At 41.9% G+C, this 137,836-nt stretch overlaps 3 protein-coding genes across 8 annotated transcripts; 1 reads left to right on the top strand and 2 right to left on the bottom strand.

Moving 5' to 3' along the window:
• Window positions 1–32,933: 32,933 nt before the first annotated feature.
• On the bottom strand, window positions 32,934–67,749 carry cnot10 (CCR4-NOT transcription complex, subunit 10). Of its 2 annotated transcripts, none has more exons than XM_047361736.1 (19): window positions 67,565–67,749; window positions 66,319–66,410; window positions 61,715–61,876; window positions 61,487–61,637; window positions 61,093–61,229; window positions 49,856–49,939; window positions 48,013–48,096; window positions 46,640–46,757; window positions 45,970–46,119; window positions 45,456–45,658; window positions 44,537–44,658; window positions 43,990–44,169; window positions 42,521–42,601; window positions 42,329–42,442; window positions 40,020–40,150; window positions 39,903–39,935; window positions 39,646–39,773; window positions 38,058–38,133; window positions 32,934–33,279 (listed from the first exon to the last, which is right to left on the bottom strand). In XM_047361736.1, exons 1-19 carry the CDS (start codon window positions 67,578–67,580, stop codon window positions 33,119–33,121), a joined length of 2,223 nt encoding a protein of 740 aa, XP_047217692.1. In that variant the 5' UTR covers window positions 67,581–67,749; the 3' UTR covers window positions 32,934–33,118. The 2 variants fall into 2 exon arrangements, with proteins under 2 accessions (XP_047217692.1, XP_047217693.1); XM_047361737.1 differs by having other exon boundaries at window positions 39,646–39,770.
• A 154-nt stretch (window positions 67,750–67,903) lies between these two features.
• On the top strand, window positions 67,904–134,347 carry LOC124866082 (dysbindin-A-like). Of its 5 annotated transcripts, XM_047361740.1 has the most exons (12): window positions 67,904–69,473; window positions 96,145–96,266; window positions 96,588–96,689; window positions 107,449–107,496; window positions 108,553–108,603; window positions 108,859–108,919; window positions 110,767–110,899; window positions 125,454–125,586; window positions 127,750–127,772; window positions 129,248–129,394; window positions 133,059–133,187; window positions 133,427–134,347. In XM_047361740.1, the coding sequence occupies exons 3-12, from the start codon at window positions 96,658–96,660 to the stop codon at window positions 133,669–133,671; spliced, it is 1,002 nt and encodes a 333-aa protein (XP_047217696.1). In that variant the 5' UTR covers window positions 67,904–69,473; window positions 96,145–96,266; window positions 96,588–96,657; the 3' UTR covers window positions 133,672–134,347. The 5 variants fall into 5 exon arrangements, with proteins under 5 accessions (XP_047217696.1, XP_047217695.1, XP_047217697.1 ...); XM_047361739.1 differs by lacking the exon at window positions 96,145–96,266; XM_047361741.1 differs by lacking the exons at window positions 67,904–69,473; window positions 96,145–96,266 and adding an exon at window positions 92,378–92,493.
• LOC124866084 (calcium homeostasis modulator protein 5-like) lies at window positions 71,797–74,124 on the bottom strand. The gene is made up of 2 exons (XM_047361743.1): window positions 73,466–74,124; window positions 71,797–72,963 (listed from the first exon to the last, which is right to left on the bottom strand). Exons 1-2 carry the CDS (start codon window positions 74,006–74,008, stop codon window positions 72,574–72,576), a joined length of 933 nt encoding a protein of 310 aa, XP_047217699.1. The 5' UTR covers window positions 74,009–74,124; the 3' UTR covers window positions 71,797–72,573.
• Window positions 134,348–137,836: the final 3,489 nt, after the last annotated feature.

Raw genomic sequence — 137,836 nt, 5'->3', positions numbered from 1 at the left:
AATCTGCAATGAGGCAGAAGCTTTTCAGTCATCTGTACGTGATCTTCTGTCTGCTGTCAGCACAGAGCTCCCCCATTGCCCCACCCAGGTCCTCCAGTTAACACCAAATCACCGTTTAGTATGCAAATTATGCCTAGAAGTAGCCTCCGGTGTCACATGGTAGGATCACATGCACATGCACATGGGAGGATCAGCTGAAGCAGTTAATCTTTGGTGCAAACTTTTCAGTGGAGTTCTCAATCACACAAGTACAAGTCCTCCCCCCCCCTTTGCCTCTTCCTCCTTCTCCTCCTACACTTAGCCCTCATGTAGTGCTACGCTGAAGAGGAAACCGCAGCTGCCGTCACACTCTTAGACGGGTATTGTAAGAAAATGTTTGGGACAAAACTGACCACAATGACATTATTGCGTTGCTGAAAACATTAAGCAGCTTCTGGACCAGTGCTTTTTAAAAAAAAGGGCTGGTGGGCGCATTTTGACACAACAGCAGCTGAAAAACGCATTTTATTCCAATCAGCATCCTTGCATGACTGCATAACGTATTGCCCACACATTTTATACTGATAAAATGGGTGATTTCAAGGCCTTGTCCAGCTGTTGACTGATGTTTGTCAGGTTTAATGAAGAGAGGGAGATATACAAACAAATTAGACAATTTCACTAATTTCACTTAATGTTAAAGCCTGAAGAAGAAAAGAAAAGGCCAAAACCATAAACTCACTTTTATTCAAGGAGCTCTTCGTGCAAGCATTTCAACTTCAACCGTTGAGGAATCATTTTGCTGGGTAGTCAACATTACTGGCTAATATATGTCAAATGCTAAATATAATGCTTTTTGACATAGAGCGGCAAACAAATGATGAATAAATGGGAAAATGTCACTTAACTGTGTTTGATTTTGTTAGCATTATAATAGACCCAATGTTAACATTAACAACTGCAAGTAGTTTGGGATTTGAAATGAAAGGTAGGTCTTAAGTTGAGCAGCATGAAAGTGTGATGAGTTATGTTGATATTTGTAATGGAATATTATTAGTGTAATGTGTATATATACACGCACACACACATATATATATATGTGTGTATACTGTATATACACTCACTGGCCACTATATTAGGTACAACTTGCTAGTACCGGGTTGGACCCCCTTTTGCCTTCAGAACTGCCTTAATGCTTTGTGGATTATTCGTTGATACGTTGATATGTATATATATAATTTGATATATATATATATATACACACACTGCTCAAAAAAATAAAGGGAACACTCAAATAACACATCCTAGATCTGAATTAATTAATTACTCTCATTGAATACATTGTTCTGTACAAAGTTGAATGTGCTGACAACAAAATCACACAAAAATCATCAATGGAAATCAAATTTATTAACCAATCGAGGCCTGGATCTGGAGTCACACACAAAATTAAAGTGGAAAAACACACTACAGGCTGATCCAACTTTGATGTAATGTCCTTAAAACAAGTCAAAATGAGGCTCAGTATTGTGTGTGTGTGGCCTCCACGTGCCTGTATGACCTCCCTACAACACCTCAACGTTAAATTGCAAGGTATTGGAAATACAGCGTTATGCCTTCAACAAGCCATGTTTGCTTTTGAAAACAAGCTGGAGCTCTTTATCATGGATCTTGAAACAGGTCGTTTACTACATTTTGAAAAACTGAGACAATTTAAAGATGCATGCACAGCAAGTGAGCCCACTCAAAACTTTGATCTCCACCAGCTAGCTGGCTTCACATCCAGTCTCCTACAGTTGTTCACGCTTTAGAGAATTTCGTGAGCATACTCATCTTTTTAAGTTCATCACCCATCCAAACAAGTGTTCACTAAACACAGCCGACCTGAGTTACATTCCTGGTGTCTCTGTCAGAGATTTTGAAGCAGAAGTGGCTGACCTGAAAGCCTCAGACATGTGGGTGAATAAGTTCAAGTCACTAAATGAAGATTTGGAAAGAATTGCACAACAGAAAGCGGAGTTGGCGAGCAAGCACATGTGGACAGAAATGAAAAATCTTCAACCCGAAGACCAGCTGATTATCAAAACTTGGAACGCGCTTCCTGTCACATACCACACACAGCAGCGTGTGAGTATTGCTGTGTTGACCATGTTTGGATCTACGTATGCAGGTGAGAGAATTTAAGTACACCCTTTCATCAAACATTTTGACAGGTGGGCGGGACTTCCGGTGAGGGCGGGACTTCCGGTGGGGGCCATGTGGGCGCCATGTGATTGCCATGTGGGCAGGAGGTCACGTGGTCAAGCAGGGGGGTCTGTCCAAGGGGGGCGTAACAGTGGATGCTGATTGGTTGTCGTCATTAGGGGCAATACCTTAAATGAGTCAATTAAAACACAGGGGTGTGTTTGTTATAAATAGAACAAGACAAATATGGTATTATCGGAAACTGTTTGGCATCAGCACCAATTAAAAATAGAGGGGGTGTGTTTGTAAGCATCGTTAAACCTTGAATAACCCAATGAAAACAATAGGGCGTGCCTTAGTGTTTACTTTAAATACAGAGATAAAACTCTGCACTTTACATGCAGCATTCGTTGGAAAAAAGAACACCCGTTCAACAATGGCTAGAGTTAAGAGAGTTTATCGTCAAGCAGAGGAGAAACGCAACGCGTGCCAAGATGATGATGATGAACAAGCAACTGCATCATATACTTCCTCAACGGAGATACCTATCGGAATTCCCGTCGTGACATACTCTACCGATGATGAGGATCCAACATCAACTTCAACAACCATGGTTGAAAATCAGACCTCGGTTCGGCCAAGAGGTATGTCAGTTCTGTGCGAAACCCCAGTGACCGTCTACCAGTATTCATCCCGTGAATTGAATGCTCCTAAGAAATCAACATACTACATCTGCAGGGTACAAAGACCCCCGTTCAACACTCTGCAGGAAGAATGGTCTTTGGAGCCATATGGCCTGGTTGGCAGCTGGGGTTATATTTTCATGTATGAAATAGGAGAGCTTTGCCTGTATCAATTGGATCAAGATGAGGTATTTAATGGATCACTGGCTCTGTGTACACTCACCCACAGCGACTGGGCTGTGTTAAAGCTTGCAATCCCGCACCTTAATGATAGCCCTGAAACAGTCTCAAGGCAGGAGAGGGAGGAAGAAGAAGAAGAAGAAAATGAACTGTCTCCTCGACCTGTAAAATGGGCGAGAATGTTTCATATACCATCCGATGTTGAAATAGCTGAGAGAGAACCTCTCTTTAGCGCAGTGTGGGGGTCAAAAACCACAGCAAATGGCCGCTGGTCTTTTCGGGCAAGCAGACGCAGGAACAACCGGACAAGTCCCTCAGATCTGTTTGTGTTGGAGGCTTTCAATCAAGACTGCGGCGTATTCAAGACAATGCTGGCTCTGCCGTTTGAAGCTTGGGCAGAGAAGATGAGTGAAATTGGACATCGTCTTTCCGACCTTTTCCAAAAGTCACGAAGTTGGATCGATGTCATGTCAGTGAAAAAAACGCTGACGTTTCCTGTTTTACGTTTAGAACGAACCCTCTTCTGAGGACACGCCCCTTCCTATGATATATATACGGGGGGATAACTGCAAGCTCACACACTGAGAATCGTATCATGAGAATGAGTGGACCGACACCATACAGGGATCTCTACAACCACCGAGCAGAGATCCACTTCTCTCCTGAGCACGATGAAAGCTTCAACATTGGACCATATCATCCGCCTTCCCCTGACCTCTTCTCACCATCCACCTCAACATCCTCATTCTCAGAGAACCACTACAGTCCTGCATCACCTACAGGATACAACATGAAATATCTACCGCTTTCTCCAGACCTCTGCTCACCATCACCGCTATTCATGGCTGAGTCTGTAGACGCGAATGTCCTGCCTGAAGACATGAAGGTGGTCGTGGAGGAGGAGGTAGCCACCGGCTACTCACCCTCTACCGAAGCCCCTACACAAACCCTGGGACCGATGGAGGACCCTCAGCCTTCAGCAGAGGATGAGAGTAACCAGGAGGACGAAATTGATGGTTGGTTCTCAACCACCCTCATCAATACGGTGAAAACAGCGATACTTCATTTATTCAACATAACCTCTTTGAACTATCTCAGAGAAACCTGCTATGGATGTATAACGAACCACCCAAGCCAGCGTCAACACCATTGCCTGGAGGTACTGGGGGAGGATTATTACCAAGTCAACTTTCAACGCATCGTACGACGACTCGTAACCCCCAAACTCATTCCTGCTATTCAGAATCTTCTGGTACTTCGAAGCATACAAGCGGATGACTTCAGAGTGAAGACGATTGCCAAGACGGTTTTATATGAACTGAAATCGGTACAAGGCATCCACAGTGCAATAGCGCACGTTTATGATCGCATGGTCGATGAGAAACATCTCAAACAACTTAACTCTGTTTCAGAGTGCTATGGACTGACAAACTGATCTCACATGTTTGATGACTTGTTGTATCATTTTTTTTTTAGTATTCCAGTACTTTAGTTAATCTGCATTATATGATTTTTCTTCTTTTTTCTTTTTACTATTAAATACAATTAAAGTAGGAACATAGTAACCTTTCCCAAAAGTGTTGTTTAAAAGCTAGTAGTGTTTGAATTCATCTGCATTTTATCTGATTTTGTTTTCTGGTTGTTTTTTTTGTTTATATTAAATACAAAAAAAATAAAAATAAAATAAGGATAAATCTACCCTCCTGTGTGTTTTTTCTCATTATTTAACAAGTAATCGGCAGAGTGAGCATAAGGCAGAGATGGCAGGAAGACGGCTGATGAAGAAAGTATATTATAGCCCTTCAAATCCGGGAAGTTTTGGGGGTGTAGATAGGCTGAGGAGGGTTATGCAAGATGAAACGGGAAAGAAGGTTGCGGTTGAAAAAGTTAAAGATTTTTTATCAGGAGAAGATACCTATACTCTACATAAACCTGCAAGAATAAAGTTCCCGAGAAACAGAGTTTTTGTCACCAGACCATTGAGGCAGTTCCAGGCTGATCTCTGTGACATGCAAGCTCTGGCCATGGAAAATTATGGTTATAATTATTTATTAACAGTCATTGACATCTTTTCAAAAAGGGCGTATGTACGAGTTTTGAAGAGGAAAACAGCCGCTGAGGTGGTAAAGGCATTTGAATCAGTTTTTACAGAAAGTCAGATCCCCAAAAAACTTCAGACTGATGCCGGTAAAGAATTTTTTAACAAGAAATTTAAGGTTTTAATGGAGAAACACGGTATTGAACATTTTGCCACAGCGAGTGAAGCCAAAGCTTCAGTGGTCGAGAGATTTAACCGCATATTAAAAACAAGGATGTGGAGATATTTTACAGCTAACAATACCCGGCGGTACGTCGATGTACTGCAAAACCTAGCTAGAAGCTACAACCATTCCTACCACTGCAGCATTAAAATGAGCCCTATGGAAGTGACCCCAGAAATGCCTTTCAAGTGTTTCAGAATCTGTATGATGTCAAGTCCAACAGATATTGCAAGGACTCAGTGACAACGTTTAAACAAGGGGATCTTGTCAGAATATCCCAGGTCCGTGGAGTGTTTGACAAAAAATACGAACAGAGTTTTACGGATGAAGTGTTTACAGTGTATGACCGGATACCCCGTTCTCCTCCTGTATACAAACTCAAAGATTTGGATGGAGAACCTATCGAGGGTTCCTTTTACGCTGAGGAACTTCAAAAAGTAAAAATATTTAACGACAAGATGTATCAAGTGGAAAAAATATTAAAACGACGTACGGTCAAGGGAGTCAAACAGGTTTTTGTAAGCTGGAAAAACTGGCCTGAGAAATTCAACAGTTGGATCAAGTTTGATGAACTTCGAAACGTATAAAAAAGGTTTGCACTAAACCTCACAGTTGACACAGCATCATGAACCGTCAGGTAGAGGATGATGGCTTTTACGTTACTCTTCCATCTAATGCTAGCATGGAAGTGTTTAAAAATAATACCAGTTCAAGTTTCCGTGTAAATTTAGCTCAACATATTGATTTAGAAGGCCAATGGATGGTTGCATTAGCCGAGATTTCATATCCTCATACATGGCATAATTTACCGGATTATGATGCCTACTTTGAATGGAGGAAGGTTGGTGATGTGGAGATCAATACGCAAAGGATCAGAAGTGGCTACTATAACAGCGTTATTCAACTCGAGACAGAGATGGAAATGTTTTTCAAAAAATTTTAATCGGGTTTACGCATTAAATTCAGCAAAGTTCAAAAGAAATTTGCATTTCAAGCAAACAGTCCGTATGAAATACGCTTCTTCAGCACTCTAGCTTATATGATGGGCGTGAAACCAGGGGAATGGATTCATGTTTCTGAACCAAAACTGGCTCCTTTTCCGGCAGATATAAAGGCTGGTTTCTATCACCTATACTGTTACAGCGACGTGGTCAGCCCTCAAATAGTAGGCGACACTTTTGCACCTTTACTGCGGACCGTCAAAGTACAAGGCAAATTCAGTGATATGATTACTCAGACGTTTAACCCCGCCCACTACCTTCCAGTCTCCAGAAGACATATTGAAAATATCAATATAGAAATTAAATCGGACCAAAACGTTCCTGTAAATTTCGTCTATGGAAAGACCGTCATAAGACTACACTTCAGACCGGTGATATCACAACGTAGCCTGAGATAAATTTTATTTGTATAAACTATTCCAGAGATATGTATATAACCTCTAAGATTGATTGGTTATCATTCATATTACGCTGGTCATTCAACACTGCATCAAGCAGGCAAGAGAGAACATGGCACAGCTAAGTCTGAGACGTGATCCAAATTGCTTTGTAAATTACTATGTAAGTCAATCAGGCGGTACTGCCAGGGTTTTATGGGGCCCCGGTCATGTACGGACGCGGAATTGGATCATTATTTTCAAAATTATTCCGCTTCGTATCCCCTCTGGTTAAAAAAGGATTTGCAATTGCAAAACCCCATCTTAAAACGGCTGCATCAAATATCGCTTCGGATGTCATCGGTAGAGCCGTGAGTAAAATGAGTGGTTCTACACACACCGACGGTCAAGAAGGTTCAGGAATTATGGTTTTATCCAAAAGACCCAGAACAAGACCCCCTGGTGATCGTTTAAGGATGGTTAAAAAACAACGACAAACGCGAAAAAGGAGATCAGTCGCAGCTGACAAACGAAGAGGAAGGAAGTCATCCGCAAGTTTTGATATATTTAAATAATGGCTCTTTTACATAACAAATCATCAGAGTGCACGCTGGCAGAGTTGGACTTATTTTCTGCCCCGATGACGCAGCTATCGATCGAAGATAAAATTTACACCGAGATCCAGCCTTTATCAGCAATCACTGATGGAGGGCCGATCGAGTTTTTCATTCCGGGAGACGGAGAAAAGTATCTGGATCTCAACGATACGCTATTGCATCTCAGAGAGAAAATTACTAACGAGAATGGAACAAACCTGCCAGATGATGCACCTGTAGGGCTCATCAACTGACCCGCTGTTTTTCTTCTTTGACACCTTGCTTAAGTAAAGTCAGATACCTCTGGAGAAGAGCATCGTATCTCTTGATTTTTTCATAAGAAGTCAAACCCGGCTCGTTTAATATCGCTCTCATTTCAGCATCCAAATTCTCCTCCGCCGTCTGCCTGATGGACGTGTCTGACTGGGTCAGACGCTTGAATTGATGAGGGGAAATGAGAAACATCTTCTGCGATGTTCTGAGAGACATTATCTCCTGATGATTCCACCCACTAGATCACCGATCAAGGGTGCAAGAGCCGTTAAGATGGGGAGAATAAAACCACCTCGTTGCTTTTTGAGAGCCAACTGTTTAGTTTTTATCCCGGTTCTTTTATCACCCAACAATCTGATGATATTTATTTGTTTCTTCAATTGTCGGTGTTGAGAGGGTGATAGTTTAATGTTACCTTTTAGGATATTCAGTGCAATCTCGCACAGAGCCTGAATAAAGTCGGGAGAGCAGTGTGCGAGAATATCTTTACGTTTCTGTGGACAGGCCTGGTACAAAGCTCTGAATAATGGTAAATTCCTTTTTATACGCGCTGACATGATGACTTACTTTATTCTGGGTACGTACACAGCAGGCCACTGCTGAGGAAGTATCCCCGTTCTCAGTCTGAAATGTTCTGGGCAGGTAGGCGTAAAATCGATGATTAAATATCCATGAGCTTCTCTCGTTGCGTCTTCAAAACTCTCCAAGAAGAGACCCTTTTGAGATGGAAACATTTGACGGGCCAGTATATTCAGCTGGAGTTTATCTCTCGGGTTCTTAAACAACACCATATAATTACAGTTCAAACTAATAGTGCGACTGAACTTTCCCTGATGAAAAACATTCTGAGTCAACATCATAACACTCATATTACGATGGTGACGAAACTGGGTAAAGACCTTCATCACGTTTTCATCATCTGAGGCTTGAGCAATAACATCGTCTAGAATAATCAGATGATTCTGATCAGGAGGAAACAGGTTTTCATCTTCAAAAGAATGAGGCAATCCTTCCACAAAGGTAATATTTTTATTCATCTTCTGCAATTCAGCATACATGGGTTGAAAAGATGTGTAAATCCATACAATATTTTCTGGAACAATATCCATGACATGATTACAGTTTTGTAAAATACTTTTTACAAAGAAAGTTTTCCCGCAGCCGCTGGGTCCAACTATCATACATGAGAAAGGTGCTCTAAATCTAGGATCAAAATCAATCTCCTGTAAATCCATGTGACTTTTTATTTTATTTCTTCTTCAACTCTAATAACCGAAAGGCAGAGTTGTCCCGTCAGAAAAAAGACGTCTCTTATCATACACCAGTCGAAACTTTTTAAGAAATGTCGCGTTTGTCAAACGGAATCTCTTTTTATCCCTCCTGATTGTGTGCTGGGGGATTTCAATGACACCCTCACTTGACCCCTGTAAGTAGCCCTCGACCAGCCCTTTGATGCTGTCAAAATTGACCCTCTCGCTGCATTCATGCGTCTGAGTGATGCCTTTAGCACGTATCATTACATTTTTACGGTTTTTGGTCTGGTATGCATAACTCTTGGGTCCTGTCGATGCAAACTCCGAAATGCTGTCACCATCTAACTCGTCAGTAAGATCACCCAGATAATTCCCCAATTCCAGAGGAGTTTCACCACTTTTTGTCACATAAATCAAACTGTCCGTGTCAATATAAATCAATCTGTCCTGTAACTTCTCCATGCTGCTGAGAAGTTTTAAACGTGCATAAGCGGTGGTGAATGCTGCTATAAACACATTATTTGTCTTACTTGGTGGATATATGACACGTTTGCTGTAGTTCCACTGCACTACACACATTTCAGGGTTGAAAAAATGAAAATAGTTAACCCTGTATTTACTCGAGAACATGAAGCTGAAAAAGTCTTCAGGGTTAGTGATGACTGTGGTCTGAGACAGATCACTTCTTTGCGCAAATTTCCCCCAAAAACTGTTTAAACACAATTTTGCAACCTGCCTTTTGGCAGGATTCATCTCGATTTTCTCAGGGTCTAATTGGATGCCCTGATGCAGTTTGTAGTCGCTTATATACTTTGACTTACTCTCCTGATCCACTGCTTCAGACGGATAGCCTGAAGCCTCCTGCTTACCCTTTAAAAAGCAATGAATGTAACCTTTAAAGATTGTATCACTTCTCTTTTCAAAATGCCACACCTCTGTGATTTTAGCAAGACGATAACTACACTCCAAAGCTTTACAGAGTTCTACACTCACCCATACTCCCATCAAAGCTCTTTCTTGATCATTATGCATGCAGGGACCTGACTGGTTATTTAATTCAGCGCATGTGCGGCAGAGAGTGAACACAAGTTTACCTTGGGATGTTCTGTAAGGTAAAACAGGGAACAACAGGTTACGTGGTGGGTAGACCACAGCTTTGATTATACCGAAGTAGCTGCTGGGGTCATCAAAATCTTTGTAAATGATGGTGGGGTGTCCGAGGGGAAAAAACGCAGTTGGCGTTTACATAAGGGTACAGAGATGTGTAATCCACATAGTGTACAGTTTCATCCGGTTCCGCTGTGTACCTCAACTTCATAGGGCAGGTGCATCCACCATACAGAGCATCTCGGGGTGATAGCGGTTCGGGTGCATTAACTTTCTCAAGAAAGCTGATCACCCCTGGGTCTGATTTTTTCATTTCAATCCACTCATGCTCCCATATGACTTCGAGACAAAGGCCGTACACAGTTTGTAACACCTTGCTTCTCTCAACAGTGGCTGCGTAAAACTGTTCAAATGCGACCCCTCTCAACGGACACTTGTCATGAGGCATGTAACACTTTTTACAGCCGTGGAAAAAACAGCCATAAAATTCAAACGCAACTTTGACACGTTAATCTCTGCATACCCATCCACGGAATATGGACCAATTTTCTTTTCACCCCTATTTAATGCATGCTCGATAAATATGGCTCTGCTGTCTGCAATCCAGCCGAGCCATTGAATGACGAGGCATTCGAAATCATAAAAAATCAGTTTATCATCAAGCTGATTAATTGCACTGCAAGGCAGAATGTAACACTTATGATCATCGCATGTAATGTCTAGGCTGGGGGGTACATTTTCACCGCAAATACAGCATTTTACATTACACACGTGTGGTTTATTCGGTTTACTGATTGGAATAACGTATATCCGTTTGCATACTTTACACAGTTTTACCAACTCACAGTCACTCATAGGCCTTTCAGTACTATTTCTGATGCGCGGTTCCCTGTGTCTGCTGAAACATGAAGAATTACGACAGATTCTTTGACAGCCTGCACAGCTTACAGGATTGCTAATCTTTTGCATACATGTATATGTTCGACACTGGACAATAACCTTCACAATGGTGTGTATTGGCATTCTGATAGCTGGCGTAACAGTAATTACAAATATATCTGCACCCCATAAAACCTTTGAGATTTTTTATCCCATAGTAATGACCTTGAAATAACAGCAAAAACAGAGGGTTTGAACGATCGGGGAAACTGGTCTAAAATTTACACAGAGCAGTAGAGCCCGTGGTTCTGTGAAACACTACAATTTTTCTCTTCAGAATGGTTTCAAATTTACCAATATCACTAAAAGTAACTGCTGTTTGCTCGTCGAGGCCTGCCTGATGCTGCCATCTCCTCCCCAGTTCTACAGCACGGTCATCAGTAAGCTCAGGATCAGAGACGTGTGCGAGGCTGATTGCAAAACATAACTGATTACCGGTATTGTTTATAATATACAAATGACGCATTTTCTTATTAAACAGTTCACAGTCTAACGTTCCTGCAGCTTTACGCTTAGAACCTCCTGCTGGGTCATTAACAACCTGAAGAACAAATTCCATGTTATTATCTACAGGTATATTTGCATTCGATTGTACTAAATCGTCGAGGAAGTTTTCGAAAGCAGGCAGGATCATATTTCCATCATCTGTAACAGTAAATGTGATGTGACGATTGAGATTTTCACCCACTAATTCCAGCTGCACAACGTCGTTATGTCTGGTTAACGATCTCGCAGCGTCGGCTAATTCAATTATAATACGCATGATGTCTGTATAGAATGCTGCTAAATCTGGAACGTTACTTGGACAGGGTGGCGGTATGGTAAAAGGTCTCCTTATTTCATGGTTATTAAAATGTTCACGTTCAACCACAGCTGGAGGATCTCGCTCTATTTGATCAGAACTAACTGCTACGTCCGTATTGAAATGACCCCCGTGCTGATCTGCGGCGTGTGACGTAGAAAGATTCTGATGACTGTCAGGTGAATCATTTTCCTCAATGCTGCTGTGTGGAGACGGTGCGCTGTTCAAATCGGAAAGAGCCTGATTGATTACGTTTAAAACGTCACCGTGCCGATCTGCGGCGTGTGACGTAGAAAGATTCTGATCATTTTCCTCAATGCTGCTGTGTGGAGACGGTGCGCTGTTCAAATCGGAAAGAGCCTGATTGATTACGTTTAAAACGTCACCGTGCTGATGTTCATTTATTACATTTTCACTGTTAGCAGGAGATGCATTTAAAACGATGTTATCTGCTACTTCTGCATTAACGGGGATTTCGTTAAGTTCATTAACTAAATTTCTTATTTCATCCAGGGCAAGTCTGATTACTTGATCAGAACTAACTGCTACGTCCGTATTAAAATGACCCCCGTGCTGATCTGCGGAGTGTGACGTAGAAGGATTATGATAATTTTGCTCAATGCTGTGTGGAGACGGTGCGCTATTTACTTCTGCATTAACGGGAATTTTGTTAAGTTCATTAACTAAATTTCTTATTTCATCCAGGGCAAGTCTGATTCGGTTATCCATTTCTATGAACATAAGAAACAAAATAAAAATAAAACTAACCTACAGAAAAAAAAAAAAAAAAAAAAAAAAAACACAGTGATCAGTTCAGTTTAAAATCACCTTGATGTCACCAAAATGCTTCTTTAACAGAATCTGACATGCTGCCAGAAGCGTTAACGATGAGGCCTTATTACGAAGATCCCGTGAGGCTGTAGAGACTGTCTTCCTGCGTTGTCCGTTTCTGTAGCCAATCTGTCCTACCATCAACGTTACCTCTGTAAGGAGAATGAACAAAAAATAAATAAATAGATAATAAATATATATATATATATTGAAATAATCACATTAAAGCTGAAAAAAAAATAAAGGAATTCAAATTAATTCAGTATGTATGTATGAATTAAAACGTACCGTTCATTAATCCACTCACTAGTGTTGCTCTGCTTTGTAGCGCAGAGAGTCGCTGTCTTTTGGCCGGGGTTAAATATTCTGTAAAAACAGAAGACAATAAAAGTTATCTTACGCTGCGCAGCACAGCGTTCATAAATAAAACGAAAAATAGTTTTTAAAATACACAAGTTTTTTTTTTTTTTTTATCTTACTCCGATTCTTTGCGGTAAAACCTCCAGATTTCACTTCTTGTTGGACTGAAACGGTGCCTTTCTGCTGAAAGCTGTCTTGATCTTTGAAAAGCGACCTTCTGGTGGGCGGATTCAATGTGGCATCTTTGGATGTATCTGTAAACAGGTTTATATGACATTTTATTGAACTATGCTTAAAATACATATATATATATATATATATATATTGTTTTTATTTAATTTTTATTTCCTTACCTTGCTCCTGCTCGACAACTATGTCATCCACAGAGCTCTCAGTCGAATCTGTAAACAGTTTTTTATCTGAGGTTTAAAATACATTCACTCTCAAAGAAAAAATAGATAGTTCTTAGGACTTACTTTCTGGTGGTGCCGGTAACTTGTCCGGTGTGTCTTCAGGGGAAATGATGATAATTGACGGGGGGGTATTCAAAGAATCAGTTTTAATTTCTGTGTTAAAAGAAAGTTCAGTTGTTGTGGTTTTTTCTTGTTTGGAGATAATTCGCCTTCTTAATTTTGACTGTCGATTCCAGCCGCTGAACCCTCCAACTTGATCATTCGGGTTTACCTCTCTCATCAAATCTATAAATTGAAACATTGTCAAGGGTTAACTATAATATATATATATATATATATATATATATATATATATATATATATATATATTTTATTGCATTTAACATTTACTTACCATAATCTGATTGTGTCAAGATGAAATCATCAAGGTCATCAGCGGTGGGTTCTATGACAAAGAAACAAATATATATATATATATATATATATATATATATATATATATATATAAACAATATATATATATAAACAAAATTTGAGAACATTCACATGCATTTAATGATTTCTTAAAAATGAATACTTACTTACTTACTTACGTTTAAAGATGTCATTGTGCTTTTGTGAATTATCAGAAGAAGAAGCCACAATTTCCGGGTTTCCTGAAATATTTACCGACATTTTTTCTTGTCAGTACTGGTATTTTTCAATGTAACAAGTGTTATGGTTCAAAGACATTCAGCATTTGAAGACCCTGACACTGAGGTTAACCAATGAAACAGAGCCCCAACATTTACACACAGTATTTATACCAGAACATGACAGTGTTATCTCAACTGCAAAGACTGTTTTTAAGACCAAAACCCTTCTTGAGTTCAAAGGTGATATGTTATCTAAGAAACAGACGTAACTGCCCCTTCCTGACATCGCCCCTAACAGTTGTAACCCTGTAACTCTAAGATGAAAAAGTAAAATGTTTTTTAGAAAAGCTACAGGTAACTAAAATTATCATTCCTTTTTTTCCTAAAATGGAGTCTCTCATGATTCAAAAACAAACACATCATTGCTAGAGTCAATTTGTAACTTGGAAACAGTATACTGATGTTCTTTTTTTTTTTCTGTTAATCTGATATTCGTCTTACCTATTTTCAGCTGCTTTTCCAGTATGTTGACGCAGAAGCTGAAGGTTTTTCTCGTTCCATCGATGTAGTGAAGCACAATTTTTTTTTATTTACTTTTTTAGGTCTTTTTCTATTTTGAACGGATTTAGACTGGCTCATATATTCAACAAATAGGTCCTGCTGTTAAGCAAAATTAACTTACAATTCTGTCAGGTTACACAGTTCCTGTATTAGGATTTCATGTGATAGGTCAACATTAAGTTGATTATACCTTTAAAATATAAAAGGATGCATGTCTTTTATTTTTGTTTTTGTTTTTTAGATGTATTAACGCCTGAAAAAACATACAGATTATTAATAACACCCTTAAACACACCCCTGTGTGTTTTAATTGGCTCATTTAAGGCCTTCCCCGTAACACCCTTAAACACACCCCTGTGTTTTAATTGACTCATTTAAGGTATCGCCCCTAATGACGACAACCAATCAACATCCACTGTTACGCCCCCCTTGGACACCCCCCCCCCCCCCAGCTTGACCACGTGACCTCCTGCCCACATGGCAACCACATGGCCCCCACCGGAAATCCCGCCCTCACCGGAAGTCCCGCCCACCTGTCAAAATGTTTGATGAAAGGGTGCACTTAAATTCTCCCAGGTGAGCAGTCATTCTCACATCTTAAAAACATCAAATCCAACCTACGATCACGTTTAACGGATGAAAGCCTCAACGCTTGCATGAAACTCAACCTCACCAAGTACCAACCAGACTACAAAGCCATCAGCAAATCCATGTAGCACCAGAAGTCGCATTAATGGTATTATAACTTTATTAAAATTTTAAATAACTCTCTGAGTCAAAAAGGTTCCCTTTCCCTGATTTAAAAGGATAAATTCAGAGCCTTATTATACTCACATTTAGTTGAATTCAGTCTTAAAATATATTATATGGCTCGTACTCGTTGTCCTCCGCTTTATCCGGGACCGGGTCGCAGGGGCAGCAGACTCAGCAGACTCAGCAGAGACGCCCAGATGTCCCACTCCCCAGACACCACCTCCAGCTCCTCTGGGGGGAGCCCAAAGCGTTCCCAGGCCAGCCGAAAGACATAGACCCTCCAGCGTGTCCTGGGTCGTCCCCTGGGCCTCCTCCCGGTGGGACGTGCCTGGGAGACCTCCCTAGAAAGGCGTCCAGGAGGCATCCGGTATAGATGCCCGAGCCACCTCTGGATATTATATGGCTCTTACTGAAATAAATTTCCAAATATTTTGCTTTCATGGCTCTCTGAGTCAAAAAGGTTCCTGACCCCTGGTCTAGAAGTTTGTCTAAATGTCTGTCAATATGTTCATCTAAATGTTGAAGCCGTCTATTATACATGTGGGTTTTTTTGTCACTAACATTTGTTAGTGTTCCAATTTTTTTTAGAAGAAATTGTTTCACAAAAGAATGACAGACGTTGTGATAGAATAGCAGAACTCTTTGGAGGTGTAGGCCTCCAAACGCTCACAAAGTCCAGACGTATGATTGAATAACTGAGTAGTTTAAATTCAAGTGAGCGCAGAGTGGTCTGCAATTACCTAGGACTCTAAATTACCTATAAATTTAAGAAGAAAGGAACAATGGGCAAGAGAATTTAAAGAATGTCCATAATTGAAGTGAGAATCCAGGTTTTATCTATATTATTTTCTTTCTTTGTCAGAGCTTGAACATTAACTGCCTGAAGCAGGCAGTTAGTACAAAGTAAATACAAAGTAAGGTGTTTATATTTTCTTAATCATCAAAAATCAACTGGTATTTTTAAGTCTGTATGGAGTTTAACTGAATGTTTAACTGAAGAACATTTCTGAAATGGGGAAATGTGTTGCACTTCTGTGAAAATCGGTATGGGATTCAGCGTGTGTGTGTGAGGAAATGCACTGGATGTTTGAGAAGATGAGAGAAAATCAGGAGCAGACCAGAAGGGGGCTCTCAGTTCCCCTCCACAGGGCCAGTTCTCAAAGGGGGCCGGGCCCAGAATTTCTGTCTATTTTTCATTCCAATGTAGTTCATTAATGTTTTACTGATTAAATGGGTCACGCATCAGTTTGATTTGCCTTCTATAAAGGATAATGGAAATGTAATCACACAATTAATTACACATCTTGTAGAAATTTGACAGAAAGAAATTCCCTAAATGTATAGAATCAGGACTTCATCCTTATCAAAGTATATTTCTTTGGCATATTTCGAGTTTTTAGATTTTAAAGGCACCGGAGAAAGCATCAACTTCAATAATAACCTTGTAGGTGGAACAAATTCTTGGATCAGGTACAAACTATTTCATTAACCTTAATGGTGGGATAATACAAAATGACAGTCTATGCTTTATCTTTGCTTAGTTAGTATGTAAATGTGTATTTAGTGTAATGTAAGGTTTTGTTATTCTATTTTATGTCACACAATGTAAAAGTCAGAAAGGGAGAGGTGTAACAAAACCAAGAGCAAAACTCAAAAACAGCAAATACAACTTGATTTAATGATTAATATCAGACTTACAGGTGAAGAGAAATGACTTCTGATTTAACATGAACAAATGTATTGTATTGAAGAAGAAGATTTTACTAGAGTTGAGTTGGTCCATGCCAGAATTGATTTTTTTCTATAGATTAAACATTAAGGGACAGAGTGATGCAATGACATAATGAAAAAACAAAACAAACAAGGAACAATTAAAGATAAATATGAATGGCACGTTATTGGCTTGTTATATGTGCTACATCGCCTTAAAATTCCAAATTACAATGGTAATGTTATGGATTTTGCTATCTGGAGAACTTTGCCAATTTAAAAAAAATATAAGAACTTCAACAAAATTAATAATAGAAAACATGGAAATTTAATGTGTTTTTCAGAGTTTTATAAACAGAGTTTTATAAAGAGGAGTTCTAAAATTTACAATAAAAAGTTTCTCATGTTTATAAAACAAATGAACTCATCTTGCAGAAACAATAATGCAGCCACTAAAGAATGGAGTTGTTTGGTTATGGCAGAAGGGATGAAAATATTGTGTTTGTCGTATCGAGGCAAAGTCTCATTAAGGAAGCTGCCTGGTATTTTGTGACTTTCTGACTGATTACTCAGGTTGTTAATTTTGAGAACCAAACTCATCATCCATGACAGAACCTGCGTGGACAACAGAGCACTGGCACAAGGCCTGCTCAGACATCAGAAGACACAGAAGAATGCTGGCGCTGACAAAATAAGACGCCGAGAAAAGGAATGGTCTCCACACATGTTAACAAGGGTTTGGGCAGAGCAGCACAAAGCCTCCCTGAACACCCCAGCCAGATCGGACCAGAGGCTGTAGAGATAAATTTCAAGGTGTGCTATAAGGATTCACTAAAATCAATTAAATTCAGTTTTCTGTTTACAAAATACAGAATAACCAAATAACTCTCAATCTTAAGGGAAAAGGGGAAAGTAATTTCTAATTAATCCAATTCATGCTAATACTTAAACGATTTAGCTAAAGTTTCTTATTAATCACTTGGGGATCAATAAAATATTTTTGAAATTGAATTATAATAAGTTACAACATTAAACAGCTACTGAACTTTTCTACGTCAAAGCACTGAAGGCCATGATGAGTTCTTCCCATAGCAAAATAATGCATTGCCTCTTGAGCTCAAACTGGAAGATAAATGCAATTTCCCTTAATAAAGGATGATAAGATATTCAAGACGTTAAAATGGGAAAAATAAAAAAAACCTTAGATCAACCAGACATTTTAAACAAATTAATACTGCATTTGAGCAGATACTGTAATGGGAATTAGGAGTCCAAATGGGAACAAAGTCAAAACTTGCAAAATCGCTCATGCCCCACTCAAGGCATGTTCAAAGGGGGGCAGAGATCCTGAGAATCTGTATATATAGGTCCTTCTCAAAATATTAGCATATTGTGATAAAGTTCATTATTTTCCATAATGTAATGATGAAAATTTAACATTTATATATTTTAGATTCATTGCACACTAACTGAAATATTTCAGGTCTTTTATTGTCTTAATACGGATGATTTTGGCATACAGCTCATGAAAACCTAAAATTCCTATCTCACAAAATTAGCATATTTCATCCGACCAATAAAAGAAAAGTGTTTTTAATACAAAAAACATCAACCTTCAAATAATCATGTACAGTTATGCACTCAATACTTGGTCGGGAATCCTTTTGCAGAAATGACTGCTTCAATGCGGCGTGGCATGGAGGCAATCAGCCTGTGGCACTGCTGAGGTCTTATGGAGGCCCAGGATGCTTCGATAGCGGCCTTTAGCTCATCCAGAGTGTTGGGTCTTGAGTCTCTCAACGTTCTCTTCACAATATCCCACAGATTCTCTATGGGGTTCAGGTCAGGAGAGTTGGCCGGCCAATTGAGCACAGTGATACCATGGTCAGTAAACCATTTACCAGTGGTTTTGGCACTGTGAGCAGGTGCCAGGTCGTGCGGAAAAATGAAATCTTCATCTCCATAAAGCTTTTCAGCAGATGGAAGCATGAAGTGCTCGAAAATCTCCTGATAGCTAGCTGCATTGACCCTGCCCTTGATAAAACACAGTGGACCAACACCAGCAGCTGACACGGCACCCCAGACCATCACTGACAGTGGGTACTTGACACTGGACTTCTGGCATTTCCTTCTCCCCAGTCTTCCTCCAGACTCTGGCACCTTGATTTCCGAATGACATGCAGAATTTGCTTTCATCCGAAAAAAGTACTTTGGACCACTGAGCAACAGTCCAGTGCTGCTTCTCTGTAGCCCAGGTCAGGCGCTTCTGCCGCTGTTTCTGGTTCAAAAGTGGCTTGACCTGGGGAATGCGGCACCTGTAGCCCATTTCCTGCACACGCCTGTGCACGGTGGCGCTGGATGTTTCTACTCCAGACTCAGTCCACTGCTTCCGCAGGTCCCCCAAGGTCTGGAATCGGCCCTTCTCCACAATCTTCCTCAGGGTCCGATCACCTCTTCTCGTTGTGCAGCGTTTTCTGCCACACTTTTTCCTTCCCACAGACTTCCCACTGAGGTGCCTTGATACAGCACTCTGGGAACAGCCTATTCGTTCAGAAATTTATTTCTGTGTCTTACCCTTTTGCTTGAGGGTGTCAATAGTGGCCTTCTGGACAGCAGTCAGGTCGGCAGTCTTACCCATGATTGGGGTTTTGAGTGATGAACCAGGCTGGGAGTTTTAAAGGCCTCAGGAATCTTTTGCAGGTGTTTAGAGTTAACTCGTTGATTCAGATGATTAGGTTCATAGCTCGTTTAGAGACCCTTTTAATGATATGCTAATTTTGTGAGATAGGAATTTTGGGTTTTCATGAGCTGTATGCCAAAATCATACGTATTAAGACAATAAAAGACCTGAAATATTTCAGTTAGTGTGCAATGAATCTAAAATATATGAATGTTAAATTTTCATCATGACATTATGGAAAATAATGAACTTTATCACAATATGCTAATATTTTGAGTAGGACCTGTATTTCAATGAGAGCTTGACCAGTAAACTATGAGTCAAACCATTTCTTTCCATCCTCCTATTTTATACTGTGAATGACATAGAGCTATGAAAATCTCCATGATTTGGGATGAGGGATAGCTGTCGCCCACAGTTTAAAATTTTTCTTTGCTGATTGGCTGATTCATTCCTCAATGTTCTATTTATAGCTCTGTGTATCTCCTACTGTATATGTCTGGATGTGATTCTGTCTTTCTTTCTGCCTCTCTGTGTCTCACAAACAGACCCCCCCCCCCCCCCCCCGCCCCCCCCTTCCATTGATTTACATTCATTTCTATGGCTTAAACATGACCCGACCCCTAACCCTTTGTCCATCTTCATAGGAGGCAACTACATGGCGGCCATTTTGTGCATGTACTGCTGTTTCAACACCCAGACAACTGTGATTAACCCTAAAGGTCAATTTCTTACATCACCCTTCCATGCTTACTAATGATTTTTGAAAGCTGATAATAGCATACACAATGATTTAGAAGAGCACTAAAACTTTCAAAATAAAAGCCTCATCCTTCCATAATTATTATTGATTTTTTTTAAGCTGATAATAGCATACACAATGATTTTAAAATAGTAAGCAGGTTCTATATAACTAGTGGAAGTAACCCAGACCTGAAAGGACAACTATACTAGACTTTCAAAATAAGACCACACAGGCTCTGCAAAATAAAAGCCTTTACATTTTAAACAATAGATCATTGCAGCACTGGGCTTCACACTAATGTTGGAGCTCACCCAGTGTTGGAAATTGGACTATGGTGGACATTTGAAATAATGCCTTCTGAAACTTTCAAAATAAAAGCCTCAACCTTCCATAGTTACTATGGATTTTGCAAGTTGACAAGAGCATAGAAAATGATTTTTAAACAGCAAGCGGGTTCTATTTAACTAATGGAAATAACCCAGACCTGAAAGTACAACCATGCTGGACTTTCAAAATAGTAAGAACACAATATCGAGGCACGTGACGTCGCCCGGTACGGCGGAGCCGGGGTCCTACCCTGGAGCCAGGCCTGGGGTCGGGACTCGTCGGAGAGCGCCTGGTGGCCGGGTTGCTCCTCGCGGGACCCGGCCGGGCCAAGCCCGAACGAGAGACGCGAGGCCATCCTCCAGTGGGCCCACCACCTGCAGGGGGAACCGTGAGGGACCGGTGCAAAGAGGATTGGGTGGCGGACGAAGGTGGAGACCTCAACGGCCCGATCCCCGGATGCTTAGGCTGGCTCTAGGGACGTGGAATGTCACCTCGCTGGGGGGGAAGGAGTCTGAGCTTGTGCGGGAGGTCGAGAGATATCGACTAGAAATAGTCGAGCTCGCCTCCACGCACAGCATGGGCTCTGGAACCCATCTCCTTGAGAGGGGTTGGACTCTCTTCTACTCTGGAGTGGCCCACGGGGAGAGGTGGCGGGCTGGTGTGGGTTTGCTTGTTGCCCCCCAGCTCAGCCGTCTCGTGTTGGGGTTTACCCCAGTGGATGAGAGGGTTGTATCCCTGCGCCTTCGGGTTGGGGAGAGGTCTCTGACTATCATTTCAGCCTACGGGCCGAGTGGTAGTGCAGAGTACCCTGCCTTCTTGGCGTCCCTGTCGGGGGTGCTGGATAGTGCCCCTCCCGGGGACTCCATTATTCTGCTGGGGGACTTCAACGCCCACGTGGGGAACAACAGTGACACCTGGAGAGGCGTGATCGGGAGGAATGGCCTCCCCGATCTGAATCCGAGTGGTGTTTTGTTATTGGACTTCTGCGCTAGTCACGGATTGTCCATAACGAACACCATGTTCAAACATAAGGGTGTCCATCAGTGCACTTGGCACCAGGACACCCTAGGCATGAGGTCGATGATCAACTTTGTTGTCGTATCATCAAACCTTCGGTCGCATGTTTTGGACACTCGGGTGAAGAGAGGGGCTGAGCTGTCCACTGATCATCACCTGGTGGTGAGTTGGATCCGCTGGAGGAGGAGAAAGCCAGACAGACTTGGCAGGCCCAAGCGCATAGTGAGGGTCTGCTGGGAACGCCTGGCGGAGCCCTCGGCCAGGGATGTATTCAACTCCCACCTCCGGGAGAGCTTCGACCAGATCCCGGGGGATGTTGGAGACATAGACTCAGAGTGGACCATGTTCTCTGCATCTATTGTCGATGCTGCTGCCCATAGCTGCGGCCGTAAGGTCTGCGGTGCCTGTCGTGGCGGCAATCCCAGAACCCGGTGGTGGACACCGGCAGTAAGGGATGCTGTTAAGCTGAAGAAGGAGTCCTACCGGCTGTGGTTGGCTTGTGGGACTCCTGAGGCGGCTGACGGGTACCGTGAGGCCAAGCGTGCTGCGGCCCGGGCTGTGGCAGAGGCAAAAACTCGGGCCTGGGAAGAGTTCGGTGAGGCCATGGAGAAGGACTACTGGTTGGCCTCGAAGCGATTCTGGCAAACCGTCCGACGCCTCAGGAGGGGGAAGCAGTGCTCTGCCAACACTGTTTATAGTGGGGGCGGGAGACTGCTGACCTCGACTGAGGACATTATCGGGCGGTGGAAGGAGTACTTCGAGGATCTCCTCAATCCTGCCATCACGCATTCCGTGGTGGAAACAGAGGCTGGGGACTCGGGGTTGGACTCTTTCATCACCCAGGCTGAAGTCACCGAGGTGGTTAAAAAGCTCCGCGGTGGCAAGGCTTCGGGGGTGGATGAGATCCGCCCTGAGTACCTCAAGTCTCTGGATGTTGTAGGGCTGTCATGGTTGACACGCCTCTTCAACATTGCGTGGCGGTCGGGGACAGTGCCTCTGGACTGGCAGACTGGGGTGGTGGTCCCCCTTTATAAGAAGGGGGACCGGAGGGTGTGTTCCAACTACAGGGGATCACACTCCTCAGCCTCCCTGGTAAGGCCTACGCCAGGGTATTGGAGAGGAGAGTCCGACCGATAGTCGAACCTCGGCTTCAGGAGGAACAGTGTGGTTTTCGTCCCAGCCGTGGAACACTGGACCAGCTCTATACCCTCTACAGGGTGCTCGAGGGTTCATGGGAGTTTGCCCAACCGGTTCACATGTGTTTTGTGGACCTGGAGAAGGCATTCGACTGTGTCCCTTGTGATGCCCTGTGGGGGGTGCTCCAGGAGTATGGAATCGGGGGCCCTTTATTAAGGGCCATCCGGTCCCTGTACGAGCGGAGCAGGAGTTTGGTCCGCATTGCCGGCACTAAGTCGGACCTGTTCCCAGTGCATGTTGGACTCCGGCAGGGCTGCCCTTTGTCGCCGGTCCTGTTCATAACTTTTATGGACAGGATTTCTAGACGCAGCCAAGGGCCGGAGGGGGTCTGGTTTGGGGACCAGTGGATTTCGTCTCTTCTTTTTGCGGATGACGTGGTCCTGCTGGCCCCCTCTAGCCAAGACCTACAGCATGCGCTGTGGCGGTTCGCAGCCGAGTGTGAAGCGGCTGGGATGAGGATCAGCTCCTCCAAGTCCGAGGCCATGGTACTCGACCGGAAAAGGGTGGCTTGTCCTCTTCAGGTTGGAGGGGAGTTCCTGCCTCAAGTGGAGGAGTTTAAGTATCTCGGGGTCTTGTTCACGAGTGAGGGAAGAATGGAGCGGGAGATCGACAGACGGATCGGTGCAGCTGCCACAGTAATGGGGGCGCAGTGCCGGTCCATTGTGGTGAAGAGAGAGCTGAGCCGAAAAGCAAAGCTCTCAATTTAATGGTCGGTCTACGTTCCTACCCTCACCTATGGCCATGAACTTTGGGTCATGACCGAAAGAACGAGATCACGGATACAAGCGGCTGAAATGAGCTTCCTCCGTAGGGTGGCCGGGCACTCCCTTAGAGATAGGGTGAGGAGCTCGGCCATCCGGGAGGGGCTCGGAGTAGAGCCGCTGCTCCTCCACATCGAGAGGAGCCAGTTGAGGTGGCTCGGGCATCTATACCGGATGCCTCCTGGACGCCTTCCTCGGGAGGTGTTCCAGGCACGTCCCACCGGGAGGAGGCCCAGGGGACGGCCCAGGACACGCTGGAGGGACTATGTCTCTCGGCTGGCCTGGGAACGCCTTGGGCTCCCCCTGGAGGAACTGGAGGAGGTGTCTGGAGAGAGGGACGTCTGGGCGTCTCTGCTGAGTCTGCTGCCCCCGCGACCCGGTCCTGGATAAGCGGAAGACGACGAACGAAATAACCCAGACCTGAAAGTACAACCATGCTGGACTTTCAAAATAAGACAAAACATGCTCTGCAAAATAAAAGCCTTTGCATTTTAAACAATAGATCATTTCAGGACCGGGCTTCACACTAATGTTGGAGCTCACCCAGTGTTGGCCATTTAAAATAAGGCTTACTGAAAATTTCAAAATAAAAGCCTCAGTCTTCCAGAGTTACTAGTAATTGTTTAAGCTGATAATAGCATACAAAACAATTTTTAAATAGCGTACGAGAAGCATGCATCAAGAGGCAGGCCCCGTCTAAATTTATTCCGAAATTTTCGTTCGTTCGTTCGTTCGTCGTCTTCCGCTTATCCAGGACCGGGTCGCAGGGGCAGCAGACTCAGCAGAGACGCCCAGACGTCCCTCTCTCCAGACACCTCCTCCAGTTCCTCCAGGGGGAGCCCAAGGCGTTCCCAGGCCAGCCGAGAGACATAGTCCCTCCAGCGTGTCCTGGGCCGTCCCCTGGGCCTCCTCCCGGTGGGACGTGCCTGGAACACCTCCCGAGGAAGGTATAGATGCCCGAGCCACCTCAACTGGCTCCTCTCGATGTGGAGGAGCAGCGGCTCTACTCCGAGCCCCTCCCGGATGGCCGAGCTCCTCACCCTATCTCTAAGGGAGTGCCCGGCCACCCTACGGAGGAAGCTCTAACATCCCCCGGGATCTGGTCGAAGCTCTCCCGGAGGTGGGAGTTGAATACATCCCTGGCCGAGGGCTCCGCCAGGCGTTCCCAGCAGACCCTCACTATGCGCTTGGGCCTGCCAAGTCTGTCTGGCTTTCTCCTCCTCCAGCGGATCCAACTCACCACCAGGTGATGATCAGTGGACAGCTCAGCCCCTCTCTTCACCCGAGTGTCCAAAACATGCGACCGAAGGTCTGATGATACGACAACAAAGTTGATCATCGACCTCATGCCTAGGGTGTCCTGGTGCCAAGTGCACTGATGGACACCCTTATGTTTGAACATGGTGTTCGTTATGGACAATCCGTGACTAGCACAGAAGTCCAATAACAAAACACCACTCGGATTCAGGCCATTCCTCCCGATCACGCCTCTCCAGGTGTCACTGTCGTTCCCCACGTGGGCGTTGAAGTCCCCCAGCAGAATAATGGAGTCCCCGGGAGGGGCACTATCCAGCACCCCCGACAGGGACGCCAAGAAGGCCGGGTACTCTGCACTACACTACCACTCGGCCCGTAGGCTGAAATGATAGTCAGAGACCTCTCCCCAACCCGAAGGCGCAGGGATACAACCCTCTCATCCACTGGGGTAAACCCCAACACGAGACGGCTGAGCTGGGGGGCAACAAGCAAACCCACAGCAGCCCACCGCCTCTCCCCGTGGGCCACTCCAGAGTAGAAGAGAGTCCAGCCCCTCTCGAGGAGATGGGTTCCAGAGCCCACGCTGTGCGTGGAGGCGAGCCCGACTATTTCTAGTCAATATCTCTCGACCTCCCGCACAAGCTCAGGCTCCTTCCCCCCCATCGAGGTGACATTCCACGTCCCTAGAGCCAGCCTAAGCATCTGGGGATCGGGCCGATGAGGTCTCCAACTACGTCCGCCACCCAATCCTCTTTGCACCGGTCCCTCACGGTTCCCCCTGCAGGTGGTGGGCCCACTGGGGGATGGCCTCGCGTCTCTCGTTCGGGCTTGGCCCGGCCGGGTCCCGCGAGGAGCAACCCGGCCACCAGGCGCTCTCCGACGAGTCCCGACCCCAGGCCTGGCTCCAGGGTGGGACCCCGGCTCCGCCGTACCGGGCGACGTCACATGCCTCGATATTTTGTTCTTCATGAGGGGTTCTTGAACCATTCTTTGTCTGACCCATCACCTAGAGCCTGTTTGCCATGGGAGACCCTACCAGGGGCATTTAGGCCCCAGACAACATAGCCTCTAGGATCATTTGAGCACTCAAACCCCTCCACCACGTTAAGGTGACGGTTCAAGGAGGGGCTGAAATTTTCTAGTTTTTTTATTATTATTCTCAGAAGGATAATTTTTATTGTGGAGGAGGTTAATTTCTTTTATTGTATTCTGTTCAATAATTTGGGAAGCCTTATTCTGAGCTTTTCCAAATTTAATGGAGTGCTGACGGATTTTGTATTTTAAAAACTCCCGCTTAGAAATATAGGATGGTATGGACTCATTATTCCTCACATTAGAGATTAAAGTTCTGATTTGACAACAGAAAAGTGGTGACTTAATTAAACTAGAATTGAATTTCCAATAGCCTTTGTTTCTTGGGATGTCACCAGGTAGTTTAAAAACTATTCTTATAGCTGAGTGATCAGTAAGGGGAGTTGTGGACATACAGCAGTCCTGAACATTACTCATCATAAAGGGCGAGATCAACCAGAAGTCTATTCTGGATTTAATAGTGTTGTTTGGCTTGAACCACGAGTATTCTACAGTGTCAGGGTATTTGCAGCATCATGGATCTAACAAATTATGTACAGAGCAAAAGTCAGTAACAATGGGATTGAAAAAACTGTCCTGATATTTTGATGGAAATCTATCCAAATATTCATCAAAAACCATATCAAAATCCCCTCCAATAACTATTTATGCATTTTGGAAGGACAAGTTTAAATCTAAAAGTATTTCAGAAATTGTTGACATCAAAGCCTTTTTTAAGGAGGCATTATTGAAACCGTTCATTTTTATTTAAATGTAAAACTGACCATCTAGATCTAAGACACATGAGAGCCAGTGACCGTCTTCACTTGAACTGAATGAAGTTACTCTACCAAGTGAGTTGAGGAAAAGAATAGCCACCCCTGCCGATGAAGAACCATGGTCAAATAAAATGTTATCACCCCACTGCTTAATCCAAAACTTTTCATCCAGAGTTGTAGAGTGTTTCTTGCAAAAAAATTCAATTGTCATTGTTGCCCTTACAGAATAAAAAAAACAGACCTTCTTTTTATATATATAACACCTAGCATTTATAGAAAAACAAGAAAAAGCAGCCAAAACTCAACTATAACCAGTGACTGCTGATTGTGTAGGGGTTAAGCGCACGACCATTTACGGAGGCTACAGTCCTTGAAGCGGCTGTCCTGGGTTCGAGTCCCGTACCTAGCGACATTTGCCGAATGTCTCCGCCTCTTTCCTGTCTGCCTACTGTCAAAAAATAAAAATAAAAGCCACTAGTGCCAAAATATCTAAAAAAAAAAAAGTTTTAAGGCGATAAAGTAGACCTCAAAACTTCATTTATGCAGTCAATTTACCAAGAGTGAGCCTACTTTGAAATGTGCTCCGGTGTTTTCAGAGCAGCAGAGCTCCGCAGACAGGCCGCGGTGACTGCAGGCTCAGTGGGCATTTGGAGGGGGTTTTCCCTACTAACCGCAGCCTGACCTCGGCAAGTCACTGTGATTTTCCGCTACTTGTTATTTGTTTGTAGTGGCAAAAAGTGGATATAAAGCATTTTTATTATATATGGTGGATAACTGCAAGTACCAAACTGTAAAATATATTATTTTCTTTTGAAAATGTTGCCATTTTAAGTTAATGTAGTTATTTTATGAACCGTGTCACCAGTTTTTCCTTACAATAGCAATTCATTTTATTTGTCTTCTTAGGAATCTTTTGGCATGTAAATTCATACCCATTAATGATCAAACAGAGGTCTTTCACTTTCCCTTGTACATAAAACAGACACATTTCCCCAAGATTGACTTTTCATATAAACCTAACTTAGTGGACTGTGAACTAATTTCTGCAGGAGGAGAGACCACACTTCCAGGTTTGGATGCAGTTTCCCAGAAGCTCCCAGTGATCTTCTTTACCGTCGTGTCCTGCCGTCGTCTGCTCCACACTGTCTGCTCACCTTATTTGACATTTTTAAAGCTTATGATTAGACAGTCAAGGTATCAATTTCCTGTACTTGCCAGTTGATTATCAGTTTATTTTTCTTCTAATAAAGATTTTACTACATTTACAAAAGAAAAATAAGTGTGTTAATCAGTGTTTAGTAGCTTATTGTTAATTAATCATGCAGCTGTAAAACAACAACTCTGGCCAGATGCCGGTTGGTAAAAAATTAAATGTAAAGAAATTCTTTAAAACATTTCCTGCTTATGGATCCATTGAAACACAAGCAATATTGGAATGAATCAACTGAATAACTCTGAACTTATCTTCTATTTGTCAGTTAAGACAAAAAAAAAATTAACCAAAGTCTTTTGAAGGGAATAAAGGTTTTGATTTTTTTAAGAGAATCATTGAACCATCATTATTCACTCAGTAAAGCTTTTTTATGATCCAGAAATAAAACCTAGCTCATTATTTTAAAAGATTTCAACTTAGTTCTAACACTTCCTTCTAATAATTATATATATATATATATAACTATATATATATGATATTTGTCAAATAATTTTTTTTTCTTAATTTTACTGTTATACATATGTACTGTACTTAACAAGAACGTACTTAATACCCAAGTACACAAGAGCTTACTTGGGTATTAAGAAAAGGCCCTGGTGAATGCTAGACCGTCCAAAATAACAGCCGATCACTTCCGGCCACCCGGCCTACGTAGAACAGTTCTTAGAACAACGCAGCCGCTGAATTTGGACACAACACTCAGGCACTCTGCCAATAGATGGCATTTAAGGTTTGTGCAAAAAATAAATAAGAGTGGAAATGTTTAAAATGTTCAGTAGCCTATTCTTTCAAAAACATTTCCACGTATCTTCAGAAGTTCTTATACCGTTGCCTTCAGGTTTCTGGAGTTAATGTGTTTTAAACACAATGATACATAATATAATGCAGTGCTGATTAGTTTCTAAGATTTCGCATGAGCTAAAGTTTATGCAAACCTGAGAATAATTACTCAGCATTTTCTGGTGACTGATGCACACTTACATGTCACTGTTTAAGTCATTATTCTTTATTTTGTATTAATAAACATTGCTATTTAATTTAAATGGCTACATAAATGCTTATTTACATATTTATATAAAATACAAATACTGTTTACCGGGCCCTCCCAGTCTGCGATACAGTACACACTGACCCATGCCCTATGTCTTAGTACTTAACATACCAGTACAGTTGCATTAAAAAGAGAAATTTTATGCAACTTTATCCACATCTTTTACTAATATGAACATGTATAGATGAGTTATATTGAACTGACTCAGAGCTTATCTGTTTAACTGTTTCTAACTTAGATGAAGCCACTGAAGGAGCTACTACTCCTGGATCGGTGCTTCTTTGGGTTTTGTTTGGTTTTTATGTTGCATCTTCTCAAAACCCCAACTGGTCGTGGCAGATGGCCACTCACACTGAGCCTGGTTCTGCTGGAGGTTTCTTCACGTTAAAAGGGAGTTTTCCTTTCCACTACCACCAGATGCATACTCAGTATGATAGATGGATGCAAAGTCAACAACAATGCTGGGTTTTCTTGCATAAAAAAAATTACCTTTTTAAATAAACTGAACTTGAGTGGACTGTTTAATGCCTAGGATTAAAGTGTAACATGTGGGCATGGCGCTGGTGGTGTAGGGGTTAAAGCGCACGACCATGTGCAGAAGCTACAGGTCCTTCTCAAAATATTAGCATATTGTGATAAAGTTCATTATTTTCCATAATGTAATGATGAAAATTTAACATTCATATATTTTAGATTCATTGCACACTAACTGAAATATTTCAGGTCTTTTATTGTCTTAATACGGATGATTTTGGCATACAGCTCATGAAAACCCAAAATTCCTATCTCACAAAACTAGCATATTTCATCCGACCAATAAAAGAAAAGTGTTTTTAATACAAAAAACGTCAACCTTCAAATAATCATGTAGAGTTATGCACTCAATACTTGGTCGGGAATCCTTTTGCAGAAATGACTGCTTCAATGCGGCGTGGCATGGAGGCAATCAGCCTGTGGCACTGCTGAGGTCTTATGGAGGCCCAGGATGCTTCGATAGCGGCCTTTAGCTCATCCAGAGTGTTGGGTCTTGAGTCTCTCAATGTTCACTTCACAATATCCCACAGATTCTCTATGGGGTTCAGGTCAGGAGAGTTGGCCGGCCAATTGAGCACAGTGATACCATGGTCAGTAAACCATTACCAGTGGTTTTGGCACTGTGAGCAGGTGCCAGGTCGTGCTGAAAAATGAAATCTTCATCTCCATAAAGCTTTTCAGCAGATGGAAGCATGAAGTGCTCCAAAATCCTCTGATAACTAGCTGCATTGACCCTGCCCTTGATAAAACACAGTGGACCAACACCAGCAGCTGACACGGCACCCCAGACCATCACTGACTGTGGGTACTTGACACTGGACCTCTGGCATTTGGCATTTCCTTCTCCCCAGTCTTCCTCCAGACTCTGGCACCTTGATTTCCGAATGACATGCAGAATTTGCTTTCATCCGAAAAAAGTACTTTGGACCACTGAGCAACAGTCCAGTGCTGCTTCTCTGTAGCCCAGGTCAGGCGCTTCTGCCGCTGTTTCTGGTTCAAAAGTGGCTTGACCTGGGGAATGCGGCACCTGTAGCCCATTTCCTGCACACGCCTGTGCACGGTGGCTCTGGATGTTTCTACTCCAGACTCAGTCCACTGCTTCCGCAGGTCCCCCAAGGTCTGGAATCGGCCCTTCTCCACAATCTTCCTCAGGGTCCGGTCACCTCTTCTCGTTGTGCAGCGTTTTCTGCCACACTTTTTCCTTCCCACAGACTTCCCACTGAGGTGCCTTGATACAGCACTCTGGGAACAGCCTATTGGTTCAGAAATTTCTTTCTGTGTCTTACCCTCTTGCTTGAGGGTGTCTATAGTGGCCTTCTGGACAGCAGTCAGGTTGGCAGTCTTACCCATGATTGGGGTTTTGAGTGATGAACCAGGCTGGGAGTTTTAAAGGCCTCAGGAATCTTTTGCAGGTGTTTAGAGTTAACTCGTTGATTCAGATGATTAGGTTCATAGCTCGTTTAGAGAGCCTTTTAATGATATGCTAATTTTGTGAGATAGGAATTTTGGGTTTTCATGAGCTGTATGCCAAAATCATCCGTATTAAGACAATAAAAGACCTGAAATATTTCAGTTAGTCTGCAATGAATCTAAAATATATGAATGTTAAATTTTCATCATGACATTATGGAAAATAATGAACTTTATCACAATATGCTAATTTTTTGAGAAGGACCTGTATAGTCCTCGATGCGGCTGTCCTCGGTTTAAGTCCTGGCCCCGGTGACCTTTGTCTCCCCCTCTTTTTGCCATCTTTCCTGTCTACCTACTGCCGAAAAATGAAAAGTAAAGGCCTCTAGTGCCGCAAAAAAAAAAAAAAAATTTGAAACACATAATTGACTTTGAATCTGTATGTATGACTGAATTGACATTTTGTGTTGTTAAGCACATTGAGACAATATTTGTTCTGAATTTGGCTTATAAATAGGCTAAATTCAACTGAATAAAGCATGGGCGAAGGTGTAAAAATTATTATTAAATACCTGTTATAACAGTAGTTTTATTATCTTTAGCATTATTACAGCACACTGTAGAGGGCATAGTGCAAACGCAGTACCACACCATACAATGGAGAGGAATGGCCAACAATAAATCACAACTTGCCAGAGACTGCTTTCTTAAAGCAAAGTAAAGGTAGTCTGGTTTAATCCTTGGGTGCATCAGGCTTTTCCTTAACTGCAATCATTTGAATCAGGTGTATTAAAGCAGGGAAACATCTAAAACATGTAGGACACTGGCCCTCAAGGACCGACTTTGGACACCCCTGTTCTAGAGTTATCAGTTCGTTAACTTGATTTTAAAATATTAAGTTCACTATAAATTTCTGTCAAGTATTACAACAATTGGCAGGTTTTAAACGTGGAATCTGCAAAAACCACATATTAAACGGAATAATAAATGTAAATGGGGAGGTAGGACAAATTAAAAGCAAGGAATAAAGAAATAAAGGAGGGTGGATCCAAGAAAAGATGGGAGGTAAGACAATTACGGAAGACAAGAAACACAGGTAGGAAACAATTAAAGAAGGGTGATAGGACTCAAGGAAGGAAGGAGTGCAGGACAAGGAAAGAACAGAGGATGGGAGGTAAAGACAAACTACTAGGAAGGACAAATTTGAGGGTAGAAGGAAGAAAGAAGCAAAGAAAAGGAAGAGGAGAAGGAGAAGGAAGGACAAGGAAAGAGGCCAGAATTACAAGGAAGGAAAGAAGGAAGAACAAATAAAGGGAGGCAGAATTGCAAGGAGGGTGGAGGACACAAGTAGGAAGGGTCACGAGGGAGGGAGGTATAAATGAAGGAAGGAAGAAAGAAAGAACATAAGGAAGAAAATAAAAATAAATGACAGGTGGTAGGAAACAAGAATGGAAGGACAGGACCAAGGAAGAGAAGACGAGGATGGAAAGAAATGGGGACGTGACAAAGAATAAGGGAGCAAGAAACAAGGAACGAATGAAGGAGAGAAAAAAGCAAGGACACAATGTTTTAACAACGGGATATGTATTAAATTCTGGAAAAACTAATATTCTTCCATACTTCTTATTCAATACTTTTACAACCTGGAAAACACTGAAATCAAACTCCACATTTTTCCAGACTGTGTAGTAACACTGGAAAAGATGATGCCTCTAAAATATTCATCCATTGTCTAAAACCAGTTATCCATGCAGGGTGGTGAGGGAGCTTGACTCCCAATGACTGCATGAGGTGGTCATGCAGTCATTGGGAGAGTTGACAGTCCATTACACATGCTCTGTAACATTTTGCATTTAAAATGTTTTTGCACTGTGAGGCAGTAGAAAATATCTGTCAAAGTGTTTGAGGCTAAAGAGAGGTTCAAATATGAGGCCATTTTTACAACATAAATGACTTGGCAACAATTAAATAAATATTTAAAGTCCACAAAACATACTGTATATAAATTTATTTTCATTTTTCAAATAGCACAAATTCCTCAGTCAAATTGAGACAAAAATCAAACTGGTCTCCGTTACTGGACGTCACAATGGCGGCAGGTTACCCAGTTCCTGAAACTTTATAAGTATTAAGGTTGGCTATTTGGTAACTAGAGGAAGTTGAAATCACTGCAGAGATTTATTTACGTTGAACTTGTGTGAAGGATGAGGGCAAGTAGATGGGCTGGACAGACTGGAATGATTGGGAAGGTTTCTTCCGAGAGTCTGGGGAGGACCTGTGAACTGTTGTGGGCAACAGCTGGTTCCTCTTGATAATCTGTAGAGCCAGCTGAGTGTTCCCTGAGAAGAAATGACAAGAATTGATGGACTCACAGTAAATAGAGACAGTAGGTAAATCCAATAAAAAACAGGATTTACAAATAAAGTCCCGACAATAGAAAACTACAGGGGTTGGACACTGAAACTGAAACACCTGTCATTTTAGTGTGGGAGGTTTCATGGCTAAATTGGACCAGCCTGGTAGCCAGTCTTCTTTGATTGCACATTGCACCAGTAAGAGCAGAGTGTGAAGGTTCAATTAGCAGGGTAAGAGCACAGTTTTGCTCAAAATATTGAAATGCACACAACATTATGGGTGACATACCAGAGTTCAAAAGAGGACAAATTGTTGGTGCACGTCTTGCTGGCGCATCTGTGACCATGACAGCAAGTCTTTGTGATGTATCAAGAGCCACGGTATCCAGGGTAATGTCAGCATACCACCAAGAAGGACGAACCACATCCAACAGGATTAACTGTGGACGCAAGATGAAGCTGTCTGAAAGGGATGTTCGGGTGCTAACCCGGATTGTATCCAAAAAACATAAAACCACGGCTGCCCAAATCACGGCAGAATTAAATGTCCACCTCAACTCTCCTGTTTCCACCAGAACTGTCCGTCAGGAGCTCCACAGGGTCAATATACACGCCGGGCTGCTATAACCAAACCTTTGGTCACTCATGCCAATGCCAAATGTCGGTTTCAATGGTGCAAGGAGCACAAATCTTGGGCTGTGGACAATGTGAAACATGTATTGTTCTCTGATGAGTCCACCTTTACTGTTTTCCCCACATCCGGGAGAGTTATGGTGTGGAGAAGCCCCAAAGAAGCGTACCACCCAGACTGTTGCATGCCCAGAGTGAAGCATGGGGGTGGATCAGTGATGGTTCGGGCTGCCATATCATGGCGTCACTGCCAAGGACTACCGAACCATTCTTGAGGACCATGTGCATCCAATGGTTCAAACATTGTATCCTGAAGGCGGTGCCGTGTATCAGGATGACAATGCACCAATACACACAGCAAGACTGGTGAAAGATTGGTTTGATGAACATGAAAGTGAAGTTGAACATCTCCCATGGCCTGCACAGTCACCAGATCTAAATATTATTGAGCCACTTTGGGGTGTTTTGGAGGAGCGAGTCAGGAAACGTTTTCCTCCACTAGTATCACGTAGTGACCTGGCCACTATCCTGCAAGAAGAATGGCTTAAAATCCCTCTGACCACTGTGCAGGACTTGTATATGTCATACCCAAGACAAATTGACGCTGTATTGGCCGCAAAAGGAGGCCCTACACCATACTAATAAATTATTGTGGTCTAAAACCAGGTGTTTCAGTTTCATTGTCCAACCCCTGTACTTCTATGGTCCTTTTTCCTTTTTAAATTGTGCAATTGCAAAGATCTGTGCTGTACAGTAAATGGTTAGAAACTGTTGATGTACAGTACCGTGCAAAAGTTTTAAGCAAGTGTGAAAAAATGCTGTAAACAAAGAATGCTTTCAAAAATGGAAGTGTTAATGATTTATTTTGAATGCAGCGAATGAACAAAAGACATCTAAATAAAATCAGTATTTGGTGTGACCACCCTTTGCCTTCAAAACAGCATCAATTCTTCTAGGTACACTTGCACACAGTTTTTGAAGGAACTCGGCTGGTAGGTTGTTTCACACATCTTGGGAAACTAACCACAGATCTTCTGTGGATGTTGGCTTTCTCACATCCTTCTGTCTCTTCATGTAATTCCAGACACACTCCATGATGCTGAGATCGGGGCTCTGTGGGGCCAGACCATCAATTCCAGTAAGTCTTGTACTTCTTTACGCTGAAGATAGTTCTTAATGAATTTGGCTGTATGTTTGGGTTCGCTCACTTAGCAATGATAAAAATAAACAATCATTTATATTTTTGAAAGCATTTATATTTCTGAATTCTCTGTTTACAGCATTTTTTCACACTTGCCTAAAACATTTGGACAGTACTATAGAACAATCAGATGTTTACCAAAACAGAGGAGGAAAAGGAAATATAAAAAAGCCATACTATGCCTGGACTGTAAAAATACCTACATTATGGGGTGTTTGCAATAGCATCACTAAAAGTACCAACCAGGCATCAGAATGCATGTAGCGACAGTGGAGAGGAAAACTCCCTTTTAACAGGAAGAAACCTCCAGCAGAACCAGAACCAGGCTCAGTGTGAGCGGCCATCTGCCACAACCGACTGGGGGTTTGAGAGAACAGAGCAGAGACACAAAAAAAGAACACAGGAGCACTGATCCAGGAGTACTTTTTATAGGAAAGAACTTGATATGAAATGATATGAGCAGACGTAGACAAAATAGTATTGAATCATGTAAATCCTCCCATTCCTCCCATACTGTTCTACAACAGACCACCTTTCTCTTGATAAGTCGTTTATATACTTATTCCTATAGCATTTTTCCCATACCTCTTTGTCTCTGATTAGCACAGTTTAACATAAAAAGAAAACCCTCAGTAGCAGTTTCTGGTCATTGCTCTGCTCTGCACATGGAGAGTGGAGAAACATATAAATATGTTTCCACAGCACTATAATTAATAGAACTGCTCAAATCTAATATAAAAGTTTGTGTAACTAATGATTCAATGTATTATTTATTTTAAGAAAATTTAAACTCTGTTTCCATTTGGTTTGGCTACTGCTCTCCCAATCGATCTAGAAAATTTGTTTAACTCATTGGTTGTCTAAGATGTAACAACATGTTTCAAGGGTGGCTACAAATTGACACGATTGGTCAAAAACATCCCATAGTAGACAACTCCATGAGTAAATCTGCAAAGAGACAAATTGATTATGTAGAAAAATAGTCAGCACAAAAAAAAGCGACACATTAATGGGAAGCCCTATTTCATAATTTTTATTTTAGCCACACTGAAAGCTGTTGGAAATATGATCAGTTTTTAGTAGAATACTGAAAAAAATAAATATGAAGGAAAAATCTAAACTAATAGAAACTAGTGTGTCACATTAGTCCAGTATAGTAACACAATTCAGCATTGATTCAAAGTCCTTTGGTTACATGACCTAGACACTATTGAAGAAAGTTTAATACATTCCAAAAAGATAATAATTTAAAACAGGAGCTCAATGAAGATCAATGAGATCTGGTGTGTCTCATTAGTCCAGCACAGGAACACAGTTCAGTTTTGATTCTCAGTGTTTGGGTCACCTAGAAGCTTTGGATTCTTGGGGGAGCTTCTTGTTTACGTGTTTCAATCAACTGGAATTTGTTGACAGTCCCTAAGCAAAGCAACGTATTCAGGAGCGAGTACACGGAGTCTCGCTAACCACCATCTCCGTGATAGCACATGGCATGTCTGTCGAATATGCAACTCAAAATTAACTTCACTGCGGAAGTAAAACTGGACATTTGGAGGGAAAGAGGAGGACCATTCAATCAAAACGATATGAGGGTGGAGTTGGAGTCCGATTCCGCCCACTATCCAACCCCTTCTTTTCTTATTATTATTCAAAATGAGATTATTGTTCCCGCACCATGCCATGTGGTCTGCAAGTTCTCTTACTTAACTTCTTGTCCATCTCTGAACAACTGCAAAATGATCTGATTTTTTCTGAAGATGACAAGAGTCTGACTTGCACTGAAAGTATGAGGTTGTACAGCGTGAAAAGAAATGGTACAAATACAGTCCCCCTGAGCTGCTCACCACCTGGTCAGACACACAACCTTCAGTCTCATAGCTGTGCTCTGTCAGGTAGTCATTGATCCAGGTGACTGTGGCGGCGTAAGCACGCATCTTGAATTTTGACATAGTAAATTGGGATGAATTTTTTTGAAAAACAATGAAAGAACATGAAAATGTTGCTTCCTTGCTTTGGAAAGGTGACAGTGGGTTTAATGAAGCACGTGCATGATGACATCCTCAACTTCAACTCCATGTCAAGACAGAGATGAGGATCTTGAAATTATCTTAATGAAGAATGAGTTTAGTTCATTTTCTGTCTAGACTTTTATCAACCTTATCCCCTTTGTGTCATGAGCTTTGGGTCATGACCGAACGAACAAGATCACGGATACAAGTGGTCGAAATGAGTTTCCTCCGCAGGGTGTCTAGGCTCTCCCTTAGAGATAGGGTGAGCCCCCGAACAAGCTGGCCCAAGTGGCTGGGGAGAGGGAAGTCTGGGTCTCTCTGCTTAGGATGCTGCCCCCGCGTCCCGACCCCGGATAAGCGGAAGACAATGGATGAATGAATGGATCCCCTTTGTGTTTAAAGCCTGTGATTCTCATTTAAGTCTGGATGTAAGGCTGTGCCACACAGATGCATACACAAGGAGCAGGTACGGGGAGAACACAAAGAAACATCAGCGGTCCCCCTGCGGTTTTGGTGGAGGGGCTGGGAGGTATTTTATAAACAAGCCTGGAGAGCGAAGCAGGAGGTTAAAGAGAAATCAACCATGGTTGTTTATGCACTTGTATGGAAGCTCGTATGAGCCAAAATTCAAACTGACCTACCACTTTATGCACGTACTTCAAATAAAGCACATCGGTCCACATCGGTTATTGAAAAAAACTTCAGCTAAACAATGTCACATCAAAAATCCTTCCAAGCTGCACAGCATAGAAAACTTGAAGGAAAAATCTTTTAAAAGTGTAATGTTTGAGCAAAAAACATGAAGTAGAAAAGTTTAGAAAAGAATAACTTGCAAAAAGGCAAACGACTGCAACATGCTGACCTCTATCCTTGAACTTTGAGAAAGCCTGATTGTGTACAGATTCAGACAGTTTTAAAAAACAAACCATTTTGTAGCTCGAGGTACACCCCCAGCAGGATAGCTTCAGGTGGAATCTCCTTGGAGTCCATCACAGATGCAGCCTGATGGAGACAAACAAGAACACAGTTGATAGAAAAATATTTCAACATGTCAGTAAAATGTGCCTTTAAAGCAACAGTGACATTTTTTAGCGTAGATTATGTGCTACTACACTGTTTATCTGATAATGTTTTATAGCTAGACAAATTTTACATGGCATGGAGTGAAATCGGGATGTTTAACTTTTGTTATGTTTCTTATGTTGTGGTACCAAGACAACGTGCATAATCCTTTATCTTAGATTCACAGTAAATCCAGAATTGCATATCATAAAAATTCTCAAGGTAAGGATCTCAGTACCTTGATTCAATTTTCCAATTTGGCTTTTCCTATATTCAACTATTGTAACATGTCACACATTTCTGGACCATTTTGGCATCTAACTACAACATTTACTGTAAATGAAGAGAACAGACAGTAAATAGAATATGATTTATCTGGAATTAATTTCTGAGAAATCTTTTTTTTGATGCACATTTTTTGTTAAATGACTTATACTTATTCAAAAATTCCTTAACCACAGATAAAATTTCTGAGTTGTTTTATTCATTTATGATCATTTTATTCATTGAAAAAAATCAAACCAAATCTAAAGTCAGTTTTATACGGGAACATAACTAGAAAATCTAATTATTGTCAGAAAAAAATTATTAATGTTTATTTGTAATGAACTGAACTGTAATTTGTGTGTATAAATACATATATACCACTACTAGTCAAAACTGGACACACCTTCTTGTTCAGTCGTTTGTTATTATTTCTATTCCTACCTCTGAGAACTCCTGTTTTCAGAGGTAGACTGTTGGAAAACCATTTTAGGTGAAGCTTATCGTCAGAATGCCAAGAGTGAGAAAAACAGTAATCAAAGCAAAGAGGGGCTACTTTGAAGAATGCAAAATATAAAAGATGTTTTAAGTTAATTCACAAATTTCAGTTTGCTACATAATTCTTTTTTATTTATTTTATTTGAAGAATTTTTTCGGCCTGTATTTTTGACAGGAAGGAGGGGCAAAGAGAGGGGGAGACATTCGCCAAAGGTCGCCAGGTCCGGGACTTGAACCCGGGATGGCCGCTTCAAGGACTATAGCCTCTATATGTTGTTCCGCGCTAACCCCTACACCACCAGCGCCGCGCCCTTTGCTAGATAATTCTAAATACTTTTGCTTGATAGTGTTGATGTCATTATTATGTATCTACAATGTAGAAAGTATAAAAATAAAGAAAAGCCAATGACAAAGGTGTGTCCAAACTTTTTGACTAGTAGTGTAAAAATAATGTTTTTCCCCTGTTAAAGAAGCCCTTGTTTCACGATATGTTTCCTTGAAACGGAATCGAACCGTACAAACAAAAAGAAGAAATAGAGCAGAAATAGTAACAATTTAAGTGAAGCCTGCTGCTGTTGTACTGCATTTTCAAATTTTATCATGATGTTGCTGTTGCATTTGTTGGTATAGCAACATTTTATGTGAATAAGCTGCTGTAAGCTAAAGTTATTCAGGATACTGGGCACCTACCTGATGCAGGCATTTGCGAGCCTTGTCATACTCGCTTCTTAAACAGTAGGCACTACCCAGGTTGAAGAGCATCATTGCTCGAGCTGTTGTCACACTGCTGGGGTAACACAATGGGATCTTCTTTGCTGCTGCATACACAGGAACCAAGTCACTTTCTATTTACGTTAATTTATTAATTTCCATTTGTTTGCAACAAATAGGAGTACTTTATTAATTGGGCAAATGTGTTGGGATTTTACACTGGAATGACAACTTACAGGGCTCGATAGGCTCGTCTCCCTTTTCATGTCCTGTTGGAAAAATCAAACTAGGTACTTATATATATATTAAAAAAAAATACAGATTAGTTCATTGAAGTGTGAAACGCGACCCACCTTGATCCTGCTCGCTGGAGAGCACCCCCGATGACACGTCACTGATGTTTTCTGGGTTGAGGTGAGTGATTGCATCTGATATTCTATCCAATGAAATGAGGGCTTCAGCAGCATACAGATGACCCAGGAACCTAAATACAAGAAATACAACACAGACTGTAAAATATTTAATCACTATTATTAGGCACCCCTTCAATTGCTTGTTAACACAAATAGCGAATCAGACAATCACATAGCAGCAACTTTACGGATTAGGAATGTAGACTGAACTTATATAGCGCTTTTCCAGTCATGCAGAGCACATTCACCCAATCACACTCACTAACGCTGACACATTCATCCACCGATACACAACTTGAGGTTAAGTGGCACATTGACATATGACATAGGCAGGAGGAAGCTGGAATTGAACCCACAACCTTCTGATTGCAAGACGGCTACTCTACCTACTGAGCCACAGTCGCCTCAAGACATCGGAACTGCTGAGGGAATGGGCAGACTACATAATATACCTGCTATGCTCCAAGCTTTTAATCCTCTTCAGAAGTTGATGATTTTGTTCTGGTGGTTGACTGCAGCCCAACCACAACAGGAGTTTGGAGTTTTCCTCTTTTCCCTCTTTAGGACCAAACATTTGCAGTTTGCAGTGGTCACTTAAAATATACATTCTTTAGCCACATTTGTCTTGGTTCCATTAGTAACAGAGACTGAGCCACTGTTTTTAGCTGTGTTTCTTTTAAAGACAAAGCAATAGTAAAAGAGGTACTACTACATTAAGAATTTTTTTTAGGGATAGAAAGTATTACTGGACCAGTATTTTTGACTGTCTGTCTGCTTTGTTTTAGCCACTCTACTCGCCGACTCCTCTGTTCAAATCCAGGCTAAAAACATACCTGTTCAAAAATCATACTCTGTGAATTGTATTGTACCATTTTACTCTGTGTATAATTTTCATGCAGTTGTTTTATTGCTTTGCTTTTTTAAAGCAATAAAGGGTTTGAACCATCCAAGTCTTAGGCCATGGTTATTGACTGGAAAGAGTGACTTGCCCTCTCCGGGTTGGAGGGTAGTAGCAACCCATACACTGCATTTGTCTGTTGTGGTGAAGAGAGAGCTGAGTAGAAAGGCAAAGCTCTTCACTTGCCGGTCTGTCTATGTTCCTAGCCTTCCCTACGGGCATTGGGTTATGACCGAAAGAACTAGATCCTGGAAACAAGTGGCTGAAATGAGCTTCCTCCGCAGGGTGGCCAGGCAATTCCTTTAGAGATAGGGTGAGGTACTCTGCCATCCAGAAGGAGCTTGGAGTAGAATCGCTGCTCCTCCACATTGAGAGGAGTCAACTGAGGTGGCTTGAGCATGTGTTTGGTATGGCACCTAGGTGCCTCCCTTGGGAGGTGCTCCAGGCACATCAAAATGGGAGGAGGCCCAGGACACGATGGAAAGACTATGTCTCTTAGCTAGCCTGGGAACGCATTGGGCTTCCCTCAGAGGAGCTGAAGGAGGTATTGGTGGAGAGGGAAGTCTGGGCATCTATGCTAAGACTGATGCCTCCTGTAGTCCAGGTCCCAGATAAGCGGTAGACGACGAATACAAGTATGAGCTGTTCAGTGTCCTTGTAGTACTATCACAATCATTACTGAGCTGGATTTTGCTGGAGGTTTCTTCCTGTTAAATGGGAGTCACTCCTTTTTACTGTTGTAAAAAGCTTGCTTAAGATTTTAGATTTTTGTAAAGTTAATTACTCGATGCAATTAATTGTCCACTGTTACCATAGAGTTATTGTAAAGTCATTGGCCATTTTTGACAGTAAGCTGACAGGAAAGGGATGGAGAAAGGGGGATGACATGCAGCAAAGGTCACCTGGGTTGGGAGTTGAACTGGCGACAGCTGTGTTGAGGACTGAAGCCTCTGAATATGGGTTGCGCATTTTACCGCATGCCACCGCTGCGCCCACTTTTCTCACATTTTATCAAATATGTCTGCAGTGGTAATTGCATTCTGCTGGGCTGCAACAAAATGTCTGAGTCATACCTGAAAACAAGGACTGGATTGCTAATAAAATTCTAAGGATTGAAAAATAAACCAAGACAGAACACTTTGGAGTTTTAGCCTGATTGCTGCAAATATTTTGACTTATCCCAAACGTTGTCACAAAACATCGCTGTAAAAGTTGTGCTTTCTAATTCAGAATTGTTGTCCAAATAGTATTGAAATAATTTCTTCAATATCTTGACAGCTTTATTCCAGATGAAAACTTGTAGGTTTCTTAACTGCCTGGTATACATTAACACTACTAAACAGTTACTTACTTGAGGGACCCAGACACCTTGGTTTGATGAAGAAGTTTCTCAGCATGGTGCAGAGCCATCAAGTTGTCTCCCAGTGCCAGTGCCACATAGGCACTACAAGCCAAGATGGAACACCTATACATCAATAATGGTTACACGTTAGAGTGAAGCAAACGAGGTACTAAAACATAATTAATGGGTTAGCGCCATTACCTGAGGTTTTCTACCTCCTGTTTTCTGACTGGAGATGATGGAGATGCAGAAAAAAACTTATCAGCTTCCTGACTTTTTCCACTGCAAAATAGAAGAGAAATTAATCGTAGCACATATCCATCTCATCCAATCATGTCAAACTCAACAGCACCACCAAACCCTAAAGAACATCACAGTGGAGTATTTTTAATAATCCCAAATGTGGAAATGAATGATCACTTGAGCACAAAAGAAATCTGCATGTTGTATTGTGTGTGTGCCTACATTTGAATAAAGCACAAAATTCGAAAGTTTTTAAAGGTAAGTTTTGTTTCTTTTACAAAAAGCCTTGAAATTATTTATGTTGTAGAATGGTGTTTTATAAAGAACTGTAAAGAATGTTTATTATTTTGAAAGAGAACGTCTTGAGAAACAGCTAACATTTAGAGACTAGTCCCGAAGCAACTTTAGCTTTTTTGGCTGTATGCATCACTATCTTAACCTTGGCAGGTGGACTGTTGATTTACTTTAGGTTCATCTGTTTCTCTGACTACATACTGCACTCAATACCACGATTCTATTGAGAAAAAAACAAAACAATATTGTTATAGAGACTTTGTTTTTTCAGTTGTAATTCTCCATAATTTCAATGTTAAAGCTACACATAGAAATCATTTAGACATAGGTCGATAATTCAATTCAGTTCAGTTTATTTATTTAGTGCCAATTTACAACAAATATCGTCTTATGGCACTTTACAAAAAAACTAAATTCAATCTAGTCATACAGACAAATTAAAAAGGTCAATACATTCCTAATAGATCCTAGTTATCAAACAGTGCAGTCAAGTTTAGTTTATTATTCAAATTGGTTAAAAAAATGTATATCTAAGGAAATCCAGCAGATTGCACTGGGTCACTGACTTGCAGCATTCACTCCTCCTGGACAAGATTTTATTGAAAGTGGACAGTTACTTGCATTGTGTTGTTGACTTTGCAGCAATCCCTCATACTGAGCATGCATGTGACCACAGGGTCACAAGTTCATTTAGACTTCAAATAAACGTCTTACTTCAATGCCAGACCTTTGCCCTTATTTATGAGAATTTGCACCTCTTTGCTCCTTATGTAAAGCTCAAATTTATGTGTAAATGCAGAAAAACACCCAAAAAGCTGAGATAACCTAGATATTGTGTTCCATCTTCATATCTACCATATGCAAATAAGTTAACTTTTACACAAGGTTAAAAAAATATCCTAAATATCTTTCAGTATTATTAAGTTAAGAATAGTTGTTGCTCTTCATATGTGTGCAGATTTATAGGTTATAGTGAGTATGGTTCAGGTTGGTACAGGCCTACTAAAGTGTCATAAAAAGAGTGAGTAAAACTGGCAGTACTATGACAAATAAGTGCATATTATCTTATGAAGGCTCAGTAGGTTATTGCCCATACACATACAGATGTAATGGAAAGGAGAGGTTATTCTGACCTGCAAGGATCACTGTTCTCACTACCGCTCTCGGTGCTTCCTGACAGACTGGAGTTCTTGGAACCATTCTCAGCCCTGATGTCCTGCTGCTGGTGTTCAGGCAGCAGCAGGAGAGCATTCCTCAGGCAGATGGCAGCAAATTCCATACTTGCTACAGGGATAGCTGCTGACTGGCCTTCACTAAACAAAGACAGCAGCAGAGCGTAAAGCAAGCATGTCTTATCACCTAAAATCAATGTGTCCTAATTGTCAGATTTTATATAAAGAGTGAAATATGTATGGACATTTAGTGATATTTTCATACAGACAGACAAAATACATACGAACAGTAGCTTAATGCTTTAGGTACTGACATGAGAATGATGGGATTATAGGGTTTGCAGAGATGAAATGTTTAAGATTAAATTTTAACTGCATTCATCCCTTGGTGTTCCCCACTGACAGGTGTCCTCTGCTGAACAGGAAATGTGAACATCTCAAATCTGAGATGAAACTTTACATTTGGGGTTCAGAGTTGCAGGATGCAGCTTCTGGATGTCTTACTGACCTGTAGTTAGTGTTCTGTGAAGATTGTGACGCCAGGACAATCTTGCGATGATATCCTGTCCCAATTACAGACTGGACTATTCCTTTTTTACAGGGTAAACTTTTGCTTTCCTGCTCTGACCCCTGGAAATATTAACAGACAACAGAACATTTCACTCATGTTACCCTGTTGTAATAAATTCTTTATTTAAAAGTATAAACGTAGCTTCTATCTAGTTAAAATCCCAAGTTAGGTTGTATGAAGTACATTGTTGCAGGGGTCAAGATAAATCCTAAAGGAAATGCAAAATTTGACTTAGCTACTCCATTTTCACCAGTCGCTTCAGTCTTCCACGTCCGAAGAGAAACCGGTGTATCAAAAAAACATTGATCAAGCTCATGCACCATTCTAAGTTCATGCGTTTATTAAGTTGTTTGATGGGGAAGGGCTTGAACAACAAATACAACAACAAAAAAAGACTTAATATTAACGCTATTTAGTTTTTGTCCGAAGTGTCTGGAAATTTGAGTTTTCAAAAATCTAAATTTGCTTCCATTTTAGGTTGTGCTCGATGTAACTAAGCATGATTTGGAAGGGAGAATTCCAACCTGATTCTCTAAAGACTTTACTACTTTACTTTGATAGACCTTAAAAGAAGGTAACACAAAGAAAACTGCTGAAGGCAGAATTCTAAAATACTTAACTAGAAAACAGGGGTCTCCAACTCCAGTCCTCGAGAACTACTGTCCTGCAACGTTTTAGATACATCCCTGCTTTAATACAGCTACCTCTTCAGCATGGCATCAAGTTTGGCAAATGCCTGGTAACAAGCTGTTTATTTGGTTCAACCGTGTTAGAGCAGGGATGCATCTAAAGCTGCATGCTAGTAGCTTTCGAGGACTGGAATTGAAGACCCCTGATATAAAACAAAGTGCCGTACCCCTTTGTTAGCAGAGATGCAGCATTCTGCTAGGCGCAGCCACAGCCGAGGGTTCGAGTGGTAAACCTGCACAGCCTCCATTAGACACTCAAATGCTGCCAGCGGTCTGGCAGCATGCAGCAGCTGAACACCACAGTTATACAAAAGCTCATAGCGCTTGTTGGACAGTAGAGCACAAAAAGGAATGCCCGTGAGCTTTTTACCTGTAGAAAGAAACAAAAGTGAACTCACAGTAGTTATGTTATATACTAAATTAGTTATATTTTAGTTCAATTCTATAAATGTGATTGTAAAGCGCTTTGAGTGTCTCGTTACTGAAAAGCGCTATATAAAAAAACTTACCTTACCTTAAAAGATAAAATTATTTCTTTGGAACATTTAAAGAATTCACAGTCAAGTGTTACCATGGCAAAACTACAACAGATGCAATCCTTCATTCAAAGATTTTTAATCCATCATACTCGGCATGGAAAACGTCAAGTCTAGAGGAAACAGCCTAGATTCTGTAACTTACACTGATTGTTCCTCCCATCTCCCAGTTGTGCACATGTGTGATCATTCTCCTGCAGTGCCTTTTTGAAGTAGAAAATTCCTAGGTTGTTTTTACCCATTGCAAAGTGAATGCAGCCCAGATTGTTCCAGAACATACATCGAACACATTCACCTGAATGAAACAGATCAGGTGAGCAATGTGACAACAAGCAAAAAAGATTTCAAAGACACAGGCAAAGCCCATGATATTTCAGAGTAGAGATGCATTTGGTTCAAACCATGACAAAACAATTTAACTTCACTTTGTTCCAAATGTAAGATGTATAGCCAACATATTTCCGCACAGGCAGTATGTCAAGTTATTGACCCTTTCCCCCCCAAAAAATTTTTTTTACTTTAAAGACACACAAAATCTGAAAGTTACTAAAATAGGATTGTCTTCTTTAGAAAGCTAAAACTACACTTATTTAGATCCAAAACTAACAAATCTATCAAGAACTTATTATGAAGTCAACTGTAGATTTAAGGCTTTATTTTTACTTAACATTTCTGTAGAATGTAAACATTTTTGAAATGAGAACAATAAATTTGAGTTTTTTGCATGAATTTCCAGCCCCTGTATGAACCCTTCAAATCAAGCTAAAACATGTGTGTATGTTGAGTACAAGTTTATGACAGTAAGTAGCTCTTACCTGTTTTAATGGGTCCAAAATGCTCAGCGATGTTGGAGCTGTTAAGCAACTTAACTGCTTTGCGGTAGTTCCCTCTCAGATACTCAAAATTACTCTTGAGGAAAAGTGAGGGCGCAGACTGAAAAATACAAGTGTTAAACAACTGAGACGTATAACTTGTGATCATCAACCGTCCAAGTGAAGCTAATTTTACTATCAGAAATTAAAAAAACATGTAGTTTTAGTTGTAGAACATTAACACATAATTGTTAGTGTAGTATCCTACAGCTATATTTGAGGCAACTGTTGCTCAATGAAGAGTCCAAGGGTTGAGATTGATTCTAGCTTCCTCCTGCCATGTATTGAGATGTGCCCCTGGGCAAGGCACTCAACCTCAAGTTGCCTAACGATCTGGGTATCGGTGTATGAATGTGTGTGCATTGGTGAGTGCGATTGGATGAATGCAGTTCTAGTGTAAAGCGCGTTGAGTGGTTGGTGTGACTGAAAAAGCGCTGTTTCAATTCAGCCCATTTACCATTTATACAGTAGCTCTGTTTTGGCTTAACTTCCCGTGTGACTTTGGTGCGTTCCATTTGTACTCTGCAGTTATGCTGCTATAGGCTTAGGTTGCTGGAGGACATAATGACCACTTTCACTCTCTCTGCTACATTCTCAAACTACTCTCAAATTTTGCGTTATTTGCCGTTATTTCAGGTTTTAACTTTATGTTCTCTCTCAGTTTTTTCTCTTCCTAGAAGCCAGGGTTCTCGCCAGCACTAACGTTGTCACCGCTGGCCCTTTGACTGTCATCTGGGCTCCTTCTCCGTGTGGTTTCTATTTCGGCTATTGCGCATGTGCTGAGTCTGTTCCCGGTTCCTTTCACCCTATGACCCTGTGTGACCCTAACGGTAAAGCTTTCTAAAATCACGTCAGCTTCAAAGGGTGGGTATAAATGGCATCAATGGCACTATTCCAGTCATACTGACCACTCAAAGCACTTTACACTAGAGCTACATTCACCCAATCCAACTCACTAAAGTGCACAGACATACACCAATACGCAAATCAGTAGGCAATATGAGGTTAAGTGCCTTGCCCTGGGGCCCATGGGAGGAAGCTGGAATCGAACCCACAACTTTCTGATTGCACAGACGACTACTCTTTCCACTGAGCACAGTCGTCTCTCAGTTGCTAGCAATACGAAAAAAAAGAAAAACAGGCAGGAAACTGGAATGCTACAACTCGAAGATTACTTAAACTACGACTTCCCAGTTCCGACTTCCAAGGTTAATGGAACGCAGCATTTAAGCACTATAATCTTGAATAATTAATTCTTCGTTTAGTTCAGCTATGTGCTAGATGTTTACTGCTGCAGCACCAACACGGACACTCACATTCCCTGCTGTGTTCATCACTGATTTGATCTCTCTTTTACAGGCCTTGGATGACTTCATCTGAATATAGGCTCTCACTTTGTACTGGAAAAGAAGCAAGAAACGGGTACATTGGTCAAAACGGAGTGGAGGACCGATCCTGCCATAATTAATAATAAATACATAAATAAATAAATTACTCAATAAAATAATTACTGGGCCAAGAAGTAGCTAGAAATATGAATTAGTGTGCCATTAAATGCAACAAAATAATAAAAAGAAGAGATTTATTCAACTATTGATCAATTAATCAGATATAAATATATATATATTTATATTTTAATCCATTATTTTAATTTAAACCACTCATTTTCAAATCATATATATATTTTTTAACTATATTTTGCCCTTGTTTCTTTAATACAAGTGGATTTCTTGCTGGTTTATTTTCGTACCCCTTTTATTTATTTTAAATTTATTACCACTCAAATATATTTAAAACATGTTGTGTTTCCTTAAAAATATATTATTATATATTATTATATTATTTTACTGTCCTTTTATTTCTTAAGCAATGATATATTTTCCCTCTCTAATATAGTCCTTTTGTATTGTTTTACCCAACGGATTTCCCTGAGCCCATTTATTTCCAATCTTACTTGGTCGCTCTATTGTCCTTTCCTCCTCAACATGAGAAAATGCCACATAAAAATATAAATAAAACATAGTGACATTTATAGAAACTGAACTCTTAATCATGACAGCATTGATCCTTGAATGACAATTTACTTTAAAAAGGTTAATATGTTGAATAATATTGGCCATATTTACTAGGATTTATTGTTGAAAAATGTATATTTTAATATTTGTCATAAAGTATCATTGCAAATGTTTAAACATGCTAATCTAACGTTGAAGTTCTTGTAGTATGTTTCCCCTAGTCTGTGAAAAGTCCATCTTGAGTGATTTTATTTAGAAAGCGCATCCAAAAACACGACTTCCTCTTCTTCGGCAAACTGAAGTATTATCTCAGTTAAAGTCAACATAATACAGTAAACAATCCTGACTAACAGCACTATCTGCCACCTAATGAACAATGCTCCTGACATCTTCAGCAACATGGCAGAAGCTTAGTTAGCCATTTCTGCTAGCTCCTTTTTAGAACCAGACAGAGGCTCAGCAGCTACTTCCTAGAGGCTTAACCGCAGCCAATAGGAGAGAAGCTGAGGCGGTGACGTACCCTGTCTCAGTCTCAGTCCCGCCCCGTTCGTATTTACATTTCTTCCTCATATTGAGGAGGAAAAGACAGTACAGCGACCAAGTAATGTAAAAAAGAAAGATGGAAATAAATGGGCTCAGGAAACTCCGTTGGGTAAAAAAAATACAACAGGAGTATATTAGAGGGAAAAATATATCAGTGCTTAAGAAATAAAAGGACAATAAAATAATTTGAAAAATAATATATTTTTAAGGGAAAAAAACATGTTTTAAATATATTCGATTGGTAAAAAATTTGAAATACATAAAAGGGGTACGAAAAATAAAACAGCAAGAAATCCACTTGTATTGGAAAAATATAGAGTTCAAGAAAAAAATATGATTTGAAAATGAGTGGTTTAAATAAAAATAGCAGATTAAAATAGAAATATATATATTTATATCTGATTAATTGATCAATAATTGAACAAATATCTTCTTTTTATTATTTTGTTGCATTTAATGGCACACTAATTTATATTTCTAGCTACTTTTTGGCCCAGTAATTATTTTATTGAGTCATTTATTTATTCATAATTATGGCAGGATTGGTCCTCCATATTACCTGAATAATGGGTAGTGATTAAACAATGATCAGGGCTCCTACCTGGTGGATTTTGGATTTGGCTGCCTCAATCATTGCTGAAGACTCTGCCTTTTGGGTTAATCCTTCTTTGTTTGAGCTGTTGCTCTAGAAAAAAAAAAAGAATAAATAATTTGCAGTATTCTTTCAAACAATGGACATTTATCTGAACCCTGGTTCCCTTCACATCTCTAAAGTAACCATTCTATTTTTTTTCCAGACTGTACTATCCACAGTTCTTGGTTACTAAGGTTATTTTTAAAAACAAATTATTCTAAAGTTTAACAGGAATTCCTGTCAGATATTTCTGAAGTTTGCAAACTTTCAATATGGAAGGTGGAAAAAGAACTGAAAGAAAGGATGGACACGCAAGGAAGGAAAGAACGAAGGTAGGTCACAAGGAAGACCCCGTGGAGGTAAAAAGCAAAAATGGAAGGACAGAAGAAAAAGACATTACAAGGAGGGGAAAAGGTAAAGAGGTAGGGATATAAGGAGAGAGGAAAGAAGGAAGAAATAAATGAAAGAAGAAAGGAGACAAGGGAGAGGACAAGGTGCACAGAAAAGAAGGAAGGAAGGAATGACAGAAGGTTAGCAAAGAAAGAAGGGGGAATAAAGTCTGGAAATACAAACATTTCTCCATGCTCATATTTTCTTTTTTCTCATACTTATCCAGACCTGGAAAATATAAAAATAAAATCTCATGGCTTTCCAGCCTGTGCTGGGACCCTGTGAGCTATTTAACATTCTGATTTAAAGACACAAATGTGGCCTGTGAAACAGGTCAGTTATTCTGTTAGTGTTGATTATTTATGATAATGTTGATGTCATAAGATTAAAGTTCTTACAGGGTTCTAAACATTTCCTGCCATTTAACCTCTCAAAAAGGACTGGAACACAAGAAGCACTGCAAAAGGTTAAACTGTAGGCAACCAAAGTCTGTTTGGGAGCTTAAATGACAAAAGGCCAAACTGGCTACTAACCTGTAATATTTAAAGAGGTCATTACTTCACTGTGTTACTATTTACGTCAAACGAGATATACCTTTTTCTACAGTTTAAACCAGTTTTGATTATCTAATATAGTAGAAATGGAATTTATGTTTTAGTGATGGAGGAAATCTACTTCTACCTCTCTGCCTGCTCAGACGCTTTTCTCCTAAGCTCCCTGGTTGCTTGCATTCTTTTACTCCTAACGTTTTATCTCTGACTAAAACTAGTTCTTAGGAGCGATTCCCAAGGATTTTTTTTTCTTTTCTAAAGGATTTTGAAGTTTTTATAATTGAACTCGAAAGAAGGACAAGCTGACGCCAGCTAATCAGCACAAAATGCCTCCCTTCACCACAGAGGACTTCAACAAACCTTTACAGAAATTGGCTGTTTTGGAGATGAAAATCCATCAACTAGAAGTGAATGTGGAGGTGAATATGAGGTACAACGATGATTCAACTCTGCCTGTGATCCCAAACAGTTACAGCCAGCTCAACAACTCAGCCGGCAATCAGAACACTGAGAATAAACCTACCGGCAGACCCCCCTGGCATGTTTTATGGGCATGCCCAAAAAATCAAGGTGGACGACTCACTGGAAGATCTCCGCGATTAAGTAAATTAGAATAGCCAGAATTACAGAGAAATGCCCCCGTTTCCCCTGGGAAAATGAGACTTTGGCAGCGAGCTGCTGTCACAATAACTGATAGAAGTGAGACAGCTGGAAATAATGGAATTTCCCTCCAAAACAGATGTGCTCCACTACAGAATGAAAACCAGGAAAATGATCCATCTTCTGAGAACAATAAAAGGTTTGAGAACAACCTTCATTCTAAACAGTTTTCTCCTAAATTGCCAGAGAAAAAGCATCCCACCGGACCAAGAACCCCAATAGTGGGTAACACAGCTGTGGATGGGATTAAAAACTTCTGGAACAAGAAAAACACAGAAGTTATGATTGGCACCAGTAACGTGGTCTCTGATATCTCAGAGAATATTCTTGCAATCACAGAAATACGCCCGTCTCTAGAAAACCTTATTATACACTGTGGAGCCATGGATGACGTGGCTAAGAAAAAATCAGAAGGACTGAAGGAGGATTTAACTCGTCTTCTAAATATTGTTGGAGGTCTCAATATCAAGATGTTTCTCATGATGATGATTAATAAGTGGTTGAAAAAAACATGTGCCACCACAGAACACCACAGAGAAAGAGAGGTCATCACAAAAGGTCTTCCCGTCGAAATCCACAGGAGAAGTAGACCCCCCCTTTATACCCCCCTCACCCCAGACCCTGACCCAGACCGCACAGAATTCTCCCATTTCTCCACTGAGCCCGCTTTTTGCTTTACTGGATTCTGATGACATGAAAGGAGCTCTTAAGATTGGGACCCAAATGGCTCTGACATCTTCTCCATTGAGCACCAACCATGGCCGAGGCCCCGATACCGAACCAACATCTTCCAAATGCCGCAGAGCCCCACCACCACCTAACCTATCTCCTCCTAATCAGGACCTTCAAATCACTTCTCTGTGATACAGTCTGGGCCCCAGTGGTAACTCTATCAGAAATGAACATGTTCAGAAAAAACTTGGGCCCCGGATAGGAGATAGTTGTAAAATCTCTGTGCTTATACGTGACAGAAGGAACAAAGCCAAAAGGATAAGAGACAGTAATAAACAATCAACAAAAGCCAGAAACTGTCAGGTACAACCAAACACAGAGTTAATATCAGCAACTAAGTCATATAAAGTGGCTTTATTGAACATTAGATCTCTGTCAGGAAAATCATTTTTAATCAATGACTTCATTACTGACCACGATCTTGATGTTCTGTTTTTAACAGAAACATGGTTACATGAATTTAATGAAGCTCCCATTCTGATAGAGGCGACGCCTCCAAACTACAATTTTCTTTGTGAGAGCAGACAACAAAGAAAAGGTGGAGGGGTGGCCACTTTGTTTAAAGATTTATTAGAGTGTAAAAAAGTATTTCTGGGCAAATTTGACTCTTTGAATATTTGGCCCTCCAGGTAAAGAGCTCGGTCCGAACAATGTTCTTGAATATTTACAGGCCTCCTAAGTCCAAAACAAACTTTATCAGTGATTTTAATGAGCTTTTATCTGTGATATGTGTTGACTATGACTGTTTAATTATTGTGGGAGACTTCAACATTCACATGGACAATCCTGACGACAGAAGTGCAATAGATCTATGTGACACTCTTAGAAATGTTGGTTTGACTCAACATGTTAAACAGCAAACGCACAAACAGGGACATATTTTGGACTTGATCATCACTAAAGGTCTAAACATTTCCAAGGTGTCTGTAACTGATGTTGCTCTATCTGACCACTTTTCTGTTATTTTTGAAAGCATCATCTGCAATGACTCAGTTTGCCAAAGAGACATGATAAGAAAACGCATCTTTAAGGACGGTGCTGCAGAAACCTTTAACCAGATTTACTCTTCTACCTCCACTTTGCCCTGTAACACTGTAGATGAGCTGGTAGATAACTTTCATTCTAAAATCTCAGACATCATTGATTCAATTGCTCCAATTAAAGTGAAAGTCATTTCTGGGAAGAAAATGTCTCCATGGAGAAGTGCTCCACCAGTCAGAAGTGAAAAAAAGGAGTGTCGAAAAGCTGAACGCAGGCGGAGAAAGACTGGACTCCATGTTCACTATATGATCTATAAAGAAAGACTATACAGATATAACCTACAACTGAAAAATGCAAGGGAATCTTTCTTTTCTGAGATCATCAGCAAAAACATTAACAATGCTGGTGCATTATTTGCCACGGTTGACCGGTTAACAAACCCTCCTGTAACTGTAGCATCTGAACTCCACTCTACCAGGACCTGCAATGAATTTGATCTTTTGGGTTTTTTCAGTAAAGAATTTAGCAGAGGGGCAGCCGGCACATCCACATCAACTCCAATACCAATATTGTCTCCAACTAGAACTGATTTTGACAAAATTTCCCAATTTCACCAAATAAACTGCAAAATCTTAGAAGAAATGGTACAGCAACTAAGCTCTTCTTCCTGCTGTCTCGATCTTTTACCCACAGCTTTCCTTAAGAAAGCTTTGCCTGTAATAACATCTGATTTAACACAAATAATAAACACGTCCCTTTTGTCAGGTGTTTTCCCCCAGGCCCTGAAAACAGCAATTATCAAACCTCTATTGAAAAAGAGCAACTTGGACAAGCTGCTACTACAGAACTACAGGCCTATATCAAACCTCCCCTTCATCAGTAAGATTATTGAAAAAGCTGTGTTTCAGCAGTTAAACAACTTCCTAACAACGACCAACCGCTTCGATGTCTTCCAGTCAGACTTCCGTGCTCACCACAGTACAGAGACTGCTCTTGTCAAGGTGTTCAATGACATCCGTATAAATGCAGACTGTGGAAGAACCACAGTGCTGGTATTATTGGACCTTAGTGCAGCATTCGACACTGTTGATCACTCCATTTTATTAGAGCGCCTGGAAAACTGGGTCGGCCTTTCTGGTACAGCACTCAACTGGTTTAAATCCTACTTGAAGGAGAGGGACTTTTTAGTGTCAGTAGGTAACTTTACATCAGAGAGCACAAAAATCACATGTGGCGTTCCCCAAGGGTCCATCTTAGGGCCCCTCCTATTCAATATCTACATGCTCCCCCTAAACAACAACATAAGTTCTCACAACTATGCACGCGACACACATAACGCTATACGTTATGATGTCACCAGGTGACTATGAACCCATTCAAGCGGTGGGTAAATGCTTTGAAGAAATCAATTCTTGGATGTGCCAAAATGTTCTTCAGCTGAATCCAAACAAAACTGAAGTAATAATTTTTGGACCAAAGGAAGAGTGTTTAAAAGTTAGCACACAGCTTCAGTTAATACAGCTAGAAACCACCAGTCAGGCTCGAAACCTGGGTGTAGTGATGGACTCAGACCTGAACCTTCAGAGGCACATAAAGGTAGTAACAAGGTCAGCCTTCTATCACCTAAAGAACATCTCCAGGATTAAACGACTAATGTCTCAGCAGGACCTTGAAAAACTAATTCATGCGTTCATCTTTAGTAGAATTGATTACTGCAATGGTGTCTTCACAGGTCTGCCTAAAAAGTGGATCAGACAGCTGCAGTTGATCCAGAACGCTGCTGCCCGTGTCCTCACTAGAACTAAGAAAGTGGAGCACATCACCTCGGTTCTAAAGTCCCTACACTGGCTCCCTGTAGCTCAGAGAATAGACTTTAAAATACTTCTGTTAGTCTATAAATCACCGAATGGCTAAGCACCAAAATACATTACAGACTTGTTATCAGTGTATCAACCACCCAGACCTCTCAGGTCTTCTGGCTCAAATCTACTCTGCAGAACCAGAACGGCCCTCCAAAGAAATGTCACAGGTAGCCAGAGGTAGCCTGACTGCCATTAGGTACCGAGATGAGATCTTCAGACCCCTTGTGAGACCATATGCTGGTGCGGTTGGCCCTGGGTTCCTCCTAATGCTGGACAATGCTAGACCTCATGTGGCTGGAGTGTGTCAGCAGTTCCTGGAAGATGAAGACATTGAAGCTATGGACTGGCCCACCCGTTCCCCAGACCTGAATCCGATTGAGCACATCTGGGACATCATGTATCGCTCCATCCACCATCACGTTGCACCACAGACTATCCAGGAGTTGGCGGATGCTTTAGTCCAGGTCTGGGAGGAGATCCCTCAGGAGACCATCCGCCGTCTCATCAGGAGCATGCCCAGGCGTTGCAGGGAGGTCATACAGGCACGTGGAGGCCATACACAATACCGAGCCTCATTTTGACTTGTTTTAAGGACATTACATCAAAGTTGTATCAGCCTGTAGTGTGGTTTCCACTTTAATTTTGTGTGTGACTCCAAATCCAGGCCTCCATTGGTTAATAAATTTGATTTCCATTGATGATTTTTGTGTGATTTTGTTGTCAGCACATTCAACTATTTAATGAGAATATTTCATTCATTCAGATTTAGGATGTGTTATTTGAGTGTTCCCTTTATTTTTTTGAGCAGTATATGTATAAGGCCTCACCAAACTCCTCCGAGGCCCCAGTTTTTGCCTCTGCAACAGCCCGGGCAGTGGCACGCTTGGGGTCACAGTACCCGTCAGCCGCCTCAAGAGTCCCACAAGCCAACCACAGCCAATAGGACTCCTTCAGCTTGACAGCGTCCCTTACTGCTGGTGTCCACCACCGGGTTCGGGTATTGCTGCCGTGACAGACACCACAGACCTTACGGCCGCAGCTACGGGCAGCAACATCAACAATAGATGCGGAGAACATGGTCCACTCGAACTCTGTCTCCAACATCCTCCTGAATCGGGTCAACACTCTCCCGGAGGTGGGAGTTAAATACATCCCTGACCGAGGGCTCCGCCAGACTTTCCCAGCAGACCCTCACTATGCGCTAGGGCCTGCCAAGTCTGTCCAGCTTTCTCCTCTTCCAGCGGATCCAACTCACCACCAGATGGTGATCAGTGGACAGCTCAGCCCCTCTCTTCATCCGCGTGTCCAAAACATGCGGCCGAAGGTCTGATGATACGACAACAAAGTCGGTCATTGACCTCCTGCCTAGGGTGTCCTAGTGCCAAGTGCAATGATGGACACCCTTATGTTTGAACATGGTGTTCATTATGGACAATCTGTGACTAGCACAGAACTCCAATAACAAAGCACCACTCGGATTCAGATCGGGGAGGCCATTCCTCCCGATCATGCCTCTCCAGGTGTCACTGTCATTTCCCACGTGGGCGTTGAAGTCCCCCAGCAGAATAATGGAGTCCCCGGGAGGGGCACTATCCAGCACCCCCAACAGGGATGCCAAGAAGGCTAGGTACTCCGCACTACCACTCGGCCCATAGACCGAAACGACAGAGACCTGTCCCCAACCTGAAGGTGCAGGGATGTGACACTCTCACCACTGGGGTAAACCCCAACACGAGATGACTGAGCCGGGGGGCAACAAGCAAACCCACCCTAGCCTGCCGCCTCGCCCCTTGGGCCACTCCTGAGTAGAAGAGAGTCCAGCTCCTCTTGAGGAGATTGGTTTCAGAGCCCACGCTGTGCGTGGAGGCGAGCTCGACTATTTCTAGTCGATATCTCTCGACCTCTCGCACAAGTTCAGGCTCCTTCCCCCCCAGTGAGGTAACATTCCACGTCTTTAGAGCCAGCCCAAGCATCCGGGGATCGGGCCGCCGAGGTCTCCACCTTCGTCCGCCGCCCAACCCTCCTTGTACCGGTCCCTCATGGTTCCCCGTGCAGGTCGTGGGCCCACTGGGGGATGGCGTTAAGTCTCTCATTCGATCTTGGCCCGGCCAGGTCCCGCAAGGAGTAACCAGGCCACAAGGCGCTCAGCCAATGAGTCCTGACCCCAGGCCCGGCTCCAGCGTGGGACCCTGGCTCCGCCGTACCGGGCGACGTCACGCGCCTCGATTTAGTAGTCCTCATGAAGGTGTCTTGAACCGCTCTTTTTTTGACCCGTATCTCGGGGTCTTATTCACGAGTTCACAGTGCCTCTGGACTGGCAGACTAGAGTTGTGGTCCCCCTTCATAGGAAGGGTGACCGGAGGGTGTGTTCCGACTACAGGGGGATCATACTCCTCAGCCTCCCTGGTAAGGCCTACGCCAGGGTATCGGAGAGGAGAGTCCGGCCGATAGTTGAACCTCGGCTTCAGGAGGAGCAGTGTGGTTTTCGTCCCGGTCGGGGAACACTGGACCAGCTCTATACCCTCTACAGGGTACTTGAGGGTTCATGGGAGTTTGTCCAACAGTCCACATGTATTTTGTGGACCTGGAGAAAGCATTCGACTGTGTCCCTCATGATGCCCTGTGGGGGGCGCTCCATGCCACACTCAGTAAAATCGGGGGCCCTTTATTAGGGCCCATCTGGTCCCTGTACAAGTGGAGCAGGAGTTTGGTCCGCATTGCCAGCACTAAGTCGGGCCTGTTCCCGGTGCATGTTGGACTCCGGCAGGGCTGCCCTTTGTCACCTCTCCTGTTCATAACTTTCATGGGCAGGATTTCTAGGCGCAGCCAAGAGTCAGAGGGGGTCTGGTTTGGGGACCAGAGGATTTCGTCTCTTCTTCTTGCAGATGACCTGGTCCTGCTGGCCCCCTCTAGCCAAGACCTACAGCATGCGCTGGGGCGGTTCGCAGCCGAGTGAGAAGCAGCTGGGATGAAAATCAGCTTCTCCAATTCCAAGGCCATGGTTCTCGACCGGAAAAGGGTGGCTTGTCCTCTTCAGGTTGGAGGGGAGTTCCTGCCTCAAGTGGAGGAGTTCAAGTATCTCGGGGTCTTGTTCACGAATGAGGGAAGAATGGAGCGGGAGATCGATAGACGGATCGGTGCAGCTGTAATGGGGGCACTGTGCCGGTCTGTTGTGGTGAAGAGATTTACCAGTCGGTTTATGTTCCTACCTTCACCTATGGCCATGAACTTTGGGTCATGACCGAAAAAACAAGATCCCGGATATAAGCGGCTGAAATGAGCTTCCTCCGTAGGGTGGCCGGGCTCTCCCTTAGCGATAGGGTGAGGAGCTCGCAGTAGAGCCGCTGCTCCTCCACATCGAGAGGAGCCAGTTGAGGTAGCTCGGGCATCTATACCGGATGCCTGCTGGATGTCTTCCTCAGGAGGTGTTCCAGGCACGTCCCACCGGGAGGAGGCCCAGGGGACATGCTGGAGGGACTATGTCTCTCGGCTGCCCTGGGAACGCCTTGGGCTCCCCCTAGAGGAGCTGGAGGAGGTGTCTAGGGAGAGGGACATCTGGGTGTCTCTGCTGAGTCTGATGCCCCCGCAACCCGGTCCTGGATAAAGCGAAAGACGACGAGTACGAGTATATATGTAAATACACACTCAGTAAAATAATATAAGCGCTATATACATAGAAGATGTAAATGAGGTGAATAAGTATTTGCTGTATTGCACATGATGATGTCAGTAGCCATAGCCTAAATGGTCACCTACAATGCACCCCATCTATGGAGAAGTTCTCTGGTGTGCTGCAATCTCCTCTCTAGCTTCTGATTGCAGCAGGTACCAGCACTTTCCAGACTGGTGTGTGAAAGCAGAGGGAAAGACGCATTGATTTGATTAGGAATGCCTGTTTATTTGTACCGTGATCCCAGGACCAAATCTACCTTTCAACACTCCTATCTCCACCAGCAGGCTTTGCTCCTCTGTTCAATTCGGTTTTATCCACTTTTTTTATACGTTTTCTTTTGGTCATTTTACCAAACTAAACTTCATTATACAAGAAGGACATCACAATAAAACTTTAATTTTAATATTAAATTAATTAATATGAAATTGATGCAGTGTGAAAAGACCAACATGGCGAGTAAACATAATAAGCAAATCCAAATAATGATGAGCATGTAAATAAGCTACGTTCAAGCATATTGATGCTGTGTGACAATTTTATCATCATGGTTTACACATTTCTGAATCCGGTCTGCATTCTTTCATCGGTTGAAGCGCTTTTTTTGTTTCTTTAACAACCAATCACAGCAGAAGACAGCATCACACCTAGCAATGGGGTCAACCGCACCTCCTCATTAAGATAGGAATTTCTGTCATCTCCTACCTCAGAGTCATTCTCAACAGCGAAGTGAATCACTCTTAAGCTAGGACTCTTTGGCAGGACCTTTTTAGGATATAATAGGACCTCTCTGAGAGGACTCTGAGAATCTTTGTGAATATGGGGCCTGGTGTTTAATCTGTTTTGCAGCACAATTAATCATTTGTTCGGACCAATTGTTCGGACTGACTGACATTCATTTCTTAAAGTAATGATGGCCACTCGTTTTTCTTTGCTTAGGATTTGTATTATGGCAAGACAAAAAAGCAGCTAGCAGTCTATTCAGTAGGACTATCAGCTGTGTACTGTATCCACCTTCTGTACAACACAACTGATGGTCCCAACCCCATTTATAAGGCTTGAAATCCCACTTATTAAACCTGACAGGGCACACCTGTGAAGGGAAAACCATTTCAGGTGACTACCTCTTGAAGCTCATCAACAGAATGCCAAGAGTGTGCATAGCAGTAATCAAAGCAAAAGGTGACTACTTTGAAGAACCTAGAATATAAGACATATTTTCAGTTGTTTCATTCTTTTTTGTTCAGTGTATAATTCCACATGTGTTAATTCATAGTTCTGAGGCCTTCAGTGTGAAGCTACAATATTCAGTCAGTCAGTCAGTCAGTCATTTTCTACCGCTTATTCCATAGTGGGTCGCGGGGGAGCTGGTGCCTATCTCCAGCAGTCTATGGGCGAGAGGCAGGGTACACCCTGGACAGATCGCCAGTCCATCGCAGGGCAACACACAAACAACCAAGCATACACTCATTCATACACCTAAGGTCAATTTAGAGTGACCAATTAACCTAACAGGCATGTCTTTGGACTGTGGGAGGAAGCCGGAGTACCCGGTGAGAACCCACGCATGCACGGGGAGAACATGCAAACTCCATGCAGAAAGACCCCAGGCTGGGAATCGAACCCAGGACCTTCTTGCTGCAAGGCAACAGTGCTACCAACTGCGCCACCGTGCATAGTCATGAAAATAAAGAAAACTCTTTGAATGAGAAGGTGTGTCCAAACGTTTGGTCGGTACTGATTATATATATATATATATATAAGAACATGCCATTCAGAGACAAAAGGAAGAATCTCAATGAGCAACCAACTGAATGAAATTGATCAATAAGCTAATGTAAGCCAATATTTATTTACAAATTTATTGATTGGAAATGTAATTATTAAACCAAACTAACTTAAATATAAAGACAAATAAAATAACACAGAAACCAGTGATTACCGTACACTAATAAAAGTCTAAAAAACATTAGGCAATATTCAGGGACCTGATAAGAATTACAGAATATGCTCAAAAGGTTATTTATGTGATTTTATTGGAATATCCCTATATCAATATCACTGTGGTTACTTATCCTCGAATAGTTTGACGTGACCTATATAGAAAAAAACCTAAAAAGTTTAAAGTAGCCTAAGGCTACAGACATAAAAAAATATTTTATTCCAACTTATTGGGCAACCATGTGTTTAAAAAAAAATAGAAAAAATTAACTAAAGATCGTTTTGCACTAACACAATTTTGTTTAAAGTTACACTAACTTAGTCATATTGCGCAGCAAATATCAAAATTGTCTTACAGGTGAAATGTACGCACTCTGACCAACAATAATAAAAATATTTGACAGTGTGGTGAGTTACCTCTCCTTTGCCATTCTTGTTGCTTCCCTGTACAGAGATTTTGTCCAGGACTGCCAACAGATGAAGCGCCTTCTCTGGCTGGAAAGTCAGCAGGTAGAGATCCACCAACAGGAAGCACACCGCTTGGGCGAATTTCTCTTTTAGAACAAATAGGGTAATTAACTCCAAGCCAAAACCATTTATATGTAATTGTAAAATAACAACAAAGTTATATACCTATTTTATTTATAAAGACACATATAGGTTTTTAAGCAACACCAAAAATGTAAAACCAGCTTTTCATAAGCAGTTGTTCCTATTTTTGTAATGTATACAAACAATATACAAGCTTCTAAAAGTATTAAGAACAGCATAACACCAACAGAGGAAGAGTGTACAAAGCAGCACAACATACCAAATGGTTCGAGAAACTGATACAGCTTCTCTGCTATACAGATGGCCTCAGAGTACTGCCGCATGTGGTAGTGTAAGATGGCTTGATTATAGTACAGCAAACTATTCTCAACATCATCCAACCCATCAACATCTTCTGCAGTTGTGTGAAGCTGAGAAGAATAGTTCAGGTCATCATCATGAACAAACACATATGTGCATAAGAAAAGAAACAAATCTGTAGTTTTACCTGATTCTTCATTGCCATGAGTGTCTGCTTCAAGGTGCCCATTGTAGTTTGACCACTTTTATAAAATTCTGCAACAGCTTTATTCATGGTAATTTTGTAGTCCTCTTTGTTGAGCTCCTGCAAAGCTTCAAGGTGTTTTAGAGACTCTTCATACTTCCCAGACTATAAGGAGCACATTGGACAATCTCACAAATCTGGAGCATAAAGTCAGGTTTTATGAACATCTCCTATCCTATACCAATTCATGCCTATTTATACACAATGGTGGAAGTATTGAAGTTTGTCATTAGTTAATTATTTTGGAAAAAGGCAAAGCAAATGTTCATAAAGTTTATTGAAACTTTTGAGAAGGATCTGCACTCAATGACAGATATTGTGGACCAGTGCATTCAAGCACAACTATGTCCACACTTTGAGACCTAAACAAAGTGACATTTATTGTATCGCTCATCATTTATCATGAAAACTTTCTTATCTTGATAAGAATTTTCAATGGGGGCGACTGTGGCTCAGGAGGAAGAGTAGTTGTCTTGCAATCAGAAGGTTGTGGGTTCGATTCCAGCTTCCTCCTGCCATGTGTTGATGTGCCCCTGGGCAAGGCACTTAACCTCAAAGTTGCCTACCGATCTGCGTATCGGTGTATGAATGTGTGAGTGTTAGTGAGTGCAATTGGGTGAATGTGGCTCTAGTGTAAAGCGCTTTGAGTGGTCTGTATGACTGGAAAAGCGCTATATAAGTTCAGTCCATTTACCATTTGACTTGAACTTCTTAGGCTATATTATTGCTTCAGTCTATGCGTTTTCAGCTCATCTATGGCAGCTCTTTCCAGCTTTTTTAAAGTTTTTGTCAGTTCTTGCATTTCAACAACTCTTTCAACAAGTAGTTTTGAGGTAACTTTAAATTGTTAAGATACCGATTAATAATTTTTGAAAACTCCAAAAAACCGGCTACATTGTTGGAATAATACTTTTACTTTTTTCTCCCGTTTGTTCCATAAGAACAGCCATAAATTCAAAAATATTACTGTGTGCAGTTTAGTGTTGGAAAACAAATTTAAAAAAAAAATCACACTTGTTTATGTAAATAGTGTTCAAAATGGGTGTATTTTTCAAGAGCAGAGTTTGTGGCTCTATGATTGCTGTGACATGCAGTAAGTCACAGCCACAAAGTTACTTGAAAATAATTGAAAAGAAGGCTGCACGGTGGCGCAGATGGTAGCACTGTTGCCTTGCAGCAAGAAGGTCTTGGGTTTGACTCTCGGAGTTTGCAGGATTATCCCTGTGCATGCGTGGGTTCTCACTGGTACTCTGGCTTCTACCCACAGTCCTTAAAACATGACTGTTAGGTTAATTGGTCTTTCTAAATTGCCCTTAGGTGTGAATGTGTGCATGGTTGTTTGCCCTGTGTGTCTCTTTGTTGCCTTGCTATGGATTGGCAACCTATCCAGGGTGTACCCTGGCTCTCGTCCATATACCGCTGGAGATAGGCACCAGCTGCCCCGTTACCCACTATAGAATAAGTAGTATAGAAGATGAATGAATGAAAGTTTTAGTTATTTTTTTCATTACTCAATCCTTATCATAATAGTACCAAAAAATATAGTGATAAAACTAAATACTAATAATGTTTGTATTAACTTATATGCAAGAATGTCTTTTTTATGTCTAAAATGATCCACTGGGATAATTATCTGGACCACAGCCCAGCCAGAACTTTATAAAATAAGGCTCAGGGGTTCTGATGTGAGGGGGTGTGGTAGGAGAAGCAGAGAGGAGAGACGCTCCAGTTTGCCTGAAGAAGTTACAATTTTGGGCTTTATGAAAAAGTTTCTGTCTCGAGGACAAGGACTTAAAAGCGCAAAGCAGCAGACGCTGGTTCTCTAAAGGACCGTATATAAATTTCCGAACCAAAGACGTTTCATGGTGGTTTTGTTCTGTGTGTTTTGGGGGAAATGTTTGTGCCTCTGAACAGCTGATTTTATGTGTGATCAGCTGGTTTAGGATGTTATTACATACAACGCTCTGCCTGCATGTAATTCAGAAAGGTGATTTGTCCTCTTTCTTTTCTGTCAGCCTTCAAGCATGGTTTATGACCCGTAAATGGTAAAATTACATGTTTGACCTGCTACGGCCACTGTGGTCCTTAATATTATTGTAGCTGCTCTTGAGTTTTATTAACTTTTCCCAGCACTGTCTCAACAAAAACCTTCTCATGTCTCCTCCTTCCACGGCCAATCAGTGAAAAGCAGTATGTATGTAGTATGTACATACATAGTATGTAGTCCCTACTTGACCCCGGTCGTACCTGCTCAGGAGCAGGGACAGAAAAAAGTAGGTACCAGTACGGAAAAAACTGTAATGGAAACGCTCGCAAAGCAAGTGGAGTCGAGTAGGGCCAAATTGAACCAGTGCAAAAGGGGCATAAATCTTGGATAATCATTTTCTGAGGAGTGGCAACTAGCATGTTGTGTTATCCAAACAAGAGCACACATTGAGACTGACACCGGCGAAAATGTGACAAGAGTTTTTGTTACACAGACAATGAGAGATATTGGACTTATTTACCTGTGAATAAGGTCAGCTGATTACATTACTTCGGAATAGGGATGGGTACCTTTCACATTTGAACCGATACTCGGTACCTGGGAATCGATACCGGTACTCAACGGTACCAGTTTTCGGTACTTTTGTGTGTGTTTATGTGGTAATAAATGTTAATTCGTTTAATAATAAAGTTTCAGAAATTTTCTGTGTAACAAATTTATTTCTAAATATATAAACTTTAATGACTGTATAAAAACAACATCCAGCTGTTTGTATTGTAACATCTCAGTTCTTTCAAACATTTCTTCAACATTAAAACCCTTAACTGACTACGCAGTGTAATGCACAAATTAACACCAAGTCATGTTGCTGGCTGCAGACGACAAGTCGCTAACGAATGCAGGCATCCTAACGTGTAGATCTGAGGCTGACAAAAATTGTCCCTTCAGCCTTGACAAAAATCCTGTGCTTAACCAGGTCAGTGTATACACACACACTCAGAAGAATATATAAATGGCTGGGCCCATGGTTTCCCCTGACTGCAGCCTGTTTAAGCTGTCTACATATTCAACAGAACATTCTTACGGGGAAAAAAAACTCTGAAATGTGTATCTTCTACCTACTGTATTTATCTATTAGGTCTATATCTTCTTTTTCCTTTATCTTTAACTTTAGTCTCCCCATCTTTCTTATTTCTCCATCTTTCTGTCTCTTTATCACATTTATCTGTTTCTGTCTCTTTCCATCTTTCTTTCTTTTCTCTATCTATCTATCATGTATGTATTTAATTACCAAGCTCAGTCTTATAGATCCAGGGGGATAATTTCACCTCCGACAGCCAACCCAGGTCAAAAACTTTTATTCGGTGGTGGCTGGACTTTAGCTGCGTGTCAGGGGTAGGGCATGAAACACTTGGGCTATTTTGTGTACTTCTGCTTTCGCCATATGTACCAGAAGTGGGAGAGTTAGCCCTGCTTTCTGTCCGCTGTCAGGAGCTTGTCCTGCGTGCGAGTACATGTAACTCAGTGTGTCAGCATCAGCATTGTGACGCAGAGTATCAGGAGTGTATTTTCGTCCAGCTTTTACCAAGTTATGCCATAGAAAACAGAGTAGCGACGACGCAGAGACAGAGACCCTTCACAATGTGATCTATTAAAACAAATGACAGTAACTGTTAAAGCATACCATTACTACATGCCCGTGATCGTCTTGGGGAGAGGGCAGTCTGGTTGGCGGGAAACGCTGCAGGTGCTTCCTCAGATTAGAAGTATTGCCGCTGCTGGCCTTGCACATTGTATCACAAATATTACAGTGAGCGTAATCTGCACCATATTTTGAAAAGTGGAGCCATACTTTCTAGGACTTTCTAGGTATCAGCCATGCTTTGTTGACTGTACCAGCGGCTAATGATGTCATTACGCTCTTGCAATGCTGTGTTCATGTCTGGCATGGAAAATCGCCCACTCCCTGTGATGTGTTTAGATACCGATATACGGTACCATTTGATTTTGAGTGAATTGGTACTTAGTAGTACTGACGGAATTCGGTCGGTACCTATAAATGTACTGAATTCAGTACCCATCCCTAGTTCGGAATATACAGATGTCCGCAAGCATTTCTTTCAGAACTCGTGGTGCGGAATTTGTTTTATGTGTTTTGTTGTTTACTTTTTTGTCTGGAGTATATATTCTCTTTTTCTTTGATGAACTTAAGCATCTTGAGCTCCTCATTATTTATAGGGCACAGAGGTGTGTGTGTGTGTTTGTGTGTGTAGGGGAATTGTAAATAGTCTTAAGATTCAATGCCCTAGTGAGTATCATGGTTAAAGTTGAAGAGCTTTTGTACTGAGAATGATTTTATTGCACACTGGTATTATTGCTCCATCACCATGTTCAAACATCTTTACCTCCTCACAAACTGTTATGTTATCAGTGTCTGTAGTTCATTGTTTTAACTCCCTTTAATAATTTTTCTTTATGTATATGACATTTGCCTGTACTTGTTATCCAAATACATGCTGATTAAGTTAAGATCCTCAAGAACAGAAAGAAGAATATTTACCAAAAAAGCTTCATATGCACTTGCTGCCATTTCCTTCTCCTGGTCAGTCATCCCTCTGGAGGGTGAGCTATTAAGTTTTGCCTCATTTATTTCTGATGAATAAAAAACAAGTTAAAATATGCAGATCGCTGCATTCCAATATATGGGTGCACACATAAGTCAAGCCCGGCGCCTTCTCCACCTTTACAATAAGTTGCAGGCAGAATAAGAACAATTACAAATAGCTTACATAAATGTAGAGGTGTATTTGACAAAAAACATGGAGCTTTTATCTCCTATCTAGTAATTGGTAGAAACACATGGATATCCCTGATCACAGATATAGAATAGTCAAAAACCAGTTGAACTTCCAATTACCCAAACAAAACATTACTGAAGAAAGCATTTGAACACATCACAGAGCCTAACATTCTTTAAATTATTGAACCTTTATAATTGGATTGGCTGTGACAAACTGAATGTTTTTTCTTCAGAGTAGTTAAGCAGTGTGCATGGATGGTCCAATGCACTGAATCTGAACACCAGTATTAAGATTTCTACTAATCGATTTGCCTGTTTAAGTTTAAGCAAGGTAAACATCTTCATTATACCACAATGTCCTAAATGTAATTCACATAATATATCTTATATCTGATAGCATTGCAATGCCTTTAAGTGACCTTTGTAAATAGCTCAGCATTATCAAATTATCGTGAGATTCTCTCATTGGTAGATACTAAATAAATAGTTGCCCATTTTAGTTGTTTAGCCCATAAGAGTTGTTTGTCTAAAGATGAGAAAAGTGGGATATTTAGCAGGTGCAGCGAGTGCATGGCACTATTTGCACGTCATCCTCAGGACGGGCCGACAACTACCATACACACCCCAAAATTGCTAGTATCGCCCCTGCCTTTAGATTCTCTCTTGGCTATTTTCAGACAACTACGATCCAGCTGCGAGGATTTAGAAACCTTTCCTGAATAAGAAGGCCAATGAGGGACCAGGAAACTGCGTGTATGTTGGGTAATGAGAAAGGTATAAGATGTTTGCTGGTTGAGACAATGCACAGACGTACACCCGTCTAAAGTTGTAACCTCACAATCTCTCCAGGGGGTCTGAAAAAATGCACGTTCACAGCCAAGCAAACTGAAAGTACATGATAGGCCGCTTAAAGAACATGGCCAAATGATTGTTTTACGTCATTACTGTTCACCGACATAAAGCTAGCATAACTAGCTACTTAGCTGGCACAAACGGACAAACTCACCGCTGTTTTCTGCCATTTGTGGACGAAGTTTTAAGGATAATCACGGGATCTTAGCTTGCTGTCAAAATTGGGTCACATTAAACTAAGTTGGCTGATCACGGCGGAATAAAAGTGAAGGGTAAACAGTTGATATCCTCAGATAAACGAAAAAAACGGGAAGGACCTGGCTGCAGCACACATAAAGGGGCGGGGACGGACTACACGTCAGACCCTTACCATGTTTGGAAATGGCACCATTGTACTCCGGAAATGAAGGGGGCGATGTTTCCATAATCACTAATATAGAAGCCTTAAAGAAGCGGGGTTGAGAGGTTGAGATTGTGAGGAGTTTTTCCACTGATTGAAAATATTTTGGGAATGGAATGGAATTGAAACCACGCAAAGTCAGCAAAAGGCAATTTTACGTTCTTAAAAAAAATTTGGTCACGTAGTAAATCAATATGCTTATTTTGCTTAAGATGAGAATTCATACAAGCTAAAGCATACAAGCTAAGGCTAACGTTTGCACATAGCATAGCGAATCAGTTTTCCCCAGTGCATCATTAGAGAATAAATATAGGGAATGCTGCAAAGTTTGTTCTTTGTTTTCTATCTACAGATCCATGTATCTATTTGTAATTTTCAAAAATTACAACCCTATCGCAAGGATGATAAATATAGATGTCCCCGTTGCTCCTACAGTGCCGAAGAGTTGTACAAGGTGGTGAACCATATTGCAAATGCTGCTATGATTCAACATAATCGTATGTGAAACTAAACTTGATAAACATAAATGCTTGTTACATAAATATCAGTTTTCCAGTTATATATATATTTAAAGGTTTACTTTTTTGTGAAATATACGTTTTTATACATCAATGGTGAATTTCTGGAAAGCCTTTAAGCTTTTTAGAAACGATAAGGTGACAGCAGAGGTGGGTAAAGTATTTTACAATGATTTCATCAGACATACAAATTAAATTATGTGCAATGTCTGGTATTATAAAGACTAAAATGAAAAACATTGATACAAATAAATAACATAATTACATAATAAAGTAGAAGATACACACTTCCAAATGAGTTTCACAAAACTTCTGAAACCAATTTTTATAGTAGATAATGTAAGTACTTCCACGGACAATGTGTTTGTTTTATGCTTACTCTACAAATAGCCCAACAGGCTGGGCAGATGTAATAAAACATTAAAACAACAAAGCTTGTTTATGAACAAGAGATGTCACTTTTAACATAAACTACATGTTTGTCTGTGTCTCATGTATATTTGTTTATTTCAAATTAAATGACACGGAAACCATCAATGTTTTTTTTAACAAGAAAAAATACTTTATTTGCACAGCCATTGTATTACAGTAGAGATGCTAAGGGAAAAGTACTGAGAGATATAAGGTGTTAATTATTGTTTTATTGATTTCACCATGCAGGCACAAAAAGATACCACCAATTTTAAAGGTAAGGTTAATTCATATTTATATTGTCATTCATTATCTATGACAGTCTTACAATGCAGATGCTTTTGCACATACTTGAAGCTGTGTTCCGGGAGGTAGTCTTAACACAGGGAGATGGAGCTTATCTCACTTTGGCATTGACCTGCAAGCAATTTGAATCCATTGTGTATAATTCAGTTTTCAGCAAGAAGGCCCACTTTGCTTGGCTGGACGGTAATGGCCCCTGACTTTTGTTTTCACTTTAAACATGTGAAATTAGATTTCACCTACATGAAAAATATCATTCATTAACAGGTGGGTTCAACAGTGTTACAGAGGGAAACCAGGAGGAACCGTGTATTTAACAGTCATCCCTGAGCCGGGCCATGCCATCCATATGGGACAGCCGCATGTATTTATGGGCGGAGACCGGGCGGTTCAAACACCAAGTGCAGCTGCGCAGAATTCATTGCAAATTGGTATGTATGAAGGCTAACTGTATGCTGACATGTCTACGCATGGTTTCGTACATCTGATTTTTTTTGTGTGCCGCAAGTTTCAGAATTTCTTCCTACTACCAACTTTTAGTATGAAAGCTGCGCACTCTTTCATACATGAGACCCCTGAACACTGCCTGTCGCTCAATGTCAATACTGAAAGCACTGAGAATATTCATAACCTTTCTATATAAACTTTATTCATTATTCACATTTAGCTGTCACACATTCTTGTTCTTGTTTTTTTTTTTTTATTATTGTTTTCAATTGTTTTTTGGGAAATACATAACTGATGGGAAACAATAAAGATTTCCTTTAAAAACATGAGATACCGTGGCTAAGTTGTTTATTATTATTATGTTTTAACAGGCGGAATGAATACATGTTTCAAAAGAAAAAGTCACATACAACAGCTGGTGTAGGAAATGGTATGTGTCTTTCGTGTGGTCTGTCTCCGCCCCTTTCTATTTGCTGCAGGGAAGTGTACTTGAACAAAACTGCCAAATTGTGTATTCCCCTCTTCTTCTTCTGTAGTTTTCATTGGCTATCTACAATCTCAGTGTATCACCGCCATCTGTCTGACTAAGGTGTAATTCACTAAATATTTCATTTTCTTCCTAACTTACATAAAAAAAACTATTTATTATATCAGCTAATCGTGTATCCTTCAAATACTTTACTAGTGCTTTAACTACAGAATGTGACTCAAGCTTGCTTATTATATTGATTATAATTATTGGAAGTCCTATTGCCCTGCTCATTTCCTCTTTTTCTCTTGTGTATTTTCTACATTCTTCCAAAAAATGCCCAACACTTTCTATTTCTCCACAATGAGTACAGGCAGGATGTTTCCCTATAATTTCTAACCCACTATTTAGACTTGTGTGCCCAATCCTCATTCGTGTAATCCATACCTTCTCTTGCCTCTTCATTACATCACCTCTTCTTGCAGTTACCTCTTTTTGTAGTTTACATACAGGGGTTGGACAATGAAAGTGAAACACCTGTCATTTTAGTATGGGAGGTTTCATGGCTATATTGGACCAGCCTGGTAGCTAGTCTTCATTGATTGCACATTGCACCAGTAAGAGCAGAGTGTGAAGGTTCAATTAGCAGGGTAAGAGCACAGTTTTGCTCAAAATATTGGAATGCACACAACATTATGGGTGACATACCATAGTTCAAAAGAGGACAAATTGTTGGTGCACATCTTGCTGGCGCATCTGTGACCAAGACAGCAAGTCTTTGTGATGTATCAAGAGCCACGGTATCCAGGGTAATGTCAGCATACCACCAAGAAGGACAAACCACATCCAACAGGATTAACTGTGTACGCAAGAGGAAGTTGTCTGAAAGGGATGTTCGGGTGCTAACCCGGATTGTATCCAAAAAACATAAAACCACGGCTGTCCAAATCACGGCAGAATTAAATGTGCACCTCAACTCTCCTGTTTCCACCAGAACTGTCCGTCGGGAGCTCCACAGGGTCAATATACACGGCCGGGCTGCTATAGCCAAACCTTTGGTCACTCATGCCAATGCCAAACATCGGTTTCAATGGTGCAAGGAGCGCAAATCTTGGGATGTGGACAATGTGAAACATGTATTGTTCTCTGATCAGTCCACCTTTACTGTTTTCACCACATCCAGGAGAGTTACGGTGTGGAGAAGCCCCAAAGAAGCGTACCACCCAGACTGTTGCATGTCCAGAGTGAAGCATGGGGGTGGATCAGTGATGGTTTGGGCTGCCATATCATGGCATTCCCTTGGCCCAATACTTGTGCTAGAAGGGCGCGTCACTGCCAAGGACTACCGAACCATTCTTGAGGACCATGTGCATCCAATGGTTCAAGCATTGTATCCTGAAGGCGGTGCCGTGTATCAGGATGACAATGCACCAATACACACAGCAAGACTGGTGAAAGATTGGTTTGATGAACATGAAAGCAGGAGCTTGACGGCTGCCGGCACCAGACTTGCCCTCCAATGGATCCTCGTTAAAGGATTTAAATTGTACTCATGCCAATTACAGGGCCTCAAAAGAGTCCTGTATTGTTATTTTTCGTCACTACCTCCTCTAGGAATATGGCCGAATTGAGGTTGAAGGAAACCCTTAAGGTAAACTGAGGTTGGTTCAGGACGTCCGGAAGGCTGAAACTCAAAGCAATCAGTTCTTCTCCTACAAGTTCACTTCAGTTGTCTGGGAAAAATGCAATAGATGAAACCAGATTCTCAATTTCGAGCCACAGTTCTTAGAGCACACAGGTTAATCCTCTTCTTAATGCAGATTATCAGTGGGCTGTGCCTCGGTTCCTCGGTTTTGCTTTTTGCTTTTATTTCAGTTACAGTTAAAAACCATCACTTCATTCTTTTTATTCTTACATCACAACTGATTAACATTTTATCTCTTTCATATATAGTTGATTAATAGTTTCTAAACCACAATGCTTTTTAATCATCAGTTCACAATCATAAAACTCAGTCATATTACAATTTTTATATGTTTTAACTTAATAGTCAACTATCACTAACTACATCTAGTAATGTAGGAAATTTTCAGACATTATTTCATTAATTCTACTTATAGTTGTACCTCTGTAAAAGATAAGATGGTTAATATATGATACCATGCAGGCCTCTTCAGTCTTTCAGTCTCAGAATGTTAACATTTACTCATTTTACATTTTTATTGCTTTAACTGTGATCATTTAATAATTGTTTCATGGATTACATGGAAAGATCTCACCTAATTCTGAGAATATGTACCACAGGCTTTTAGGATAGCTGTAGTTAAAGCTTTACTGAAGAAACCTTCGCTTGATCGAGATGACTTAATAAATTACAAACCTATATCCAATCTTCCATTCTTATCTAAACGTCTTCAGAAAATAGTTGCTAATCAAGTGTGTGAGCATTTACACAGCAATTATCAGTTTGAGTTTCAGTCAGGTTTCAGAGCTCATCGTAGCACGGAAACAGCACCAGCGAAAGTCACTAATTCTCCTGTCCTCAGATACTGGGGATCAAGGGAAAAGCATTGGCTGGTTTGAACAAACTGTTTTCCCTTCCAGTTGAGTGTTGCTTAGGTCATCTCTATCCCATGCTCAATGTCCAGGACAGGTCTTTTTTCTGGTGAAAAATCTCTGTCTGTCCTCTCAACGTAGCGCTGCAGAGTACTGTAATACTGTTCAGTCCTCGAAAAAGTGTAGTATTCAGATATCTCCTCCCATGCCTTGTGGTTTGGAAATGGCATGGGATTGGGTATTTTGTTCTCAAAAAAGCTCTGCAGGTTTCTCTCAGCCAGTTTAGTTGCATAGTCCACAGTGAAGGCATCAAAGCGCTCCTTCTCTTTTTCAATATAATGCTTCCAGAATGAAAGCTGCAGGTAGCTCACCTGGGAGCGACAGTTTTTGAAGCAGGTACCCAAAAGACTTATAATGGCAGTAAAGATTATGATGCTCCAGCCCAAGATCTGCAGATTAAATGAAAATAAACATTCTGTCAAGTTCTGACATGCATCTTACAAACAATTATAATCTTGTAAATGCTAGGGTAACAAACCTTAAGACTGTGTGCCGATATTCCATGTAAAAGTATTAAATTAATTTGTGCAATATTACTACCACAAAAAACGGACATCAATATTGAAATATATTTTTCTCTGTAACAGCAGGCAGTGTTCCACTTCATCTGACAGACTCGATATAAGGCCAGTATGGAGTTAGCAAAATCAGATTTTAAATTAAAACAATTTACATTTATTTATTTGTATTTGTTTTTTATTATCAATGTCAGTTTCTTCAGGATTGTATTTCCATAAACTGACAGGCTTTTGGAGGCAGATCGTTAGAAATTGTTCATTCAATAGTTTTACTGGATCCCACAAGGAAGACAGATGTTACATTTTACTATAACTTCTCTGTATGGTAAACACCCTAGTCTTTCACACTGCTGCTTAGGTTGGTGTTTCTTACTTGTGACTGAGCCCTGAACATCAGTAGGAGCTCCATTCGTTCATCACTGGAGAGTTTGGAGCGATCACAGGGCACCCTGGCGAGCTCCTCCCGACACTTCAACGTCTTGTTTTTACAGAACAAATCCACAACCAGGTTTTCATCAAGACCACTTATGGCACATTCATAAAAGGTCCCATTGAGCAAGGCCACACACAACCACATAATAGGAGCCACACAAGCGCTAGTAAAAATGCTCATTAACACCCTGAAACAGCCAAAGCAGTTCCCACGAGGACAAAGCTTCATGGGGTTAAGGCAGCAGCCAGTGTAAAGCCTCCACAGCCTGGTGCTGAAAAAGAGACCGAAAACCAAAAGCACTGCAGCTGGACCCAGTAGAAAAGTCAGGCCATAAGTGAAATTCTGATCATGGTTACATGGGCACTGAAACGAAACCATGGAGAAAACACGCTCCCCACCTATAGTTAGGATTGCCATAAAACTGTAACCAACCATGGCTTTTTGGTTCATAAAGAAACGCAGTACAAGCTGGAAGTTATCCATGGTGTTGGCCAGGAGGTATCCACAACAGTCCTCGAGAAAAGCACAGAAAGCTGAATTATCTATTTCCTGGTCTGTTGTTTGTCAGAGATTCATCTGCAAAACCAGTCTGTGCCCCTCCCTTTAGTGGTCTGTAGTTGGGCTCCTCCTTTAACCCTGTGTGACACTGACTACTCTTTTGTGAGGAGAAGCATCTGCTGTGCTTAAACTGACAGAAATAACAATTCTACAATCTTTTTAGGTTTTCCTTTCTAGTTGTGATTTTGGGATAACTATTATCAGAAAGAAGAATCAACATCAACAAAAAAATGAAAACAAAAATACAAAAAGGAGAAACTGAAACAAAAGTTCTTGAATAACCTTTTTTATTTTATGATACAAATGTCTTCAGTGTGCATTTATTATAGGCCTAAGTCTGTTGCAAACACATGACCAAACATGTAGAACATACCATTGCAGCAAAAACACATACAGACAATAAAAGCTAGTGAGGGAAGTGCTCACATCCTCCTTGTGGTTTACCGTTCCAGTCCCACAGGACTGACAACTTAGACTGCAGTCCATACATCCTCTTTTCAAGTGAAGTTGTCCTCTGCCACTAAAAACTCTAAATTATCTGCTTCTCTGTAGTCATCACTGAGCAACACTTATAAACATTGTTTAACTGAAATAAACACTTTTTACAAGTTCCATTTAATTATTATTTTACCTATGCACGATGTGCCCATCTTCTAAAAATCTACCAGCTCAAATGGCCTTCTCATTTTGAGCCTTATTTGGACACGTTTTTGTCTCCTTTCCCAATTTATGGCAAATGCAAGCAAGGATTCGTGGACTAATAAGGAATGCCAGTCTCATATCAATGCATCCCACATGCCAGTCACACAATGAAGAAGAAACACGTGATTTTCAAGCCAAAACATGACTGACATTGCTGAAATTGTTTTAAAGATATTTTTTTGGCACTAGTGGTCTTTATTTTTTATTTATTTTTTGACAGTAGACAGACAGGAAAGAGGGGTAGACATTCAGCAAAAGTCGCCGGGTCCAGGACGGCCGCTTCGGGGACTGTAGCCTCCGTATATGGTCGCGCATTAAACCCCTACACCATCAGCGCCACGCCCACATTGCTGAAATCTTTGATCAAATTACTAATCAGCTTATGTCAGCTGTTAGTGATTCTTTTGATATTATACAGTAGAAAACATTCTCAATCTTTGTTTTTTACAAATCTGTTTGACCCTCTCTTTCCCAAGTGTGGAAATTAGCAAATACACTGCTGCCCATAAAGTCGAAAAAATACTGTTTTGAGATGCACTCCTCCTTTTGTCGTTTATTTTTGACTGTGATTGTTTGAAAGAGATTTTTTGAGAATTTCGAGAAAATATAAGTGATCTATCAACTATGGTGTCATATTACTGTCAAAAATCTGCACGCAAAATAGAGATCCGCGCCAGCAGGATTTTGATCCGCACGCGTAAGCGAGCAGGGTTTTTCTCCGCACACGAGCAGATGTTAGTTTTTGGCAGTGGGTGGGCGGATCCAGTCGGGATCATATAGCTACATGACTGGTTAAAGTCTCTGTCCACTGTGATTGGCCAACACAAGAGGAAGAACATATGTACTCGATGGTCGGAATTTTTCATACTGTTTTTTAGTGTTTATGAGATGTTTCAACACTGTTTATATGCACGAAATACCATGTACAACAGTGTTATTGACTGTCGTTGTTATTATTATAAACTGTGACATACAGCTCATTCACATGGCGACTTTCTTCCTCAGAAAGTTGCCGTTTACCAAAAATGTGCTAGATATGGAACTAGGCGCTTTTTTGAACAAAGCTATTTTGAAAAGGGACTAAATGTAGTGACAAAAGTGCTAATTTGGCAACACTACAAACCTCTCTACAAACGCTATACAAACTGATTGACAGCTCTGGTGGGGGTGGCCAGGTGGGGTGGCCAATCAGATTCCAGTAGTAGCTGGTGACACCCACAGTGTATGTAAGTAAGTAAACTTTATTCACCTTTCACAGCTAAAAATCATAAAGTGCTTTACAGCGTGCAAATAAAATAAATATAAATATAGGCTTAAGCTGAAAACAAGGAGTAGAACATTTAACTAAAAGCTTGTCTATATAAAAGTGTCTTAAGCTGCTTTTTAAAGGAGTCAACAGAGTCAGCCACGAGAAGAGATAATGGTATATGAAGGTAATTTTGGGGCAAAACTATTTGTGCATTGTAACTGAATTTCAAGTCACAGGAAGTAATGCTATAAGAGTTTTTTTATCTATATAATTTTTGGCAGTCTTTCACAAATACAAAACAGCAGTTAAACCTCTTCAGATTCTAAAGTACAAGTGCACAAATTGTATTCTTTGAGTTACACATCAAAAACCTCTTACATTCCGTGTTTTGCTCCAACTGTTCCGAAACAAATGGTGCAAAATAAATTCATACACCTGTATTAACAGCTCCTCATAAACAGTTTTTTTTTTCGCATTTTTTTTAACACAAACACAAATCAGGGAGGGCTGCATGGAGGCGCAGTGGGTAGCACTGTTGCCTTGCAGCAAGAAGGTCCTGGGTTCGTTTGCATGTTCTCCCCGTGCATGCATGGGTTCTCACTGGGTACTCCGGCTTCCCCCCACAGTCCAAAGACATGCCTGTTAGGTTAATTGTTCTCTCTAAATTGCCCTTAGGTGTATGAATGAGTGTGTGCATGGTTGTTTGTGTGTTGCCCTGCGATGGACTGGCGACCTGTCCACGGTGTACCCCGCCTTTCACCCATAGACTGCTGGAGCTCGCCCGTGACCCACTATGGAATAAGCGGTAGAAAATGACTGACTGACTGACAAATCAGGGAATATAACTGCATAAATCTGATCCAATGAGTCACAAATGCTGCTTTACAAGTTACACCCTCTTTTTGGCGAGCTTTCACTTTTGCCCCAAACGTACCGCTGATGGTGGAGCAAAACAATCGGTCACTTGTGGGTAATACGTATGCCTGTACACCAGAGGGCGCTGCCTTCCTCACACTCGGTAGGTTTGCGCCAACTGGAAATACAAGTGCCGCCATGTTGAGGACTATGGAGGCTCAGGGGCTGCAACCTTCGCAGGTTGCATTTGTAGGCAGATGACATGATTCATTGTGGGTTGAAGTGGATTTTTCAAACGGAAGTAGCAATGGCGGAGGAGACAGAAAAGCTGTGAATAAAGTTGTATAAATTAGGCTTTCTGTCAAACAAAATGAACTTGTACAATTGTTTTAGGCGAGAATATGGTAAAGTATATGATCATCTTATCAAAATAGCGCTTGATTGCAAAAGTGCTCAGATGTGTTCGGACATGTTCGCTCCTGCTGTGCCAACTGCCTGCTCGCCTCGCAACTGCGGGTGGTCGTGGTGCGCTAAACACGTAGAGAACAGCCGACTCTTGGCACATCGTTTTCAAACTGGTTTCCCCAATGGTGGAAATTAAACACAGGTATAATTCAGTCAGATGATATGTAATGTTAATGTTTGCTTTATGTATTGTTAGTTTTTGGTACAAAAAAAAACATTTAAACGTTGTTCAGAAAGTTCATATGTTAGTGGTTGTTAAAAAATAAATCAAACATATGGTATTTGCTATCAGTGTATTTTATGTACACTGTTACATTTTTATATCCATGAACACAAACATCATTTTGAACATTTTAAATGGCTGGGAATCAATACACCTGCAAGAAACTTGTTGGACAGTATTTGTTTGTGATGTCTGGGTGTGATGTTAAATGTTCGTTTTGTATTTTGAAGCACTCTCTTTAATCAGCTTACAAACCATTACAATCAAATATGCATTTTACATATTGAAAAGAAAGAAATATTGGTGTCATTTGTTGTAATAACTGGATGAAAGCATAACAAGAATACTTATTTAGTACTTTAATACAGTTTTAGAATCACATTATTTACATCTGAGGTGACAACAGGGTTACTGCTGGACAGAATCCTTCACTGACTCCCAACATCTTCAGCAAAGACTGATGAAGGTGCATCTGGTGTAGCCATAGTGACACAAACATCTCCTGAAATCCTGAGGAGCTTCATTCCTTTTTTACCAGTTTGCTGTCCAGGGAAATGACAAGTTATTGAAATCCTCCATAATTCCTACCCTCTTCCTGGTTTATAAAACAGATTTCCACCTTACCGTTTAGTTCTATATCACATCAACTGTCCAGTTTCATGAACTAGGAAACACAAAATCAATACAATTGCCGATTTTTGTTAGGCATTGATGCCTCCAGCTAACTGCAGACAAATTTTAGATTGAAGCTCTAGTGAGATGATAATCAACCCGGACCCCTCACAGTCCTATCCCTCCATACTGAGGTAATGAGGATTGCCGTGGAACCTGTGTTAGAGATCGTTTGTGATCGATTCAAGATACTTTATTATCATTATGTCACCACAATGAAACTTTTGTTGAGGCTCGGTTCCAAAGACATAAATGAATTGCAACAGACATTTAAAAAAACAAAACACTTGCAAAAAATTAATGAAACATTTTGCAAAATATAAAAACACTTGGAACTCTTTTTTTTTCCAGGAACTCTTACAAAATGTAAACGTCTGCAAAAGTAAAGATTTGGAGAATTTAAAAACACTTACAAAATTTAAACCAATATTATTAAGACATCTTTAATGTAGAAGCTTCTCCTGGTGTTGTCGTCATCATCCCAGATTCTCCACCCCTCTGTGCCACTCCGGCTGGAATAGTAGTTGGTTCGAATGAAGGAAAGGCAAGTGGGAATAACAAAAAAGACAGGGTCAGTTGATCATAATGGTGTCATCCTTGTGTGATTAAAAAATACCTAAGAAAATATTTAACAGTAATGTGTTTTGAAAGAGGTGGAGAACTTGTTAAATATGTCTATGCAGAGAAAGAATCAAGAAAACAAAAGAGGGGAACAAAATTATTCATTACTTACCATCTTTTGGCAACCATGACTGATGTCTGGAGCCTTTAGTTTTACTGCAAAATACAAGCACAAAGATAAATTATTATGTTTTAGCTGTGTACCACCAAAACAAATAGAAACAGAGTGAATGAGCTATAAGTAGATTTTTGCAGCTGGAGTTACACATGTATAACAAATTTAGAAGGATGGGCAGAAGGATAATGAGTATGACAGGTTGTATAGCAAACCTGCTCTAACCTTAGTGTGTAGAAACATTGTTTTTCATCGAGGAGGTCATTGAAAGCCACCAGAATACGGTTGGTTGATGACATCTGGACACCTCTTTTAGCACTTTGAAAATAATTAACAGTCACTAAAAAATTTTTTGATTCATTAAAGCTGAAAGTGGCCACAAAAAAGGCACATAATTCAAGAAAAAACAAAGCTGATTGATAAAATGACCGAAGTCTCACATACTGGGAGCTGAGGCTGGAGATGCCAACCTTTGGTGGAGGAATGAGAGCGGCAGCACAAACTCCTGTTTTCATCAGACAGTAGTCAGCGTTAACCCTAGCACACATAAATTGTTAGGAGTTGTATTCTTGAACCGATTCTGAAACAGGTTTTTTCCATTGGCTACCTATAGCAAAACATGCAATCTTTACATAAAAGGTAAACACATGTTTATGACAACATGCTCTTTATTTTCTGAAATGCAACCTACTGGACTTTGGAAATACAACAATGTGGTGTATAGGAAGCTGTGCGAAGCTAAAGTAGAAGTAATTCCAAATTACCACCATTTCCTCCACTTCCTGTATTCTATGTTTCATCTCACCTGGTCAACGTAAACACAAGGAAAAATAATTTCCGTCCAGAAAACACTCATCTGTTTTGTACCACCTGGACTCAAAGATAAACTTATTGCAGAGTCACTTAACCTGTTACACATCACCGAATGTTGAAAGGACACAATTGTTACAAAACATTAAGACTACAAAGCGGTTGACTTCAGTTGGTATGATATTCTGCGTACTTAATAGTAAATTATTTTAAATGTATATTAATATATTGAAAACGCAAAACACACCCAGCTGGAGTCAAACTGCCTTGTTGGTGCCTCCAACGCTAGGGCGTTAGCTTCTGGTACCGAAGACATCAACAGCAATAGCAGTTTGCCCCCACTTCCAACACCTACCGACTCCCAGAACTAGCGCTGCAGGATGAACCGAACACCGGGTTAAGGTGCCCAATGTTGATGCTCATCAGACCCCAGAAAAGGTGTTGGTTGATATAGACTGCAGGACGGTGGCCATAGAAGTCGGAATTTGCTAAGGAGTGTGTAACAACTCACCTGTCAAATCAACTAGCCCTGAAAATGGATGGCGCTGGAGCATCGGGCCCATACCCGGCCGCCGCTGGCAACAAGAGCCGTGAGTAGGAAGGCCGCCGCGGTGAGCACGGAAGCTTTGGGCGTGAGCCAGGATGGAGCCGCCACAGGTGCAGATCTTTGTGGTAGTAGCAAATATTCAAATGAGAACTTTGAAGGCTGAAGTAGAGAAGGGTTTCGTGTGAACAGCATTTGAACATGGTTCAGTCGGTCCTAAGGGATGTAAGAACGCCATTTTGAAGCATGGGGCGATTCCATACTCCTGGAGCACCCCCCACAGGACATCACGAGGGACACAGTCGAATGTTTTCTCCAGGTCCACAAAACACATGTGGACCGGTTGGGCAAACTCCCATGAACCCTCGAGTACCCTGCAGAGGGTGTAGAGCTGGTCCAGTGTTCCACGGCCGGGATGAAAACCACACTTTTCCTCCTGAAGGCGAGGTTCGACTATCGGCCGGACTCTCCTCTCCAATACCCTGGTGTAGGCCTTACCAGGGAGGCTGAGGAGTGTGATCCCCCTGTAACTGGAACACACCCTCCGGTCACCCTTCTTATGAAGGGGGACCACCACCCCAGGCTGCCAGCCTAGAGGCACTGTCCCCGACCACCACAAGGCGTGTCAAGTATTTCAGCCCCACAACATCTAGAGACTTGAGATACTCAGGGCGGATATCATCCACCCCCAAAGCCCTCCCACCGCGCAGCTTTTGAACCGCCTTGGTGACTTCAGCCTGAGTGATGAAAGAGTCTAACCCCAAGCCCCCAGCCCCCAGGTCAGCAGCCTCCCTCCCCCATAGTAAACAGTGTTAGCAAAGCACTGCTTCGCCCCCCTGAGGCGCCGGATGGTTTGCCTGAATTGCTCTGGGGCCAACCGGTAGTCCTTCTCCATAGGGGAAGGACTACCAAAAAAGGCCGGGTACTCCGCACTACCGCTTGGTCCATAGGCCGAAACGACAGTTAGAGACATGTCCCCAACCCGAAGCCGCAGGAATGTGACCCTCTCATCTACTGGGGTAAACCCCAACACAAGACGGCTGAGCTGGGGGACAACAAGCAAACTCACCCCAGCCTGCCACCTCTCCCCACGGGCCACTTTAGAGTAAAAGAGAGTCCAGCCCCTCTCAAGGAGATGGGTTCCAGTGCCCACGCTGTGCAAGGAGGCGAGCCCGACTATTTCTAGTTGATATCTCTCGACCTCCCGCACAAGCTCAGGCTCCTTCCCCCCCAATGAGGTGGCATTCCACGTCCCTAGAGCCAGCCTAAGCATCCGAGGATTAGGCCGCCGAGGTGTCTACCTTCGTCCGCCACCCAATCCTTTTTGCACCGGTTCCTCACGGTTCCCCCTGCAGGTGGTGGGCCCTCTGGGGGATGTCCTCGCGTCTCTCGTTTGGGCTTGCCCAGGCCAGGTTCGCAATCAGGAGCCACGAGTCCTTTCTCCGTGAGCTTTACAAGCGTGTCGGTGTGCTTCAGATCGTCCACGGTCACGAGGGCTTGCGTCTTCGAGTCAAACGAACAGCAGTCAAGAGCATCGTCGTCTATCGAAACCATGAGGCGTCTCTGCCTCGAACACAATCGAGCTTTTCCTTTGACTAACCAGAGAGATTCCACACTAATTTCTGTGAGGTCTCCCAGAGCGAGTCTCATGATGTTGTCTGCCATAGACGCGTCTTCCCTGGGCCCCCGATTTCGAGGCGTGTTGAATGAAAGGGGACCTTCTCAGCTATCGTTGCTCTGTGCTCGTATGCACAGCTGTACCATGCTGGATCGGGACAGATTGGAAAGCGAGGCCAGGAGGCCATCCTGTGACTGTGAAGACGTCTGGTTGGGGACTGGTTTGGGTGCAAGCTAACGAAATATCTGCCGTCTACCCTTGTTCCGTGCACAACAGGGTACACTCCAAGACCCCTTTGGGTGCACTGATCTTTCCCGATTGCAGTAAGCCCAAATGTTTTGTATTTTGAAGTGTGTTTGTGCATGACCATGTTGGTCACTACATGTTCTATATCGCTTTCAACCCAAACAATAAACGCATATAATGAAAGAGAGTGGTGTCTCTGGTGTCTTTTGTGGTATTGTCATGTGATAGGTAAAATCCACATACCCATGACAAACTTCCCTGTGTGATACCTTTGTTGATGTTGATGATTATAATGATATAATAAAGATTTCTCCTGGGGAACACCAAGTGATTGTTGTCAGGTTTAAACAACCTACAATACTTATAACATCACAAAAAGAAGAGAAAGACAAAGGATTAGTTATTTCACTCGCAGCGAGGAGAACGAACAAGGATGTGTTTTCAGTTACAAATCTCTCTACCGCTCTGAAAAACATCCGTCCGCACCTCTCTTTTTATTATCTTTTGGTGGTCCCTAGTTACAAAGAACGTTACCCTCTAAGGATGGGAAAAACAGCTGCATCGTATACAGGTCATAAACACCATTATCTTTTAACAACACACTTCCACAGTCACCTCCAATCTTAGATCAGTGTGTTGTCCGTTCAGCACAATCAGCCTTCATCTTTTATGACCTCCTCAACTGCGGACTGCTTCCTCCTCAGCTTCATTTATGATCTTTGCCTGCAGACAAACTCATCACATCCTTTACTCACACAAACATCATAAAAGGTTATAAAATCAAATAGTCAAGTTAAAGAATAGGAGAAATATAAGATAAATGTAACCCGGGTGTAAATTTTAACTTCCATTTCCTCATTCTCCGATTTTTTTCCACACTTTAGGCCCTTTATGTCTCAAATCTCGCGATAGTTTTAATATAATGTCAGCAATTCTCGCGAGACTACTACACTGCCAATCACTGTTGAGTATAAGGGTCACATGTACCACCGCAACCTATCTCCTAGGTATATTAGCTGGAGCGGGGAAGTATAAAAGATTAGGACGCGTTGGGAGAAGCAGAGCTGTAGGAGCCAACTACTATGAGCCTAGAGGAGATGAGATGAGATGAGATGAGTAAAACCCGGTTGTGTGAGATATAAACTGAGGAATTGGCCAGGTTTTGATGGCGAGCTGAAGATCCAGGCCTAGAGCCTAAGAACGATTGCACTTTTGGTGCATGAAGACTTCTGATTCTCCTGCCAGGTTGGTAGGAGGCTCCTTGCAGCTAGCGAACAATTTGTCCCCACTCTGATCTGACTTATGTAAGTCCATGACCTGCACGGCACTAAGCCCTCTATAATTAACTTGTGTGGGACCTCTAACCAACCCCAGCTTGGGGTCGATGAACTGAAGAGTGTCGGTCTATCAATTGAGGAACTGTGGGATTGATTGATTAATTGATTAATGTTTTTCTTTTGCACATTTTATATGGCCATTCGGATGTTTCATTGATGTTGTAAATATGCATATAATTTTTCTCACTTTAAATACAAAGCACTTGCAACTGCAAACTTCTAGTTTGTCTGCTCCTTCATGAGTCGTATCTATCTTCTGAGAAAAACTAGCCCATTGACCTTATTGGTCACCACCCATTGATTTAAATACATTGATTTAAAATATAGTATACTGTTATCTTTACAAATATGCTACATAAATCTATATTAAATTATTCCAACATTTCCTCCCTGTTTATAGAAATATTTGCTCATATTCTTATATCACTTAACAGCCACTTCTTTCGGATTTTTTAACTGTAAGATTATTTTCATGAGTACAAAGACAATTATACTCAGAGGTACTTACTGACATTTAAATCACAGATTCATATAGAGATGGATCTGGGTACAGGTCAGAAAAGTGGTCAGTTGCATCCTCATCATCTTCATCATCCTGCTGTTTAAATAACAGATAGAGTTGGGTAACTCTGTCTTCCATAGGAGAAATAGCTGTGGTGATGAGACGGTTAAGCAGAGAACGAAGGCAGGGAATACAACAACATCCACACAATGTCAAAATTGCAGCAAACACTGCAAAGGAAATTATTACTGATGATACTAAAATTTTATACTTCCCGACCACATCCAGCCAGGAGTCCCACATCGAGGTGTCTACTCCAGAATGCTCTTTCATTTTGCCATTTAGAGATCTCAAACCTTCTATGGCTTTAGTGAGGCTGCTATCAGTAGCAGTGTCGTTAGGTATAAATGTGCAACATTTTTCTCCAAAAATGGCACAAACTCCTCCTTTTTCAGCTAACAACATGTCCAAAGCAATTCTATTCTGGAATGCCATCAGGGAAGTTGAAGCCAATTGGTCATGGACAGTTTCGAACCCGCTTTGTCCAATTTCCTAGTTTTTGCACATTGTAGTGGATATAGTTGATCCTGTCTACGTTTTTGTTCATCGTACATCACCAACAGATACTCTATTCAAATCTTGCGGCTACTTGATCAGTTAATTTATCTTCATCTATAGCATCTATGTACGTAGGGTCTCCCTCAGTCTGCCAAGCTACTGCTCTGCACTTTCTATCACACCAATCATGTGGGTTTACACTAGATAGTCCATCTGTTACTTCATCTACTGACATAGGATATACTGAAACTGGTAACAATAAAGTGACTAGAGCACAGAGTCCCGTTACTTTTGAAGGTAATCAATCAAACAACCTGTCGTCACCACACCACCACCTAATGTCTCCTCTAGAGACTGGTTTAAAATACTTATTTACTTTTACACTTGTAGTACACCATACTGCAGTGAGATTTACATGTGTAGTTCCCAGTGGTGACCTGTTTATGGACTACAGATTTATCCTTATCTGCTGTAATAACAGGAAAAACAGAATCCCAGTGCTGACACATTTCATTAAAATTAGTTTGATTCATTACTTCCATCACACAGGGTTGTGGTATCACAGCTGGAATTATTTGTAACAAAAGCCTGGGACCCATACACACAACAAAATCTCTTTTAGTCATGTTAGCCGCTTGTTCTACCATCCATAACCAGTTATTATTTGTTCCTGATTCTCCGGTAATAACGTGGATCTAGTCATCTGTGTTTAAGTTTCCTAACATAATTTTTACTCTCTTCGCTTTGTTACCTGGATTACATTATCAGCTTTATGGAGCTTAATCAACTTCTTTTGATAACTAGCATAAGCAGTGGTGCACCACTCTGGTGTCCAATTGTTTCCTTCATCAGCTACCATCATGGACCATGAGGTGTCTCTTCTATCATTAGTTAAGTACCATTTATAACTCCTATAATCCTGCCCTTTCCTTCCTCGTTTGGTCAAGCTAATGAGTGGGATCAGCACCACAGCTGTGGCCTCTAAATGTCTGGGTCCTCCCTATTATCAGTCTGTTAATCACTTCCCTGATGGAGCTTTCAACCGAAATGACCTTTTTACAATGTATAAGGTGAATCCAGGTTGATCTCTCAGTTATTTTACTGCCCTTGCAGTGGTTAATAATAACTAATATGGATCCTCCCACTTAGGTGAAATACCAATGTTTCTTTTCTACACTCCTTATTAACACCCAGTCTCCTGGTTCCACTAGTTGGTTTTCCTGCTGGGAAATAGAACATTCCTCATTAGTTTGATTTTGTTTCTGTTCCTTTTCTAACATACTCCTCATATAATCAGCTTAGTTAGTTTCTTCATCTAACTCCCACTGATTTTTTTGAACTGTGGTAATCTGCATGGTCTTCCAAATAACATTTCATAGGGTGTTAGCCCTGATGTGCTTGTAATGTTTAGTTGGAAATAGTTCTATCCGTTTAGAAAATGCATCTATAATGACTAAACAGAACTTTTTTCCTTCACTGTGATTTAACTCAATAAAATCCATATGAATTGTTTGGAAGGGGTTTTTTGGTTTTGAAAATTGTTCCCTTCGTGGTCTTACATTCTCTTGTGGATTATGTTTTGCACATGTAAAGGTTTTTTTAATAAGAATTAAGAATTAAATCCATATGTTATATAATATTAATATATCTGTCCTACCCTTCCTCCCTGTTGAGACATGTGAAACACAATGGCTCAATATTGCCGCCCATTTATATAGGTTCTTTGGTAGGACAGGTTTATTATCTGGTCAAATATAGTTTTCACCTTTAATGAAGCTCCATGTTTTTTCCACATTTCTATCTCCTGTTGTGGGCTTTGTTGTTGCATTTCTTTTAACACTATATTTTTTGTCACCAATGCATATCCTGTTTGTGTCTTCCCTCTCTCATCTTTTTTGGAGAAATCATTCACATACTTTTTCGTGATCCTGCAAATCACATCTAGTTTTTGCTTCTTTTTCTGCTAATTCTTGACAATCATGTTAATTTCATCTTTAGCTTCTACACTCCATTTCAGTTCAGACGTCATTTTCAGCTCTTCCTCATACATTAGTTGATTTAATGGAGCTACTATTTCTGCATAATTTGGCACCCAGTTTCTACAATAATTAGTTAGTCCAAGGAAGGACATCATTTGCTTTTTTGTTACTGGTTTTGGAGCTTGTAATATTGCAGCCTTTCTTTCTTCTACAATTGTGCGTCCCCCTGCGCTAAGATTGTGGCCTAGGTATTTAACCTCATTTTTACACAGCTGAAGTTTCTTTTTACTGACTTCGTGTCCCTCTTCTGCTAAATGTTTTAATAATGCTATTGTGTCATTTTTACAGGTTTCCTCATCAGGAGAGGCTAATAGCACATCATCAACATATAGTAAAACCTGACTACCTCCTGGAGGGTCAAACTTGGCCATACTAGCACTCATTACCTGAGAGTATATAGTTGGACTTTCACAGTAGGCTTGAGGTAGTCTGGTATAAGTATATCTTTGTCCCTCAAAGGTGAATGCAAACCAGAACTGACTATTTTCATCTATAGGTACAGAGAAAAAATGCATTGCTTATATCAACTACAGTAAATATTCTAGCATCTGGTCTTAGGGAATTTAATGATGTATAAGGATCAGGAACACAGTGCTCTCTGAACAACTGCATTATTAACTGCCTGTACGTCTTGTACCATGCGCCATCCTGTTGATGGAGCTTGTTTTTTAACTGGAAAAATGGGGTGTTACCTGGTGAGTCCTCGCATTTTATTATCACCCCTGCAGTTATTAAATCTTTTATTACTGCTTTTATTCCTTCAGGTGCATCATGTTTCAAAGGGTATTGTTTTACACTGGGCCTGTATTCTGTTTTTGCTCTAATTTGAACAGGTAACGCTCCTTTTACTAAACCCACATCAGTAGGGTCTTTTGACCATAATTTATCAGGGACTTCACTCAAGAACTGTTCCTCCTGTTCAGTAAGGAATATTTCTCATTGTTGCTTTGTATGCAAATGTATCCCTTCCTGCACTGTCACTGTCCAGAATATTAACTTTCTAGTTAATCCTGTGGATGCACTGATTTCTGTATTCATTGTTGTTGCAAACCAGTCTGTGGCATCTTTTTCCCTCTGCACTATTCTTCCCATGTCCTGCCACTAGAGTTCTTTATCCTTGAATAAAGATATGTGTGGAGGTGTCCACATTTTGCAGAGCTTCCTAGTGTCTTCCGCTAACACTACTTCAGCAACTGACGTACTGAGTTCTGCTTTTCTCTTTATTACAATATGTCCTTCTGAGGTCGGAATTAATGCTAACCCCAGATGTAGTAATCCATCTCGTCCCAATTGATTCACCGGACACTCAGGGAACATTAGAATAGATAGCTGGCATGACTGTCCATTGGGATCTCTTATCCAAACTGGTTCAGACTCACAGACTTGTGTCAATTTCCCACTAGCTGACCTTACTGTTATTTGCTGATCACTAAGTCTGGAATTTGGGATTGTTTCTCTACAGGTGGTCCTGCATGTTCCGGTATCACAAAGAAAATTAATTGATTTTCCATTCAACAGTAAGGTAATTTCAGGTTTTATGCTATCTAGGGAGAGAAGGTCCTAGACATTTAGGAGGACATCCTGCCCCTGTGTTTCTGGTTTTTTGTTTTCATCGGTGTCTGAGGTTCTAGGAACAATTTCACTTGTTTTCTGTCCTAGTCATGCTGAATCATTATTTCTCCTCTCAGGACAGTCTCTGATCAGATGTCCTTCTGTCCCACAACACCAGCACCCTGTCTGTAGTTTCCTCTGCTCACTCCTCCTCTCTGACACCTGCGGTTTTGTCCTCTGCCCCTAAATCCTCCTCTTCCTCTGTTGTTTTAATAATAAATTTGTTCTTCTTCTTCTTCTTGCTGAAAAAAGGTGTTGACTATCTTTTTTTGTTTTTTATCCTTCATTACTCTTTCTGCATGGAGGGCATGATTAACATAGTCTTCTAGATTTGCTGTGGGGAACCCTATAAAATGTCTCCTTACCCAGGTATTAATTGCATCCCTGGAACCAGCATGTAGTGCATTTTTTAACTGCTGTCGATAAGCTCCTTGCTCGTCTTCATCTTCTTGTAGACCACTATGTATTTTAAAAACTTTTATCAGTCTAATCCTATATTCTTCAAAAGGTTATTACTCTTTTTGTTTCACTCTGGCTATTTCTGCGTAGTCAGCTCTGCGTCTGTATCTAACTGTAAGTCTATCGATTAATCCCCTCACTCTGTTTGTTCTGCTGTTAAAAAGAGTAAAATATTTTCTAAGGTTACTCAGAGAAAAAAAAAAACCGTGTCATGCCATGAACCTCCGTGACAAGTTGTATCAACAGCCTCCAGCGTCTCAAAACAATAATTAAAAATAAGCACAAATAAAACATACATGAGGTACAGCCATGGTAGGGATGGATTTATTCACCAAAGGGACTCATTTTAGCCCATCTTATCCTGTCAAACCTCATCAGATCTTTGGTACAAAACAAAAACTTTCCACCTACTCTTTTACTCACTTTCTTTTGTCCTGCTGTTCTACTTTGCAAGTCCATCAAAATTTACTTCTTAGCCCTCTGACCTTTTCTGCATTCCACAAAAACGTCCATTCTTGTCTCCTGCATCACATCTTTCTCTTTTTAGTTACTTTTAACCAATAATCTACATCCTCATAACCTTCTTTGTCCATTTTTCTTAAATCACGTGTACTTTTAATGTACTTTTAATTATTGCATTCTATAGATGAACTAATTTTTTAGAGTTTAAACGACCATCATAATGATATGTGGTTATCCATTTATCTAAATATTTTAATTTTAATATTTTAATTTTGATCTTGTGCTTCTATAAACTTCCAATCTTTGCATTGTTGTTCATTTTTAGTTTAATTTTACTCGTCCCTTTTCCCATTTTTTTTTTTTTTTTAATTTTGTCCAGTATATAAATACCTAGGGTATTCTAAATACTGGATTATTCTGCTCAGTAGGGTGACAGAAAAATTTCCGTTTGTGGTAATTCTCACTTCAACTCTTTCGAGTGGAGAATTCTTGCCTTTGCTTCCACAAAAGTTAGTCACTTTCGATCCTACTGCTTTGGTATGAGGCAAAACCTAGTGGTTTAAATCCTCCATTCATCTCTCACGTGCACAAATTTTTAAACGCGGAATTTTCTTAGTATTTTTTGTTTAAAATACTTAAACGCGGACTCCGCCGTCCTGGAAACACGGAATTTTCAGTATTACTTTTTAATACTTCGAGGACTCCGCCGTCCTTTACACACGGAATTTTTAGTATTTACTTCTTAATACTTTTCCAGGACTCCGCCGTCCTACTTTTACCTGTTAGGGCCTAGGATTCACAGGGTTTTATTTCACGCAATGACCCCCAGTCATTCGTCACACTTTTTAATCCAAATTCAACTCACCACTTTGTCTTCTCCTCTCTCTCAGAGTTCCGTCAGCCATCAGACCCCAGCGGGCGGGCCGAGATCCAGTCCCGGAAAGGGTCTGTAAGTCTGATAAAGACTGCCGTGCGCACGGTCTTACTGGAGTCCACCAACCCGCTGGAATCATCAGGCGTATTTGGAACCCGGCTCCGAAGGACCAAATTAATGTCAGGTTTAAACAACCTACAATACTTATAACATCACAAAAAGAAGAGAAAGACAAATAATTAGTTATTTCACTTGCAGCGAGGAGAACGGACAAGGATGTGTTTTCAGTTACAAATCTCTCTACCGCTCTGAAAAACATCCGTCCGCACCTCTCTTTTTATTATCTTTTCGGGGGTCCCTAATTACAAAGAACGTTTCTCTCTTAGGATGGGAAAAACAGCTGCATCGTAAACAGGTCATAAACACCATTATCTTTTAACAACACACTTCCACAGTCTCCTCCAATCTTAGATCAGTGTGTTGTCCGTTCAGCACAATCAGCCTTCATCTTTTATGACCTCCTCAACTGCAGACTGCTTCCTCCTCAGGAAGCTCAACTCCATTTATGATCCTTTCCTGCAGACAAACCCATCACATCTGTCAGCTTCTGAGTTTGGATCGGACCAAAGTGCAGACCAGAACTTGGCAGCCGCATAATTAAAGGAAACAAAAAACAGAGTTCAGGCGGGCGACCAGGAGGTCGTCCCCAACAGGCACAGAGTTCAGGTGGGCGACCGGACCTGCACCTCGGAGTTCTGAGCGGTCGGCGGCGAAGCCGTGGAGGTCTGCAGCTATGTAGCCAGCGAAGAAGCCGATGATCCGGAGGCTGGCAGCGTCGAAGCCAGCGGCGAAGAAGCTGAAGGTCAGGAGTTCGGCGACGTGGCCGGAGGAACCCAAGAAGCGAGGTCTTCGGAGGTCTGCGGCGAGGATGCAGGTGTATTGGAGGTCTGCGACGTGGACGCAGGCGTCTCGGAGGTCTGCAACGTGGACGCAGGCGTCTCAGAGGTCTGCAGTGCAGCAACCAGCGGCGAGGATGCTGGCTGCCCGGAGGCCGGCGGCGGAGATGCCAGGCAAACCCACGAAGCGAGGAGTTATGCGGTCTGCGACGAAGCCAGAACCGCGGCAAAGACTTGGGCCTAGGCAGGGCCCGCAGAGGCTTGGACCTGGCATCCAGCTTTGGTGTGTCTAGCTGTGGTGTGTCAGGCTCTGGTGTGTCTAGCTGTGGTGTGTCAGGCTCTGGTGTGTCTAGCTGTGGTGTGTCAGGCAAAGAGTCAGGCTCTGGTGTGTCAGGCAAAGAGTCAGGCTCTGGTGTGTCAGGCTGTGTGTGTGTGTCAGACTGTGTGTCAGGCTGTGTGTCATGTGGATGTGTGTAAGGCTGTAAAGCCAGGAGCACCCCCCAAAGAAAAAACAAAAGGTGTTCCGGACCCGGTTGTGGAGGCAGCCCGCCCACAGGCTCCTCCGGGATCAGACGAGGAAGTAGAGGCAGCCCACTAACGGGCTCCTCCCGGATCAGGCAAGGTTCTGAAGACCCGGCGGCGGCGGCGGCTAGCTGAGGCTCTGTAGACCCGGCGGCGGCAGCAGGCTGTGAGTCCAGAGGCTTGGCAGCAGGCTGTGAGTCCAGAGGCTTGGCAGCAGGCTGTGAGTCCAGAGGCTTGGCAGCAGGCTGCGAGTCCAGGGGCTTGGCTGCATGCTGCGAGTCCAGCGGCTTGGCTGCATGCTGTGGCTCATGAAGCTTGACGGTGGACGGCTGTCGCTCATAATCCGTGGAGCTCTTTGCTGCTCTAATAGCCACAAGAAGAGGGTCGAAAGGATCTCCGGCAGAAAGAGGAGCTGGAGCGTCGAGCCATCCCTCCGCAATGAATTCGGCCTGTAGAACAGAGTGCACCAGATTCAGATCCTCTGGATGATCCATTAGATGGAGCACAAAATTACAGCAACGTCCCTCCATGAAGTCCTTCTTCATTTTCTCCAGTCTGGCTTGAACCCAATTCAGGGCTGGAGGCTGCACCGGCGACCGGTGACCTGCAGAAGGCACTGGGTGACCACCCACCAACTCCGGGGAAAGCGGCTGCGAGGAGGCCATGGCGGATGGACCCTCCGTAGAAGGGCTGGAGGCGCCCATCCGAACCTCCCCAATGGCGACTGTTCCGCGGCGACGACGTCGTCCAGGGCGGGAGCCGAAACCAGCGGGGAATTTGGCCGCATCAGGGGCCGCTGCAGATGAGGATGGCTCCGGCGAAGCAGCTGTGAGCAGGTTGAGCTCGGCCGGAGCTGCTGCAGCTGGGGTGGAGCGCTTGCGACGTGGGCGACGGCGGCGTGAAGAGGCGGGGGTGGCTGAGACTGTTGGAGGCCAATTGGAGCGGATCCGACCCGGTATGGAGACTGGAGTTACCGGCATCGGTTGGCGTCCTTCAGCTTCCTCCATTTCCTGGAGCAACATGGGTGAAGGTACAATCTCCACCTCTTCTCCATACCTTTCTCTCATATTCTCCTCCTGCTGTCGCACCCACTTCTTCAGCTCTTCTTGTTTGTCTGCTTGGTCCTTTTTCTGGCTGGTTCCTACTGTCAGCTTCTGAGTTTGGATCGGACCAAAGTGCAGACCAGAGCTTGGCAGCTGCATAATTAAAGGAATCTCCATCTTTAATTAGCAATCTCGAGGAAGTAGCAAAACACAAAGAACTGATCAGGGAAATGAAACATGGCACAACAGTGAGTAAATAAACAGAGGAACCAGCAGGGAACAAAGAACACAGACCAACTAATATACAAGGAGAAAACAAAGGCAAGTAATCACAGGAACTAAGAACAGGTGTGACAAGCTGGCAGGGAGGCAGAGGGGACAGGTGGAACTGATTAACAACACAGGGAAACAGAACTAAACACAGGTTAACACAAAACACAAACCAAGTCCAAGGATGTCATATCATGACAACATCCTTTACTCACACAAACATCATAAAAGGTTATAAAATCAAATAGTCAAGTTAAAGAATAGGAGAAATATAAGATAAATCTATATTCAATTATTCCAACAATTGCTACGCTTTCCTAACTACCTCCTGTCATTACTGTAGCTCAACAGAAATCTTAGGTTAGGTTTGTTATGTGCCTTGTCAAACTACGTTCTTTTAAAAAACAAATTCAACCCATAACATGTGCAGAGTACATAAAAAAAGAGACACGAGACTTTGTGCTTTCATTCAGGGTAAGATAACATTTTATTGGAACATAGTATATATTACACATAAGAAAAGGACAAACATCTTTATGAAATTCAAATGAGAAAGCACGTCAGTCCATGGTGGTGGTTGTGATCAGCCTAACTATTCTTGTTAGGGACAGGCTTAGAGACAGAGGTCAGAACTGGACAATAAGACGGGAGCTTTGTCCGGATAAAGATGTTTGGCTCAAGAGGTGATACACCACCAAGATCAAGCTGATGGGTCCTGCCATGAGTGTGAGACATGAGAAAAGTGGACCGCTTCCAACGGCCTTGCCAACGGACGTTTCCCAGGATGTCTGTGATTCCTTGCATCTCGCGTGTCCCTCCATTGTCCACCGTATGCACTTGTAGCGATTGGTTTGATTGCAAGATGTGCCGTAGACAAATAAGGCACGATCGCATCTTGTGTTGTGGGTAAGGTTAGTACCCCTGGGCTGGCTGTTAGCTCGTCTCTTATCCTGTCAGGTATTGAAGTTAAAACGCTCAGGGTTTGCATTCGGACAAACCAGTTCCACGTAGGAGGGTGTCGCTGCCGGACTAGAAAGGGGATCCGCACTCACGTCTGCGCCTGGTGTTCTTCAACCACTTGTAATGTTGTCACGGTCCGTGACTGCCTTTGTTTGGATATCTGTGACAGCATTGTCAGACATCGTCTGGAAGCAAGCATAGCGGGCTCAATGTCAATCTGCGAGGTCCGGATCTTAGCTGAGACCATCAAGCCAGCCGCCGACTGTTCCGCTTCTTGAGGCCTCAGCAGGTATGAGATCCTCGCCCTCTGCGAATGCGCCTAGAGCTAGAAGGGTTGCGAGTAGATAGCCAAAGGCTCCGTTCAGAACGACCATGGACGAGAGGCGATCCACACTTAGACGATGCTGACATGGGGAAATGCATGAAAGAGCGGCGCACGATGCAGGGATTAAATGCACCGGCACTGGGCACTTACTCAAGACAAAACAACAGGGCAACAGAAAAAGAGATATAGTAAAATAATGGTAGACTCGATCACGGATCCCTGGCCCCTCCAAGAGCAAGCTCCTACACAGATGGTGTTTTGCAACGATCCAACTTAAAGTTAGAAAGAGCTTTCCTCTGTGACTGCTTGAGCACTTTCATGTTCATTTGACAATCGGGTTGATGTTTTCCAGGATCACTGCCACACAGGTAACACAGTGGGACTCCGCAGGGCTTTACATATGTCCCATATGTCAGTGTGATGTCGGGACCTTTCCATGCATCTGGTACAATGATTGCTTCTGGATGTGCGATCAACCCTCTGCGGTATCTCTCTAGTCCTATCACGGTCTTGATGTGTTCAGGCGTGTAGCATCCCCTCAGTCCAGAACACTTTCCATCTGTCAGGTATGGATGTTCACCTAGTGAAGTATAATCAGTGTCAAGGTTTGGGAACATCACCTTGCAATTGACGCACCATTTTCAAATTCCCGCTGTTGTGTGACAGCCAGCTCGGTGCTCTTCAGACAACCAGCACTACAAGTCATGTCAAGTCAAGTCAAGTCAAGTGTTAGTAATTGTGAAGGGTTAAATCTTGCAGAAGCACAGAGCACACATTTTGCTTTGGGGGGAAATGGTCACGGGGTTAAAAGGTCACAGGATCTATCCTGAGGAATTACATCTGGTACTAATGTAATTGCTCAGCACGCATGCACATGGCTTACACACTTATAACCATTGTAAATCAGTTAAGACTAGTTTTGGTTACACATAGACACACTGATACACACAGGGGAATACACCTAGTGTGTGTGTGTAGCTTAGTAAATATATACTGACTGCTGCAGTTCATTTGGGCCTCCTTGGTTACATCTCTTAAAGGTGAACTAAGCTGAGGTCCAGCGCTATGGACGGTAACTGACTCAAAACGGGTGCGGCATAGTACAGAAGAACCATTTAAAAAATTTTTTAAATAGAGCCAAATATGAACTCTCACAAACCCTACACGAGCAGAGAGAAAAAACAAAAAAAACAACCAGAAAAAAAGTTGCAATTCTTCCTACACCATGGTCCAAGGTCTCGTATTAATGCTACACGTACTCGATGCATGCGTTGTGCGCATTGACTGTTTGTGAAACCAATCGTATGAACGAGGGACCATGGCGTACATATCACAAAAACACACAAAAAAAGCTCCCGTCAGGCATGAGGAGGAGCAAGCTCCCTTCTTTTCTCCACAGATTTTTTTTTTTTTAGAGTTTCAGGCAGGCGCAAACTTCTCAGTCCAATAGAGCTCTCTGTTAACCCTCCCGCAGTCCTGGAGGGGTCACACGGACCACATGTGCAACCAGCTCGAGTTTTTGTTGTTTGTTTTTGTTCCCTCCTGCCTCTTTTTTGAGGTCTTCTCACACACCGGACTGCAGTGAGCTCTCCGCGTCACATTTCCAAAATTATCCTAAATTATTAGTAGGGGTCATATGGACCCCTGGTGCGTTTTGTCTCACCGCTTTCCCCAAAGGGAAGAGTGGAGTGGGGGACGGGTTCACAGGGATCCCCTAGGGCCCCCATCTCACACCCCGCACCTTACCCGAAGGGGGCCGTATGGACCCCTGGTGTTATGCCCTTCTCACACCCCGGCCTGTGTGTGTGTGTGTGTGTTTTGTGTTCACATACAACCCCTCCTGCGCCTTCGTCACACCCAGGGTCATGTGGACCCCGCTGGGGTTGGAATTTTTGGGGTTACACAGGGTAGTGGTTTATTTCTTGTTTATATATATGAATGGACAGGGTCTCGTGTTTATGTATGGACCTCCTCTCCTCTCTTATTATTGTTGTTTTATTTTTCATATTCCCTCACCATCTTACGTGCGTGTGTGTGTGTGTGTGTGTGTGTGTGTGTGTGTGTGTGTGTGTGCATCCAACAGCCTGTAAGGCCTCGAACCTCACGGAACCCATATACTCGTAACCCACCTCCTTCAGTGAAAGAGGAAGCAGGACGACGTGGTGAAACAGATCTAAGGGGTTAAAGAGAACTAAGAGGAGAGCGGTGCGGCTCCTATGACTTCTTCTTGCACTCCTGTTCGTTGGTGTCCTCCTGGTTATCCTCGTCCTTGTCCTACAGTCCCTTGTACTTCACTTCGTCGTTCCAGTCATCCTCGTCGTGCTCCTGCTCATTGTCTTTTTCTTCTCCTCCTCCTCCTCCTGCTGCTGCCGCTACACCTTATCGTACCGGTCGTCCTCCTCCGTCCTCGTCTATATCCCTATCCTTCTCCTACTCTGTCTCCTTGCAGTCCTGTTCGTCGTGGTCCCGGCCGTCATCGCTTTGATCGCACTCATCCTTCTCTTTCTTCTTCTTCTCCTACAACAGCCCCTTGTGCTTCTCTTCGTCGTTCGGTCGTCATCCTCCTCCTCCTTCTTATCCTCCTGCTCCTGCTGCGATGTTGACAACTGCGACCGCTGTCAAAATAAGGTGAGAACTTTCCATGTAATCCATGCAACATTCATTAACTGCTCAGTTAAATCCATAAAAATTACAATAAATATCCTTATATCCTTATGTGTAATCCATGTAATAATTATTAGAAATACACAGTTGAAGCAGTGGAGAGTGAAACAAGCTTGTTCTCATATTCTGGAGCTGAGAGACTGGAGAGGCCTGTGTGGAGGCACATATTATCTGCCACATGTTATCTGTCTTATCTTTTGCAAAAATATAAACAAGTATATCCAAAGAAATGATGTATGATGATTTTATATTCTTTCACATGTATTGAATAAAATTTGTAATCTTTGATTAACAAGTTAAAAGATGTATGATTGAAATGTGGTTAAGAACTGAGAATTAGAGTAAAAAAAAACAAAAAACTTTAAGGTTTGACATTCTCAATCAGCTATATATGGAAGAGATAATGTTGTGTGGTGTATGAATAAAAAGGATGGGGTTTAAGTAATGGTTTTAAACTGTAAATGAAGTAAATGCTGTAACTAAACGTTTGAGCAGCACCAATGTAAGAATTGAAGCCTGTGTTTAAGAGGAAGTGTATCAGAATCTAATTAAGTACAAATGAAAGCAAAGGGGAGGAAGATCATTAAGAATGCAAAAAGAGAATATTGGAGAAATGTTTGTATTACCGTAGCGACAGAAACAAGAATTGACAAAATTTGGAAAACAAAAGAATGAATGGTATTAAAAAGAATATGGATATCCTATATTAAAAATAGATAATACAACCATAATAGAAGATAAAGAAAAAGCTGAAATATTACCTAAAACATTTAGTAAAATTCATATTTGAAGTAATATTAGTGATGAGGGGGGAAGGGTAGGGAAGTCACAAAACTGAAATATAAAGACTTAATGCTAAATAATGTAGACACAAATTATTTAATAAATGAGGCATTTACAAAAGGAGAGTTGAACTTTGTAACCAGGAAAACAAAAAGTACATCACCTGAAAATGATCAAGTTTACCATGCAATGATAGAACATCTCAATGACAAATACAAAATATTAGAATTATACCATAAAGTTTGGGAGGAGAGAGAGCTGCCATAGAGCTGGAAGGAAGCAATAATCTTTCAAGTAGCTAAACCAGGATAGTTAAGATAACACAAAACCAGAAAATTATAGACCGATAGCATTAACATCAAATACATGTGAAATAATAGGAAGAATGATTAATAATATATTATTATTTAAATAAGGCTGCATAGTGGCGCAGTTGGTAGCACTGTTGCCTTGCAGCAAGAACGTCCTGGGTTCAACTCCCGGCCAGGGGTTTTTCTGCATGGAGTTTGCATGTTCTCCTTGCATAGGTTGGTTCTCTCTCACTGGGTATTCTGGCTTCCTCCCACAGTCCAAAAACATGCCTGTTAGGTTAATTGGTCTCTCTAAATTGCCCTCATGTGTGTGTACATGGTTGTCTGTCCTGTATGTTGCCCTACAATGGATTGGCAACCTGACCAGGGTGTACTCTGCCTCTCATCTGTAGACTGCTGGAGATAGGCACCAGTTCCCCCATGACCCACTATGGAATAAGTGGTATAGAAGATGAATGAATATTGTTTAAATATTAATGGGTATATATCTAGATATCAAAATGGTTTTCAAAAAGGGAGTAGCACTAATGACTTGGCATTATGTTTAGAACATGAAATAAGGAGAGCACAAATAAACAAAGAAAATGTAGTAGCTGTATTTTTTCATATAGAAAAGGTTTATGATGTGGGTTGAAGGATTATTAATTAAATTAAGTAAAATGGGTATTACTGGAAAAATGTTTACATGGATTAAAAACATTTTATCAAATAGAGCAATACAAGTAAGAATTGGTCAAGAAATGTCCGGTAAATATATAGTAGAAAATGGTACTCCTCAAGGAAGCATTATGAGGCCATTATTGTTTTCTATAATAAATGAAGTATTTAAAAATATTGGTAAAGAAGTTGGTTGCTTACTATTTGAAGACACAGAACCACAGTAGCTTCATAAATAATATTAGTTTATCCGAGGCAGAAATATCATTAAACAGAAAATCAAGAGAGAGGTGAGATGAGAAAAAAGGTGAGATGAAGAAAGGAAAGGCAGATGCTTTTATATAATCAAAAAGATAGTGGGAGAAGTAAGAACTGGAAGAAGGAGCAGAAAAGAGAAAATATTAATTACAATATTAAGATTTGGAATTACAGGACTTAATTCTTCACTGTTCAAGATACAGAAACGTAAAAACAGGGAAATGTGACTATTGTGGAGAGGAGGAAACAATAGAACATGTTATATTAAAGTGTCAGAAATATGAACAAAAAAGGACATTAATGAGGAGAGAATTTGTAGGTATTAAAGAACATTTTAATTTGATAGATACATTGCAAATAATTTTAGGGAGCAGACATATACAAGACATAGTTAGATGTTTTAAGAAAACTAAATAGAATTTGATTATTGCATTAGTAAATAAGTAAATTTAAAACCATGAAGAACTACACTCCATACCAGTCGGTGGCGGTAATGCACACCTCAAAGTCACTTGCCCACCGCCAATAAAAACACCAGAAGAAGAAGAGAAGAAGGTTTAGCAACACGGCTGGTCGTTACCTCAGTGAAGCTTCCTCATTGGAATAAATCTGATACAAATCTGACACTAAAATTTGGTAACAATGTTTGAAAACTTTAGAGAAAAACTTCACATGGTCCAGCAGGACTTTTCAACCAGGTTTGTAGCTTTCCTATTATCACCCATAACATAATGTATTGTATATTTAGCCTAGCTAATGTAGAAACAGCTGCAGTTATCCACTGTGGTAGGTTAAGTAGCAGATGTGTGAACTCTGCTGTGCTATTATGTTTGTGGCGCACTGGGAGCATTAAATTGTAATGTCAAAGATAGTTTGATTTCTTTTTGGTGTCTTTACCAGCTAAACATCCCTGTTTTGATTGCAGTCTGTAGTTATTGGTCTCAGCTGATAATCATGTGACGTGACAGAGCATGAAATGACGTCGCCGTCACTACTGTACGAGTATTTAGAGAAAAAAAAAATCATTGTGCATTATGGTAAATTTCTACTTTTTATAATCTGTCCAAAATTCCAGATATTTGTTCAGATACGACTTTGCAAACCTGAGTCGTAAGTTGTCATATTGTTTTTAGAAAAAATAGCTTTTTCGTTTAAACCTGACAAACAAGCCAAGTTTGAGATGGAGCTCCTGTTTTTTTTTTATGTTTCTCTGAGCCACTGCAGTGGCTTAAGCATACTTTTGCTGATTGTTAGGATGTAAAATTGAAGGTAACAGTAGCTGCTGCGAATGAAATGTATTTAATTAATTTGACATCATTAATGAGAGCCATTGCATAAACACAGGCAGTTTATTGGTCTGGAATCCTGGTGTTGTTTGATGTAACGGTCGAAGTCTCTTCTGGTTCTCAGGGAAAGTTTAGACTGAAACGTACTCCTTGACTATCCTTCAGATTTCTCAGTGGAGAAACTAGAGACATTAGGCAAAACTACTCTTTTAGAGACAGCAAGGTGCAAGCAGGGGCATCGATTCAGTCAGATACAAGATACAGGCATAACAATGCAGTGAGAATTCTGGGACTGGCTAATCCATCCCCAGCACTGGAGTTGACATGGGTCTGCTCACATTTCCACAGTAAGTTCATTATTTATACATCTGAGGTTTTGCATGGAAAAGGCCTTACTTTAGGTTTGCCAAATGGCAGACAACATAACATTGGTTGCTGTTGTCAATATTCACTAACCATACCAAAGACTAGTTTTATGACAGTCTGTTCACAGAACTTGTACATTATACAAACATTAAAGGAACACATAATATAACTAAATGTTGTCCACTGCTTCGCTGTCCTGTTTGTTCAATACACACATGAAAAGAGCCTGTGATATTGCTTCTTTTTCCAACATATAAATCATTTCATTAACTTAAGTAGAACCTGTTGTCAATTAAAATATATGTAACATTTCAGATGCTGGATGACTGAATATAAATGGATATTTTCAGAGAGGTCAAAACTTTCGCTCGTGCTAATTTGGGTAAATGCTTGATAAATTTGCAATGATGTTAGTAAACTAAACAACCTATGCAGTAACTTATGGTGTATACTGCACCTACATCTAGTCAGAAACTCTCCAATGATACTGTCAAGTCATACTTTTCAAGTCATGCTTTTTTAGGTAAGGTAAGGTAAGTTTATTTATATAGCGCTTTTCAGCAACAAGACTCTCAAAGCGCTGTACATACAATTACAATACAATCACAAAGCAAATAAACACAGATACAGACACAGAAAAACAAATCAAATGATAAAATCAGAGGTCATTTAAAAAAGTAAAATAAAATAAAGAGAATAGAATGATGGATAAGAAAATGAAAGGAAAATTGGACTGAAAACGTAACTAATCATGCCTAAATGGCACAGTCAAAGGCCACTCTAAAGAAATAAGGTTTTAATCTTGATTTAAAGCAACTTAGCGTTTCAGCGCTTTTACAGTTTTCTGGCAGTTTATTCCAGATTAGTGGAGCATAAGAACTAAAAGCTGCTTCTCCATGTTTCGTTCTGGTTCTGGTTCTGCAGAGTAGATTTGAGCCAGAAGACCTGAGAGGTCTGGCTGGTTGATCCACTGACAACAAGTCAGTAATGTATTTTGGTGCTAAGCCATTCAGTGATTTATAGACTAACAGAAGTATTTTAAAGTCTATTCTCTGAGCTACAGGGAGCCAGTTTAGGGACTTTAGAACCGGGCTGATGTTCTCCACTTTCTTAGTTCTAGTGAGAACAGCAGCGTTCTGGATCAACTGCAGCTGTTTGATCCACTTTTTAGGCAGACCTGTGAAGACACCGTTGCAGTAATCAATTCTACTAAAGATGAACGCATGAATTAGTTTTTCATGGTCCTGCTGAGACATTAGTCGTTTAATCCTGGAGATGTTCTTTAGGTGATAGAAGGCCGACCTTGTTACTGTCTTTATGTTCCTCTGAAGGTTCAGGTCTGAGTCCATCACTACACCCAGGTTTCGAGCCTGATTGGTGGTTTCTAGCTGTATTAACTGAAGCTGTGTGCTAACTTTTAAACGCTCTTCCTTTGGTCCAAAGATTATTACTTGAGTTTTGTTTTGATTCATCTGAAGAAAATTTAGGCCCATCCATGCATTGATTTCTTCTAAGCATTTACCCAGCGCTTGAATGGGTTCATAGTCACCTGGTTACATCGTAACGTATAGCTGTGTGTCGTCTGCATAGTTATGATAACTCACATTGTTGTTTATAAAAATCTGAGTTAGGGGGAGCATGTAGATATTGAATAGGAGGGGCCCTAAGATGGACCCTTGAGGAACGCCACATGTGATTTTTGTGCGTTCTGATGTAAAGTTACCTACTGACACTAAAAAGTCCCTGTCCTTCAAGTAGGATTTAAACCAGTTGAGTGCTGTACCAGAAAGGCCGACCCAGTTTTCCAGGCGCTCTAATAAAATGGAGTGATCAACAGTGTCGAATGCTGCACTAAGGTCCAATAATACCAGCGCTGTGGTTCTTCCACAGTTTGCATTTATACAGATGTCATTGAACACCTTGACAAGAGCAGTCTCTGTACTGTGGTGAGCACGGAAGTCTGACTGGAAGACATCGAAGCGGTTGGTCGTTGTTAGGAAGTTGTTTAACTATTGAAACACAGTTTTTTCAATAATCTTACTGATGAAGGGGAGGTTTGATATAGGCCTGTAGTTCTGTAGTAGCAGCTTGTCCAAGTTGCTCTTTTTCAATAGAGGTTTGATAATTGCTGTTTTCAGGGCCTGGGGGAAAACACCTGACAAAAGGGACGTGTTTATTATTTGTGTTAAATCAGATGTTATTACAGGCGAAGCTTTCTTAAGGAAAGCTGTGGGTAAAAGATCGAGACAGCAGGAAGAAGAACTTAGTTGCTGTACGATTTCTTCTAAGATTTTATAGTTTATTTGGTGAAATTGGGAAATTTTGTCAAAATCAGTTCTAGTTGGAGAAACATTGGTATTGGAGTTGATGTGGATGTGCTGACTGCCCCTCTGATCTTTTGGGTTTTTTCAGTGAAGAATTTAGCAAATTCATTGCAGGCCCTGGTAGAGTGGAGTTCAGATGCTACAGTTACAGGAGGGTTTGTTAACCTGTCGACTGGCAAATAATGCAGGAGCATTGTTAATGTTTTTGCTGATGATCTCAGAAAAGAAAGATTCCCTTGCATTTTTCAGTTGTAGGTTATATCTGTATGGTCTCTCTTTATAGATAATACAGGTCCTTCTCAAAATATTAGCATATTTTGATAAAGTTAAAAGGGTCTCTAAACGAGCTATGAACCTAATCATCTGAATCAACGAGTTAAGTCTAAACACCTGCAAAGGATTCCTGAGGCCTTTAAAACTCCCAGCCTGGTTCATCACTCAAAACCCCAATCATGGGTAAGACTGCCGACCTGACTGCTGTCCAGAAGGCCACTATTGACACCCTCAAGCAAGAGGGTAAGACACAGAAAGAAATTTCTGAATGAATAGGCTGTTCCCAGAGTGCTGTATCAAGGCGCCTCAGTGGGAAGTCTGTGGGAAGGAAAAACTGTGGCAGAAAACGCTGCACAACGAGAAGAGGTGACCGGACCCTGAGGAAGATTGTGGAGAAGGGCCGATTCCAGACCTTGGGGGACCTGCGGAAGCAGTGGACTGAGTCTGGAGTAGAAACATCCAGAGCCACCGTGCACAGGAAATGGGCTACAGGTGCCGCATTCCCCAGGTCAAGCCACTTTTGAAGCAGAAACAGCGGCAGAAGCGCCTGACTTGGGCTACAGAGAAGCAGCACTGGACTGTTGCTCAGTGGTCCAAAGTACTTTTTTCAGATGAAAGCAAATTCTGCATGTCATTCGGAAATCAAGGTGCCAGAGTCTGGAGAAAGACTGGGGAGAAGGAAATGCCAAAATGCCAGAAGTCCAGTGTCAAGTACCCACAGTCAGTGATGGTCTGGGGTGCCGTGTCAGCTGCTGATGTTGGTCCACTGTGTTTTATCAAGGGCAGGGTCAATGCAGCTAGCTATCAGGAGATTTTGGAGCACTTCATGCTTCCATCTGCTGAAAAGCTTTATGGAGATGAAGATTTCATTTTTCAGCACGACCTGGCACCTGCTCACAGTGCCAAAACCACTGGTAAATGGTTTACTGACCATGGTATCACTGTGCTCAATTGGCCTGCCAACTCTCCTGACCTGAACCCCATAGAGAATCTGTGGGATATTGTGAAGAGAACGTTGAGAGACTCAAGACCCAACACTCTGGATGAGCTAAAGGCCGCTATCGAAGCATCCTGGGCCTCCATAAGACCTCAGCAGTGCCACAGGCTGATTGCCTCCATGCCACGCCGCATTGAAGCAGTCATTTCTGCCAAAGGATTCCCGACCAAGTATTGAGTGCATAACTGTACATGATTATTTGAAGGTTGACGTTTTTTGTATTAAAAACACTTTTCTTTTATTGGTCGGATGAAATATGCTAATTTTGTGAGATAGGAATTTTGGGTTTTCATGAGCTGTATGCCAAAATCATCTGTATTAAGACAATAAAAGACCTGGAATATTTCAGTTAGTGTGCAATGAATCTAAAATATATGAATGTTAAATTTTCATCATTACATTATGGAAAATAATGAACTTTATCACAATATGCTAATATTTTGAGAAGGACCTGTATAGTGAACCTGGAGTCCAGTGTTTCTCCACCTGCGTTCAGCTTTTCAACACTCCTTTTTCACTTCTGACTGGTGGAGCACTTCTCCATGGAGACATTTTCTTCCCAGAAACGACTTTCACTTTAATTGGAGCAATTGAATCAATGATGTCCGAGATTTTAGAATGAAAGTTATCTACCAGCTCATCTACAGTGTTACAGGGCAAAGTGGAGTTAGAAGAGTAAATCTGGTTAAAGGTTTCAGCAGCACCGTCCTTAAAGATGCGTTTTCTTATCATGTCTCTTTGGCTAACTGAGCCATGATGCTTTCAAAAATAACAGAAAAGTGGTCAGATAGAGCAACATCAGTTACAGACACCTTGGAAATGTTTAGACCTTTAGTGATGATCAAGTCCAAAATATGTCCCTGTTTGTGCGTTTGCTGTTTAACATGTTGAGTCAAACCAACATTTCTAAGAGTGTCACATAGATCTATTGCACTTCTGTCGTCAGGATTGTCCATGTGAATGTTGAAGTCTCCCACAGTAATTAAACAGTCATAGTCAACACATATCAGAGATAAAAGCTAATTAAAATCACTGATAAAGTTTGTTTTGGACTTAGGAGGCTTGTAAATATTCAAGAACATGGTTCGGACCGGGCTCTATACCTGGAGAGTAAAATTTGCCCAGAAATACTTTTTTACACTCTAATAAATCTTTAAACAAAGTGGCCACCCCTCCACCTTTTTTTTGTTGTCTGCTCTCACAAAGAAAATTGTAGTTCAGAGGTGTCGCCTCTATCAGAATGGGAGCTTCATTAAATTCATGTAACCATGTTTCTGTTAAAAACAGAACATCAAGATCGTGGTCAGTAATGAAGTCATTGATTAAAAATGATTTTCCTGACAGAGATCTAATGTTCAATAAAGCCACTTTATAGGACTTAGTTGCTGATATTAACTCTGTGTTTGGTTGTACCTGACAGTTTATGGCTTTTTTTGATTGTTTATTTCTCTCTCTTATCCTTTTGGCTTTGTTCTTTCTGTCACATATAAGCACAGAGATTTTACAACTATCTCCTATTAGGTGCCCAAGTTTTTTCTGAACATGTTCATTTCTGATAGAGTTACCACTGGGGCCCAGACTGTATCACAGAGAAGTAATTTGAAGGTCCTGATTAGGAGGAGATAGATTATGAGGTGGTGGAGGTCTGTGGCATTTGGAAGATGTTGGTTTAGTAGCAGGGCCTCGGCCACAGGGGGTGTTGAATGGAAAAGATGTCAGAACCATTTGGGTCCCGATTTTAAGAGCTCCTTTCATGTTATCAGAATCCAGTAAAGCAAAAAGCGGGCTCAGTGGAGAGATGGGAGAGTTCTGTCGGGGTCTGGGGTGAGGGGGTTTTACCAGGGGTGTCGGTCTGGGTCTCTTTCTCAGCCAACTGGCTGATTGTTTCTGTTGGAGCTGTTGGAGGCAGCGTTATCATTGTTGTTGATACTCCATGTTCTCTGCTGAAGGTCGAAGCTGCTGGTGGATTATTTACCAAATAGAAGAGATTAGATGTGAGACGTCTGGCTCCTGGCTTGTTCAAACAGAAACCATCTTGCTTGAAGAGTTGTCTTTTTTCCCAAAAAATATTAAAGTTATCGATGAAGTTCACAGATGTGGTAGCACATGTTTTTTTTCAATCACTTATTATTCATCAGAAATCTGAAAAAAACCTCATCTCCACAGAAAATCAGTGCAAAGGGTCTGCTGAGAAACACCTTGATATTGAGACCTCCAACAATATTCAGAAGACGAGTGAAATCCTCCTTCAGTCCTTCTGATTTTTTCTTAGCCACGTCATCCATGGCTCCACAGTGTATAATAAGGTTTTCTAGAGACGGGCGCTTTTCTGTGATTGCAAGAATATTCTCTGAGATATTGGACACCACGTTACTGGTGCCAATCATAACTTCTGTGTTTTTCTTGTTCCAGAAGTTTTTAATCCCATCCACAGCTGTGTTGCCCACTATTAGGGTTCTTGGTCTGGTGGGCCGCTTTTTCTCTGGCACTTTAGGAGAAGACTGTTTAGAATGAAAGTTGTTCTCAAACCTTTTATTGTTCTCAGAAGATGGATCATTTTCCTGGTTTTCATTCTGTAGTGGAGCAAATCTGTTTTGGAGGGAAATTCCTTTATTTCCAGCTGTCTCACTCCTATCAGTTGTGACAGCAGCTCGCTGTCAAAGTCTCCTTTTCCCAGGGGAAACGGGGGCATTTCTCTGTAATTCTGGCCATTCTAATTTATTTAATTGCTGAGGTCTTCCAGTGAGTCGTCCACCTTGATTTTTTTGGCATGCCCCTAAAACATGCCAGGGGGGTCTGCCGGTAGCGTGAGGGAAGATTCTGGCTGATCCCTCCCACCCTGGTCACAGACTCTTTGAAACTCTCCCCTCTGGCAGGAGGCTGCGGTCCATCCGGACCAAAACCTCACGCCACAAGAACAGTTTTTTCCCATCTGCCACCAGCCTTGTTAACAAAGCCCGGAAACCACCCTAACGCTCTCCCTTTCACCCACATCCCCCCTTTTTTTGCTGACAGGAAACTTGTAACCTGCAACTCTTTGCGTTACATTAACGCTCAGCTTGGACTCCTGCTTTACTTGCACTGTCATATTTGCACACTGATCACCTGCACTGTTGTACCGCTCTCGCATCTTATACTGCTCTACATTTACTCTCACTCACTTAAAATTGTGCACATATATTTATATTGTAGCTTTATTTATGCTGTTTAATTTGAGTGCTGTATTGTACCAACTACACCAAAACAAAGTCCTTGTATGTCCAAAAATGTACTTGGCAATAAAGCTTTTCTGATTCTGATTCTGATTAGTGATTCACTTTGTGGTTAATGAAAGCCGTTGGATGCGCATAATACACTTTCCTTCCATTAAAACATTAACCACTGTGTTTTCGCCTGGTTTGTCCCTATGCTGCAGCTCGGAATCCAAAATATCCTCTACATCTACTCTCTTTCCATTCTTTGTTTCAGCTTCAAGACCCTAGGAGACATAAAAGACACCAAAATCAAGAAGTCCAGGTGACAAGTAAACTGTGTATTCGTGCACGTATGGTTGTGTGTATATAAAACTGATTTTGTTTAATGGTCTGGGCTCTTTCACAAATTGTTCCTCCGACTTTTGTTGGCACTGTGGATCAGTAGGAAGAGTAGTCGTCTTGCAATCAGAAGGCTGTGGGTTCAATTCCAGCTTCCTCTTGCCATATGTCGATGTGCCCCTGGTCAAGGCACTTTAACCTCAAGTTGCCTACCGATCCGTTTATCGGTGTATGAATGTGTGAGCGTTAGTTAGTGCGATTGGGTGAATGTTGCTCTAGTTGCTTTGAGTGGTCTGTATGACTGGAAATGCGCTATAGAGGTTCAGTCCATTTACCCCTCATAAAAATTTTCAATAATACAGTCTTCTATTGTAGTAGCACAATCTCACACAGAATAAAACAGAAAAACCCAGTCTTTATTTTCAGTTTACCTAGTGGAGAAAATAATTCCATATTAAGCTATTATTGTTCTTAACAAAATCACATGTACCACAGTTTTTGGCAAGCAAAGCCGACTTTATTTCTAAGAACTTTAAAAACAGCACAGCTGATCAAAGTGCTGAACAAATATGTACAGCATACATGATAAACACATAGAATAAGTTACAAGGAACTAGAGTAAAAAACAATATTGACTGAGGATTTTTTTGTCTTTTTGCTGAATTTGTTTAAGGCCATATGGAAACTTTTAATTTGTAATCCATAACTACTTGCTTCCCTGAGGTATGAATATGATGTGCAACAGAGGCCATTTCTTCTCACCAACCTTTAAAAACTCTGAGCAATAATTAAAAAGTTTAATACTCCAAGCACTCTACCAAACAAAGCTTAATACAGACCCAATGTTATTTTGCCACCATGTTGTAATGTGGGTTTTAGGATCATTGTCTTAATGTAACACCCAATAACGTCTTCGACACTTGTCATTGACACACTGATACCTTGTTTTCCTTTCTTTATTTCAATATCTTTTAAGACTTGTCAGGTGATGTTGAATTTAAATAAATGTATACCTGAAACATGTCAATCTTTCCTTCAGGTTGGAAGAAGGTTTTCCTTATTTAGGTGCTGGGCTGGAAATTTTGAACAGGTCAGTATTTATTTAAATTTGTTTCTGTAGTTATATCTCTAATTATGTTGTAATTATGTAACTATGTCTCTAATTTTGTATCCTTTGACATAATGCATAATCTGTTCACTTCCCACTTTTTGTGATCTGGACTGTTCTTATTTTGCACTGATCTTAGTCTGGCTAAAAGCATTCTCAACCTTGATTTGCTTGGTCGCTGAAAAGCAGAGAGTTGGAATGTATGTAAATAAATGTTTCTTACCTTTGTTTCTTTAGGTTTGAGAAGAGTTGGTTTCTACTCCATAAAAGAACTAAAGACTGTGCTCAGGTTGCAGAGGTATGTTGTTTCCTTTTTGCCATGATAAAGATGTAAAATCTTATGTTTAAAGGTTTAAGAATGTATGGTTTTATCTTTTAAACATATTTAGCTACCAAATGTGGGTATTTTAAGCAGGCAATGCAATGTAAACAGTATTCTTTTTGTCATGGCATCTGTCTCCCAATGCCAGACAGGGCTGGACGTCTTTAGGCACTGAATGATTTAATCCATAGGATTACAGTACATTTAGAAGTCGATTTTTGGTGTAACATGACCCCCACAGCCAATGGCTATCCATGCATCACATTTTACAGCTATCCTAACTGCTTGGGATTCTGTCACTTTTTTTTTGGTAATGTTGTAGGATGTGAGGAATATCTTTAAGGTGGGATTTTAGAAAATAATCCAAAAGGCGCACCATACCATTAAAGCCCTCCCAGTGGTCATAAATCCTTTGCAGTAAAAGTTGCAATCAACTTTATAATTAGCATAATTTAGTCCTAGTTAAAGAGTAGCTTGTTTGCTTGCTTGATGGTCCTCTGATGGTCGTTGGCCAAGTACTATGAGAATTTTTACTTTCGCTTGCAGATGCAACCACACACAGTGGGTAGTATTTGATGCACTACAGATTTTGCAGGTTTTCCCACTTGCAAAGCATGTAGACGTCTTTCATTTTTATCATAGGTACTCTCAACTGTGAGTGACGGAAATCCAGAAAATCACATTGTGTGATTTTTAAGTAATTAATTAATATTTTATTGGATGACATCAGTATTTGATACATCAGAAAATCAAAACTTAATATTTGGTACAGAAACCTTTGTTTGCAATTCCAGATATCAGATATTTCCTGTAGTTCTTGAAGAGGTTTGCACACACTGCAGCAGAGATTTTGGACCACTCCATACAGATCTTCTCTAGATCCTTCAGGTTTCAGGGCTGTCGTTGGGCAATATAGACTTTCAGCTCCTCCAAAGGTTTTTGATTGGGTTCAGGTCTGGAGACTGGCTAGGACACTCCAGGACCTTAAGATGCTTCTTACTGAGCCACCAGTTGGTTGCCCTTGCTGTCTGGTTCGGGTTGTTGTCATGCTGGAAGACCCAGCCACGACCCATCTTCAATACCTTTAATGAGGGAAGGTTGTTGGCTAAGATTTCCCGATACATGGCCCCATCCATCCTCCCCTCTATACGGTATAGTCATCCTCTCACCTTTGCAGAAAAGCATCGCCAAAGAATGATGTTTTCACCTCCATGCTTCAAGATAGGGATGGTATTCTAAGGGTTGTACTCATCTCTTTTCTTCATCCAAACACGGCGAGTGGAGTTTAGACCACAAAGCTATATTTTTGTCTCATCAGACCACATGACCTTCTCCCATTCCTCATTTGGATCATCCAGATGGTCATTGGCAAACTTCAGACGTGGACATGCGCTGGCTTGAGCAGCGGGACCTTGTGTGCAGTGCAGGATTTTAATCCATGGTGGCGTAGTGTGTTACTATTGGTTTTATTTTTTTATTCGTGTAGTTCTGGGCTGATCCCTCACCTTCCTCATGATAATTGATGTCCCACGAGGTGATATCTTGCATGAAGCCACAGACCAAGGGAGATTGACCGTCATCTTGAACTTCTTCCATTTTCTTATCATTGTGCCAAACTGTGGTCTCTATACTAGTTAGTTTTCACTTTGGAAAATCTTACTGACAAGAAGAAACAAAAGGAAGTCAACTCGAGAAACAATTTCTCAACAGATTGTCACCCTAAACACGTGGTAGCGTGGTACGAATAAACATTGGTTTTATCTGATGATCACCATGCATCAGATGTTAAAAATGAGAGCTTTCTTCCTTCTTTTATTTTTTAGTCTGTGGATGGTGACATAGTGATGCTTTCAGCACATTTGGAGAGGGGAAAAGCCGTTCTGATAAACCTACAGGAACAACTGCAAAGCCTACCAGATTTCATAACTGAACTTGATGCCATTACTGCTAACATAGGTATGTATTTGGTTCAGATTTCCTTTCTTTAAATCCAGTCATTCTTGTGTCCATTAAGAATTAGGCCATAAGCTGTGGAAGTGGGAGTCAGTGTGTGATAATAAGTAAGTGACAACTATTGGACCAAGAGTGTAGAAATGGAACAGGTGCACGAGCCAGTCAGCAAAGATTTCTGACGTTTGCGCCCAAGGCCGTAACTTTGGGCCTAGCATTGGGGGGGTTAAGCTCTCTGCCTAGTATTTATTGAATCATTTACTTTTGTAAAAGGAGTCAGGCTAATTTTGCGTTCCTGATTTAGAAATTTATTCAAATGCTTTTACTGTGATTTCCTTAACTTTCCTTTTTTCTTTGTATTTCCTCTACAGTTTTTCTGTTGCACATCAGTTCGGCAATTAAAAAAAGGCTTACTTTTACTTTGTCTTTTTTCTAACACAGAACCAAATATTTAACATTTTTAGAGCACCTTCATATTCAATAATGCGGCTTTGCGGTGTTTTAAAAGCTTTACAATAATTTGACTTGGTTTTAATTTTTTGTTAGTATTTTAAGTGAAGGATGAAGATGAACAGTTTATAACTGATGACAAAACATTTGGCTGGAGCAAAAACTTTCTGCTCAGTCCATCCGACTAAAGTTGTACTCAGAGAAACTATGTTTATTGTGGCTCAAATACAGGTCCTTCTCAAAATATTAGCATATTGTGATAAAGTTCATTATTTTCCATAATGTCATGATGAAAATGTAACATTCATATATTTTAGATTCATTGCACACTAACTGAAATATTTCAGGTCTTTTATTGTCTTAATACAGATGATTTTGGCATACAGCTCATGAAAACCCAAAATTCCTATCTCACAAAATTAGCATATTTCATCCGACCAATAAAAGAAAAGTGTTTTTAATACAAAAAACGTCAACCTTCAAATAATCATGTACAGTTATGCACTCAATACTTGGTCGGGAATCCTTTGGCAGAAATGACTGCTTCAATGCGGCGTGTCATGGAGGCAATCAGCCTGTGGCACTGCTGAGGTCTTATGGAGGCCCAGGATGCTTCGATAGCGGCCTTTAGCTCATCCGGAGTGTTGGGTCTTGAGTCTCTCAACGTTCTCTTCACAATATCCCACAGATTCTCTATGGGGTTCGGATCAGGAGAGTTGGCAGGCCAATTGAGCACAGTGATACCATGGTCAGTAAACCATTTACCAGTGGTTTTGGCACTGTGAGCAGGTGCCAGGTCGTGCTGAAAAATGAAATCTTCATCTCCATAAAGCTTTTCAGCAGATGGAAGCATGAAGTGCTCCAAAAGATCCTGATAGCTAGCTGCATTGACCCTGCCCTTGATAAAACACAGTGGACCAACATCAGCAGCTGACACGGCACCCCAGACCATCACTGACTGTGGGTACTTGACACTGGACTTCTGGCATTTTGGCATTTCCTTCTCCCCAGTCTTCCTCCAGACTCTGGCACCTTGATTTCCGAATGACATGCAGAATTTGCTTTCATCCGAAAAAAGTACTTTGGACCACTGAGCAACAGTCCAGTGCTGCTTCTCTGTAGCCCAGGTCAGGCGCTTCTGCCGCTGTTTCTGCTTCAAAAGTTGCTTGACCTGGGGAATGCGGCACCTGTAGCCCATTTCCTGCACACGCCTGTGCACGGTGGCTCTGGATGTTTCTACTCCAGACTCAGTCCACTGCTTCCGCAGGTCCCCCAAGGTCTGGAATCGGCCCTTCTCCACAATCTTCCTCAGGGTCCGGTCACCTCTTCTCGTTGTGCAGCGTTTTCTGCCACAGTTTTTCCTTCCCACAGACTTCCCACTGAGGTGCCTTGATACAGCACTCTGGGAACAGCCTATTCGTTCAGAAATTTCTTTCTGTGTCTTACCCTCTTGCTTGAGGGTGTCAATAGTGGCCTTCTGGACAGCAGTCAGGTCAGCAGTCTTACCCATGATTGGGGTTTTGAGTGATGAACCAGGCTGGGAGTTTTAAAGGCCTCAGGAATCTTTTGCAGGTGTTTAGAGTTAACTCGTTGATTCAGATGATTAGGTTCATAGCTCGTTTAGAGACCCTTTTAATGATATGCTAATTTTGTGAAATAGGAATTTTGGGTTTTCATGAGCTGTATGCCAAAATCATCCGTATTAAGACAATAAAAGACCTGAAATATTTCAGTTAGTGTGCAATGAATCTAAAATATATGAATGTTAAATTTTCATCATGACATTATGGAAAATAATGAACTTTATCACAATATGCTAATATTTTGAGAAGGACCTGTAAATCAGCCTCTTTTCTCATCTGTGTTAACGACTTTTTAAAATTTTACTCTCTCACTCTCCCACATCTGAGGCTCCGTTGTCATAATTTCTTACATTTCAAAAAATAAAACTGGTATAAAATTTTCTTAGATTTTAATGGAATGGTAAAATATCGTTGCCATGTAGAGTTAACAACTGTAAATGAGCATTTGCTGACATTTTCTTGTACAAAAGTAATATTTCTTTTGATATATGTATAATTTTTAATCCAACTTGCTGTCAGTGAGCATTACTCAGTGAGTTGTTTTTTTACTGAGTCCATGGGTGGGGAATGTCCAGTGGGTAATCAGAGAAAATGAGCAACAGCTGGACAATCCTTGGACTGGGGACAATAAAAGGCCAACCCAAAATGTCAAATTGTGTCACAAGTCATTATGCCTCAGATGTCGCAAGTTATGTGGGAGCATGCCATTGGCATGTTGGATGCAGGGATGTCCACCGGAGCAGTAGCTGCACGGCTCAATGTCCATTATCGGACCATAGGCCGTTTAAGAGTTCGTTTCCAACAGACTGGCACTACTGCAAATCAACCTCATCCTCGTCGACCACGTGGGACCACTCCAGCACAAGATCACCACATCCGGCTTGTCCATCTGCATGATCAGCTAAGACCAGCAACACACACAGCTAATGAGACTATTGGTCTGCACAACAGACGCATCAGACCTCAGACTGTCCGTAACCGCCTACGAGAAGCCAACTTGCATGCTCGGCGCCCTCACCGTGGTCTGGATCTCACTGCTGTCCGGCGTAGGAACCGACTCACATGGTCAAATGCGCATGGGCGAATGCACATGTCCGATGGCCCTTGGCACGCTGGAGAAGAGTGATGTTCACGGATGAATTCAGGTTCCAGTTGAATCAGAATCAGAAAAGCTTTATTGCCAAGTACGTTTTTGGACATACAAGGAATTTGTTTTGGCGTAGTCGGTGCAATACAGTACAAATTAAACAGTATAAACATATCTACAATATAATATAAATATATGTGCACAGTTTTAAGTGAGTGAGAGTAAATATAGAGCACTATAAGATGCAAGAGCAATACAACAGTGCAGGTGATCATTGTGCAAGTAAAGCAGTGCAAGTAAAGCAGGAGTCCAAGCTGAGCGTTAATGTAACGCATAGAGTTACAAGTTACAAGTGTCCTGTCAGCAAAAAAAGGGGGGGTGTGGGGGAAAGGGACAGTGTCAGGGTGGTTTCCGGGCTTTGTTAACCAGGCTGGTGGCAGATGGGAAAAAACTGTTCTTGTGGCGTGAGGTTTTGGTCCGGATGGACCGCAGCCTCCTGCCAGAGGGGAGAGTCTCAAAGAGTCTGTGACCAGGGGTGGGAGGGATCAGCCAGAATCTTCCCTGCCCGCTTCAGGGTCCTGGAGGTGTACAGTTCCTGGAGCGACAGTAGACTGCAGCCAATCACCTTCTCAGCAGACCGAATGACACGCTGCAGCCTGCCCTTATCCTTGGCTGTAGCAGCGGCGTACCAAATGGTGATGGAGGAGGTGAGGATGGACTCAATGATGGCTGTGTAGAAGTGCACCATCATAGTCTTTGGCAGGTTGAATTTCTTCAGCTGCCGCAGGAAGAACATCCTCTGCTGGGCTTTCTTGATGAGGGAGCTGATGTTTGGCTCCCACTTGAGATCCTGGGAGATGATGGTTCCCAGGAAGCGGAAAGATTCCACAGTGTCAATTGTGGAGTCACAGAGGGTGATGGGGGCAGGTGGGGATGGGTTCTGCCTGAAGTCCACAACCATCTCCACTGTCTTTAGAGCGTTGAGCTCAAGGTTGTTCTGGCTGCACCAGTCCAACAGATGGTCCACCTCCCATCTGTACGCAGACTCATCACCATCAGAGATGAGTCCGATCAGGGTGGTGTCGTCCGCAAACTTCAGAAGCTTGACAGACTGGTGACTGGAGGTGCAGCTGTTGGTGTACAGGGAGAAGAGCAGAGGAGAGAGAACACAGCCTTGGGGGGAACCGGTGCTGATGGTCAGGGAGTCAGAGACGTGCTTCCCCAGCCTCACGCGCTGCTTCCTGTCAGACAGGAAGTCAGTGATCCACCTGCAGGTGGATTCGGGCACACTCAGCTGGGAGAGCTTCTCCTGTAGCAGAACTGGGACGATGGTGTTGAAGGCAGAGCTGAAATCCACAAACAGGATCCTGGCGTAGGTTCCTGTGGAGTCCAGGTGCCGGAGGATGAAGTGAAGGGCTAGGTTGACTGCATCATCTACAGACCTGTTGGCTCTGTAGGCAAACTGCAGGGGGTCCAGGAGGGGGTCGGTGATGTCTTTTAGGTGTGAGAGCACAAGGCGCTCAAAGGACTTCATCACCACAGAGGTCAGGGCGACGGGTCTGAAGTCATTAAGCCCTGTGGTCCTTGGCTTCTTGGGAACAGGGACGATGGTGGAGGACTTGAAGCAGGCTGGCACATGACATGTCTCCAGTGAGGTGTTAAAAATGTCTGTGAAGACTGGAGACAGCTGATCAGCGCAGTGCTTCAGGCTGGCTGGTGAGACAGAATCCGGACCAGCAGCTTTCCGGGGGTTCTGTCTCCTGAAGAGTTTGTTGACGTCCCTCTCCTGGATGGAAAGAGCCGTCCTCGGCGTGGGTAGGGGGCTGGTGGGGGGGAACTTCAGGGTGGGGGTTGGAGGTGCCAAGGCCCCTCTTGAGGTTGGAGAGATGGGGGTGGTGGATTGTGGCTGCAGCTGTTGGGGGGCGTCGTGGGAGATGGTTGCAGGACTGTCCCTTTGTCTTTCAAAGCGGCAGTAGAACTCGTTCAGGTCGTTGGCGAGACGTCGGTCGTTGATGGAGTGGGGGGCTTTCGGCTTGTAGTTGGTGATTTGCTTGAGCCCTTTCCAGACAGACGCAGAGTCGTTAGCTGAGAACTGGTTTTGGAGCTTCTCAGAGTACAGTCGTTTGGCCTCTTTCACTGCCTTGCCAAACTTGTACTTTGCCTCTCTGTATATGTCTTTGTCCCCACTCCTGAAGGCCTTTTCCTTATCCAGTCTTAACCTTCTGAGTTTAGCTGTGAACCAGGGTTTGTCGTTGTTGTAACTCACCCTGGTGTATGATGGTACACAGCTGTCCTCACAGAAGCTGATGTAGGAAGTCACAGCCTCTGTGTACTCGTCCAGACTGTTGGTAGTAGTCCTGAACACATCCCAGTCTGTACAGCCTAAACACGCCTGGAGATTCTCCACAGCCTCACTGCTCCACTTCCTTGTCGTCCTCACAACAGGTTTGCAGAGCTTTAGTTTCTGCCTGTATGCAGGAATCAGGTGGACCATGATGTGGTCGGATTGGCCCAGTGCAGCACGTGGGACGGCGTGATAAGCGTCTCTGATGGTGGTGTAACAGTGATCCAGAATGTTGTCCTCTCTGGTCGGACATTTTATAAACTGTCTATATTTGGGGAGTTCGTGGGTCAGATTACCTTTGTTAAAGTCGCCAACGACGATTACTAAGGAGTCCGGGTTGGTCCGCTCCACACTCAGTATCTGGTCGGCGAGCATGCGCTGTGCGACCTGCACGTTAGCTTGTGGCGGGATGTAAACACCGACCAGGATGAACGAAGCGAACTCACGGGGGGAATAGAAAGGCTTACAGTTTATGATTAAGGCTTCCAGGTCTGGAGAACAGTGCTGCTGAATCACTGTCACGTCGTTGCACCAACCACTGTTGAGGTAAAAACAGATTCCTCCACCTTTCGCTTTGCCGGAGAGTTCCGTGTCTCTGTCCGCTCTGTAGAGCTGGAATCCTGCCAGCTGCAGCGCAGAGTCCGGTATTAATCCACACAGCCACGTCTCCGTGAAGCACAAAACTGCCGATGAATAAAAGTCCCTGTTTTTCCCCAGCAACAGTTGTAGTTCCTCCATTTTGTTGGGAAGTGAGCGCACGTTAGAGAGAAATATTCCAGGTAACGGTGTTCGTAGTCCACGCTGGCGAAGACGTACCAGCACCCCAGCCCGTTTCCCTCTCTTCCGGCGTTTCACCGCGTGAGCAAAGGTGAGCACACCTTTGACCAGAATGTCCAAAAATTCCAGAGCAGTAGGCAGAAAAGTGGGAAATAACTCCTCTGGTGTAGTAGCCCTGATGTTCATGAGTTCTTCTCTGGTGAGAGAGCTCCGGGTACCATCACAGAAGACCGTTTTAAAGCAAAAAACAAAACAAAACAATGCGCACCAACACGCCGAGGCGACCATCTGCGGCGCCATCTTGTGTACTACACGATACACGATACTCGTGTATCGTGCAGATGGAAGACAACGGGTCTGGCGACGCGTGGGTTGAATAGTTTGCAGATGCAAATGTTATGCCCAGGATGGAGGTGGTGGCATTATGGTGTGGTCAGGCATCACATATGGCCAAAAGACTCCATTGCACTTCATTGAAGGGAACCTTAATGCACAAAGCTATCAGGACAAGATTCTCACCCCATTTGTTGTGCGGTGTTGTGCGCCAGTATGACATCACCTTTCAACATGAAAATGCCCGACCTCATGTTGCCCGCATCTGCATGGAATTCCTTCAAACAGAGGACATTGAAGTTCTGGACTGGCCTGCATATTTGCCAGACATGTTCCCAATAGACCATCTTTGGGATGTTCTGAATAGGCGTCTCCGGGACCGTGTTCCAGTTCCAGGCAATGTGGGTCAGCTCCGTGTGGCACTCCAGGAGTAATATAATAATATTCCGCAGGCCACCATAGACAATCTGATCAACTCCATGCGAACAAGATGTGTTGTTCTGAGAGACGCAGCTGGTAGACACACAAGATACTGAAATATCAAATTCCTCAACCTGACCCCTATCATGTTCAAAGGACTGTCAATCCGGTACAAATGGCCATACCACGATGTTATCAATGCCGATATGAAGATCAGAAATTAATGAAAATATATTTTGAGTTTCTCTATATACAGGTCCTTCTCAAAATATTAGCATATTGTGATAAAGTTCATTATTTTCCATAATGTCATGATGAAAATTTAACATTCATATATTTTAGATTCATTGCACACTAACTGAAATATTCCAGGTCTTTTATTGTCTTAATACGGATGATTTTGGCATACAGCTCATGAAAACCCAAAATTCCTATCTCACAAAATTAGCATATTTCATCCGACCAATAAAAGAAAAGTGTTTTTAATACAAAAAACGTCAACCTTCAAATAATCATGTACAGTTATGCACTCAATACTTGGTCGGGAATCCTTCGGCAGAAATGACTGCTTCAATGTGGCGTGTCATGGAGGCAATCAGCCTGTGGCACTGCTGAGGTCTTATGGAGGCCCAGGATGCTTCGATAGCGGCCTTTAGCTCATCCAGAGTGTTGGGTCTTGAGTCTCTCAACGTTCTCTTCACAATATCTCACAGATTCTCTATGGGGTTCAGGTCAGGAGAGTTGGCAGGCCAATTGAGCACAGTGATACCATGGTCAGTAAACCATTTACCAGTGGTTTTGGCACTGTGAGCAGGTGCCAGGTCGTGCTGAAAAATGAAATCTTCATCTCCATAAAGCTTTTCAGCAGATGGAAGCATGAAGTGCTCCAAAATCTCCTGATAGCTAGCTGCATTGACCCTGCCCTTGATAAAACACAGTGGACCAACACCAGCAGCTGACACGGCACCCCAGACCATCACTGACTGTGGGTACTTGACACTGGACTTTTGGCATTTTGGCATTTCCTACTCCCCAGTCTTCCTCCAGACTCTGGCGCCTTGATTTCCGGATGACATGCAGAATTTGCTTTCATCCAAAAAAAGTACTTTGGACCACTGAGCAACAGTCCAGTGCTGCTTCTCTGTAGCCCAGGTCAGGTGCTTCTGCCGCTGTTTCTGGTTCAAAAGTGGCTTGACCTGGGGAATGCGGCACCTGTAGCCCATTTCCTGCACACGCCTGTGCACGGTGGCTCTGGATGTTTCTACTCCAGACTCAGTCCACTGCTTCCGCAGGTCCCCCAAGGTGTGGAATCGGCCCTTCTCCACAATCTTCCTCAGGGTCCGGTCACCTCTTCTCGTTGTGCAGCGTTTTCTGCCACACTTTTTCCTTCCCACAGACTTCCCACTGAGGTGCCTTGATACAGCACTCTGGGAACAGCCTATTCGTTCTGAAATTTCTTTCTGTGTTGTTGGGGGTTATGATTATTGATTGATTAATCTTGATCAATAATTATAATTACAAATCATAATTTGACAAAATCAATTTCTTAACCAAAATCCTCATTTATGAATCGAGACCAGAGATGTTTCTGGTGTTGTAATTGCGGCTCAACGCCTTTGACGATTACAACCGTTAAATACTCCGTAATAATTAATAACTATTGCCGGAGATGTCACTGTTTAATCGACCGTTTCCGCCGAAACTTGTGGAACCTTAACCTTATTTTGACTGACGAATCACTTTTTGCACACAATGAACACAAAACACTCTCTCTTTATCTATGTGAATATTTATTAATCTTCACCTACTCAACATGCAAAATTCTACAAGCGTTGTGCGCGTCCGCAGTTACACTCCAAGAGAGCGGTCAGTCCCGTCCTTTGGTCTTCTTGACGAAAAGGAAAAAATAGGATCTGACCATCAGCAGTCGACTAGGGGTGAAACACGATGGCAGTTCGTTTCCTCGAACTCCGTGTTTTTAGTTACGTGTTAAACTCACGTCTTCGATCGGCAAAGTGAAATTTCTGGCCTTCCTAGTCCATAAACTTCAGTTATGAATTGTTCGTTGGCCAACGAGAGAGAATAAATGAAGACTCCACATGGGATCTCTTCTTCTCCAGAGGATGCTCCAGTTGCATGGTAACCGTGTCAAGATTTCCAGCTGAAAGCGAGTTTTCGAAAATGTCCGCCTTCCTATATAGCGTCTTGTGACGTCAGACTTGGGACGCCCCGTCATATCAGTCGTGATGCTTGACGGGATATGGAGGAGCAGACTGTCCTGGATACAAAATGGCCGAAAGCATCAGGAGGTCTGGTGCAAGTAGTCCAATATTCAGCAACAAGTGGTCCAACAGTGTCTTACCCTCTTGCTTGAGGGTGTCAATAGTGGCCTTCTGGACAGCAGTCAGGTCGGCAGTCTTACCCATGATTGGGGTTTTGAGTGATGAACCAGGCTGGGAGTCTTAAAGGCCTCAGGAATCTTTTGCAGGTGTTTAGAGTTAACTCGTTGATTCAGATGATTAGGTTCATAGCTCGTTTAGAGACCCTTTTAATGATATGCTAATTTTGTGAGATAGGAATTTTGGGTTTTCATGAGCTGTATGCCAAAATCATCCGTATTAAGACAATAAAAGACCTGAAATATTTCAGTTAGTCTGCAATGAATCTAAAATATATGAATGTTAAATTTTCATCATGACATTATGGAAAATAATGAACTTTATCACAATATGCTAATATTTCGAGAAGGACCTGTATTGCATAACCCAAATGTTAATAAAACTCTTATGTTGACATGGGGCGTTTATACAATGCTCAAAAAGGGGACACTTGAACAACACAATACAACTCCCAGTAAATCAAACTTCTGTGAAATCAAACTGTCCACTTAGGAAGCAACACTGATTAACAATCAATTTCACAGCTGTTGTACAAATGGAATAGACAACAGGGGGAAATCTTTGGCAATTAGCAAGACACACTCAATAAAGGAGTGGTTCTGCAGGTGGGGACCACAGACCACTTCTCAGTACCTATACTTTCTGGCTGATGTTTTGGTCACTTTTGAATGTTGGTGGTGCTTTCACACACACAACCCAGCAGCAGGACCGCTACCCCCGCCTTTGTGCAAGGAGGAACAGGAGGAGCACTGCCAGAGCCCTGCAAAATTACCTCCTCCAGGCCACAAATGTGCATGTGTCTGCACAAACGGTTAGAAACCAACTCCATGAGGATGGTAAGAGGGCCTGACGTCCTCAAATGCAGGACGCTTGGCATTTACCAGAGAACACCAGGATTGGCTAATTCACCACTGGCGCCCTGTGTTCTTCACAGATGAAAGCAGGTTCACACTGAGCACATATGACAGACATGACAGAGTCTGGAGACACCGTGGAGATCGATCTGCTGCCTGCAACATCCTTCAGCATGACTGGTTTGGCAGTGGGTCAGTAATGGTGTGAGGTGGCATTTCTTTGGAGGGCCACACGGCCCTCCATGTGCTCGCCTGAGGTAGCCTGACTGCCATTAGGTACCGAGATGAGATCCTCAGACCCCTTGTGAGACCACATGCTGGTGCGGTTGGCCCTGGGTTCCTCCTAATGCAGGACAATGCTAGACCTCATGTGGCTGGAGTGTGTCAGCAGTTCCAGCAAGATGAAGACATTGAAGTTATGGACCGGCCCGCCCGTTCCCCAGACCTGAATCCGATTGAGCACATCTGGGACATCATGTCTCGCTCCATCCACCAACGTCACGTTGCATCACAGACTGTCCAGGAGTTGGCGGATTCTTTAGTCCAGGTCTGGGAGGAGATCCCTCAGGAGACCATCCTGCGTCTCATCAGGAGCATGCCCAAGTGTTGTAGGAAGGTCATTCAGGCACGTGGAGGTCACACACAATACTGAGCCTCATTTTGACTTGTTTTAAGGACATTACATCAAAGTTGGATCAGCCTGTAGTGTGTTTTTCCACTTTAATTTTGTGTGTGACTCCAAATCCAGGCCTCCTTTGGTTGATAAATATGATTTTCATTGATGATTTTTGTGTGATTTTGTTGTCAACACATTCAACTTTGTACAGAACAAAGTATTCAATGAGAATATTTCATTCATTCAGATCTATGATGTGTTATTTGAGTGTTCCCTTTATTTTTTTGAGCGGTGCATTTTTGTTCAGTATATGTTCCTACCCTCATTTATGGTCATGAGCTTTGGGTCATGACCGAAAGAATGAGATCACAGATACAAGCGGCTGCAGGGTGCCTGGGCTCTCCCTTAAAGAAGCTAAGTGAGAAGCTTGGTCATCCGGGAGGGACTCAGAGCAGAGCAGCTGTTGCTCCACGTCGAGAGGAGCCACTTGAGCTGGCTCGGGCATCTGGTTAGGATGCCTCCTGGACCCCTCCCTGGTGAGGTGTTAAGGCCATGTCTCACTGGGAGGAGGCCCAGAGGAAGATCCAGAACTCTGGAGGGACTATTGCCCCTTTTCCACTGGCCAGCCTGGAACAGCTCTGCACGGCTCTGCACGTTGTGTGTTGCATTTCCATAAACCCGCTTTTGCTCTACTGAAGGGAACACCTCCTGGAGGCGCGGCTTTAAAGCATCATGAGTCGTGCTGCATAACCGTGAATGAAACACCCAACCGCCAATGTAAAGAAGAAAACCTGAAACGCGTTACAAAAACAAGAAGTAACAGGTCTATTGTCTGGGGATTAAATCCGCTGACTGCACTGACAATCAGATTTGATGAGTAGGATTTTGACATCCATTTTATTATTATTATTAAAGATTTCACTTTCCCTTTAAGAGACTTGGAAAGATTTGAATTAGGTCCCATTTTATTTCTAATAGTTGTTGCCTGTATAGTTATTCAGCTGCCGCTGAATATTGCAGTCTCCTCTGATCGCCAGAAAAGCTTGCACCTTGTCGTTGCTCCAAGGGGTGACTTTTCCGGATAACTGTGCAGACTCCCATCATATGTTTCTCTCACTCGCTTGAATGCACGTTTGAAAATGCTGGTTAGTTTTTTATGCTGGTCGACTCTTACGGCTGGCCGCGCCCATGGCCAATCAGTGAACAGCCCTTTGTTCAGGTCACGTACAGTACCGTCTCAGCCTCGCTTAGCCCTGCTAAAGAAGGAGGAACCAAAAAAGTAGGTACCGGTACTGAAATAACAGTAATGGAAATGCTCACAAAGCGAGCCAGTGGAAAAGGGGCATATGTTTCTCAGCTGGCCTGGGAACGCCTTGGGGTTCCCCCGGACGAGCTGACCCAAGTGGCTGGGGAGAGGGAAGTCTGGGTCTCTGCTTAGGCTGCTTCCCCCCGACCCGACCCCAGATAAGCAGAAGACGATGGCATGGATGGATGTGAGAATGTAGCAGAGTGAGTGAAAGTGGTCATTATGTCCTCCAGCAGCCTAAGCCTATAGCAGCATAACTACAGAGATAGCTCAGGATAACCTAAGCCACTCCAACTATAAGCTTTATCAACAAGGAAAGTTTTAAGCCTAGCCTTAAAAGTAGACAGGGTGTCTGCCTCACGGACTAAAACTGGGAGCTGGTTCCACAGGAGAGGAGCCTGATAACTAAAGGATCTGCCTCCCATTCTACTTCTAGAGACTGTAGGAACCACCAGTAAACCTGCAGTCTGAGAACGAAGTGCTCTGTTAGGAACATATGGACCAATCAGATCGCTGATGTAAGATGGAGCTAGATCATTAAGGGCTTTATATGTGAGGAGGAGAATTTTAAATTCTATTCTGGATTTAACAGGGAGCCAATGAAGGGAAGCTAAAAGAGGAGAAATATGATCTCTCTTTTTAATTTTCATCAGAACTCTTGCTGCAGCATTTTGGATTTAGCTGAAGGCTTTTAACTGGTTTTTCAGTATCAATCCTGGACTGCATATTTCTAATTTGGCCATATTCCGGAGGTGAAATAAGGAAATCCTAGAAACCTGTTTAATATGGAATGGACCAGAGGCCAATTTAATGCCAACACATTAATTGATTGACCAAGCAGTTTCTTTTTAAAAGACTCTTATCCAAAGGTGACAACTTCTGTCTTGTCTGAATTTAGAAGCAGAAAGTTTAAAGTTTTTATGTCTTCAAGACATGCTTGTAGTCTATCTAACTGGTTGGGCTCCTCGGCATTTATGGATAAACAAAGCTGAGTATCATCAGCATAACAGTGAAAATGTATCCCATGCTGCCTGATCATTTTACCTATCGGAAGCATATATATAGTAAAGAGAATTGGCCTAGTGCTGTTCCCCTGATCCCTAGAGAATATTCCAGCCTTTCTAAGAGAATATTATGGTTGACTGGATCAAATGCAGCACTGAGATCTAACAGAACCAGAACAGACACAAGTCCATTATCTGAGGCCATAAGAATATCATTAGTGACTTTCAGCAGAGCTGTTTCAGTGCTATGATGAGCTCTGAAACCTGACTGAAACTCTTCAAACAGGTCATTGCTGTGTAAATGTTCACACATTTGATTAGCAACTATTTTCTCAAGAATTTTAGATAAGAATGGAAGATTGGATATAGGTCTGTAATTTTTCAAGTCATCTCGATCAAGCGAAGGTTTCTTAAGTAAAGGTTTAATTACAGCTACCTTAAAAGCCTGTGGTTCTGATCCATTTACTAAGGATAAATTAATCATATCTAAAATGGGGCTGGTAATCAGAGGGAACACTTCCTTAAATAATTTGGTTGGGATTGGGTCTAACATACAAGTTGAAGGTTTAGATGAAGCTAATATTTCTGATAACTCAGGAAGCTCACAGGATCAAAACAGTCCTAAACACAGATCAGGTTCTACAGTTATTTCCAATGTTGTCTCACTTGCTGAGGATGAAGTAATCATCTTCGGGAGTATGTCAAAGATTTTCTTTTTAATAGAATCAATTTTATTTTGGAAGAATCACATAAAGTCATGACTGCCGAGAGCTAAGGGAATGGATGGCTCAACAGAGCTATGACTCTGTGTAAGTTTAGCAACTGTACTAAAGAGAAACCTAGGATTATTCTTGTTCTCTTCTATTAATGATGAGAAATAAGCTGTTCTAGCTTGGTGAAGTGTCTTCATACAACAGTAGGCTATTTTTCCAGATTAAGTAGGAATCCTCTAGGTGTGTAGAGCGCCATTTTCTCTCCAATTTTCTAACATTGGGCTTTAAAGTACGCAGCTCTGAATTAAACCAAGGAGCTAGCCTCCTATTAATGATTACCTCCTTTTTCAGGGGGGGCTACACTGTGTAATGTACCATGCAGTGAGAAAGTAACACTATGAACAAGAGAATCAATTTGTGAAGGGGCAGAAACAAAATTATTGCCCTCCACTGTGTTTTTCAGTGATAACGGGGAAATTAATAATACAACAGATTCTTTATGTGACTGTACATGAGTTAAACCTGTGTCATGAAAATTACCTTGAGGTGATGTTATCAATTGCCACTGCCTAATTAAAATTAATTATAATTTCCTTGTAAAGCTGATACTAGAAATATGCCCATGTTCTGTAAATGTGTTGTAGTGTGTATTATTTATTTTTAATGTGTTTCAGCTAACTTGGAAGGTGAATTTGAGGAGATGGAGAGCAGACTGTTGTATCTGGAAACTCTGTGCTGTCAGTGTGAACAACAAACTGTAAAAAATCAGCATAAAAGCCAACTTGAAGGGTATAAAAAGAAGAGAAGGTAGGACATTTGAATATTCTTTTAAGTGTTGTGAAACACTTGTCATTTGTCTTTTCTTTCATATTGTTTTGATGTCTCATATCAAGGATATCACATACACTATATTGCCAAAAGTGTTTATATTTATCTTTGTTCACACACAGATATAGTTGAGCGCCATGCCATTGTTAATGCCCAGGGTTTACATGATGTTGGACGATGCATTGCAGCTGTAACAGTTGTAATGCTTCTGGGAAGGCTTTCTTCAAGGTTTAAGAGTGTGTATGGGATTTTTTTTTTCTATCTTCTGTGACGTCAGACACTGATGTTGAATGACAATTCCTGGCTCACAATTGCCACTCTAATTCATCCCAAACGTTTTCTGTTTAGGTCTGGACTCTTTATGGACCTTGCTATGCTCAGTCATTTTGGAACAGAAGGAGGGTGTCCAAAACTGCTTCCACAAAGTTGGGAAAATTGGGTTGTCCAAATTGTCTCAGCATGCTGAAGAATTAAGAATTCCTTTCAGTGGAACCAACTCCTGAAAAAAAAAGGCCCGCACCATAATCCCCGATGCAAATACTTTTGACTTGTCACAATCCAGTCAGGCCACTTTCCTGTTCTTCTGGCAACTGCCAAATCCAGAATTGCTCACTGAACTGGCAGACAGAAAGGCATGGTTTGTCACTTTTGGTATCATGACTCCATTGCTATAGAGTCCAGTGGTGGTTTGTTTTACACCACTGTCTCTGAAGCTTTGCATACTGCCTGATGATTCAAGGCTTGGATACAGATGCTTGGCAGTGGATATCCATATTATATAGCTGTCTACTACACTATTGTTGAACTAATCTGAAAGTTACATATTGTTTGCATTAGCTTTCGAATATGCAGAAAGTTGGCAATCTCTGTAAGCTCTGTGCCTCGGTATCTGCTGACCGCCCTCTGCGATTTTACATGGCTTACCATTTCGAGGTTGAGTTGCCTTTGTTCCCTTTTTCTTCCACCTTATTATTCCACAGTTATAATACTTCATTGACTGTGGAATATTTAGTAGTGAGGAAGTTTCATGATTGGACTTCGTGCACAGATAGTATCTTATCATGGTGCTTCTGGGACTGACCTATTGTTTTGCAAATGTTTGTCAGAACTCATAAATCCTGGATTTTATACCTGTTGGAAGTGGTTAAAAAACTTGAATTCAACTATTTTGATGGGTGAGCAAGAGAGGTGGAGAATCTAGACCCAGAAAGTAAAAACCCTGCCTAGTTTTCCTTAATCCTGTTCACTTAACCAGGTGATTAGTCCCTGTCTATGTTGTGGAGATAGAAATTTAAAGGGTTTGGACTAATCTCTGTACAAGCTTTTTACTTTCTGGACCTGGATTCCCCACCCCTGGTGAGAAAATACTTTTGACAATATAGTAGATACTTCTTTATTGCAAGATTTGTTGTCCCTTTTAAATAACTGTCCAACAGTGTCAGCTTAAATGCTTTGTGTTAAAATACATTTTCCTTCTGGGTTATGTTAAACATGCTGACTGGGCTGCAGTTGAAGCAATTGCCATTTAATGGCACAGACCTGCTTGATATTAATTCAAGCAATTGTAGTTTATCTGTATTTAAAACTGCCATAGAATTTTTTTTAAGGTAGTTTATCCTAACTGATAAGAGGCTGCTGATCTACCCAATATATTTTCACTACCAGAAAATCTACCAAACTGTTATCTAAGTTAATTTTATTTTTGAAAGAAGTTAACTAGAGATAAACAACCCTGCAAGTTAAAAATCTAACCTCATTCTTGTATTCACCATGAGGTGTTTGTTGGCATCACATCTTGTTTTGGTGATTGTCTCAGCTTGCAGCATGGTGACATCCTCATCGTGTTGTAAATGTTTGTAGACAGGGGGTGCTGCAGTAGCCCCGGGGTAAAATAAAGGCCACCAGTGCCAACCCCCCCCCCCCCCCAAAAAATAAATGTTTGGAGACAAGTAACAAGCATTTCTGACTAGTTAGTATTTTTGGTTACCAAATAAAATTAGAAAGGGACATATTCATAAGTAATTTTTGAATAGTTTGGTTGTGTTCACAGCATTCCTTACTTTCTGCATCAGAAGCAAATGAAAGAAACACACTGTCTAAAAATTCTTGAGTTTTAATAGAAACCTGTCTGTTTTGGTGCAGGAGGGAAGTGGAGATGCTAGAAGGTAAGCAGCAGTGTGCATCTCAGGCACAACATGTCTTATCTCTTTATGTGTAAAATCAAACCTGAAATGAAAATGAGTTGGGATTGTCTTTTTAACCTTTATTATTATTATTATTATTATTATTATTATTTTAGTACCTTTCTGACAAATGTTCACAAATGTAGAGAATTATTTATTTTCAGCTCCCCCTGGATGGCAGAGCTCCTAGCCCCATCTCTAAGGGAGGCCCCCGCCACCCTATGGAGGATGCTCATTTTAGCTGCTTGTATCCGGGATCTCGTTCTTTCGGTACATTCGGAATCTTGTTCTTTCTTACGTTCAGTTGGAACGTAGACCGACCGGTAAATCGAGAGCTTCGCTTTTCGGCTCAGCTCTCTCTTCATCACAACGGACCAGCACAGCGTCACCATCACTGTGGTAGCCACACCGATCCATCTATCGATCTCCCGCTCTATTCTCCTCTCACCTGTGAACACCTCTGCTACAGCCCTGCTTGGCCTCACGGTACCCGTCAGCCGCCTCAGGAGTCCCACAAGCCAACCACAGCCGATAGGACTCCTTCTTCAGTTTGACAGCATCCTTTACTACCGGCTTGCCGCCTCTCCCCACAGGCCACTCCAGAGTAGAAGAGAGTCCAGCCTCTCTCGAGGAGCTGGATTCCAGAGCCCACGCTGTGCGTGGAGGCGAGTCAGACTATTTCTAGTCGATATCTCTCGACCTCCCGCACAAGCTCAGGCTCCTTCCCCCCCAGTGAGGTGACATCCACGTCCCTAGAGCCAGCCTAAGCATCCGGAGATTGGGCCGTCGAGGTCTCCACCTTCATCCGCTGCCCAATCCTCTTTGCACCGGTCCCTCATGGTTCCCCCTGCAGGTGGTGGGCCCACTGGGGGATGGCCTTGCGTCTCTTGTTCGGGCTTGGCCCGACTGGGTCCTGTGAGAAGCAACCTGGCCACCAGGTGCTCTCCGATGAGTCCCGGGCCTGGCTCCAGGGTGGGACCCCAGCTCGGCTGTACCAGTCGATGACGACACATGCCTCAATATATATATATTTTTTTATTTGTTTTGGTCCTCATGAAGGTGTCTTGCGGACTAGATGACTCTGGGAAACCTTTATTAAACTCTACAAAACTCTTTACTCTTCCACTGTCGAGAGGTGTTGTTGATCTGCCTTGGTTTGGGAGTATCAATTGTATCAGTGCAAATGTGAAACAAATCCGTGTTCCAGGGTTTTTCGATTTTGTTTTATGTAGTAATTAACATTTGCTGCCTAGAGTATGATCACAGTGCCTCAGACCTAAAATATTTAAATTGCTGATGAATGAATATAATGTCTTGGACTCATACCGTCTGCTGTTAATAAAGTCAAAGATCCGTTTCTTTTTTCAATATCAATTTTCTTTTCTGTGCTAAAAACTGATCCAGGCAGGTATGATTGTGCCAAAATCAGTGACTGTATATATGTTTTCTTTTTGTAGCTGAATTGAACTCTGAACATGCTCAGAAAATGGCAGAGATGGAGCTTGCTATGCAGGAGAAACTGAGAGAACGACAGAGGGTCTATGAAGAAGCCTTCAACCAAGACGTAGAAAAGTATCTGTCCACTGGATGCCTACAGGGCAGAGGTGATTAGAGGTTCTTGAAACAGCATTTTAATCTGAAACATTGAGCTAAATTTATGTTGCTCACAATTGCTCACTTCGTTTAATTCATCCAGATATTTTCATGTGTTTTGTGCTACAATGGGTGAGTTCACTAAGTGCAGTGAAGCTATATTTGTTGCTTAATTTTGTTCATTTAATGTTTAATTGATCGGTTTATAATACCTTAGTTAATCCAGTAACTGATCTAATTGATCTAATGTTAAGAACTGCTAATATATACACGTATATAAATATGTGTGTGTGTGTTTATTAATATAGCGAGATCTAGTCCATCTTTAGTGAATTATTTAGAAAATCTGGATGTTGTAGAAATGCGATGTCCAGGGCCCACAGTTACGAAGGGCCTATGCCGCCCACCACCAGACTGATGGCGAAAAAACCCCCCCAAAAAAGTAAAGTCTGTCTCTTACTGCTGTATTTGTAAGGATATACAGTAAATGTAAATATGGAAAGGGGAAATATCAGTCCAGATCAGAGTGTTTCTGAAATAGGCTTAAGCGGTAAATTGTGGGGCTAGATTATCAGCAGTTTGCCGTTTTTATGATAAATCTATGGCAATGTCCATGGTGCTGAAATGGCGCACATTTAGCTGCACAACTCATCACTGGCTCCTTTCTGGGTATAGATAATGGCTCTCTACATAATTGAACTATTATTATTCATTTCCAACCCAAGGTGGTGGATCGTACATGTTGGGTAATATATTCATGATATTCATTTATCATAAAAATTCTCTGTGAATTATTGATAGTTGCGAGCTCAGTCGCTCTTTATTTCTTCTGCTGTGAGTCTCCCACATTAATCCTACAGATGTAGGTCTAGAAAAAGTTAAACATACACTTAAATGATCCAGAAATCATCTCTGTCTGTTCTGGGCCACTGTTATATATTTCTTCAGTCAGTTAAAATGTATTCCTGAGACCCTTTAAGACCCTTTTATTTATTTCTATTTTTTCTTTATATACCAATTTATTTTACTCTGATTCATTTCTTTATATTTATGTTGCTGATGCCACCGTAAGGTACAGTATCTCACAAATTTAGGTACAGCCCTCATATTTTTGTTAATATTTTATATCTTTTCATGGGACAACACTGATACAACGTTAACTAGTCAATGTACAGCTTGTATAACAGTGTCAATTTGCTGTCTCCTCAAAAAACTCACCACACAGCCATTAATGTCTTAACTGCTGGCAGCAAAGGTGAGTGCAGCCCTAAGTAAAATGTACAAATTGTGTCCAGTTAGCCATTTTCCCTCCCCAGTGTCATGTGATTGGTATCTTTGTTATCGCTCACACACTCTTGGTCACTGGAAGTTAACTTGGCAACTCATGGCGCCGCAGATGGTCGCCTCGGCGTGTTGGTGCGCATTGTTGTTTTTTTTTTTGGTTGTTTTTTTTTTTGCTTCAAAATGGTCTTCTGTGATGGTACCCGGAGCTCTCTTACCAAAGAAGAACTCATGAACATCAGGGCTACTACACCAGAGGAGTTATTTCCCACTTCTCTGCCTACTGCTCTGGAATTTTTGGACATTCTGGTCAAAGGTGCGCTCACCTTTGACCACCTTTGCTCACGCGGTAAAACGCCGGAAGAGAGGGACCAGTCTGTCAAGCTTCTGAAGTTTGCGGATGACACCACCCTGATCGGACTCATCTCTGATGGTGATGAGTCTGCGTACAGATGGGAGGTGGACCATCTGTTGGACTGGTGCAGCCAGAACAACCTTGAGCTCAACGCTCTAAAGACAGTGGAGATGGTTGTGGACTTCAGGCAGAACCCAGCCCCACCTGCCCCCATCACCCTCTGTGACTCCACAATTGACACTGTGGAATCTTTCCGCTTCCTGGGAACCATCATCTCCCAGGATCTCAAGTGGGAGCCAAACATCAACTCCCTCATCAAGAAAGCCCAGCAGAGGATGTTCTTCCTGCGGCAGCTGAAGAAATTCAACCTGCCAAAGACTATGATGGTGCACTTCTACACAGCCATCATTGAGTCCATCCTCACCTCCTCCATCACCATCTGGTACGCCGCTGCTACAGCCAAGGATAAGGGCAGGCTGCAGCGTGTCATTCGGTCTGCTGAGAAGGTGATTGGCTGCAGTCTACTGTCGCTCCAGGAACTGTACACCTCCCATCTGCCACCAGCCTTGTTAACAAAGCCCGGAAACCACCCTGACACACACTTAAACAACAACAGAGGGTTTGGGGATTTGTTTGGGGGCGAGGGGGGTCTTTTAGATTAGAAGTTGGAGCAGTCTATCACAAACATCACAATGGATATCTACCACTTGAAGGAGAACATTTTTAATAAGCTCATCCAAAACAGTTAAAATGCAGTAATTTCTATTGGTTTACTTTTCTATTCATATCATGTAGGTTACTGTTGTACAGTATGCCATTGCTTAATTTCTTTAAGGATTGTTAATGAGACTGTTTAAGACCTAAAACACCTAAAGCCACTTAATAAAAATATGTTTTAAATGCATATCTTTATTTTTTTCTCTGCATAGACAAATATTTGTATGTTCTAAATGGCAATTTAAAAACAATAGACATGTTACTCTAATTAAAAACTGCATTTATATAATGCTATGCATGTGTAAAAAAGTTTGAAGGTGATGCATCATATTGTATAATCCCTAGAAAGGTTTTTGGCTGCATTCTAAGTGCCCGCATCAGCGGGAATCCACTCCCTAAACAACATTGTCCCTCAGCCAGACTGGAAGTTCAGCTGTACACCTCCAGGACCGTGAAGCGAGCAAGGAAGATTCTGGCTGATCCCTCCCACCCCGGTCACAGACTCTTTGAGACTCTCCCCTCTGGCAGGAGGCCGCGGTCCATCCGGACCAAAACCTCACGCCACAAGAACAGTTTTTTCCCATCTGCCACCAGCCTGGTTAACAAAGCCCAGAAACCACCCTGACACTCTCCCTTTCCCCCACACCCCCCCTTTTTTTGCTGACAGGACACCCGTAACCTGTAACTCTATGCGTTATGTTAACGCTCAGCTTGGACTCCTGCTTTACTTGCACTGCCATACATCAGACATATACTGCATCAAATTGGTCTGCATGGCTGTTGTCTTAGAATGAAGCATGTGTGGCAGCAACAAGGTGAGGATTACAAAGACAAGCATGTCTTGTCTACAGTGAAGCATGGTGCTGGGGGTGTCATGGTTTTCAGCTGCATGAGTAATCTTTTGTGAGATACTGTATGTATTGTTTTGTTTTACTGTGGCTGTTAACAGTTTCATTTTAGCAGGATAAATTTTTATAACATGACATGCATAGACTGTACTTGATCACATATAGATACATAACTGTAAAAAAAGTGGACCGGAGGTTTTTTGTACCAGACATGAATTATAAATGTGTGTATATGGTAAATGGGGTGAACTTATACAGCGCCTTTACAATCATATCAACCACTCAAAGCACTTTACACTAGAGCCACATTCACCCAAACGCAATCACATACTTACACCAATACAGAAGTTAGGTGCCTTGCCCAGGGGCACATCAACATGTGGCAGGGGGAAGCTAGAATCGAACCTGCAACTTTCTGATTGCAAGAGGACTACTCTTCCCACTGAGTCACAATATGTCAATATGTGTTTGCAGGGTCTGCAGGGGTTGATGTGGCTATTCTGGATCAGATGACACTTATTAACTTATCAGACCAAGAAGCCTTGGATGACTTTCTTAATTCCACTGGTGAAGATACAAGTTCTGGGTCATCACTGACCTCAGGTAACTCCAACTAATTTAAATTTGATTCTGTGTGAACAGCTCCAGTGCATACTAATATTACTGAAGAACTATAATTAATACACCACTATTCAAAGGAATTACTGTCACTTGATTCAGTCCTTCTATAAAATCAGATGTGACTGACAAATGTTAGTTTTCCCTGTGATGATGCTCCCCTGGTCTTGGCTCAATTAGTGATTCAAGTTAACTTCTTTTATTTTAACCTTTTTTTTTAACAGGTCCAGACCTTAAATCCTCATCTTTGGAGTCCTTGAATCAAGTTCCTCCAACAAACAACAGTCAGTCATCACAAGTTGCAGTGTGGCAGGAGGAGGCAGGGGCCAGTGAAGATGGTGAGGAACCACGAGTACAATCAGATGAGGAGGATGTACAAGCAGATATGTCGCTGATTGCTGTGCTGAAAATTGGCAGAACCTTGTGCTCTGATGAGAGTGACTCTGCTGGGGACAATCCCTCTGAGTGACACAGCAGTTACACTGATGGGACAATCAACTCAATAAACACTTCTGTTTCTACAGGTTAGAAGGTGTTTTTGTTGTTGTTCCTTTGTTGTTGAAAATGTTATGTCACTGTAAGCTTGGAAAGTAGAACAATCACTTGAGTGGTGAAAGCTAATAATCTAGCCAGATTTACACTGAATGTTTTATTACATTTTAGCAATTTAAAACAACTAAAAATGTTTATATATGTTGGATATAATGCTATGTCAGCACTGTTACATATACAATTTCACAAGAGAATGTTGTCGAGGTGTATCAGTCAGTTGTATCAATCTGCCAAATCAAATGCAATTCATCAGCCCTCTCTAGCCTGGCTAAAACAGTAAACCTTTGGATTTTGCCTGTCAGTTTTGCAGCAGCATCAAAGAATCAGGTGGATTGAAGCAGAAAGGTTCTGACTAGCTTGTTAGCATCTATCACACCAAACATTTATTTACTTTTTCAACAGGTTCACAATGGTATGACATGTTTCTAGTATGGGAAAGGAACCTACTATCAGTTATAACTTCACAGAACCTCAGTTAAAAAAATTTCAAACTAATCCTTTATTTTGTTAGCAGCACTGTAATTGGAACTTGTTGCTTTACAGCCATTTGAAACATGAATGTTATGGCTTAATAAAAATATGTTTTAAATGCATATCTTTATTTTTTTCTCTGCATAGACAAATATTTGTATGTTCTAAATGGCAATTTAAAAACAATAGACATGTTACTCTAATTAAAAACTGCATTTATATAATGCTATGCATGTGTAAAAAAGTTTGAAGGTGATGCATCATATTGTATAATCCCTAGAAAGGTTTTTGGCTGCATTCTAAGTGCCCGCATCAGCGGGAATCCACTCCCTAAACAACATTGTCCCTCAGCCAGGCTGGAAGTTCAGTTGGAAATTAGTACCTGATGTGCACCCACAAGCCAGTCATAATGAGAAATAGACTGCAGAGGGAATGTAACACGAACATTTAAGTAGGCAGGCGAGGATATAAAACACCAAAGATGTTCCACTGTTAGGCTTTTCAGTCAGCTTCTGTTTACTGACTTATTTCATGCAGGGAGTTTACCCATTGCTCTGTGGGTCCTGTCACACTCTTCGAAGTTGTTGCATGCCCCAGTCTCTGAAACTGCCACATCTCTTTCATTGATACATGAATCCTTATAGAGATATATATATAGAGAGAGAGATAGATACACTACCAGTCAAAAGTTTTAATTCAATTCAGTTTATTTATATAGCGCCAATTCACAACACATGTCGTCTCAAGGCACTTCACAAAAGTCAAGTTCATACATTCCAATTAATCCTAACCATTGAACAGTTCAGTCAGATTCAGTTATTTATTCAAATTGGATAAAAAACTTTTTCTCTCTCAGGAAACCCAGCAGATTGCATCCAGTCAGTGACTTGCAGCATTCACTCCTCCTGGATGAGCATGTAGAGACAGTGGACAGTCACTGGCGTTGACTTTGCAACAATCCCTCATGCTGAGCATGCATGTAGCGACAGTGGAGAGGAAAAACTCCCTTTTAACAGGAAGAAACCTCCAGCAGAACCAGAACCAGGCTCAGTGTGAGCGGCCATCTGCCACAACCGACTGGGGGTTTGAGAGAACAGAGCAGAGACACAAAGAGAACAAAGAAGCACTGATCCAGGAGTACTTTCTATGGGAAGGAAAAGTAAATGTTAATGTTAGTCGTTTCACCTAGAAAGAAAGAACAGATAAACTCTGAGCCAGTTTTCAAGGTTAGAGTCTGAAAGAGAGTTAGTCACAGTAGAAGCTCAGTCAGTAGCCATGTCTAGGAGAGAGAAAGGGTTAAACACTAAAAGACAGGACTATGTGGATCATCGGTAGAGGGTGAGCATTAAGTTGTTGGCAGCAGAAGCTTGGACGATGCCCCTCTCCAGAAAGGTGTCACAGGTAGACACAGAGCCAGGCCAGGTGTAGCTTCTAGGAAGAGAAAAGAGAGAACATAAAATAAAAAATTGAAATAACAGCAAATAATGCAAAATTGGAGAGTAGTGTGAGAATGTAGCGAAGAGGGTGAAAGTGGTCATTATGTCCTCCAGCAGCCTAAGCCTATAGCAGCATAACTACAGAGATAGCTCAGAATAACCTAAGCCACTCCAACTATAAGCTTTATCAAAAAGGTACATTTTAAGCCTAGACTTAAAAGTAGGGTGTCTGCCTCACGGACTAAAACTGGGAGCTGGTTCCACAGGAGAAGAGCCTGATAACTAAAGGATCTGCCTCCCATTCTACTTCTAGAGACTCTAGGAACCACCAGTAAACCTGCAGTCTGAGAACAAAGTGCTCTGTTAGGAACATATCAGATCTCTGATGTATGATGGAGCTAGATCATTAAGGGCTTTATACAGGTCCTTCTCAAAATATTAGCATATTGTGATAAAGTTCATTATTTTCCATAATGTAATGATGAAAATTTAACATTCATATATTTTAGATTCATTGCACACTAACTGAAATATTTCAGGTCCTTTATTGTCTTAATACGGATGATTTTGGCATACAGCTCAAGAAAACCCAAAATTCCTATCTCACAAAATTAGCAAATTTCATCCGACCAATAAAAGAAAAGTGTTTTTAATACAAAAAACGTCAACCTTCAAATAATCATGTACAGTTATGCACTCAATACTTGGTCGGGAATCCTTTGGCATAAATGACTGCTTCAATGCGGCGTGGCATGGAGGCAATCAGCCTGTGGCACTGCTGAGGTCTTATGGAGGCCCAGGATGCTTCGATAACGGCCTTTAGCTCATCCAGAGTGTTGGGTCTTGAGTCTCTCAACGTTCTCTTCACAATATCCCACAGATTCTCTATGGGGTTCAGGTCAGGAGAGTTGGCAGGCCAATTGAGCACAGTGATACCATGGTCAGTAAACCATTTACCAGTGGTTTTGGCACTGTGAGCAGGTGCCAGGTCGTGCTGAAAAATGAAATCTTCATCTCCATAAAGCTTTTCAGCAGATGGAAGCATGAAGTGCTCCACAATCTCCTGATAGCTAGCTGCATTGACCCTGCCCTTGATAAAACACAGTGGACCAACACCAGCAGCTGACACGGCACCCCAGACCATCACTGACTGTGGGTATTTGACACTGGACTTCTGGCATTTTGGCATTTCCTTCTCCCCAGTCTTCCTCCAGACTCTGGCACCTTGATTTCCGAATGACATGCAGAATTTGCTTTCATCCAAAAAAAGTACTTTGGACCACTGAGCAACAGTCCAGTGCTGCTTCTCTGTAGCCCAGGTCAGGCGCTTCTGCCGCTGTTTCTGGTTCAAAAGTGGCTTGACCTGGGGAATGCGGCACCTGTAGCCCATTTCCTGCACACGCCTGTGCACGGTGGCTCTGGATGTTTCTACTCCAGACTCAGTCCACTGCTTCCGCAGGTCCCCCAAGGTCTGGAATCGGCCCTTCTCCACAATCTTCCTCAGGGTCCGGTCACCTCTTCTCGTTGTGCAGCGTTTTCTGCCACACTTTTTCCTTCCCACAGACTTCCCACTGAGGTGCCTTGATACAGCACTCTGGGAACAGCCTATTCGTTCAGAAATTTCTTTCTGTGTCTTACCCTCTTGCTTGAGGGTGTCAATAGTGGCCTTCTGGACAGCAGTCAGGTCAGCAGTCTTACCCATGATTGGGGTTTTGAGTGATGAACCAGGCTGGGAGTTTTAAAGGCCTCAGGAATCTTTTGCAGGTGTTTAGAGTTAACTCGTTGATTCAGATGATTAGGTTCATAGCTCGTTTAGAGACCCTTTTAATGATATGCTAATTTTGTGAGATAGGAATTTTGGGTTTTCATGAGCTGTATGCCAAAATCATCCGTATTAAGACAATAAAAGACCTGAAATATTTCAGTTAGTGTGCAATGAATCTAAAATATATGAATGTTAAATTTTCATCATTACATTATGGAAAATAATGAACTTTATCACAATATGCTAATATTTTGAGAAGGACCTGTATGTGAGGAGGATAATTTTAAATTCTATTCTGGATTTAACAGGGAGCCAATGAAGGGAAGCTAAAATAGGAGAAATATGATCTCTCTTTTTAATTTTCATCAGAACTCTTGCTGCAGCATTTTGAATCAGCTGAAGGCTTTTAA

The sequence above is a fragment of the Girardinichthys multiradiatus genome, chromosome 3 (assembly GCF_021462225.1).
Source record: "Girardinichthys multiradiatus isolate DD_20200921_A chromosome 3, DD_fGirMul_XY1, whole genome shotgun sequence".
NCBI lineage: Eukaryota > Metazoa > Chordata > Actinopteri > Cyprinodontiformes > Goodeidae > Girardinichthys > Girardinichthys multiradiatus.
Note: the sequence above shows the minus strand (reverse complement) of the source record. Positions and strands in the feature narration are given on the sequence as shown.

Bases quoted from the DNA above. Each gene is read 5' to 3' on its own strand.
- LOC124866082 (XM_047361738.1), top strand. From the start codon at position 99,377: ATGTTTGAAAACTTTAGAGAAAAACTTCACATGGTCCAGCAGGACTTT. The intron at 127,773-129,247 runs GTAAGCAGCAGT...TTCTTTTTGTAG, and splicing joins GGAAGTGGAGATGCTAGAAG to CTGAATTGAACTCTGAACAT. The intron at 129,395-133,058 runs GTGATTAGAGGT...ATGTGTTTGCAG, and splicing joins TGGATGCCTACAGGGCAGAG to GGTCTGCAGGGGTTGATGTG.
- LOC124866084 (XM_047361743.1), bottom strand. From the start codon at position 74,008: ATGGATAACTTCCAGCTTGTACTGCGTTTCTTTATGAACCAAAAAGCC. The intron at 72,964-73,465 runs GTAAGAAACACC...TTTAATCTGCAG, and splicing joins TGTTCAGGGCTCAGTCACAA to ATCTTGGGCTGGAGCATCAT.
- cnot10 (XM_047361736.1), bottom strand. The intron at 46,120-46,639 runs GTAAGAGCTACT...TGTTTCATTCAG, and splicing joins TTTTGGACCCATTAAAACAG to GTGAATGTGTTCGATGTATG. The intron at 42,443-42,520 runs GTAATGGCGCTA...ATTGATGTATAG, and splicing joins CAGGAGGTAGAAAACCTCAG to GTGTTCCATCTTGGCTTGTA.